Here is a 144179-nt window from a genome sequence, read left to right as displayed (position 1 = left end):
ATATATATATATATATATATATATATATATATAATCAGACACTATCATACTGTGTATCTGCAACTGGCCTTGAACTTGTGTGTATCCCAGCATTACCCTCTGGAATACTGGGATTGTAGATGTGTGTCACCTCCTGGCAGAAATGGCCTTCTTGGTTTTCCTTTGTGTCTTCTGACTACATTTTTGTGTCTTCTCCATTTTAAAAATTTTACTGATCATCTTTCTGTATAGTTTTAAAATCTACTAATGCTGTCAACTTTTGCTGATTTTCTGTCGGACAACAGGAAATTGCAAAATGTATTAGGCTATGTTGAACGTAGGCCCTACTTCCCTGGATGGTCCACTTCTCAGTCTGTGTTTTTCTAATTGGGCTGTGCATTAGTTTCACCTTGGTAGTCTTAAAATAATGATTCCCAAACTTAGTGTGCATCCATCAATGTACTTGGTAAAACTTTAAAAGATTCCTAGGCCAATCCCAAGTATCTGACTCAGTAATTCTAGGGTGGGGCCCCCAAGTTTGCATTTATAACTGGTTCCAGGCCATACTGATACTGTTGGTCTACAGACCACTGCTTAAATACTTTTTTTCATCCTTATGACTTAAATCAGAATCTTCTGAGTAGGGGAGGGCTTAAGGCTCCCCAGATGATTCTAATGGGGAGCCAGGCTGAGAACTATTGTCCTAAACAGAGGAACACGGCTGGGTTTTATTTCCTGCTTAAGAACTTACAGAGGTTCATAGTTCCAATAAAACATTCCCTTTCACATCTCACATGAACCCCTTGACCTTCACATTCTACCCCACTAGGAAAAGTCAATAAACTCAAATGAAAGAAAGGGCTAGAGTTGATTACCCAGGAGAAGCACTGGCTGAGTACCAACGCTCTCTGGTCTCAAGGACTGCAGATAAGTTTAAGAGAATTCCTGTAATTATGTTACTGGGGTCCGACCAGCAAAGGTGAATAGTTTAGTGAGGGGAGTTAGATGCATAGATTGTGCAGGGGATTGAAATCTGCAGGAAGGTCCAGAAGAGGTGCTGAAGTTAACAGAGCCCAGGAGCCTGGATTCCGGGAAGGAAGCTAGAACCAAGATGGGCTTATTTAGTAGTAGCTGTGATTTTAGTTGATAGGGAGGATTCAGTGGGCACTTGCTGGGAGTTCCAGCTTCTTGTGTCTTGTAGTAAATATTTGAACAGAGACACACAGACAGTAAGAAGCAAAGTGAGAATTTATTAAGAAAGGATCCACTTCCCCGGGAGGGAGCTAGCTAAGATAAGGATAAAGTTGAGAAGCTTGAAAGTCCTGCTGTTCAAATAATCTAGTCTTTAAAAATTTAACATCCTTTCTCTCTATCAGTGTGAGTTGTATGTACATGTGCCACACTGCGCATTTGGAGGTCAGAGGACAATTCTAGGGAGTCTGCTCTCTCTTTTCCACCCTGTGGGTCCTTGGGATCAAACTCAAGTTGTCAGGTTTGATGGGATTGAATTCACATCATCAGGTTTAATGCAAGCCCCTTCATCCATGGAGCCATCTTTCAGTCCCTGCGTTCTGGTTTCTGTGTTCCTTTAGTTCAGATTTTTGGCTCATTTTCAGTGAGGGCTTTTTTGTGCGTGCTTTTCTACATGTGATTCTAGTGTACAATTTCATGTATCCCATGCACCATTAACATCTTGCATTAGTCACTTTTCTATTTCTGTGATAAAACACCATGATGAAAGCAACTTATAACAAACAAACAATGTCTGATTGGGGTTATGGTTCCAGTCCATGATGGCAGAGCAGAGACACAGCAGCAGGAGCAGTTGAGAGCTCATGTGTCAAACCATAAGCCAGGGACTTAGAAAACACTGAGGATGGTAGGAGGGTTTTGAAGCCACAATACACCTTCTTCCAAAATGCCACACCTCCCAATCCTTCCCAAACAGTTCCTCCAGCAGAGGACCAAATATTTAAACATCTGAGCCTATGGGGGCTCTCTTAGTTAGGGTTTCTATTGCTGTAAAGAGACACCATGAGTGCAGCAATTCTTCTAAAGGAAAACATTTAATTGAAATGGTGACTTAGAGTTTAGAGTTTAGTCCATTATTACCATGGTGGTGGCATGCACTCAGACATGGTGCTGGAGATGGACTGAGAGTCCTACCTCTTGACCTGCAGGCAACAGGAAGTGGTCTCAGTGTCACATTGAGGGAAGCTTGAGCGGAAAAAGACTTCAAACTCCGCCCCCACAGTGGCATATGTCCTCCAACAAGGCCACACCTACTTCAACAAGGCTACCCCTCCTAATAGTGCCATTCCCTTTGGGGGCCATTTTCTTTCAAACCACCACAGGGGCCGTTCTCATTCAAGCCATCACACATCTCAACTCTCCACCCAAAGGTAAGCAAGCTGTTTATTATTAGAATGAGTCACCTTCAGCCACTCCAGAGTATCCCTGCATCTACAATAGCAGCACTGACCAACTCAATCCAGCTTCAGGGAGGGCAAGCCTTGCTCAATGCCAAATTGTAAGACTTTGCCCAAGGTCTTCCAGACCTTTCTCTTTGTATTATTTTCCTGCCTCAGCTGGGGCCAGCAGGGAGAAGCAGCTGCTGCCAGGGATGCTCTCAAAGCAGAGAGCAGTGAATGTAGGGGGGAATAGTCTGCCTTCTCTTTTTTCCCCAGAGTGAAAATAATATTTCTGAGAATTATATATAAATAGCCTAGGACTGAAGTCAATACAATAATTAAGACTTTCCTAACATTTGGGGGCTTTGCTGTTAATATTTCCAAATAGTCTTCCTTCTATAATTTCTAAATTGTCTTCCTCCTAGAATATATTCAAAGTGTTATTTCGCTGATTAAAACACTCAAGGACCTGAATGTGATGACTCCTACTTCATTCTCTAGTTTTACCTGGAATTCTCAGTTTGTGTCAAGTTTTACTGATCCACAAATATGTCATTTGTGAGTCCGTGAAGACACATGCTCCTGTCTCCCAGTTTGCCAACCAGATGCCCATCTTTCTGGTCTCATTTTGAAGCATTCTTCTTTCTGGACACTTTTTCTGACCATGCAATTGGAAGTGAATCTCTTTCCTCAGGCTCTTTATTATTTTCTGATTTGTCCTGCCTGCTTTTTTTTCTTTCCTGTTTCCAGTCAGCATTACTCATCAACCAAGCCCACTGGAGTGACAGTTGACACTAGAGTTTAGGAAACAAACCACTGGATCAGTCCTTATAGCCTACAGATGTGAGCAGACAGGAAAAGCAAGATGTGACGCTGAGAACAAAGTTTAAGAACCAGCATACCATTCTTAGACAGTACAGTTTTTTTTTTTTTTTACAGATGAAACTGTGAGGGTGATCATTCATACATGCCACTTCATTCTTTTATTTTCTTCTTTTCCTTTCTTTTCTTTTTCATGCAGTCAAGTTTCCTGCATTTGGAGAAATTGCAGGGGTCAGCTTAGCACGTCTGGAGTGCAATGGATAAGACTCACCCTAGGAGGGCCACGTTGTGATCATGGTATCTCCCCTTCTAAGTATTAAGATTTATTTGCTTATGTATTTTATGCATAGGAATGCTCTGTCTGAATAGATGCCCACACAATGCCACTTCATTCCAATGATGGTTGGAATCTTTGTTTTGGGATTTTATTATCTTAAAATGTGCTTGTGCATGTGATGTGTGTTTTCTGTGCACATGTGTAGTCTCCATTGAGTACTTATTAACCTATTCCAAACACTATCTAGCAGTCTCCTTTCATATGCTGTTTCAATTACCTATGGTGAACCACAGTCTGAAAATACTAAATGGCAAATTCTGGAACAATTCAAAAACTTAAATTGTACACTGTTTTGGGTAGTGTGATAAAGGCTTGAACTATCAGTTCCATCTCATGTTAGCATGAGAATCCTCTCACTGTCCAGGGTACGATGTATACACTGTTCTCCCAACAGTCAGAGTTATCGTCAAAATCGTGCAGTACTTGTATACAAAGTTCAGTTATATTGGTGGTTTTGAAGTCTCCATGTGTGCTTTGGAATGCGGCCTTGGAGCATAAGCAGAGACCACTGTGGTCAGTAGTCAGATTTTAGTGTGAGATTTCAAAAAGATTCTTCTGGTGTCTAGTACCAACTTAGTTAATCCTTTTTTCTTTACCAAAAGACCCGTCTAAGACTGGGGTAATGCACACATGGACTTTAGGACACGGATAGTTGTTTCTTTGATTTTCTTTTAAATCACGGAGTGATTTAATATGCTTCCTTGCTTGGCAGGCTTTAGACTCCCAAACTGCCTCTAAACGGGACTCTTGTTTCCCTTACTGACAGGCAAGGAGCTCATTTTGCGTCGGCCACAAGTATGCTAGGGCCAAGCTTAAGACACTCTCTTGAAATCCCCTGTAAACTTCGTTAATGAAGCCATTATTTGAGTGGTAGATGAAGTTAATTTTCCAGTTAATTTATCTTTCTGCCCCATTTCCATAGGATCATCAGAGGCTCTTTCCTGTCCAGATTGACTGATAGTCTTGTCCATGAATCTGTAAGCCCCGTGTCTGTTAATCTCCAGAATAGTCACAATGTTATAGCATGATACATATTTATATGCAAGTACACTATATTAGTTATCATTCATTAGTGGCACTTGATAAAACTCTGTCTTTTCTAATAGGGTCATTTTTAGGAACTGTTCTAACAATTCCATAACAAGGGATAACTGCCCCAGTCTTAATCCAGACCTGAGTGGGTGGTCAACACCATCTGGCACTTATTAGTGAATTGGCAGCTTTAGCATCATACACCGATCTTAAAAAGTACTGTTCTTTGGCTCCCCCAATTCCCTTACAGTCTGAGGGTCTCGCCATATTTAAGAAAGTATTCACTAAGGAGCTTATGGATAAGATTGAAAGGCAGATGTAAGTGGGGGAGGGGGGGGGTGGGGTGGGGGTGGGGTGGGGTTGTGCCTTTGTTGTTCAGGCAAACTTGCTCCCTGGGTGTTCGGGTCTTTGCTGTAGGGTGCTTGTGTGGACACACTTTGAGCAACTCTTCTGCAAGAATGGGTTGTGGTTGGGGTGGGATGAGCAATTACATTTTTCCATTCTCCTAATTCCCAGTGGTAGTAGGACTCGCCACTCTCACGTAAGCCCACTGTGATATGTGAGAGTCATTTCTGGAAGCTATGTATGACAAAGTCTTGCCCCTCCGGCCCATGCTCCATTTCTCTCTCTGGCAGTTTTCTCTGTATTAACCACTTTTCTGATTAGATAAGCAAGAGTGATTCTGTCTCTTCAGCTTAATCCTACTAAATGCAAAAGGCAATGTTTCCCTTGATTTCCAGAAACACAATTCACACTCATTAAAAACCCTGCCCAGAAAGGGGCAGGAAAATGAGCTGCATTCAAAGACCTTTGGCCTGCTAAATTTGCTTATGAGCTTCAGTTCCGGATTTTAAGATTTAATTATTTCTTTTTATCAGTGGTATACACACGCTTGAGGTTTCAAAAGCCAAGTTTGTTACCAGAAGCATAATAATAATTTTTGAAATCTATATATACTCCTATTTGTTTCCCTTGCTTCTCGTACCTTCCCTCCCTCCTTTCCTCACACCCTCCCTCCTCACACCCTCTCTCTCTCCCTCCCTTACACCCTTCCTCCCTCCCTTCTTCTTTCTTTCCTCCTGTCATAGCCTCTTGAGTGCAGAGAATTGGGGTCTATCTTTTGAGATCTGAGATTCGTCGTCTTTGTAGATGGTTTTCAATTTCTTCTGGTCTTCGTATTTTTATTTCTAAGTAGCATTTCTATGTTGTTATTTCTCCAGTTTCCCCACTTTGGTTTATCATTTTTTTTTTCCACTCTCTTCGATAGATGACGAAATATCGCTTCTCTAACATCTCCGTTTCTCACCATTTTTTTTTTTTTACATAGATAACTTTTTTTTTAAAAATTGGTCTTTCCTATTTCTACTTGCTCTCCTCTGTTCTCTGTTCTTCTAACAGAAGAACACGGACTTCAGGTGAGTGCATGCACAGGACCAAAGCAGGAAGGCCGAAGGCTGACTCACTGTAACTACCTGGGTCATGCAAACTAACCCACTACTGTGAAATCATTCTTGATTATGACCCATGACCCACAGCCCTCAGTGGGCCTCACTTCCCCACACTGCCTTAAGAGGCATTGACGTTTCAATGACACATGAACTTCTGGTGGATGCAGCTGAACTCTAACAACTGGGAAAACATTATTGACAATTGAGCCACAGGATTTAAGGATCCCATCACCCATCCCATCCCCCACCCCTGTCTCTCCTTCTCTGGCTTACTCTTCTAGGTACCTCTGTTGATTTTTCCACTAATTCTCTAGTAGAGGTATAAATCTCTTTCAGGATATTAAAACATAGCAAAATGACATTTTAATTCCATTTTTTTCCCTCTGTCCTTACCATAGAGATACCTCCTTCTGGAGCCCTTCTAGACTGGCCTTTCTGCTTAGCTGTCCACAGCTCCCACCTGTGCTGGAATCTCCGTTTCTAAAATCTTAGGTTTCCAATATTGGGATTTATCATCTCATTTCTTATCACTAGCTTTCTATGATTAACCTTTTTTTTTTTTTGAGGGGACCTTATGCCTCTCTCTCTCTCTCTTCTGTGCCTCATTTGCATGATCATTTCGCTGTGTGTTGATTTGATTCTCACATTCTAGAAGTCGGTTTCTACTTGCTCCCTGTTTACGGTGAGACTGCAGTTCTGAGATGCGCCTGCGCTTCCTTCCTGGTGTCTTTCTGGGGCCAGAAAACTGCAGTTCTTTCCTGGAGGTGGGGAGGGCAGCTCTGTGGACGTTCAGAATTGAGAGAGCTATACTTACGTGGATTTCCAACCTGTTCTTACTTCACACACACCCACACCCTCTCTTTCAGAGATCCCAGGTGTCTCTGGTTTCTCAGTCCTTCTGGGGTCTTGGAGTTTATACTGCTGCATTTTTTTTCTAGTTGCTAAGTCAACAACCACTTGCTCTGCTGTTTAGCTTGCGTAATTTTGCTGCTGCAGCCATCTGCTCCTTGTTCTTACACACTTTTGCTCTTGTAGTTTCTTCATTATTATTGTAGTTTGGAGGCACTTGGGGAGGCGAGAAGCGGTAACGATGCGTGTGCAGTTGGTTATATTTACTTTAAAGGCTGGTCGCTGGTTTTCATATCATCTTTGTACAGGACACTTTGTATAACTGATACATAATCGATCCTGTATGTTTAAAGGTTTTGACCCTTTTAGCAAACCCAGGAACTTAATCATAGACATCTGTTAAGTGTGGAAACAAAGCCGTTTGTTAAAATTCAGGAGTTTCACTGGCATGTTTTCTCAGATTCCTAGAACACCCCATAATTGTTTCTTTTAATTTAAATCCACGAAATAGTGGGATTAGTTTACACCATAATACACTGACTTGCCCTCCACTTCCAACGTGGTATGTCTGATTTTGTTTTGTTTGGCTTGTTGATATTGTATTTTAGGTACTACTAATGCACAAAAGCATCTTGGGGCATTTCTGTGTTAAAATGAGCAACAATTTTAACTTAGTTCTCATTGAAGGAACATCTGAATTTAGCAGGTAATTTTTTTTTCCCAAGGGATTCCTTCAGGGATGATGACTAAGTCTCAGAAGGAATTAACTACATATAACAAAATGTTGATAATTGCCAGATGATGGAACATCTGGAGGAATAGAACGAATTTTAAAGAAATCTCTAAACAAGGGACCAGTATTTATTGTTTAAAGTCTTGTCTGTGTGGAAGGGACTTGTGATATTTGCACATAATCTACTTTAATCAACAACATCTTCACTCAGAAATTATTTACAGTGAATTTTCAGGTTTCTTTTAAATTGTTTTACTTTTGTGTATGTATGTATTTATGTATTTACTCTGTGTGTGTGTGTGTGTGTGTGTGTGTGTGTGTGTGTGTGTGTTGGATGCACTCATGCTATGGCATTCTTGTGATGGCCGGAAGATACCTTGTGGGAGACAATTCTCTCCTTTCATCTTGTAGGGTTCAGGGATTAATTTTCATATATAAAAGTTCAGTTAAAAAGATTTTTTTTTATTACAGAAAACATACACAAAAGTATAATGGAAGAATCTAATGAACCTCTATGTTGCCGTTGTCTGTCTTCCACAGTTACCAGCATTCGGTTACTCATATTTCATTTGTTCTTCGCTCTGTGATAGATTCCCTGTATCCATACTTTTCTTGACACAACAATCCAAATGTTGTATAAGTTCTCCTGTATATACATCAGCATATATTGTAAGGTATAAGAGTCTTTCCTTTTCTTACATAACTGAAGTACCAATTGCTTAACATTTATTATGAATATCTGTTTTCTTATTTCAAGTACTGCTTTTCATTTTGCAATGTTTGTTGAGGATTCAAAGTCCATACATGTGGTGGTATTTTGCTTGTACTGAAATGTGATTTTAATTGTATGTTAATAAATAAAGTTGTCTGGGGGTCAGAGCTATTAGAGCCATAGCAAGTGCGTGGCGGCGGTGGCGCACGCCTTTAAGGACCTGGAGGGTGGTACATGCAGGCAGTGACGAGGCAGTCACGTGTTTGGGTTTACAACCAATGAGAAGGCAGAACAGCTAGACTATATAAAGACACACACAGGAAGTATGTCCCCTTTTCGGAGAGCTCTCTTGGCTGAAGAGGATCCCTGAATCAGGAAGGGTGAGGCTCTTAGCTCTGACCTCTTGGCTTTCTTCTCTGAATCGGCTCTGTGTTTCTTATTTAATAAGACCGTTGGTTACATCCACACATACATTGCATTTAGTTGATACCATTTAAGTTTTTTCTTGTCCATTATAATTTCTTTTCATTTTTAGAAGTTGCCATTTCTTTGTAGAAGGAACTGGCACTGTGTTATAGTCAACATTTTACAGATAGCGTGTTTCCCCACTTTACTAATTGAGTTAGCTTCTATTGCTATGACAAATTTGGAGAAAGTCATCATGAAGAAGGAAAGATGGATCTTGTTTCCAAGAATTTAGTTTGTTTTGTTTCAGACATTTTCAGCCCGTGGTCACTTGGCTCTGTTGTTTCTTGGCCTATAGTGAGACAGAGAACCTTGGTAAGAGATGGTGGGAGAAAGCTGCTCATCTCATAGAGGCCAGGAATGAGAAGCCTGAGACAGAGAGACAGACAGACAGACAGAGAATGTTGGGGACAATATATAGGCCCAAGGGCATACTCCCTAGACCCACTTCTCTGCAGTTAAGTCCCACCCACTAAGATTTTGTCATATCCCAGTAGCCCATCAGATTAGGAACCAATCCATAAATGGATAGCCCATTGGTGAACTTAGAGAATTCAGGTCTCATAGTCTCTCCAAAGCCCTACCTTACATTCCTGCATTGAGAACCAAGCCCTCAAAACAGGAACCTTTGGAGGACGTTTCAATCAAAACACTGACAGTTGGTGGCTGTTTCTAGAAACCTGATTTGATTCTGGTCAAACTTTTTTTTTGGCAGAAAATCTTGATAGATGGTAATCTGTGATCTCTGTTACATTCATCACAAGGCACCATGTCTGATTGTACATAATGCATATATATACATATATCATGTGTGTATATATATTTGATATTAGTGTGATCCACCTTTTGCAACCTGCAATAGTTTTATTATATATGTTTTTTTTAGTGCTTGGAAAATGAAAACTTTTTGTCATTCTTTTTGCCTTTGTTGTGTAGAATTTTTCTGTGAAAGATTTTTCTTCGTATCGTATTTGGTTATCCAGAAATGCAGACAATATTAGCAAAAAAAGGATAACATTTCCTTTAGCAATTCTAAAGGAATTAGTTACCCAACAACCTTTCTAGGTACTTTGTTTTAACTTGTTGGTTAGAATGTTTTCATCTCACATAACATTCTTAGCATTTGGGGTGAATGTGTCATGTTGGTGGGGGATGTTGATCATGGGTAAATTACACTTAAGTGGGGGTTGAGAGTTAAATAGAGACTCTTTATATTTTCCCTCCAGTGTTGGAAATAATATCTAAGCAAAGTTCAAAAACCTGTGAATGAATTCCTTGCCCACCACTGTCTTGCATAAAAACAATTGAAAGAAAGAATATTATAAATAAACAACATGTTTATTTAACCATTGCCTTATTTTGGTTAATGTTTTTGCTATTATTGATACAGTTTGTTTGTATAAATTAACTGACAAATGTCTTTATTTATTTGGGTACTTTTCATGTATTGCTATCTGGCTTGTAACTTGATGTAACATGAATTGCTAAATGGTTTCACTAATAGAAAATGTGGAACCAGATATTGGGGTGAAAGCTGAAAGACCAGAGAGCAGAGCAAGCCAGTCAGTAGTTTTTACCTCTACGAAATCCTCGGTCTTAGGAAAAAGACTTCTTGTTTCCTTGCGCCTTATATACTTTTCTGTGCCCTGCCATCTTGCTTCCTGAGATTAAAGGTGTGTGCCACCATGCCTGGCTCTGTTCCCAGTGTGGCCTTGAAGTCACAGAGATCCAGATGGATCTGTGCCTCCCAAGTGATAGGATGAAGGGTGTGTGTCACCACTGTCTGGCCTCTATGTCTAATCCAGTGGCTGGCTCTGTCCTCTGATCCCCAGATAAGTTTTATTGGGGTGCACAATATATCACCACAGTTGTACACCATGATAGTCTCAAATTTGTCATCTTCCTGTCTCTACCTCCCAAATGCTAGGACACCAGGGGTAAGCTGTCACATCTGACTTTGCCAAATATGACAGCATTAGAGTAAACTCTAGAAAGGAGACATAATATCAAAAGATTTAGATGTCTTTGATTCATAATAACAGCATCAATATTATTTGTAGTGATATAATACAATCTTTAATGGTCTTTATTCTTGAGGTAGAAAACTTAGCAGTTGATGAGCACTTTCCTGCAACCATTTTCCATTTTTTGACATAGAAGTGATTGATTCCCATTCTATCAAATAGCTGGCATTGGATCCTGGGATTAGGAAAGCTGAGGTAGCAGGAGGCATTCCCAAAGGGAAAAGAGAGAAGTGCTGCTTCTCAGATAGACATTAGAGCAGAAAAATTCTGCTAAAGAAATTATAGCCAGGAATCCCACTGGCCTCGGTTTGCTAAAACGATTCATCATTTCTGTTAGCAGAGACCACTGGAAGGCAGTCCTCTAAGCAAAACTCAGATTACCCAAATTATTTTTTTCCCCTCTAAAACAGAATTTGTATATTTTGCTTTATTCTCTTTGCCAGAACATATATTGAGATATAATTTGCATACCATAAAACTTATCTCTTTTACATATGCAGAGCATTCTGTATTCTTTTTGTGTATTTGTGTACCTTTTATTAAATGTTTTAGTACATTGATGCAATTGGGAAACCATCACTAAAATATAGTTTCCGAACATGGATACTGTTTAGTCATGTTTTTTTAAAACAAGATAGTGAATCTTAGTCATGGCCTGGGTTTGGTGGAGAAATTAAAGAACTGCAACAGGATCCTTTGAGACCAGATTATAATATAACAGAAATTTTGGGTTGGGTGCACCCATATTTATTGATGACTCCCAATAATTGTATAAACTGATAGCTCTTCTGCGGGAGTTTTTCTAGTTTCATAAAATGAAATGAGTACAGAGACTTCAGTTCACTTCCTGAAGAAAATGTACTGGATCTATTAAGCTATCCTCAAGTATTTTCCCTTTCTATTTTTGGTAGTTTCATGGTACCTTAGTTTTGGTATTTATATTTACCTAAAAGCTATCCCTTTTTATATGTATATGTAAATAACTAATACCCCACGCGCCTGTTCACCTTAACGTCATGTGACTTCTACTACTTTCTTCTCTCCTCTCCACCTTTAAGACCTCTTTTCCTCTCTCATAGCCTTAATAAAAAGTTGTTAGAAGCATATTATAAAAATTAAAAATTTCTACATTATATAGTCTTTGCCTAACAAACTTTATATATTAGTGTAATTATGTTTACAAGAAATTAATTTTTTGGATTTCCAAATTTTGAAATTTAGACATTACTTACAAATTTTTCTATTTCTTATTTCTATATTCCTTTAAGATCTTTAAATTGATACTTAGTAGCTTTAATATTTTATTAAATAAAATATACTATTAAATGACTCTATGTGGTGTCTTGAGAAACCTACATTTTAATATGAATCTTGTCATATTAAAATGACAAGATGTTGTGCCTTCTTTGTCTACTAAGTTTCTAAAAAAATTCTTTTACTTAAAAAAACTTTATTCTTTACATACATATAATATATTTTGATCATAATCACTCTTTATTACCATCTTTTCCCCCTTGTGTTATATTTTAAAGTTTTTAAACCTAATTTTAATGTTCAAAAATAAGAGACTTCTAAAAGGTGATATTTTATAAAAGTACATATTATTTATTATTGTAACACCATGGATTAAAAAAAAATTCTAAAATAACTGATGTTCAGGGAAATACAAATTAAAACTGCTTTGAGATCTCTAAGATGGCTAAGCATCAAGAAGATAATTGGCAACAAATTCTGATGAGGATGTAGAGAATAAAGGACATTTATTCACCACTGGTGGAAGTGTAGACTGACGCAGCTACTCTGTAAAGTAGGATGGGTATGTCTCAAAAAACAAACAAAAAATGAAAAGTAGAACTACCATTTGACCCAGGTAGACTTCTAGGCATCTGTCCAAAGAGCTCTACACCCTAATGCAGAGATGCTTAACCCATGCCTGTTTATTGTTGCAGTATTTACCATTGCCAGGAAAGGGAACCAGCCTAAATGTCCATCAACAGTTGAAAGATAATGAAATTCAGGGAAGTTTTATTTAGCTCTAAGAAAAGGGGGGGGGATGAAATCATAACATTTGCAGGAAAATGAATGTATCGAGAAATTATTATTGTATTATTATTTTAAATGACTCAGACTCAGAAAGATAAATTCTTTCGTATGTAGTTGTGTGTGTGTATGTGTGTGTGTGTGTGTGTGTGTGTGTGTGTGTGTGTGTGTGTGTATTTATTGGGTTGTTGGGGGGTGTTGATAAAGAAAGTAGAAGGCTATAAGAGAGGAAAAGAGGTCTTAAAGGTGGAGAGGAGAGAAGAGAGTAATAGAAGACACGTGATGTTAAGGTGAACAGGCACGTGGGGTGCTGGGAGGAGAAGAAAGATCCATGGGACTGAGGGATGGGAGTGGGAAAACCGAGCAATAAAATGTGCGAAAACGCCGCACATTTCCTTTTATGCCAGTTTTAAAAGGCCCTGGAAACCTGCACCCATCAGACCCACAGAACACACAATAGTGAAAGATAAAACTGGAGCTTTGTAACTGGAGACGAGTTTCACTGAGCTTCACCACTGAGCGGGGTCAAGTGTGCCAGCCACCTCACTTGTCTGAGCTTCAGGGCTCTCATGAGCTTAGGCAAATTAAAGGTAAATTAAAAATAAAAAATAACTATGGCAAATAAATTCAGAAAAATTGTAAGTATGTTCTAAAAACTCTGGCTCATGTAACTTTGTTTTTAGACTATAACGATTTTCAGTAAGGAAGAAAATGGCTAAAAAAACAGTGAACACTGACATTCTGCAAAAATATTGTGAATACTTAGGGATGTATTTATTAATTGGTTTTCTGTGTTCTCATGGATACATATGTTTTTAAATGAAGCTGTAGAATTATGTCTATGTCTAATATATTGATGAAAACATAGTTAATTGCATGTCTAATATTTTATATATACATGTCTATGTAATTCTATGTAATTATGTGTGTTGTGTGTATATACATGCACCTTATGTGTGTAAGGTAAGAGGACAACCTTGGGTGTTAATCCTCAGGGGCATTACGCATTTTGCTTGAGACAAGTTCTCCCACTGACCTCAGATATCACCAACCAGCATAGTTGGTTCCAGGGCTGTGCCTTCTTTGTCTCCATCTTGCTGATGATGAGATTACATGTGCCTACCATCATAGCATGTGAATTCTGAGGATCAAAATCCAAGTCCTCATGCTTATGATACAAATGCTTTATAGACTGTACCATCTACTTAGCCCTAACATAAATATTCTTCTTTAATATTTATGTCAATTCAGCTACTTTGGTTTTATCTGCAATAGTACTGTGAATATTTTGGGTTGTATTTATGATTGCTCTGGTGCAAGGATGAAAACATGGACTATTAGATGTCAGTGGATTTGTTATGTACTGGTGGTTAATTTTGGCATTTGCTTTATGTTTGTACATAGTAATTATAATTATTTAAAGAATTCATGTGTAACTAAATTTGATGTTTACTGTCAGCTCCGCCTCCACTCTGTTTTTAACAAGCTGTATAGTTTCTATATTTTTGGATTTATCTCTGTTATTCCCACATAGGAGTAAGTTCTTGGCTGATACAAGCTTTGCCTCCAAAAACTTCATAGACAGTTTGCCTTAATACTTTTTACTATTAGAGAGAACTCTGTGGCCAGAAATATTTTACTTTATTGTTATAAGCCTGCCTCTTTTATATAAATTAAAGCACTATGTCTTTGTAACAAATATTTGGTATAATTTATCTTGTTTATCTTTTATAATTTTTATAAGATATGGGTGAGGGTTTGTCAACCTGACACCATCTAGAATCAGCTGGGAAAAGAGTCTCAGTGAAGGGCTGACAGGATCAGGCTAGCCTGTGAGTGTGTCTGCAAGGGATTACCTTGATCACGTTCATTGTGGGTGGTGCCATTCCTTAGGCTGAGCATTGTGAACTACATGAGTGGACAGAGTGAGCATCTCTCACAAGCATGCATGCATTCATCACACTCTGTTCTTGATTCTGGATGTGAAATGACCAACTTCTTCGAGCTCCTGCTGCTTGGATTTCCCTGCAGTGATGTACTGTTAACCTGGAACTGTGAGATTAAAAACAACAATAACAACAACAACAACAAAACCCTCCAAGTTGTGTCTGTCAGGTTTCTTCCTTCCTTCCTTCCTTTTCTTTCTTTCTTTCTTTCTTTCTTTCTTTCTTTCTTTCTTTCTTTCTTTCTTTCTTTCTTTACTTTTTCTGTAACAGGCAGATCTTCCATCAGAAAATTGTATTATATTTTCAATTTTAATTGTTATGTTGGTTTAAGGTACTTTCATCTAGAACTCTAATTCATCTGTTTATTAATTTCCAATTTATTATTTTAATATTTTAATTTTTTCTCTATATTTTGCCTTCAGGTCATTGGTTCTGTTTATTTTTAAATCAATTTTACTAATAATTAAATTTTGTGCCAAGACTTGATTTTGATTCAGCCTTTACATTTTGATGTTTTAGATTGCATTAAAGTGCTGTTTAGATCTTACCTTGTTTAACTCTGTTTTTTTTTTTCCTTTATTATGTGTATTTGGTCAAGAACATGGTTTGAAAACTTTTTAACATTTTTCATCAAGACCTGAATGTTTACTTACCTTTTATTTTGTTGTGAGAAGGGTTTGTCTGTGTAGAGAATTTGTCCTAAGTCCTTAGGTTGCTTCCTTGTTTTCCATTGGCTCACTCTCTTAATACTCTCCTGTGGCTCTTAATACTTGTTTATGGCTGACATGTCACCTGATACTCGGTTTATTGGATGTCAGTAGGTTTCTGGGAGTCATGCATAGATTATTGTTTCAAGTCCTAGACTATTTAGTGGGTGACAGTTTGCTGGTTTGAAATAGGTTTTGGGATACTTAGAATGCCTGTTGTCTGATACTTGGAACCAAGAAAATACAAGTAAGATCAAACTCTTCACGATTAAAAAATGCTTGTATTTTTATATCTACCTGTGGTACTTCGCTTGTTGAAACTGTCCCTAAACATGCAGTGTATTCATCAATATCATCTTTTCCTCTTCTTCTTACACACACACACACACACACACACACACACACACACACACACACACACACACACACTGTGATTTGGGAGGGGAGTCTTTTTCTCAAAGAAGATAAGGTGATGGTAATTGGCAGGTGACATGTGTGTCCTGCATGGGATTTTTTTTACCCAGCCTTGCAGTTATTGCTTGTCTTGGGGATTTGATCTACACTGTATAGAATTGGAGATTTAAAAAGCTCTCCTTTCATATCAGTGATTGTCCCTGTCTCTAATAGCAACTAACTGTGATTTATAGTTTTTCATTAGGAACACCTGAAGTTAATGAATTTTCTGTTTCTGGTATTAGAATGAGCATCAGTGATAGTTTTGGGCTTCATCAGTTTCTTTTTTTTCCTGTATTCATAGGTATTTTTGTATGAAGCTGTAATACATGAATTCCATAATGCTAGACAAGTTGCAATTGTGAATTTCTCTGAATGATAGTTTTATACACTGAGATGTAGGTCGTATCCTTGCATCTTTTAACCATCTAGCTGAATATCAGTCTGATAAATACAGTGCATGCCTTCAGACTCAGAAGACCAAGAGACTTCCATACTTCTTGTGATGACATGCCATAAGCTTATTCTTGCCCAGAATGAAGACTAAGAACTAACTGAAACTAGTGACTGTCAGAAAATATCATCTCATATCAACAGTACCAAAATTAGGACCGTGAGTGTTCGAGAATTACTCCTCAGGGTTCAGATCAACAGTAACAGCTACATCTCTGGTAGCCCAGTCATTTTAACAGTATTTATAAATAATGTTTATCTCTTGGGGAAAAAATTTCATTTTATCCAGAATTGTATTTGATGGAAAAAACTGTATTTAGCAATTTTTTTTGGTATGCTATCTGCCTACATCTACCTTCAAATTCTCCTTGCCATATACTATCTCTGTTTGATTTGTGATGAGAAATTAGTTTGAGCTAGGTATGCACTGAGATGTTTAGCACATTGAAATACTGCTTCTTCAGAAACCGTTTAGCTTTGTAGATGGTCTAATAAGAAATGAGACACTTGGCGTGGTCCTCAAGTAAGACAAAAATAGTTTTGTTGTTGTTGCTGTTATTGTTGTTTTGAAGACTCCTGAGATATTCTTTAGGGAAGTTAACACATTAGAAGAAATGTGCTCTATGGAAATGTATGTTACAGATTTCTATATTGTGAGCTACTCCAACACTTAGATATAAATAGCAATCACTAAGCACCCAGTTCTGTAGATGGGCAATTGGGAGTAGGCTCAAGCCGATATTTGCTGGTCTAATGTTCAGAAAGGATGTAGATAGCTTTTATGATGTAGATAGCATTTAGGATGCAGTTGCCAATGGTTTGGTACTATATTTTTATTTACTTAGCCCAAAAGATAAATGTTAAGTAAATTTTATTTAATTTATCTGAAATTTGATATTTTGTCATTATCATCTGCAAAACTGCCATGAATAGATTATGACTCTCCTTTCAACCCAAGACTGAGAATATTTATATTTTATTTGTTCACTATCCATTTGCTTCATACATTTATTAAATAGTCAAAGAAGTCATGTTATGCTCTTTTTGGGCCCTAGGGGGATATACTAGTGAACCAGAGTTTACATTTGAAATTATACTGTAGACAAATTTCTAGATGGTCTTATTAAATAAAAAACATGGAGTCAAATATAGGGGTGAAAGCCTTAGAGAGATCAGGGAAATAGGGAGAGCCACCAGCCAACTTTCCAAATGCGAGCTACTTCCTGTCTACCCATGCCTTTATTGCCTTGCTGTTCTGCCCTCTCATTGGCTCTTAGCCCAGCTACCTCACTTCCTTGTCACTCACTGCCTGTCTGTACAGACCTCCAGGTCTCTATGGCTGGTACTGGGATTAAAGGCGTGTGTCACTATGCTTGGCTCTGTTCCCTAGTGTGACCTTGAACACACAGAGACCTTGCCTGCTAAATGATCAGATTAAGGGTGTGTGCTGCCTGACTTTGTTTACTTAAAATGGCTGGCCTTTCCCCCCTGATCTCCAGGAAAGCTTTATTTATCAAAGCACAAATAAAATATCAACCCTTTATACTGTCCAATAAGGTAGCCAATGGCTACATGAAGTTACTAAAATCTTAAAATATGTTACTCAGCAGTGGAAATGTGGCCCTGTTGGGTTTGCAATGTGTGAAATACTAGTGAAAATACAAACTGGATTTGTATACTTACGATGAAAGTAGGAATTTAAAATATCTCACTAAACTTCCATTGGTTTTATATAAAAACGATAATATTTTAGATAAGTTTAGGATTCGAGACGTAGGAGGAGATAAGTGAGCATGATGGGTATTCCTGTGCACTATCCCAAGAAAGGCAGCAGCGAGTCCACTCATCTCATGGTTGGCAGAGTCAAAAATCATGTTTTTTTGTTTGTTTGTTTGTTTTTCCCTTTTTCAACTTCTGTTAGGACTCTGAGACGCCACTGATATTTGAGAAAAAATGCAAGGGGATCTTAGTGTTGTAGCTGTAATAACTTGAGGAGTTATATTCACTGTGGCCTCAGTTTTGTCATTTGTAAAATGGAGCAATCGCAGCAGCAGTATTACCTCACAGTGTGATTACAAGGATTAAGTGTAATAACTATGTACGTATGTTCCATGTGATCTCTATGTAGTTCTTCCTAGTGGGTTCCATATCATCAGAGAGGTCGGTTCTTATCCCTCAAATTAACTATATAAATTTCTGTAGGGTATCCTGTGTGTGGTCTCGGTTTTATTAAATCCTGTTTTTAATAATCAGTCATGTATTCATATTTCTGCTTTTTAAATTAAATTACCTTCATGTACTAGTTACTTATGTATGATATGTATTTCTCATAGAAAAATAGGTTTATTGAGTATACTATAAAGGGCAATAGGGCCAGCCTTTTTTTCCCCCAAAGTTTAGTACCCAAACATATATCATGTAAGTCACCTTACATCATTTTATTAGACAATGAGACACCAAAGAGAGTTAACAGGAAGAAGAGGAGGAAGAACAGGAGGAGGAAGGAAGGAAGGAAGGAAGCAAGCGAGCGAGGGAGGAAGGAAGGAAAGAAGGAAGGAAGGAAGGAAGGAAGGAAGGAAAGAAAGAAAGAAAGAAAGAAAGAAAGAAAGAAAGAAAGAAAGAAAGAAAGAAAGAAAGAAAGAAAGAAAGAGAAAGAAAGAAAGAAAAAGAAAAGGGCTCCTATTACTTTCTTCATTTTGTATTGTACAGCAGGATTCTCTGAGTTAACATTTCTTGGTTTTGGGTGAGTGTAAGTTTATAGGAATTATGATATAATTACTTTCCATAGGCCAAATATATTGTTATGGACCTCTCTTTCATTATTTAAAAGCTTATGACATATGTATTTTATTATATAATGCTTTAAATCATTTTAAAAATAGTTTAAGTCTAAATTAAATAAAAATATAAAACATTGTTTCTATGAGAAAATGCATTCCAAGTTTCACAGATCCAAGTTATAAAAGAATTTTTGGAACACATCCCATTTATAAATTCAGGAATTTCTCATATATTTTGGGGAGTGGGAATTCTTAAATATCTTATTAAAAGTCCTCCTTGGAGAGAGTATTTCCTAAAAAGAAGGGTAAAATTTAGGACTGTTTATTTTTGACAGGATCTCACTCTAGTCCAGGCTAACTTGGAACTCATTATGTGTCCAGAACTTGTGGCAATTCTTCTGCCTCAGTCTCTTTTCACATACTGTGATTATAAGCATGCGCCACTATACCTAGGGAGGATTCATTTTTAGATAACATGTTAAGCTTCAGAGCAAAAACATAGTACGAAATTTTCTTTGTGTAGGAAGTATTGTTTGCGTAAGGTTGAATAGGAGTCATACCACATTTCATTATATCTAGGGACAATCTTCTCAGGATTAAAAAAAATTATATATTCCATTGTTTATTTATTTATTTTATATTAGTGTTTTGCCATGGGTTTTGGGTCCCCTGGAACTGGAGTTACAGACAGTTGTGAGCTGCCATGTGGGTGCTGGGAGTTGAACCGAGTCCTCTGGAAGAGCAGTCAATGCTCTTAACTGCCGAGCCATCTCTCCAGCCCCATCTCCTCGGAATTTATTCCTTTAATTTCCTTTGAAGACCTGTTCTGCTCTATAGCATGGAAATGAACTGAAGTGTCTATGAATGAAGATGAATAGTGCCAGAGTTTTGTGGTCCAGAACTTTATATAAAAAACCTGTTATGGAGGGAGAATTGCATCCTGAAAGTATTGGGAGCCGTTGATGCATCTTGGACAGAGATATGACGTGATCGTATTTGTTTGATAGGATGACCTGTGCATATATTTGAGAGATGAATTTAGTTATAGTGATGGGGAAATGGAGACAAATGAGGCTTTATTTAATAGCACCAAATAAGAAATATTTTTTTGTCATAAATAGAAATTTTAGAGAGCTTGGGGGAAATCAGCTAAATTTAAAAAAAAATGCCAAGAAGCCTGAGAGAATTTGACATAATTTATTTCAACCTGGGCAATGGAATAAATAGTACCGGTGTTCACAGAGAACAGGAGTTAGTATTGTGAGAGTTGGTGTGGATTAATAAGTCAATGGGTTGAAACTGAGATGCCTGTGGAGTAGAGGAATTGTTTGTAGATGTACTGGTCTAAAGCTCAAGAATGGAGGCACATTTGGGATGGAAGACTGGTAGGTTATTGGTAATCATTGAAGGCATGGATTTAGGTAAGATTTCCTACAAGGGTGTATACATGGAAAAGACAGCAGACAAAAGAGAATTGGGGGAATAATGGCTTTAAGTGGGACAATAGTGGGAGGAGAAATGATGTAAGGGAAACTGAGTAATTGGGAAAAAAATCAAAGGAATGAGATGCTGAGAGGGGAAAGTTTTAAGGACTGAGTGGTTTATAATGTTGAAGGTCACAAAAAGTCAGGTAGCATACAGAATAAAAACAATACTTTGAAGTTGGTGTATGGTATCAGGAGCTCTCAGGAACAAGTAGAGCAGAAGAGCAGTGGTGTAAAACTGAATCACAGCATAAAAACTGAATGAGGGGTAGAGAGCTGGACACCATGAATTTAGACTCTGAGTTCTGAAGGGAAGGAACAAGACTGGATCTTGTGGGGCGACACAGAGAGGAGTCAAGTTTGTTTTAAAACTGAAGTTTATGACTCTAATTTCATCACGCGCAACTCCACAAGTGAAGAGTAGATATTTGACGTCCAAAAGCCCCTGATGTGCAAGGGGAGACAGGATTCAGAGCTGAAAGTCTCTTAAGTGGCAGGGTTGGTGTCGTTCCATTGTAACTGTGTTGAAACTTTAGACAGCCCCATAACAATAGGGTAACTTATATGTGTCCTTCATCAATTAGTAATCTTCATTTATTACCAATGGGAGTTTTAAGAAATGATTCATTTTCATTAATGCTCTCAGGAAGAAGAATGTCTATAGTGTGGCCTTCACAAAGTCTCCAGAGTTCCATTTTCTCCTTTACTCATTCTTCAGATGTTACGGCTCATTAAAGCATGTTCTCCATTAAGTGAGCCAAAATAATGCTTACTGTCAGGGATAGGAGGAGGAACCAAATTCAGCACCTGCCCTTGAGACACTGCGTTTTCACACAGGGCCCGTTAGGAGCGAATCTCAAGGTCCTTTCTGTAGCTGCTTCTGCTGATAGTGACACACAGCCAGCATACAAGGCGGGTGTGTGTGTGTGTGTGTGTGTGTGTGTACTGACATAAACCTCGGTTCATCTTGCTATTGGATGTGATGGTGATCAGAGCCACCGTCAGCTTCTCCTTGCCGTAGAATTTAAGTACTAGTTTCCTGAAACAATCCTATGAATTCCTCTTGTGGAATTAGACTTAGTTGCAGGGGAACACAGGAAAGAGACTTCTGTGTGAAGCTTTCTGACGCTGAGTAATGAAATATCTGAGAACATGAACTTAAGAGGGGAAAAAAGCTGTCTCATCATATATTTTCTGACGTTTAGCCAGTGGTTGTCTAACCCAGTTGCTCAGGACCTCTGAGGGTACAGTACATCGTGAGAGCTTGGTGGAAGAGTGTTACTCACTTCATGACAGTCGGGCAGCAAAGAGAGAAACAGGAAACGACAAGACCCCAATATATCCTCTAAAGCAGCGCTTCTCAACCCTCCTAATGCTTTGACCCTTCAGTACAGGTCCTCATGTTGTGGTGACCCCCCCCCCCCCCGCCCTGCAACCATACAGTTATCTTTGTTGCTACTTTATAACTGTGATTTTGCTGCTGTTATGAATCGTAATGCAAATATTTTTGGAGCTAGAGGGTTGCCTCAGGGGTCGAGACCCACAGGTTGAGAACTACTGAGGGCTATTCCTACTGATCTAACGCCTTTTTACTAGGCCCTGCCTTTAAAGGTTCTGTGACTTCTAGCACCGCAGGCTGGGGACCTAGATTCCAACGTAGGAACCTTTGGGGGATGCTTCTAAGTCACAATGACTAAAACACGATCCAGGTATTCACCAATAGTGCTTCTGTGGCTGCTGGTTTCTTCCCCTCCCCACAACTGAGTACACTGAGGATAAAGAAGTTATATAATATTTTTCTTTCAGAATATGTTGTACTGGGAAAAAGCACAGTGTTTGAGATTCCGAACATCTGGGGCCACCAGCAATCACGTGTGTAGCTTACCAGCTGAGAACATATCCTTTAACAGCTTCTCCAAGATGAAGACAACAGCTGTCCTGCCTATCTGTTAAGTTCTACGTTTTGTTTCGTGTTACTCGCTTTAACAGTCCAATAAAGGAGCCAGTTGTTTGTAGCTCAAATGTGTTGGGGAATGCTTTGGGGCGGTGTCAGAATCCTAATGTACTTTGCATCTGTTCGTGCCTAAAGTTTTTCCAGTTAGCAAAGACAGTTACTTCTTAATTTTCCTTAAACAAAACTGAGATAGGTTTCTGTCCTTTACAACAGAAAAGCAGCCCGAGTCACTGGTGGTGGGCTTCTGAATTCAGATCCTTGCTTCATTAGAGGCCCGGTCCAAATCAGATACACACAGCTCTAAGACACAACAAAATTCTCTTGCAGAGTGTCTTCTGGGTTCCCATCCAGGGGCTTCATCAGAGCACAAAAATGTGGCTGACTGAATGCTTGTGACACTCACTAAGGGAGATTGTAGTCATGCTGTCCATGGTATTTGCCACACTAAATCTCAGCCCAGAGAAGATCTTCCAGCCCCCATGGGAACCACTGTGTGACTTTAGCATGAGTGGAGAGAATGATTCCCCACATTATTGTAATTCAAGGCTGTTGTTTGAGGATACAATGTGTGTGCTCAATTGTAGAAGTTAAGGATTCTGCTTGCCCTAGGGAGCAGAAAAGAAGTCTGAGGGATGTGAAATCAGACTTCCTTGTAGTAAATTAGCACTTAACGATCTTGTTCATTGTCAGTTGAGAAGGACTCATCCCCTGCTGATGGATCATTTACGACACTAAATACCTTTGCAACCCTGGTTACTCTTGCAATAGACATTAATGATTGACACCAATAGGACAATCTGAGTTATAATTACTCAGTAATTAAAGTTTTCTTTTGCCCTGACTTCTGGGACTGAACACGTATTACTCAGCCTTTCCTCATCTCCATTGTTTGAATTTGGAAATGACCATAATACGTCTCAGTATTTTGAAAGAGCCTAGATTCAACATTAAGCAACTTGGTACTAACTTCGTGTTAGTTATCTGGCAACAAGTAGCCAGCATGCAAAACCTAATGAACGATAGTCGTTTGCCATGAGCTTATTGGTAGAAAGTCTTTAGGAAGTCATATCTGTCAAATAATACATACTTTTTTGCAAACCTAATCTCAACATTTTTGTGCTTTTGAACAGTGCCATCTTTTCCATTAACACCGAAGCAAGAAAACAGAAACATTTACTAAGAAAATATAGTCCACAAAACCCAGTTTCTACAGAATTAAATGATAATTGTGCATGCAGTGTGTACATTGGAAATTGCCTCTATTCATGTATGCTTGATTTTTTTTAATGCCTTACTTGGGTTCATGGCTCATGTAAATACTTACCAAGCATCTAAAACTTCTGATAGCTGTATTTTTTTTTAATCCTCCTGACATCTAAAATCATGTTCCCATTGACAGGGATGAATTACGTTCATCAGACACGAGCTATTTGGGCCACCTCATCTTATGAGCAGCAGTGGTGGTCAAGTGCATCTCTGGAATGCTATAGAGCAGGAAGCCGAACTTCACTTTGAAGCTGGGCAAGACCCTTCAGCCTTATGAGCATCTATTTCTTCATTTGGAAATTATGAATTAATTGCACCCCCTTATAAGAGTAAAGGAGATAATACATGTAAACAGATTAGCGGGGTGCCTTCTGCAGTGTACCCACAGGTGCCTACTATGGTTATCACCTATGACTCAGGGATAGAGAAAGCAGAACTCTCATGGATTTATCAAAATCGATTAATTGCACTGGTATCTAAGCTAAATCAGCATTTTTTTCGATTGCTGATCAGTTTTGTACAGACACACTTGCCTCCACTGGGAACATTTGACTTTGTCAGGGGACATTTTTGGTTCTGACTTATGGGAATGGTCACCAGCATGCTGCTATTGGAGCTAGTGGGGAGAGGGAGAAGAGCATTTACTTATGAACAGGCTGCAATGCCCAAGAAGCGTCTGCTTCCCCTCATCCTCCATCTTTCATTGAGGAGTTTCCTGATTCAGTGTTGGTAGTGCCAAAGCTGAGAAACCTTTAAGTCAATTGAAAGGAATCCTTGTACAGAGGCATAATGAGCAAAGCTCACCAGGCAATCAGTTTACGAAGTATTTGTTGCTTTTCTATCCCAGGTATGACACGATCACCTTCCAGGATGGAGCTATTCCCCATTCACCTTGCATTGCTGCATGCATTAGTTTATTTCATTCTGACATGAGCCCTCAAGTTTGGCATAACCCACCCCTTCTGCCCCCCCTCCCCTTTGCAGAGGAGGAGTTAGGTTGAAAGGTTGACTTTCTCACAGAAACAGCTTGTAATTAAACCCAGATGTTCCCCCAAGCACAGTGCTTCTGCCCGTCTCGTGTGCCCAGGGTTGCGTTTCTGTGGGGGAATGCAGGAGGCATTTTAGACATGGTTCCTCCCCACAAATTCTTACTCAGTTGCTAGAGCTCACACCCATGGACAGTTATTTATACCTATTGCGCTGTCATGGATGGCTCTCCCTCCCCTCCTCAGGGCTGTGGAATGTTGCCATGCAGCTCTGCAGAAACCCGAAGATATCTCTCTCTGCCTCCTGAATCTTCAGCAACATAAATGTAGTAGCTAGTCTGCAAAACAAGGGTGCTACCCTTTCTTTACAATCCGTACTTTCCTAGCATATGCCGTCTTGTTCCCTTTCCCCCTCCAGTCCTCCTACATAGCCCAGATGGTGCCTGGCCTGCTCCATCAAACTTCCAACTCCCTCTACTTCTTTTTCGTGCCCATCCTCTTTCGAGCGACTGAGTGTGAGGAGCTGAGGTTTCCTGATAGGACATTTGACTTGAAGTCCAGATGCTAACACATACCAAAAATGCAACCTGTTTCCTGATAGGACGTTTGACTTGAAGTCCAGATGTTAGCACATACCCAAATGCAACCCGTTTCCTGATAGGACGTTTGACTTGAAGTCCCGATGTTAAAACATACCAAAAGGCAACCGGTTTTGGCATGTGAACTCTGTTTCTCTCAGACCAGCAGCCATCAGCATGTCAGCATCTGAGTTAGTCGTGGAGTTCTGGGAAGCGATGGCTTTTAATTCAGATCTTATGGAAGTTGCAGGAATGTTTTTTAGGGGGGAAAAAAAAAGACAGGAAATGCCTAGTCACAGCAAAGCTGCCTACAGAACAATGTACTTCCTTCCTTGTGTATGCTGTGTTTATAGTGTCAAATTAGTCTGATATGATTTTCACAAATGAATAAAACTGGTTGAAGCTCACACTCAGTCCCAAAGAAGTTTTAATACCTAAGCTATTAAAAAAAAAAGCAGCCCAAACACCAAGTAATAATCTTTTCCATGGAAGAAATAAACAGATTTATGATAAATTTAGTGAGTATTTATTATCAAAGAAGTTATCAAAAGACTTTTAGAAAACTTTATGAGCCTTCTGATGATATCACTAAGTTTGCTTTGACATTTTTTTATTCAAATGTATGCAATCATAAGCAGCATGATTATTAGCAAATGTGTGAATATATGTGTCTATCATCTATCTACCTATCATCTATCAATCTATCATTTATATCTATCTATCTATCTATCTATCTATCTATCTATCTATCTATCTATCTATCTACCTACCTATCATCTATCTCTCTTATCAACTGGTAGTGTAAAATTCCCTAACTGAGGCTTTGCTTTGTTTCCATGCTTATTTCTTTGTGGAACTATACAGTATAGGAGACCTTTGAAAGTTCGATGATACTTCACAGAGAAATAACTTGGAATGATCGAGACCCATACTGGCTTTCTTCCTATCTCAGGACATAGAGGGAAGTAGGGTGGAAAGCAGACTCTTTCTTGATGTATTTTTACTTGGGTGGCTCTGGAAGTTACTCAAAACTTACGTCCTCCATAAAAGACAGAACCGAAAGCAGTGTAAGCTGCAGCTTAAGCAGAAACTACCAACTGGACTGTTTTCCCGAGTCCACCTCCAGCCCTTGGGGTGGGCTGTTACGCCAAACTCAAAGCGCATCTTATACATCTTAGGGTTGCCAACGCAGGAAGAGTGCGTAGGGAGCTTCTGGCCTGGCCATCTTCTTGATGCTCTTCCCTTGTTCAAATACTTTCATTACGTTTCCAGTGCTTCAATGAGACCTGAATCCTTAACACGCTGTGTGAAAACCCCCTGGTTCTGTCTCACTCTCCTGTCTCAGCTGTCACCAGCAAGGCGACTGCCAGCAGCTGCCCCATCAGATCTCTGTGCAATGACTGATCTGTCTCAGGCACAGGATTTGGCACACATTGCTCCTTTTAAGGCTTGAAGGGCATCAGGGAAGGTGGGACTACCACCGTATAGGCTTCAGAGAACAATGGTGACAGCCTCATCTGTCAGTCTGAGAACCCCAAGCTTGCTAGGTGGACTCCCTGAAACATGATAAACTAATTTTTGTAGAAATGAATTGCTTTGGAAGGCCTTGCTTTTTATGGGGGTTAAGGGAGACCACACTCTAGCAACTTAACATTTGAGTTGAAATAAATGGCATGCCAATATAAAGAAATAAAATAATTTTCTTTTATGACTTCCTTGTGAGTGTGAGTTCATTGACTGAATAAATGTTTACCAAGAATCTGCCGAAGTCTAAAATTATCATGAGTTATGATTCATTTTCTTTGGAGTGTGAGATTCTATGGTCGGCTATCAGGACACAGACAATTATAAATTATATGTTAAGAAAGTCAGGATCAAGATGTTGAATTAGAGGCAAGCAAGGAGAGTTCCCACTTTGAGTAAACTGCAGGTAAAGTCCTGACTGATAATGTGATGATATTTAAGCTGAATCGAAATCTAATTCCCATTTTCCAATGTGATTCTATTATTTTTTTATAGATTAATTTATTTATATATTTATCTGACACACCAATATATCGCCCACCCCCAACCCCCATGTTTCTTGGGCTGCTAAATCTTTTAAAAAATATTTAAACCAGATTGAGAATGCTTAGAATGAAATTTTTCTGTGGAGTATAGATAAAAATGCTTATGAATTTCTAGTGAGCCGTTTTTATCTGTGGGTTCATTGGAGGAAATAAAAGGAAAAAGAAACACTGCTTGAATGGGTCTTCCAGGAAAAACTTAACATTTTCAATCCTCCAGGTTTTCATAGTTGCTGAGAATTTCAAAGTGGATTTTCACTGCCGGAAGTCAGGTAAAGTGTTTCTGAGCAGGGTTTTAGTTAAGCAAACTGAGAACTGCATTTCATTGGAGCCACCCATCAATTTTAGCCTTTAGCGTATTTCATGGTCGATGTAGAAAGTCGTTCAGGGAAGCTGGATAGTGAGTGACAGAGGCTGTATCCTTCACAAGCTAGCCTCTCAGGCGAGGCTTCTTTCCTGTGGTGGCCAGAGGATTCTTGCTCCCATGATACAGCTGGGCCAGTGTGATTTTCGACAGAGGCAGGATTCTAAACACAAGTTGTTGATGGAAGATTCCAAACCATTTGAGAAATACGTGTAAAAGTGTTGTATTTTCTTAAATACATCTCCACTTAAGACATTCACTACCCATTCAGGTGGATCTCTGTGAGTTCGAGGCCAGCCTGGTCTACAGAGCAAGATCCAGGACAGGCACCAAAACTACACAGAGAAACCCTGTCTCAAAAAACAAACAAACAAAAAAAGACATTCACCGCCCCTTCTTTTAATGGAATTGGCATGAGAGAGTAATGATTCTAGTATGAAAGTGTAGGTAGACTCAAGACTGAAGAGCGTTTGAAAGGTACAAGCTTGCTTTGACAAATTGAAAACGGATTTACCTAAGTCCAGAGTATATCAAATGTAGGGAGAAAAGGGAAAGGATCTATGTTGTCAGTGAGATGAATAAAGACCACATGCTATCGTGTTTAAGGCTGCATTAGCAAAATCTATAACCAAGCCATGAAATCAAGTGGAAAAAAAAAAGGACATGATACCCCGCACTTTCTCTTAGAATCCTTTTCTTTCTTTTTTTCTTTCAAAGTGGATCTACTTTGTCCCAACACAACTTTCTCTACCAGTAAGATCCCCCCTTTTAACAGGCTACTGAAATTATAATGAGGAATGAAGTCGGTACATGCTATCCTTTGTGTGAGTTATATAATATGCCCACTAGATCCCTATGAAGCCATACTTATCTAATTATAATGAGGCCGCCTCCTTGAAGAACACGTTTGTGTTTCATGTAACTAATTAATGAAGACTGGAATAATTGATGGTGAATGTAACTGAAGTATACTAGTAGGCACTGAAGTTTACCTTCTAGCCACCATTCATCAGTCATACTGATATGGAATAATTTGATAAAACAAATTTATCTGAGCTTTGCACAGATAGTATACATTGTGTAAGGCTAAAACCTCAAAAAAGATTATTGTAGAAAATTGAAAATATCAGTCATTTGAAATCATTTCTTATATTTTTTGGATCGCAGTGGTCTATTTCTGTGGGTAATAATGTGGTATATGAGCCTGAGCTCAGTTGACTCCCTTGTAAATGGGGGAAGCTTTGCCCTCACTAAACACAGCAAGTAAGAACTGGCACTGATTGTCATTTCCATGACTTGAAATCCAAGCCAGTTGTAAGGCTGCATGCAGCAGTGTGGTCACACCAGTTGGCTAGCCAGGCCTGCCTGTGGGTGTCTGCGTGATGACAAGACAGAGTAAGCGGATTTTTAATAAAATTGGCTAGAGGGGAGAAAGACAAAAATAAGAAACAAGTGATGATAAAGCATGTTATGAGTTATGGCCCCGCCTATAGAAAGTAATAAACTTGAGGTAACTGGGAAACAAGAAGGGAAGGTGACTCCATAGCCATCACAAGATTTTATAAGCATGATATTACAGTTTATGTTTAGAAAACAATGAGAGGCCAGAGATGGCTAACCCCAATCCCTTGGTCTCAGGTCAAGTGTTCTCAAATGAAATTAGCCTTTTCTTTTCCTATCTAGAACCTTCCTTTCTTATTTTAATCTTCTCCTTTTTTTCCTTCCTCATCCTCTTTCTTTCCCTCACCTCCCTCCTTCCCTCTCTCACTTCTTTCCCTTCCCCCTCCTCCATTCATTTCCCTACCTTGTCTTACCTCCCTGCCTATCTGCCCTCTTCTCCATCTCCTCCTCATCCCACCCCATCTCTGGCTCCTCCCCCAGCTCTCTTCCCTTCCCATCTTCCTCCTTTCCTCTCTTCACAAGGGTCCCCTATGTAGCCCAGGCTGTCCTCAAGCTAGTGGTCCAGCTCACGTTCTTGCTATTAGAATCGTATCTGCTTTTCCTAACCTTACACGGGACAACCATAACTTATAAATATGTTGTTAACTGAGGTCACAGAACCTCTAGGTCAAGAGTCCAGCCCACTGCTAGGAAACCCAAGTAAACACCAGATACTGCACATAACCTCAAGCATTTATATTTAAAATGATGATCTTAACTCTGGTTTTCTTGAATTGTTCTTTTCTTTAGTAAAACCTCAGTGATCTATGTAAATACAGTTTCCAAAAACATCTTCCTACGTAGCGTGCTGCTTTGTTCCAAGTCTCATTTTGAGCTGTTATGTGTTTTCAATCTGAGGAAAATGGAGTGGCTATAGGTGACATCAGGAGTGGCTATAGGTGACATCAGGAGTGGCTATAGGTGACATCAATCCTAATGGTCTTTTGTCTTCATCTTGATGAAGGTTGAGCGGAGAGCTACGTGAGTTCCTGCAGCTGTCTTTTACTTCAGTACCAAGATCGTGGATAGCCTTTCTGAAGGGTCTGACTTCCGCTTTTTGAAAATGGCCCAGAATGGGAGTCAAGGAGATGTTGCATCACTTATTCACTGGGATGCGCAGGGCAGCAACAGTAGCTACTCTATTGAAAGAGCTTAGCTCACCTGCCTATGCTCTTAGCAGAATGGCCCGTGGCTGTGGGGAAGGCCAGTGCTGCTAAATACCCAATGTTCAAACAGAAACACTTTAACCAACATTACAAAGAAATGCAAATGCTTGAATAGCCTGTAATTCTTACAGAGAAACTGGCATACAGAAATGAAGATATTTTTTAACTTAAATTTTTACAGAAAAACTTAGTAGGGGAAAAAAACCCAGAAGGATTTTAAATTCCTCTCCTTAGTTGATAAAGTAAAAAGAAAAGTAAAAGACAGCACTAAAAACTAACATTCTGCTTGCTTCAAAATCTGAGACTCAGGTAATTTGCATGGACTTCCAATGCTTGGTTGCTCTCAAATAAACCCTGTTTAATGACAGGGGAAAATTAAAAGTTCATACATTCCTGCTGACTATGAATTACATATGGTTTCTAGAACTAAGAAGAATGAACACAAAGAACTGTGTTCTGTGTCATGGTAGATGAACTGACTGCTAATTTTTTTTTTTTTTTTTACAGATCAGCTTACATAGTGTAACACTACCTTTTTTTATCTACTGTTAAACTTAATTCACCCAACAGCGAAGGATCTGAACTGGTAACATCGTCTCGATAACAGATAAGAGAGGGTCACCTGATAGGAATGGAGGCTTCTTTTGCTTTTTAAAAAGAACCGTTTTAAGCCAGATGCCGATTCAAAGTCATTTTTGGGCATCGCCAGCCTAAGGCACAGTTTAAAGCTCATTGATGACAAAAAAAAAAATTATTTCAAGCTGTGAAATATTTTCTCCTGTAAGATAAAGACAACTTCATTTATGGACAAATTGACCTATGAAGGGGGACTTTTTAATCATGTCAATTATTTTCTTAGTCATCAAATGTGTGCAACATCTACAACCAGCTAATGGAAGACGGGACCATACGGCATCGCTGATAGTGATGTGGAGAGATGTGCTGCCCACCTTCAAAGCAAGAGCTTTGCAAGCATTAGACTTCTCAGTACCTTTGTGAACAAGGTAAGCAATTATGCATGCTCCGCTTTCCTTTTGAGCCTCCGTGCATCTCAGGTAAGATTGCTGCTCGTGATTATCCTTGAGTAGGCAACAGCAACTGTGAATTTGAAATGTCTAAATTTCCCCCAAGAAGGACCATACAGAGTTCTGTGTTTTACATGATGTCTTAATGAGGGAAAGGACTACTTTATTTCATAACATCCCTTCTATTGTGACTATTAGAATGGCCTGGTCCACAGACAAACGTGCAGGCCAAGTTGTGTTTCTTGGTACGCACATACATGAGGGTGGCTTTCATGTCCTCACATAACCTGCTGAGAGAGTGGGAGCAAGCACTTTCAGTAGGTCAGTTCAAGTGTCTTTGGCAAAGACCAATAGATATGTAGATATAATAGTTTTGTTTGTGTAATGAGAGGGTTTCAGCTACATGAGGAGATGTTCTAGACAATAGAAGAGTGCAATGTTTAGATATATAAATGATGGGCCGGGTTTTTAGCTTAAAGGGAGAATCAACACACAGTCGGCATAATTTGGGGCGACATTGTACAACTCAAAGAAACATTGAGATAATCTGAACATTAAGTGTCATGTAAAACTTCTAGATGACTACAGATTTTGTGCCCTGATAGAGGTGACCTGATATTTTTGAATCTCATGCATATATCATTAGGTAAAAGAAACAAATTGGTTCCCTAGAATGTTTCTAGCTGTTGTTAACTGTGATACTTTGGTTGCTGAATCATTCCTTCCCATTGCATGGTGGGTTTCAGAGAGACATGACCTAAGGAGCAGGCAGATAATATCACTTCCCTTTTCTCTGTAAAGCTGCCGTATAAAGCATTGTTGAGGATGTTCCCTTATAGAGTTAGCACAGTTGCTATAAAATTAATTAGCATAATTATTTGACATTAACTTTAGAATATGATATCAAAATATTTTCCTCAAGTTGATATAAGAATTAGATAGCCTGACTTGTTTGCTCTGGGGCTTTGACTCCCAGGAAACTCAAATGACAAGCAACTGGAGTGGGCTCTAGATGATGTTGATGAGATGATGATGATGATGATGATGATGATGATGATGATGTAGTTTTCTCATTTGTATCAAAGCAATCAAATGAAGCAGAATCTGACATCTGGGTCATGAGAGTTGTTGTGGTCATGACAAGAGCATGGTGAATTCATACCTCATATGATGATCAGATATAGAGTGTGTCCTGACAGCACAGTACTCAGTGATGCAAAGAACCTAGATGCAGAATTAAGCTCGCCTGCATTTGAATCATAGCTCTCCTGCTATGCTATTTGCTACACACTTATACTCTTGAATTGCAGTATCCTATTTGTGAAAGATGTAAAGGTCTTAGAATAGAGCCCTGCCAAAGGACTTTAATAAGTAATAATAAATAATAATAAATAAACAATAATAAAGGCAGTTAATAATGACTATTGCTTTTTTAATGTAATTATTCACTAAAACTTAAAGTAGACGATAGCGGTAAAATTTGAAAGCAGATATTTCTAAACGATCCTCCAAGGTATAGAAGAGATAATAATGGACATTTTTGTCTTTGAATAGAGAGGTTTTATAAACATTTCACTGTGTGCACTGACTGAGTCATTACATGGAGAGAATTGGCAGCTTTTCTTTACCTGTATGATATGGAAGCCCAAGATATGTGGAAGATTTCATTCTACAATTAAGATTTTCATTTAAATGCTGAAATTACAACCAGTGTTTTCATAGATGAAATATTAATAATCCAAATTGACCAAAGTAATATGTCTAGCTAATTATGGTTAAAAAACATCCCAAAGCCTCAATATTCTGAAGGTTCAAAAACTGACTTTTACACATTACATGTCCATGGGTAACTCCATCTACCAGTTTGCAAATATGCTACTTTCTAAAGCTGTGCTTGCAACTAACTTGTTTGAAAGTCAGAATGAATTTTCTTTATCAAATATATTGTAAATGTTGGTTTGTTTTTAGTTTATCTTCTTTTCACAATCAATTTAATCCTTAACAATCAAGCTGAAGGGACATGTTTTCAATAGAAGGCAGAAAACAAAACTCTGGCAATACTTTTTAATTCTAAAGCTAATGAAATACATTTAAGACTACAGAATATTTGTAATACATTCTAATTATGTATTTCCCATTATATAGCTTATTATCACAACAAATTGAAGGAGAAAGAATTCCATAATTTATTTTGAATGAATTTAATTATGTGTGGGGAAGAAGGCTGAAGGGAACCTCTGTGGAGATCTTGAATGGAGAACTCCAGGCCTTTTCAATGATCCTGGAGGTTTAATTCAATGTACGCTTTTTAGTGGAACCTGGACCCCTTGAGACTTTTTGCTCCATGGTTCTCTGAATGCAGAGTTGAATAAAACACAGTCTCTGTGGGCTGAGTGTGAGGTTCAAAGATAGAACACAAGCTTAGCATCATCTAAAATTACCTGGAGAGAGAGTAGTAGCGAAAGATTGTTTAGATCATGCTGACCTGTGTGCATGGTCTTGGAGCTTTGTCTTGATAACTTTAATTGATGTGGGAAGACTCAACCTAGAAGTGGATAGCACCGTCTCCAGGGTTATATCCTGGACTAAATAAAAAAGGAGAAACTGACTTGAATGCAAGTATTCATTTATTCCTCCTCTCTCTACTCTTGACTTTGAATGTGATTGGCTGCTTCAAGTTCCTGAGGCCTTGACTTGCCCACCATGATGGACTATAACCTGTAATCATGTGCTAACACAAGCCCATTCTTGTAGGTGGTGTTTTCTGTTGTGACCGCAATCAGCTCTGTTCCTCCAGCCATTTCCCAAATAACTGCTCAGAGGCTTACTATTAATTATAAAGGCTTGACTGGTAGCTTAGGCTTGTTACTAACTAGCTCTTAAAACTTAAATTAACCCGTATTTTTTATCTAAGTTCTACCACGTGGCTTATGGCTTGTTATCTCATTTTCTACATGTCCTGTTTCCTCTGTGTCTGGCTTATGATACCTCTGACTCCACCCTGCTTCTTCTCAGCGTTCTCTCTGCCCTGAAAATCCTGCCTAGCTGTCAGCCAGTCAGCTTTTCAATAATAATGAGAGCAACACATTTTCACAATGTACAAAAGGATTATTCCACAGAACTTTCTCCCTTCAGTTGCTTTGGTCAGGGTATTTGATCACAGCAACAGGAAATGAAACTAAGACAGTATGGATGAAGTTATGGGTTTGATTCCTAGCAACAAAACATAAGAAAAGAATTGAAAAGAATACCATCATTATACTTGCCTACCAATGAACATCAAATCCAGCTTCAGATCACAGGGAAATCCAAACCACCGCAGGAAAAAAGCAGAGAATTCCATTACTTGCCCTGTTAAGGAAGTATAGAGCAAGGTAGTCTAGGGTGAGTGAGGGTTTGAGGTTCATCTCTTCTGTTCTTCTGCTGTCTGTAGCTTCTTTTTCAAGATCAGCTGATGATCCATGAGAGGTTCTGCAACTGTAGCCATTGCTTTTGGTTCTAAAACAGCAGGAGGGAGAGGGAGGAAAGGATGGACATACTTGGTGCATGTGTGCGTGTGTGTGTGTGTGTGTGTGTGTGTGTGTGTGTGTGTGTGTGTTTATATACATGTGCATTTCTGCATGTGGAGGCCAGAGGTTGATGATCATATAGATATCTTCTTAAGTCACTCTATACCTTATCATTTTTCTACATCTTATATTTTGAAACTTTGTATTGAAACTGGAGCTCACGGATTCATCTAGAATGGGTGGCTAGAAGCCCTAGGAATCCTTCTGTCTCTACCTACCGGGGCTGAGATTAGAGGCAAGCACCACAGAACCTAGCTTTTATGTGAGTACTGGGGATTTGAACTCAAGTCCTCATGTTTAAATAGTGACTACTTCACTGATCGTCTCCTTTCCACCCTTACATACTTCTCAGTTTAAAGGGAAAGTGCAGGTCACATGTAACTTCTGTTTCCCATTCATTTGTCTAAAACTTAGTCATGAGGTCACTTATGCAAGCAAGAAAGACTGGAGAATGACCTTTTAGCTGCCTAGCAATGTCTCTAGCTAAAATGCAGGATTCTATTTACTGCAAAATCATAGAAGAATGGATTTGTGGAATAGTCAAGTCCATAGAGCAGTCATGAGGCAGTTCTGATATAGGAATTATTGACAGAAAGAAGGAATTATGGGACTGGCCACTAGTAGTGGAGGATGGTCACTCACAAAGGACGAGAGAACAAATGTCCTCTTAGATGTGGAAATGTCTCTGTGAGAAAGACAGCGTCTGAAGGAACCTGTGGTGGTGCATCAGACATGAAACCCTCTGGAGCAGTTAAACAGTGAATATCATTTACACTGAGGCTGAGCACAAAATATGAAAGCCTCTGAAAAGAACCTTAGGGCCTCCCTGGAGATGTTCAAGTGCCAAGAAGGAATGCAGATGCTTTGTTGGGAAACCGATGTAAGAGCATCACAAGGAGATGGCCACTCTCTTTCCTGCCGGGCACAGAATATTACTGTGGCTAAGTTGCCTAGCTTTGAATAGTAACTTTGTCCTTTACTTGTGGCATGGGTTGGGGAAAATAATTCATCCTCTTGAAATTCAGTTTATACTCATTTGCAAACAGGGATAATAATACTCTACTTTCATTTATAAAATGACTGGACATTTTCTGACATATAGTTTATGTTAGTAAAGCAATTTAAAAATCTAAATTAGTCTCTCAATTCACACAGTCAGTGATTCAAAATATTATATAAAGTCTATCTCTTTATTGCCCATTTCTCTTTTCTGTTGTACTTGCTGGGAATAAAAGAAGGTTCTTCAATGGCCACATTTCATTAGCCATACAAAAAAGGACCTTGGAGTCCCTAGTTTAGCAAGGATTCAGTTTTAGATTCTAAACCAGCATCTCTTGTTCTTCTCAGATTCTAACTTGTAGAAGTGTGGTGGTGAGGGGGAGGCGGTGTTCCATGCTTCCTCTTAAAAATATGGGTGGGTCTACCCAGGCAGTGGTGGCACACGCCTTTAATCCCAGCACTCAGGAGGCAGAGCCAAGTGGATCTCTGTGAGTTTGAGGCCAGGCTGGTCTACAGAGCGAGATCCAGGACAGGCACCAAAACTACACGGAGAAACCCTATCTTGAAAAACAAAAAATAAATAGATAAATAAATAAATAAATAAATAAATAAGTACGGTGGGTCTGAATTTTGAGTTCAGGTACCGCCACTTCTTTTGCCTGCTGCCTTAACCTTGCTAAACTGCTGTTTCACACATCACAGGGAATAACAGTGTCTTAGAAGAATACGATGCGAATTACATGAAATGATAGACACTGAGTGCTTAGCTTTATGCTCAACATGAGGTCAATACCCCATAAGTTACAACCATGGTTATTACTAGGATTGAAGACATTGTGATGGGGGTCAGAAGATGGACTGTGATGGTGGTTAACTCAGCCTTCTGAACGCCAGTCCTATAACAATAGTGGGGATCAGTCCCCATTCTAGAAAGACAGATCAGTACAGTCTGTGGAGGTAAGAGAAGGCAAGGGGGAAATGTCTGGTAACCAGGAAATGAGTTCTTAGCCGTGGCTTCCTTATCGATTGTATGCTTCCCACCTCAACTCAACTTGAATCAAAATGCATCTACTGATGTGACTTTCCTTTCTTTCCTTTTCTCAAAATAAGGTCTCCAGGGGCTCATGTAGCTCAGGCTGCACATCTCCAGTGTAGCCACGGTTGACCTTGCTCTTCTGATTCGCTTCTACCTCTCAAGTGCTGGGGTGACAGGCATCTGCCACCACACCCAGCGCGGATATTAATTTCCAAAGAACACTTTTGTCAGATGCAAAGATCAAAATGGAAATTTGGCCAAGCTGAATTTCTGATCACTCCACTAAGTGGAAACAACAATTTCCATGAAACAGTCTGTGAAAACTCGGGGCAGAAACAGCCGAGTGTAATAGCATGTGAAAGTAATGTTTCAACTTATTTCTTGGAATTTCTGGGCAGAAGTGAGAATCTCCTAAATAATAGCACATGTTAACATGGCCATAATCAATTATTTCAAAAAACAGAAAGGGGCCCCTGAGACCCATTTATTCAAACTATATTGAGCATTCCTAGGAAATTCTTAGAACTGGGCTGATCAGCTCTATAAGTGTTTCAGCTTTTGAGACTGAGGCCCAAAGTTCTTGGTGCTGTACAATTACCAGACTCCTCAGTTAACACCAAATGAGGGGGGTCTTATGATGGCTACAGGACTCTAAGATGCTGTAGGATGAATGATTACAGCTAGCTAGTTGATCTGTCTCTCCGAGGGGACTTTTATGGAACTGCGTGTCCAGAAACATGCATCCTGACGAAGCAGCAGCATGTGATGTCCTTTACCTGGTAGACTTACATACCCACTGGCCTGAAGGAGACCCTTGTTACTTTCAATTTTGCTTTTTAACTCATTCTAATAGATAAATTTTGGGGAAGTTTTAATACCCTCATATTAAACTTCAACTATATTTTGTAGTTTAAAGTAAAAACTTTTGATCACTTCACAGAATTTTGTTCTAAGTAGTTGAAATAGTTTTTTCCTTATAGCAAACCTTTGAGTTATTTTGACAAAGCTAAGTTGAAGCAAGGTTTAGTTAACATTTCATTCAAAGAGAAACTGAGGCAAATGGATCTGGCCAGTGCATCTGAGCCTAAAATGACTTTTGTTAAAAAACAAATACTAAAAAGCAAACCCACCAAAAACCCAAGATAGCGAAACAGAATGTTGAACTATTTCTGGATTTCTTGTGTAACCATCAGGGCAATGATAGTATATAATACAGTGCTAAAACCGGTCAGAAACAGCTTGAGTAAACCCTTGTAAACCACCCATGACATTAAAAAGGTAACAATTTCTACAAAAGGATCATTTCATTTGGGCCCCAAATTATAGTTCTGCAAGGGTATACGAAGTTCGCCAGATGGGAAGCTGCCTGAATTTGCAGCCATACATGTCTTCTTCTTCTTCTTCTTCTTCTGAAAGAAAGAGGCATTTGCTTCCTGACATGTTATCAGGGAAATTGTTCGTTTTTATTCTTCATCTGTCACTCAAAGTTGTCACTACATTTAGTGGCTATTTATTCTGCACATCATTCCTACCTCTAACAGTGCTGTCAGCCTGGCTGGTAGTCATATGCCAGCAACACATTTCTTCATACTTCAAACACAACTTCTGGAAAGACGCTCCCTCCTTCTGTTTCGTTCTCCAACCCAGTCCTAGGGAGAAGTTTTCATCTGCTCACCCTCCTCTTTGTTTCTTGTTGCTATTCAGCAGGGAGGCTAGTGATAGCCCCTCGATTAATTCTGTCTTGTTTTCAATTATTTCTCAAGTTGAAGCAGTCAAGCATGTTGATGCAGCCATGAGTGTCTATTGTACCTTCCCGGGACAGATGGCACAAATTCAGATTTAAGTACGGCAAAGGAAAAATGTAAGTTGACCTGTAACTTTGACATTGTAAATGTCTCAACAGACTGAGCTCGATAGTCACCATGAAGAAACTGTAAACGCAACTTTCATTGCACTTTTATTTCCATATCGGCCTCAGTGGTACGCTAACCATGCCCACAGCATAGGCTTAACAAGAAAGTTTGAAATCCGTCAAATGCGTGATGAATTCACATTGCTTTCCCCAAAGCAAAGCAAAATAAAACTTAAAAAAAAATTAAAACTGAGGAAATAACAAAACTAAGCCCAGTTTTTGACTGCTTCTTTTACTGGCAAGATGATGCAGAATTATAAATACGTTTTAAACTTCTCTAGCCTGGAGATCCCCTTGATGGTGGAGTGAAAATTGAAGTCATTACATACAATAGAGCAATTTACTAAGATTGTTCTTAAAAGATTTTCATTAAGATTCCTAATTTAAATGTTTGAAGTAACAACCTATTTACCAAGAAAATATTAACCGACACTTGAGGAAAAGAAAGACTTTAACATAATTATTTGAAGCAATCATGATAATACTCCAGAATCCCCTACCTAAATGAACTTAAAAGCAAAAAACTGCCAGATGGCTTTAGAAGTTTTGCTTCCAAAAGAAACCTTTAGTGTTGGATTTTATCTTTTCGAGGACAAATGCTTCATGGTATATTCCTATAGTAATTATTTTCTAGCTTATGATTAATGAATCTAGTCACAAAGCATACAGTCAAGTAGGTCTAGAGAGGCTAAATTTTTTTTTTTGTCTTTCGAGACAGGGTTTCTCTGTGTAGTTTTGGCGCCTGTCCTGGATCTCACTCTATAGACCAGGCTAGCCTTGAACTCACAGAGATCCTCCTGGCTCTGCCCCCCCCCCCCCAAGTGCTGGGATTAAAGACGTGCACCATCAGTGGCCCACTAGAGGCTAAAAATTTATCCATAGCAAAATAATGCCTCCTGAAGAATTTATTTCTTCCCATATAAATGATGGCCACATTGTATGTGATACTGGAGAGAGCCTGTCCTTGGTCAAGGAGACCGGGTCCAGGCCTGATTTGTCCAGTAAAATGTCTCCTGGCCCATTGTGCCTCAGTGTTCCACATACAAAACCAATTACACCAGACACTCCCCATGTTCCTTTCCAATTCCAACACTTTATCTAACGATTTGGCAATTGGTTTACACTGTGCACGAGCCTTGGGGAGCCCAGAAATACAGTTTCAAAGTTGAGGCTGATGCTTTGTGATGTAGAGAAGAAACAAGCCACAGTGCACTATATTAAGCTCACATGATGAGAATGGGAGCCTTATCAATCTTAGAAATAGATCTGCCCTCTGCATTAGATGTTGGACCACTCCTGGAAGCACTCAGCAATGCTAGTAGTACCTTGAACTCGGGATGACTCTTCTCTCGGAGCCAGTTTTCCAGCCTTGTCCATGTTGACGTTTGGGGATGGATGCGTCTGTATTGTCGAGTGCTCTCCTGTGTATTTCAGTATGCGTACTAGTACTCGTTCCTATATTTATCTATAAGATGTCAGTGCCATCCCTTCGTCCTATATTGAGACAACTAAAAATATCTTCCCATTAATGGTGCCTCACTGGCAATCAATCTCTAAGATAAACTGGTCTTCTTTGGCTTCCTGTTCTACCTCATTCTGAAGGTACCAGAGTTTTGATGCTCAATCATGTTTGAGCCAGATATCCAAAGTCCATTGGTCTGGAATATAGTTCTGTGAGCAAAACCACTACCAGTAATATTATCTATTATTATGTTTTAATAAAGTTGGAATAGATGCTTACTGACATCAGGCCTTACACAATCTCAAGTTTCCTGAATTTAGCATCAATGAAGTAAACTTCCGCATTATGGAAAAGACATAATCTCTATCCTCAGGCGCCTTGTTTTTCTGGCAGGGGAGACGTACTGTTCATGAGTTTAAAGTGGACATCTGAACATTTACAACGTCAGAGAGTGGTGAAGGGACCCCAAAGGATGAGACCAGAGAGGGAAGGGCTGATAAGAAAGAGGGGAGAGGAGGTCCTTGCTGTGGGAGGTGCCATAGGGCAGCGGCAGGAGGCTCGCTCGCCGTGGGTGCAGAATAGCAGATGAAGCCAGGATGTAAGGCGAGGGATGAAACTGAGGGAGATAGTGGGCGCAAAATATCATCCCAGCAGGAGGAATACATTCTGCAGATCTGACGAACAGCATGGTGACTGGAGTTAATAACAATGTCTGCTTGGAAATTGCTAAGTGAATGGAATTTAAATGTTCTCACCACACCACACACACACACACACACACACACACACACACACACACACACACACACACGCACACACACACACACACACACACACACACACACACTGATGAGGATGTGAGGTAATGGATATGTTAATCAGCTTTATTTAACCATCTTGCATGTATAAACATTTCAAAACCCTACACTGCACCTTGTAAATACGTACACTTTTTATCTGTTAAATAAAAATTTTAAAATGAAAAGTTAATTTTTCACTTAGAAGACTGTACGAGGTTCTTGTGGAATCCTGACATTTCACTGAAGGTTTTAGCTGTAATTTTATGTGCAAGTGGCAAGCAATCCTGCATCTTAGGGGGGACAGTGAATGGGTGGTCGGTCCATTCTTGCAGCAGGAGCTTTGAAGGATAGTGGATGAAGATTTGAAATGTCATCTTACCTCTCAAGGTGACAGCCAAAAGGTGATTTTTACTTCTTTTCTGTTTCTGATTAAAAGGTGACCAGTAACAACACATAGATCTCATCCCACCTTCCACACAGCCATTTCTGAGTCTAGATTGTTTGGGAGTGAACTCTCTTGCTAAGTGCTGCCCATATTGCTGCAGAACGTGGACAAGTCCACCTGCCCTGCCAGCTGAAGACCACAGACAGCAAGGCCAGGGTTATTCAGCAGAAGAAACCACAGAGAATTCTGGCCAGAGTATGGATATTGGATTCACATGAGCTTTAGGTTGGTTGAGCCTGAGACCAAAGGGTACTGTTTGTATGATAATTTTTTTCACCTGTAAAAAAATGGACATAAAGATAGTTTGGATAGAATCAGAGATATAGCAGATACTTTAGGAATAATTAAATATATCTTAAAAATTCAGACCAGAGTATCTGGGGTTTATTTCTTCTCTGTTTGGGGGGTAACAGGTTTTGAACCCAGAGTCTCACACATACTAGGCAAGCACTCTGGCACTGAGCTACATTCCAGGTCATATTTGTTCTTACTTTATATTTCAAGACAAGAGCTCTCTAAGTTGCTCAGGGTAGCCTTGAATTCCCTCTGTAGACTAGGCAGTCCTTGAAAATTTAATTCTCCTGCCTCAGCTTCCTAGGTATCTGGGATTACCAGATCTTTACTCCCTGATCGGAATATCTTATATTTTAGTAAGGACTCACTCAATTTTATTGTTATCCATGCTACAGTGTAAATACTTCTCCTTGATGCCCTTAAATATATACTCTAATCCTCTCATGGCTGCCTTTTGCATGTAAATATATGTTACAAATGAATAAAATGAGAAAATTTATTACTGAAAAGAGAGGAGGAGGAAAGTGTAAGTTGTGCCTGGTGGATAGAAAGGGCTCAAGGTTACCTTTGTTGTAAACAAAATGCCAGATGAAGAAAAGCATGTGCCAAGTTTCTGGGAAGGGTTATGGGAGGTCAAGCTTGATACCTGGAGTGTGGGCCATGGCCCCATGAAGACATTCCTTCCTGGGAAAGCATGTAGTATTTGGAAGAAGTCCAAAGTGCTTTGGGTCCTTGGAGTACTAGCTTCTCTGTTTGCTTTCCTCTATCTCCTCATTCCTTATCAAGGGAAACAGGAAGAGGGATCATGGGCAGTTCAAACACATCCTGTCCCTTCCAACCTGGGAAAGGGATAGAAAGGCACCTGTCCTGATCCAAATTGAGCTGAAGGATTGAAGTCGGAGTCTTGTTTCAGGGTTGTTCTTGCTCCTAGATTTCTCTGCAGACAGAAGTGAGATGGATGGAGGAGCTGGCTGTACAGGAAGCCCTCTCAACCAGAAACCACAGGAGCACAGTTAATCAAATGTGTTAAGCCAAAGCAACGCTAACCTCTGAGGAGATCAACAAAAGGAAGACAGGGTACATAAAAGAGAAGAGCCCAAATCCTTAGGCTATAGAAATCTTTGGCTTTTAAGTGATTGGATGGATGTTAGTTTACCAAACCCAATGGAGTCCTTCCAAACACTTGTTTCTCTGCCCACGTGGTAGTCTGCTCATCTCGATGCATCAGGGGAACAAAGAATCCCTTCTTGTCTAAGGCAGGACTAGTGGCAGTTTTAAGTTATCCTCTTAAAATGTTTTAGAGTCTTTCAAACTCCATAATGACCCCTGGTCCTCCACAGCACCTTTCTGTTCTCATGAACTATGCCTTAGCTTATCCTGTTTTTTTCCCGGATTCTTTGACTTGCTTCATTTCCTTCTATCTGTTGGCTTTTGTTCTATCTCCAGGCTACTTGTCCAATGTATTCGATAATCTGCTTCCATCATCCTCTCTGGTTCATTTTCTGCTGTTCTCTGGGTCTTGGTTTACAATCCTTCACTTTATAATCCAATGTCGGTCAAGGTCCGATGTAACAGTGGAAGAGGGGCTGTGAGACATCAGAAGGAACTGTCCAATGTTTTGTAGCTATAACATCCAGGAATGAGTTTATTCTTTTAAATGTTCTTACATGATTATCATTTAGTTAAATTCATCAACTAAGAGTGTGTGCCTCCCGATGGTGTGTGGAGTGTGTGGTCAGGGAGGGAGTGGAACAGGGCACCACCAATGCAAAGGTCATGGTGAAATGGAATTGTGTGGTTTGCCTGCATCAGAGATCTCAGTCTAGGAAGTTGCTTGTATAGCACAAAAGGAGCAAGCACCAGCAAATGAAACTGGGTAAAAGAGAAGGGTCAATGTGCTCAGAGGAAAGGATGTACATCTGAAGTTATCAAAGAGGCTACCAAGTCCTCTAGGGAAATCCTGCTGCATAGGGATGGAGGCGGGTTTCCTAACACCAGTGTCCACTCTTTTAGAAATGGGCAGTGTCTGCAGTTTGAAGTAGAAGAAATTTTCCCATCAGTCAGTACTGCTCACCTCTGTTGACCTTCCTTGTACTTTATGGGTTACACTAGCATCCTGGAGCTCAACCTGTGCATGAGATGGGTTCCTTATCTACTTTATTACCCAGATGTCATTCTGAAACTCGATGTTCACTGAATATGGCACCCTATTATCACAGCAGACACTTTCCAGAGACCAAGCATAAGAAGAAACACCAATTCAAGTACGAGCTTTGCCAGTGTTTTGGAAAGAACACAGCCTTTGCACTGCTGAATTCTTATCTGTGCCTTGAGTTAAGTAAATGCTCTCTGACTTCCTTAAGGTTGTTTGAGTAAAAATACAGTGGCATTATTGTATTATGTGATAACTCATTAAAGATAACATAATTCCATCTTAGCATTCTATTTCTTTTTCTTCTTAAGGCCCATTATATAAACATCACAAAAGCACATTGGTCCAAATGTTATTTCTAAGTAAAGGACATTATTCTCATCAACTACAGTTCTGCTTAAAGTGAAAAATTGAGATCAACTTAAAGGAAAAATAATATGTAAGTAGTTAAACTCACAGTCTGACATATATAACTGGCAGCTATTAAAAGTAGTATTTTAAAATTGTGCCTAATAATGCAGGAAGGGATTACTATACAACATAAGGGAAAAAGCACTGTGCAAACCCATGTGGATGCTGTGATTATAAGTAGTTAAAAACATTAGAAGGAAAACACCGAATGCTAATAGTTTATATCTGGGACAGGTTTATGGCTTCACTGAAATATTTATCTTTTAATTTTTCTGTGCTTTGCCAACTTTTCATTTTAAGGCATATATAAATCACAATGGAACTTGTCATTTTTGCTTCTTTCTGATCTTAGGATATCCTTTCAAGTTGCATCTAGTTTTGCAGTCTCACTAGAAACCTGCTCTTCTTTCTTTGCTCTAGTTTGTATCTTTCTTTTTCTTTGTTCTGAGTTTTTGCGGGGAGTGCAGAGTCTCATGTAGCTCAGGCTGGCCTTCAACTCGCCATATTATTGAGCTAGCCTAGAAACTCCTGATCATCCTATGTCAAGAGTGCTAGTATTACAAGCATGGTGTGGCCATGCCTGGTTGTATCTCTTTGATACAAAGCACATGTATAATCCTCATTAGTAATAGATTGAATGTTGCTTTCTTATCATTTGTGTATCTGGCTTTGTGTGTTTGTAAGCAAAGCCAAACAAAAACAAAACAAGAGATCACATAAAGCCTATATGTGATAAACAGAAATATTATTTTTTTTTTAAAATCCTCATGTCTAAAGAACTGAACTGAAATTAGCTTTAGGGAGGAACAGAAGACCACAAGCTCATAGTAGACAATCAAAGTCAATGGCAGTATAGAAAGAGAATGGGAAGCTGTGGCCAGCTTTGTTACAGGTAGCTTCAGGTTACCTCGTTTCCTGTATAACTCAGACGATGAAGAAACGGAAGCTCAATGTGGCCATATGCCTTTAACAGGACAGTGATTCATGCTGCCATGAGGTCTGTCTTCTTCTGTTTGACTTGGTTGTAAATAAATCTATCTGGTAACATGTGCACCCTCAGAGGACAATCACAGAATTGAAATTTGTTTAGGAATGCATGACAGAAACGTGTGTACTCGTGCATTTTTATGAGTGTGGCAAATCTCTTTGGCTTGTGTATACTGCATGTAAGTTCCTTCTTGTTGGAGCAAAACTGCATTTATTCTTTTTTTACTTCTTACAGTTTTCAGTTCACAGTGCCTTCCATTCAGATTCTCAGGAAGTGCTTTTACCTAGCCGTTACATCTTAATATTTTATACTACTCCCAGAACACTACCGTTTGGGATCCAGCAATGGCTTGGTGCATTTCATTATGCTAGCATGCTATGTAGATGGATAATGGCTAATGAGACAACAAAGATTTCTAGACAATCAAAATAATTAGTGTGGGAGCCATGGCTGTGATCTCATGTGCATCTTTATGAAATCGAGGAAATAAAATTGGCCTGTTCTGTCATGGTATGTACCCACTCATAAGTGGATACTAGATATAAAGCAAAGGGTAATCAATCAGCCAACAACCCACAACTCCAGAGAAGCTAACTAACAGGGAAGACCCAAAGAGGGATACATGGACTGCCCTGGGAAGGGGAAATAGATGACATCTCCATGAGTAAATTGGGGATGAGGGGTGGGCAATGGAGGGTAGGGGATAGGAGATGAGAGCATAAAGGAATGGGATGGTTGAACTGGAACAGGAAGGGATCGGGAGTGCAATGGAAGAGATACCACATTAGAGAGAGATGTCATGGGGATAGAGAAAAACCCGGTGCTAGGGAAGTTGCCAGGAATCCCCAAGGATGACTCCAGCCTGGGCTACTAGCAATAGGGGAGAGGGTACCTGAACTGAACTGGCTTGCCCCAGGGATCAGACTGGTGAATATCCTAACTGTCATCACAGAACTTTTCTCCAATGACTGATGGAAGCAGATGCAGAGATCCACAGCCAATCACTAGAAGAGCTCCAGGAGTCCAGTCAAAGAGAGAGAAGAGGGATTCTATGAGCAAGTGCATCAGGATCATGATGGGGAAACATGCAGGGATGACTAAACCAAACTAGAGGGAACTCATGAAAGTTGGATCATTGGCTATGGAGCCTACATGGGACTAGACTAGGCCCTTTGCATGGTGAGACAGTTGTGTAGCTTGATCTGCTTGGGAGGCCCTCTGGAGGTAGGATCAGAATCCATCTCTGGTGCATGAGCGGGCTTTGTGGAGCCCACTACCTATGACAGGGCACCTCTTGCAGCCTTGAGGCAGGAGGAAGGGCTTGGACTTGCCTCTACTGAATGTGCCTCCACGTGGGAGGCCTTGCCTTCTTGTGGGAGGGAGTGGGGGATATGTTGGGAGGGGTGGGTGGGAAGGGCAGGAGGAGGGAAGAGGGGGATCTTTGGTATGTAAAATGAATGAAAAAATTTTCTTAATTAAAAAAAAAATTGGGCCTGGAGGTGGTGGCACAGGCCTTTAATCCCAGCACTTGGGAAGCAGAGGCAGGCGGATCTCTGTGAGTTTGAGGCCAGCCTGGTCTACAAAGTGAGTTCCAGGAAAGGCACAAAGCTACACAGAGAAATCCTGTCTCAAAAAATAAAACCAAAAAAAAAAAAAAAAGAAAAAGAAAAAAATTTAAAAAATAATGGCCTGTTTTGTAGTTAGCTTTTGAACAAGACTGTTGTAAGATACACATGTTATTAATACTGTATATTTAATTACTTTCCAGCAGAGGAAGCTTAAGTTAGTAAGAGTTTTCTTAGGAGTTAGAGTATTGTAATATTCATCGAGTTCCGAATACTTTGCTGAAACCAAGATACTTGGGTAAGGTCAACAAGAAAAGCCTTTGTGTGGATATTGACAGTGACAATCACATATGCTATAAAGTATTGGATAAGATCAATACTAACAAAGTGGAAAAAATTGACATACCACCAATAGCACTAAAGCTATCAGAATTTTTCACATGTGTTTTGTTGTTGCTACTATTGTTGGACAGGGCGTGGTTTGGTAGCTCAGGCTGGCCTTAAACTCAGTGTAGCCCAGGCTGATCCTGAACTCGTTTTTCCGACCTCAGCTTCTTGGAGTATTGGCTTTACAGAAGTGAATCATGATACCTAGCTTATCCATTTTGAAACCATGTTTTAGTTAGTAAAACATTATCTACATCTTTAAATGAGGTTCCTTATGCATCAGCTGATAAATTAGCTACTTATGTCCTTGGAGTTCTGTCGATCACAACCTGGAGCATAAAGAAGAAAGACCTTTTTTTTTTTCCTCTTTTTTTTTTTTTTTTAGCTTCAAAGATCTTGTAACTTATGTACAACAAAGACAAATGGCAATTAATGATAACGGACTAAGAAAATGTGTCTGATATATAGAGGGAATCAGTCTAAAGACATCGGGAATTCTACAGAGTATTCAGGAAGTTAACACTCATGTGAAATGGAGGCAAAGGTGGTTGTCTTGGTATTTTACTGTCTGCCCTTTCGTACAGATTTGCAGTGTTCATGAAACAATCATGCCTGGATTTTGATCCAGAGCAGTGCAGTGCACAAAGGAACTCAGCTGTCAGTAGTAATTTCAGAATGTATTAAATAATTTACTCGAATTTCTCAAAAGAAAAAAAAAAACAAACTAAGGGAACACATAGCTCAGGAAATTTTCCTCATGGGGTATGTTGGTGGAGGAGGAAGGATGTGAAGGAAGAGTATGTTCATATTTCACTCTAACATGGGTACAATTCTCCAGCATAAAGAAAAAGTATCATAAAAAAAAATTTCCTCCAAATTCCAGTGTTCTGCCTCCAGGCCCAGCCTCTTTGCCGAGCCATTTCTTCTGGCCCAGCTGAGACTGATTTCCCTTCCCCTGCCCACTGTCTCCTCCTCTTCAGTATAATTGACTTAACATACTTTATAGCTCACTCTCCTTCCTGCTACCATAGAGGCATTGTTCTCCTCTGCTGGCTCCGGCTGTTCCTTGTGTCAAAGCATTGTTTTCTTTTGACATCTTTTCTCTGGAGACAGAGGTGGAAATAGTTGTACAAACCCGTAATCTGAGCATGCTAGGGAGGCTCCAAAAGGGGTAGCTTCTGTGTTGTTGCAGAGGAAACATTCATCTTAAAGTCTTCCAAATGCCGAGTCATGCTCTGTATTCTCTTACGCTCCTGCCGGGTTCCTCCACTGGAGGACAGCTGCTGTCTGGACTGTCCGTGAGTGGCTGTTGCTGTCTGCTCCCTGTGGCTCAGGAAATAGCCTTCAACTGTAGAAACATAGGTCAAGATTACATACAGTTAGGATGTCAGGCAAGAGACCGAATAAAGACAAGAATTCACATTCTACATTTCCTCCTTCCTCCCTTTACTTTAGTATTACCCAGCGTTGTAGGTTTGAGCACTTTTTTTCTTTTTTTTTTAATTTTTGTTATTTTTGCTTGTGTTTTGGCCTCATACAGGGAGAAGAAAGTGAAAGTCTTTCATATTAATATTCATGACCATGTAATGTGATGAGAAACCATCAGTGATCACCAAACTGTTTTATTTCCTAAAATCTTTTCAGCGAGTAAATAGGCATGAACATCAGTAAATTTTTGAATAGTTAAGGGGGCTCTATTTCAATGCTGGATTACATAAAACAACATGTGTGGTTTTGATAATGACATGGAACATAGAAAATAATTTGATTCATATTATAAAAAAAAATCTCATTCATGCCCTTTCCCACCAATTCCTTCCCTGCACCAGAAATGCTAATAAGCTGGAAATGGGTGGATGTGAGCTCTCGCCAGCTCCTGTTTCTCACTCTTGTGGCAGAAACTGATGGCTCAAACCAAATCCAGCAGGCGATTCATTCTAATTTTTTTATTGAATGAAAATGAAATCTGCCCGAATCAGAGCACAGACTAAGGCAAGGACCGCAGTGCGTCCTGCTCTTTATAGACTGCGTATCTGGTCCCCGCATAATCACAGAGCGGCTGGAGATGATTCATCTGAAAGACCTATTTAAGGAAGGAAGGAAAAGTCATGGGCTTAAAAACGACCCATAATCAGGTGCTGACAGTTGTGTGTTGAAAGGGTCTATGTAAAGCCAAACTTTCCAACCACAAGAAGGGACATGTTTTGTTCAACATTTTGGAATGAAGAAATGAAAGAAAAGCTCATCTAAGATGAAAGGCCCTAGACATAGTTTTAACTTTCATGGTTGACACTGAAAAAGAAAAGAATTCTATTGAATAGATTAAACAAATAAATGTCAAATTATGCGTTTAATTTGAATTCCCATGAAAATTTGTCGTATTTGTAAGAAGATACAAAAGTTCATTTTTGATATTAAGTAGGCCATGTCATATGCCCCAAACTGAAGAGCCCCATCGGATTCTGTAGAGGTGATTTGGGGATTCAGATACAGCATGCTCAGACTGCAGAATGTTGATATTCTTTGCAGCTTCCTTATGACCTCATGTGATTTATACCTTCAGGTATTTCTTCTTTGTTGTTGTTGTTCAACAACATACGATTATTTCCTTTTTCATGCTAGGCATTGTGTTAAGTTTGGGGATATAAAAATATGTCTCCTCTCCCTGCACACCCCCCCACCCCGCCGCCCTGTCTAAAAAACATACAGCTTAGTTTTCCAGACAAGAAAATGGACTTTAATTGTCAAATGCTCCTAAGTGCTGAGACAAAAACAAACCCAGAAGCTACCTGAGACTGAGAAATCTATGAAGGCTTCCAGGAAGTACTGGCTCATGGGCTGAACTTTAAAAATAATTTATTTACCTAGATGAAGGAGAGGCATAGAATGTGGTTGATAAATACATCGATTCTACATCCAGACTATCTGGGTTCTCTCAAGCCTTGGCTCTGTCAGTGATTATACATAACCTTAGGGGAGTTACCCGACCTCTCGGTCTTTCAATTTCCTCCGTCAGTGAGGACAATAATGGTCCTGCCATTTACTCATTCTAAGGTTGGAAGGACAGAAACATATTTTGAAGGAAATCTGAACAATTTGTGTCATAAGAGTGTTATATAAGTGTGATGAATAAAGGAGATGACAGGTATCCTAGGCAGCAAACACAGCTGGGGTCAGTGACCTCACAGGACATGCATGACACATTCAGAAAACGATAAAGAGTAGAGTGTAGGGGTCATTGCTATGGCACGCTAAAGGATAAGGCTGCAGAGAGTTGAAGGCTTTGGTGAAGAATGTGGTTATTATTCTAGATAGCACGAGGAACACGGAAATACTTTAAACAAACAGTTGATAAGACTAGATTCACATTTTAAACCAGGCAATCTGGTAGCTCTGTGAAGAAGAAGAAAGGAGGCAGAGGAGCAGATCCGGATGAAGTTTTCCACCAGTTACCTCATAACAAGAGTTAAGAGGGCTGCCATTAACATGTGGCCTCGGACTCAGATTTGTGTCATATGCAGTCATTACTTCTTTAATCAGTATCTCAGAGAATTCTTGTCTTGAGAGGATGTTGTGGTTTGAATATGAAATGTCGTTCACAGGATTGTGTGTTAAATGATCAGTCCCAGGCTGGTGGCACTATTTGAAGGAGCTGGTGACAATTTCAAAAGGTATGACTTAGCTGGAAGAAGCAGTTCATTGAGGGATTGAATATATGATCTCTGGTCCCTTCCTTTATGTGAGCTGCCTCCTGTCTAGCAAGATATGAACAGATTCTTTCGGGCGGTTACACTGCCATGATATTGCCTCACAATTGGCCCAGAAATACAGAGCCAGATGACTGTGGACAGAACCCCCTTGAACTACGAGGCAAAAGAAATAATTCCTCCCTTAAATTGTTTTCATCGGGTCACAACAATGAGAAAAGCTAAGGTTTTTCACATACTGGATGAGGTAGCTATTCACGTGAAGATTGAGGAGAACTCACACAAACTGGTTGGAGGAGCAGTGAGCAGGGCCTGGTGACCCATGGGATAGATCCACAGGGGAGCCCTTGCCGTTCTGACTTAGAAGGGTGACGGGGTGGCTCGCACAAGAATTCGCAAGAGGAGCGGGTTTGCACGTGAGGTTAGTGAGATTATATTTTGGCACGTTAACCTGGGAGTGTCGCTGGGGAGAAGGTGCTGTGAAAGAGTGCTGAGGAATGCCTAAAGTCTGGGGAAAGAGATTCTGGAAAGAGAGAGAAAACCGGAAGTTACGGGTCTATAAGCAACAGTTGAACCTTTGTAAACCCTAAGTCACCAGTGAGTGAGGAATGTAATCTTATTTCACTTGTTTTTTTATTTCTTTCCTCAATCATCCATTAAAAAAAAAAACAATTATTTACGGAGTTTGCATCTGTGTATGGTACGTGTGTATGTGAGTTTGGGTGTGTGCACAGGAGTACATGCCCATGAACCTCCATAAATAGGCCAGAGGAGGATGTTGGGTATATTTCTCTATCACTTTTCACCTTATTCCCAGTAGCTCTAGTGAACCTGACATGTAACTATTTTGGCTAGGCTGCTGGCCAGTGAGCTCCTGGGATCCAACCGTCTTTGTCCATTAGTGCTGGGGTCCCAGGCTTTTTCATGTGGGGGCTGGGGTTTGAACTCAAGTCTTCCTGCTTGCCGAGTAAGTACTCTTGTTCACGGAACCATCTCCTTAGCACCCCACACCAATAAACCAAGTTTCAGTGGCTGTTTGTGCCGGGCACTATTGTGTATGCTTTTTACATAAATGAGACCCTGAAGAAAGTAGTAAGTAGAAAACTAAAGAGCAGGAAGGCGAGACCAACAGTGAAGAGCATGTCAAATGATGCCAAGACGCCAAATGAGATGATGAGTAAGAAGAGTCCTCTGGCTTTAGCACAAAATAGGTCACTGGTAGGAGAGAATAGAGTCGATTCTGTGGAGTGATAGACATGGAAACTGAGATTGAGCTGTAGCTTGAGGCATCGATGGGTTGTAAGGACATGGACCTAATGAAAGAAGAGAGACATAGATGTGTAAATGCAGAAGTGGCTACAAAATCCTCTACCTGCATGAATGCCCCTTTGCAATTTCTTCACAGTTATTCCCTTCAAGAGGTAGGGCGGGTTTCTTAACTACAAACTAGACTTGGTCATGTGATTTCCTGTGTCCAATGGGGGCAGTAACAAAGAAATTAAAGTGTTTGTGTTTTGTACCTTATTCTTGCTGCTCTTAGGGACCCTGAGATTACAGTCAGGTAAATAAAACTCTAGACTAACTTGCTGACAATCCCTGGCTAGTGGTCTTGTTCACCCACAGGCAGCCAGCAGCAATAGATGATCTTGCCAAACACTAGCCATTGATTCAGCCCCTGGCCAATCTACACACTGACTTAGGACACCCAGCCACTCCTAGCAAATAAATTGTCCGGCGAAGACCAGATCAGACTAGTGACCAGATCAGACAGGAAAGTGAATGCTGTTTTAAGCTTTACTGTCCTGAGGGTAATTTCTTACATATCTCAAGTAAACTATTATAACACAATATTTTTTAATGCCATAGGTTTCCAATGTCTCATTTCTCCTGAGGTTTGTATCTACTTTTGAAACTTTGGACTGGATTAGGGAGTTAGAAAAGAAGGAGTTGATTTTAGTCACCCCTCTTCCTTCCCCTCTCTTCCTAACACATTGTTCCAGCTAGAAATAATATATCATAGTATCGGAGGGTGGGATGGCAAGGTCAAATAGTATTATTGATTTATACCACAATGTAATTTTTAAAATCAACATGTTGAGCAAAGGAAGCCAGATGAAAGAAACAAAATACATATTCTCTGTATTTCTCTTTATATGCAATTCTAGAAAAGTATATGTATTTATGTATAATAATAATGATGCCATGCCTCGTGATGGGTTCCAGGAGGAAAGAGTGAACTATCAAGGGGCATGAAGAAATTTGGGGGATGATGAATGAACACATCAATTGTCTTGATTATGGTGACGGGTTCATGGGTAAATACTATATGCTTCCAAAGAGTTCATTTTAAAGATGTACCATTTACTAGCCAGGGTTGGTGGTGCATGCCTGTAATTTCAGTGTTCAGTAAGGTTCAGTAAGTAAAGGCATGAGGATCAGAGTTTAAGGCCACCTTTAGGTACATAATGCATTAGTTAAAGGCCTGCTTGAGTTACCTAAGGCTGTTCAAAAACAAACAAGATAGAGCTAGCAAGAAGACTCAGTGGTCTTTTAGGTTCAATTTCAAGGACCTATATGGAGTCTCACAACCATCTCTAACTCCAGTTTCTGGGGAAGACAATGTCCTCTTCTGGCATCCTTCAGCACCAGGCATGCACGTGGTACACAGACATAAATGCAGGTAAAACACCCATGTACATAAAATCACCATAAATTTTTTAACAAATGTTATGTAGTTTGATGTGCCTTAATTATATCTTAATAAAGCTCTTACAAGAGAATATGGGTAATGGATAAAACTTTCCAATTGTTTTCCAATTCATGAAGGGGTTGTAGAATCAAAGTAATGTTCCCACAAAGATGTCCAAGCCCTACGTCTCCAGAGCTACATGTGAATATAAGGAACTGTGCAGACTTGTATACTACAGTGGCAAAGAACCCTTGCAGACGTATTTAGAAGATAAGAGCTTGAGATCAGGAAGCTGCCCAAGACTGAGTGTACAAGCTTGATGATAATTGTCTGAGTCCTGAGAAGGGAAGAGCCTTTATCAGTTGGGATTTCAAGAGGAGATGGAAGAAGAAGATGGATTTGAAGGACTCAGTCTGCTGAGAAAATGGAGAAAGGGAGCCACGAGCCCAGAAATAGTGGCATCTGTGATCTAGGACCGGACCTCTGTTTCAGAAGTATGACAATGGGGACTTTCATTTTATCCTTACAACGAGTTACATTTCATGAATCATTCAAATGGCCACAAAACAGTTTCTTTCCTAGAATTTCCAACTGCAGCTTGCAGTCACCTTGATGAGAATCATAGCAGTCAGCCCTTGACTGAGCTAGAGAACATTAAGTTAGTGTTTTAAGCTACTGAGTAGCAGTTGACTGGAGCAGTTCTAGAAAATTAGTACAGAAAGTTTCTATGGCAAACAGTTGAAGTTACTGACAAAGTAGCTATTTTAAAATAGTCTGTATTTCCTAGCAATGGATTCCAAATAATTAAGTCATTGTATTTTGCCCAAGGTATGTCACTTAGGTATGGGAAGGGCTGGTTATAGGAGTCTTAACACTTGGGACCTCATTGTCTGAACCATACATTGGTGGCATTTTCTTCCAACTGTAGAAATACCCTTCCATTAAATAGTTGTCCCGTGACTCCAAAATGCCTCTCTGGACCCTTCCTAATACACCTCCCTCAACTTCATGCCCTCTCAAAAAATATTATAATCTACAAATTAGTGCTGCCCAAATCTATAAGGTGCTTGTACAAGACCAACAGCCGATCAAGCCAGCTTAAATTCCTGCGCAGGTGGGGGAGGGGATCATGCATTTCATTTTGCTTGTTTGTTTGTTTGTTTTTTAAGTCATCCGCTTCCAAACGAAAACATGGTGATTTTGTTGGGGGGGGGGGGAAATCTTTAAATCCTTTTGTTAAAATCTGAAAACAGATTTCTCGCTAAGATTCTAGCTCAATTCTTCTCCTTAGAAGTGCTCAGCCTCCTGTGTACCGTTTGCTCTTTTGCAGAATCATGGCGATGACCATGACTCGCCCGAAGTTGAGATGGAGCAAATATGCCCACGGAATCCGTGTGAGTGCTGGCTGGGCTTCCCATGTTCTGCTTGTGATCCTATCGTGGCTTCTAGTTAAGACAATTTCCATTCAAGAAGTGATGTCACCTAACTTCGTAGCTTAAGCAGAAGAAAGCTTCATATGTTGTCTGGGAAATGGCTCCACTGGGAAAATGTTTGCCTGATAAATTGGATGACCTGAGTTTGGCGCCCAGAAGCGATGTAAAGAAACAAGAAATAGCGTGACCTGGACATGTCATTCCCAGTGCAGTAGTTGGAAAGGAAGACAGTGGGTGGATCCCTAGGACTTACTGCCTACCCAACCTACCCTAATCATTGAGAAACCTTGCCTCAAAAAACAAAAAGTCCGAACCACCACAAAAAAACCCAAGGTATACAGCCCCGGAGGAACCACACCCTAGGTTGACCGGTAGTGTGTACGTACCTCGCCCCGCCCCCCACCCCAGTTTGCCTTTTAAACGCTAATCCCATTAAGAAGATGCGATCACTTTCTGTGGTTACCCACCCCCCTCATGCTCCACGCCCAAATAGTTCCTGTTTCTGTTGAGCCCGAAGCAGGAAGAGAAAGTGACGCAGCAGCGATGCTGAGCAAGTGGAGTTCAGTCCTATGGCTTCTTTCTCCCCCATAAGAGGGGTGCGTGGGCAGAGCCCCGGTTATGCTTCTCATTTGCTTCATCCTTACAGCTTTTCCCAAATGTCCTTAGCGCGCGCTCGCTCCTGACTCTTGCCTTATCAGTGCCTGGCCACATGAGCTGGGAGATTCCTAAAGTTCTGTTGTCTCTCAAAACAAAACAGAACATTCCATCCAAATTTAAACAGAACCATTTACAACATTTACAATTCTATTACATATCGGTTTTCCTGCCTGGCATTTATTTGAGGAAAGGCTCTCTCGGATATGAGGGAGTTGGTTTTGGAAAATTAAATCAGACTGACTAAAAGGATGGTATGATTCACAAGAAAAGAGAAGATCATTGTGTGATAGGATAATTATTTTTGGAGCACTTTATTTTCATGACTTCCAGCGCACAGAGAAGAAACATATGGACGGTGTTGCTAATTTAGGCCTGTGCTTGCTTCAGGCTCTGCATGGAGGTTCTACACCAGAGCTCTTTGGTCTCCATTTTTGAATGGAGTGCTGCAAGAGATGCCGTCATCAGGCAGCAGAGTTAACACAGGTAGTTTTCACTGTGGCAGACAAGCAGGCCTGACCTTCCTCCCCTGAGAGCATGCTGTAAGGGGTGGAGCTAGCTCACAGGAGCTCTGTGTGGGCAGCCTTGAGAGTGGGCATTTCAATTTGAAAATTTTGTCAGTTGCCATAGTAATAGTCACAATTACGTGGTTTGTTCCTTCTTCATGGTACTGAACACATCTTAAAAGCACCCAGAAAACAGTAGGGCTTTACTTCTCTCTCTCAAATGCATGCTCATTGAGAGGAAAACAATCATGTGTGAGTGTATTTTAAGTTCAAGGAAAACAACAAAAAATATCACTTGCATGTCTCTCAATGTGAAGTATGTTCGTTTCCTAACCATATATTTAATGAGATTCTTCTTTTAGTAGAGAAATGAACAGGAAGTAATTTTTTTCTTTTCTTTTTTCTTTTTCTTTTTTTTTTTTTTTTCAAAACAAGGAGCCCTAGAAACCAAGGTTACAAAGTTCTGTGAAAGGAACAGGAAACTTCCTCTTGTTGTGAATGTGTGGTGTCAGCAAATCTGCCGCTGTGCAGGCAGGCACAGGTTGCTATGTCTGCTGAATCCCCGAGTAGACACTCTGACCATGCTTTGTGCTGCTTGCCCACTGCGGACTGCTTCCTCCCAGAAGGCAGTTCCGGGAGAAGACATTGCAGGTGGCCTCAGGGATACCGCTTATTTGGCTAAAATGTTTACATACTGAAATTCCATGAGCTTCCATGTCTAGGGCTAAATTATTACAGGGTTCCTTCTATTTTGATGTAGAAATACGTGTATGCATACCTCTCTGGGTACTAATTCTGAATGTAATATAGAAAAATGGTTAGGGTGTCTTCTTTGGGTTACTTCCTATTTCTGACAGAGACGGGTAGGGCTGTCTGTGATTTTGAGCTATATCGCATGGGAATTGAAGAGCTACCATTGGTTGATAGATTCAGTAAAGAAACAGAATGTGGAGACTTACCACAGTCAGGATGGCTGTGCATGCTGTGTTAAGGGCAGTAGGAATTGATTCCCTCTTATCCGTAGTCAATTAAATACCCTGAAAGAATCTGGGATAAATGATTGTTCAATGGTACTTACTCTATTTAATAATGAAGCTCATCAATCTATGAATTAAAAATTAGTCTTGCCAACGCTAGTCGCCCTGTGGAACTGGGGGCTTCACTGCCTTTGGTGTTTATTTCCAGTGTTGGTGTTTTAAGTGAACTTTTCCTCTTAGACTTCCATACTCCTACTTTTTAAAAATAAATAAAGGGGTTTCGATAGCATCAGTTAAAATGACAATGAATATCACTGTATAAATATGAGAAGAGCCAAAATCTGGAACATTGACAGCATCAAACACTGCCCAGGTTATATGCTATTAGGAACTCGTATTTCTTGCAGGAGGCAATAGTGAAATGGTATAGCCACTTTGGAAGATAGTTTGATAGTGTCCTATAAAACTAAACATGCCTTTATGTATGTTTAGATACTAAGAAGTGTGATTTAGCTACTTGGTATACTCAGAGAAGTTAAAATGTACACACACACACACACACACACACACACACACACACACACACACACAACTTGAACATGAGTGTTTACAGTAGATTTGTTATTAATTGTTGGAAGCATCCAAAATTATTTTAGTAGGTAAATAAACTTCAGTAAATCTAAATAATGAGTTGTACTAAAAAGATATGAGCTATCAAACCAGAAAAACACAGGGTAGAAACTGAAATGGATGTTGCTAACTAAGGACCAGTCTGAAAAGGCTGCATATTGTGTGATTCCAGCTCTATTACTCTCTGCAAAAGGCAAAGTTTTTGAGATACTAAGATTCATGGTTGTCAGGGGTTAGTGGTGGAGAAAGAAATGGATAGATGGATGATGAGCCCTTTAGGGCAGTGGAAACAATGAGTATGATACTGTACTGGTGATTATGTACCTTTACATATGTATATGAATGCATATGGTAAATGTATATAAGTGCATAGTGTATAATAACAAGAGTAAACTGCAGGGTAAAATGTGGACTTCAGGTGATGATGGTGTGTCAAGATAGGCTCATCAATGGTAAGAACTGTACCACGCTGCTAGAGGGGCGTTGTTGATGATCGTCAAGGAGTCTAAGTGCACGTGGGAGTGGGGAGCAAATGGGAAACCTCTGCCCTTTCCTTTCAGTAATGCTGAGAACCCAAAATTAGTCTGAAAAAATAGAGTTAAAAGGTTTAACAATAACAATTTAATACACTCCTGGAAAATTATTTTCAGTGAAGCCATTTTCAGGGAAAATGATGTTATTGTTTGGCCCTTCGATGGATGCCATTTCCCTCCTGCGGGGTGCAAAGCATTGAGCAAATGTTCAATTTTTACTAAAAAGGAAACATTGTGTAGTGATAGATAGTCCCAACTTCTGCTTTTAAATTTTTATTCGATGTGTTAATGCATCTAATCCACTAAAGTGAAAAGTCATCAACTAGTGTTATCGTTATAAAAAAGAATCACCTCTTCACTTAAATATTTTAAATTTTATTTTAAATAAACAAGAGACTCTTGTGATTTAAAACTCACAAGAAGTGAGAAATATCATTTATGTTAAGATCTCCCCCTGAGGTCACAGGTCTAGTACTTTGGGTAACGAGCCAGTACTATGTCCTTGGTTATCATTCTAGAATTTGTTCCTGCTTGTAAAAACAAATTATCTTCTTTTTTATACAAAAGGTTTCATATTATATATCCTATTCCTTTTCACCCAACAAATGCTCTTCTATACTGCTCTGTTTTCAATTACTCCATTTTCACTAGTGTGTCTTTGGTATTATTCAATTTTATCACACAAGAAAAATTTAAATACACTTTTAGTGCTAACTGTAATTTTGTGTTCATTCTTCTTACTAAATTGAATAGCAGATGACGTAGATTAATGCATTGAAATTTCATTGAGAGTCTGCTGAAATTACAAAATAGTTCCAGGAGAGTTAAGGCATGTAAGATGTGATTCTCCCATTCCTAGAGAGGCCATTTTGTGGTCATGAGTAGCGTGCTAAGTTTTATTTTTAATAGATCTCATTGTTGTTGACAAAAGCATTTGTTTGTTTTAATCTTCATTCCTCTTATATATCGATTTCTTGGTTGTCTGTTGTCTGTCGAGTCAGGAAAGACTGATGATATGTGTCTAGTGTGTTTTCACATTCTATGGGAGATACTTGGATGCTTCTCCTTAGAGCTGTCGACACAGTGAGATAGTTTCCAGGACTATCTGTTTCTAGGAGTGTCCTCCTTAGTCCTGGCAAAGTTCTAAGAAGTGATGGGAAACCAAATTGAGCCAAGCCAAAATGAAATGAAACAAAGCAAAGCATTCACTTCTAACTCGTAAGGAACCTGGATTTTAGCGGTTGGAATAAAACAAAACAAAACAAAACAACCAGAAAACGAACCAGCTGATGTTCAGTGAGCAAATGCATTCTCTACATAACAATCAGAGATCTTTCTATGTAATATTTATTTGTCACAACTCTGTGATGACAGTATTATTAGTTTTGCCTTATACTGAGAAATACTGAAGATAATAAGTATATTTACAGGTTTACATAGGCAGAAACAGATTTTCAGCCTATATTGAATTAATGAATAAATAGAAACCTAGTACAAAAGAATATGGTAGAGAAAACTTGGTAATCAGGGAAGATCTATCGGAACAAGAATGTTTGAGCAGCTGCCTAGTATATGTGTGGCACCCAACCACATAAAGGCCAGGGCAAAACACTTCTAACTAGACCTAGTAACACTTCTATCTAGACATAGCTTCTATGCAGCTTCTAGGCTGATGTCAGGGACAGAAAGAAATCTGCATAGTTGGAACACAGCAGGAGGGAAACATGCTACACAGAAGCCACATCATGGATTGCAAAGGCCAGTGGAGTGGGAGAGGCCTGTCAGAGGTTACTTCAGAACCTCACTAGAGGACTCTGGCTTAGGTGAACGGCGGGGGTGGGGGCTGGGCAGAAGCGGTGGACAGGTTTGAAATACATTCTGGAGGTTGAATTAACCTATTTCTAATGAACTTGATTAAGAGGAATACAAGAAGAAACAAACAATTAATCCACAGTGCAAATGTACCGAGATATCTGAATGTGAACTTGTTACATAAAATTGTGCCAGAAAGTTTCAATTTTAAACATTTGAATTAATTATGGTGGGAAAGGAGGTAGCACCTACTGGGATTGATGAGGGTACAAATACTTCTACTTTAACTCTAGGGAAAGGCATTTTGCAACACGACAATTTTTTCATTTTGGCTAGCATTCATTCATTTGAAAAATATCTGAATGCCGAGCAAAATTGTAGGTACCGAAGACACAGAAGTTGAGGAGAAACTCAAACAAGTTCAGATTCTTAATGATGTTTACCTGTTATGGAGTTTTGTTTCCTCTTTCCTACCAATGATATGGAATTTTGTTTCCTATTTCCTACCAATGATATGGAATTTTGTTTCCTATTTCCTACCAATGATCCCTTCTTCAGATGAGATCATAAGGCTGAGGATGTGTAAGTGGTTTGGCCATGTCCACAGAGGCTCCACATCCTAACGTCTTGGTCTTGAGTCCATTATACTTGCTACAGATGCTGTGGCCGGATACTACACTGTGGAGCCATCCACAGAAGGCCCTGTACATCATTGCTCCTTCCTTAGTGCCTGCAAGGTTCTAGGAAGTGTTGGGAAACCAAGCAGAACCAAACTAAAATGAAATGAAGCCATAGGTTTCTCACCCTTAAGGAACCTGGATTTGAACAGCTGCGGGGTGGGGGTCGAGGGAACAGCTAGCAAATGCTGTCAGGCTACTTTTGAATAGTTTCCTTGGTTCATTCCTGTTTCATGTGAGCTGATATCTAATTTTGGTCTTCACAATTACCGGATGTTAACAATGCAATTAGGACTGAAGAAAATGTGTCTAACACTCTTGGAAAACGCATCCCCCAACCACCTAAGTGCCTGAGTTCACGTAAAGCACAGAGGGTTTTTCTTCAGGCTCAGGTTCTCTGCCTCTCACTTCCCACCTACAGCTGTGTGTCTGAATATTCAGCAGCAAGGAGGAGTCAGTCGCTTTGGGTGGGGTGTCCTTGGCTCTATTCTTGAGCTTTCACTGGGCGATGGAATCCAAGTTCCAGGAGAACCTGGGACGTCTGAGATGTTTGAGCTCTGAAGCTTCCCCTAGAAAACACATTTATGATGAGTTATCTTAAATTAAATTTTAATGGCCTCTAAATTGTAGATAAGCACTCGGCAGAAACAGTCTCCTGTGTGGATAAACATCATTAGCGTGTAAGGAGGAACACTTCTTTGGCTTCGACTTCCCCCCGGGTTTGCTAAGAGTTCAGGGATCCTTCTCTGCCTAATATGAAATGCCAATAAGCTTTTCTTTATGACTTCCCCAGCGTGCCTCCTGAGTTAATAGCTGGCTTTTGACTTGTCACTTGTGAAAAAGGAGAAAAGCTAGCTCTCCGCTGAGGTGAAACCTTACCTGTCATCCGCAATTGCTGGCTCTGCCAGCACCTCGTGATCCTTCAACTGGTAGGAGATCCTGAGAGAAATGCAAGCCCACCTCCACAGCCTAGCAAGCTCCTGGCTTAGTCACCTCCGTGGGCTGATGGCTGACACTGTACTGACGGGCCTGTGTACACTCAAGAGTTCCTGCAAGGCGGCTGGGAAGGCTGGCCTCATACCACAGGAGGTGTGGAGTTTTGACTTCTCAATTTGCTCTTCCATTTGGCCAAAGCCTGCCTTTCTCCAGACTACCTTTTTCTGGATTGAGTTGAGGTGCGGGACCCTGGGAGAGAACATGGAGACTCTCGGGGACACAGGGCTGCTGAAAAGGGCCACGTGGTTCAGCGACCTCTGCTCGTCTAAATGGCCACAGCTTGAATGACCTGATAGGTAAATGGACATGCTCACCCTCCCTAAGACACAGGTTGTAAACCCCAGAAAGCTGGGACATGACAGGCAACATCACACCTTCTCATTAGGCCCTAGAAGGAGGTGCCAACAGATAACCTTCATCCCATCCAACATACCTCTGGGATAAATTGGTTTCCCCCCAGATTAGTGTTCTGAGTACCTGTTTCTTGGTTGGTTTGTTTTTTGTTAAATAAGATTTTTGCTTTATCTCTGTTTGATCTCCAAGACAAAAAGTGGTATAAACAAAATGTTCCTATTAAAGTCTATGCATTCCTTTTTTCTTGCTGTGATAAGATGCTTGGAGGGAGAAAGGGCTTATTATAGCTCCTAGTTCAAGGCTGCAGTCCATCCTGGTGGGGAACTCGGAGTAGTACAGGTTTGAGGTGGCTGGTCACATGGTCTCCAGAGTCAGGAAACAGATTGGTGAGTGCCGTGGCTCAGCTCGCTTTTATTTTTATATAGTCCGGATCTTATCCTACCGTTTATAGACACCACATTTAGAGTGAGACTTTTCACCTCAGTTAAGTCTATCAAGATAATCCCTTACTGACACATTTAGATGCTTGCCTTCTAGCTCAGTGGTTCCCAGCCTTCCTAGTGCTAATTAATGATCCTTTAATGTCGTTTCTTATGTTGTGGTGACCCCAAGCCATAGAATTATTTTTGTCGCTACTTCATAGCTGTAATTTTGCTACTGTTATGAGTCATAATGTTAAATATCTGATATGCAGGAGATCTGATATATGACCCCTGTGATAGGGTCATTCGACACCCAAAGGGGCTGCGACCCACATGGTGAGAACCACTGTCTTAGGCGATTCTTGATCTTACTAAGCTGACAATAAGAACCACGACAGTCTACCCGTCACTTTGTTTCCTTAACCAAGAAGACTGCCATCCACTTTCAAGCACGTTTTATGTGCTGTATAATGCTCCATCGCTATATAGCATATAAGTTGGAGATTGAAATTTTAGGATTGCAGCTGAGAGTGTGGTCTGTGATGAGAGCAACCTCTAGTCTTTAAAGTTTGCTCTGCCTTGACCCTATCCTCGTGGAGAAGGGGTTAAATGGCTAAGCCTCAGCTTCCTTATCTGGAGAGTGGATGTAATTATTTTAAGGAACTTGCCACACAAGTTGTTCAGATGACAAAATGAATCGTATAAATAAGATATATAGCATGATGCCAGATTTGTGACAAGTACAAACACCAGCAGTGACATTCCTGAGTTCCCGTCCCCTTCAGTAGGGTGAAAGCCACCTGGAGCAGTATGTCTGGCGATTGGTGTAGGAGAACTAAGTCATTGGGCCACCTATGAAAGTAAAGGGTATATTGGTGAGTATGTAATGTCCTTCATCAGGACATTTCACACATCGAGTGGATTTTAGCAAGAGTTTGATAAACATTCAAGGTATTTCTGAGGAAAAGATCATGTTAGATTGAACAAACCCAGTGTGTGTGTGTGTGTGTGTGTGTGTGTGTGTGTGTGTGTGTACATATGAACACATGTATGTGTCTGGACTTTGTTATACTCATGGTATTTTTCTCTTGATGCTCATTTTGACTGATTACTCTAAAGTGATATGCTGTGTATGTTTCTCACACACCAGTGAAAGAGTGTAATACTATTAAATGATTACAGTTTCTAGGATATTGTAATGTCAATAACAGGGAATATCTTCTCAGTGTTGTCCCCATGAACAGTGCTGGATTTCAAGAGGACTTTGTAGAAATGAATGAGTGAAAACTTAAAAATACGAAGTTATTGATCTCAGCATATCAAATTGATTACTTATCCAACTTTTGCTAGCAGAAAATTCTCCTAATTTTTTTTTGGTGTTCTTATAAATAATTTTGAAGTGCACACCTTTAGAACTAGAATCAGGTAGCCCAATGACTCACAAAACGTGCACTGAGAGTTTCTCTTTGTTGTAAAAGAGATAAGACAACAGTCATCCACTTCAGCCTTGGTACTCAATTTGCAAGAGCTGATAAAATATTTTTCCTCTACTGAGGTTCAACTCTTATAGTTGCATATTACCAGACTGGTGTCTTTGCTCTCCAAGAAGCCCATCTTGGTTCCTGGCACTGTAATGGGATAAATCCATTCGATGTTGGCAAATTGCCAACTGGTTTGACACACACACATACAAGTCTGAATGAAAACACTGCAGAAGTTATAATTGGCTGACATCTTCCAGTGGGAATTTCAGGCTGGCTCCTAACTTTTGATTATTCAAGTGTTACTGACCAAGTCTGGAATTAATCATCTGTCCCCTTTTGCGTTATTACTTACACGTTGAGAACTGACATTGTATGCTAATATATTCTCCAATCAATTGTGCCAGTCATTTTTTTCCCCTCTAGTGAAGCAAAAATATCCTTCCAATTAGAAGAAAACTTGTAGATGGGAACTATCAACCCACAGACCCAGTCATCTAGTACTTTGTCTCTGTCCCTGTTAGTCAGGGCAAAGTAACCTACTAGGGTGTTTGAACAGGATACAGCTGTGATCCTGCTGTCTCTGGCCACCACAGCGCATGTCAGTGAGAGTTTGAGGCTTTGGGAAGAGGATATTTATGAGTCAATGGTCCAAGGTGCTTTCATATCAAAGGGCAGAATTGAGAGCATAAGAATGAGCCAGAGAAAACGATACTGTATGGTTTTTTCTTCCTGTCCTCACTTGCCTGAATTTTTATATAAACTGTTAGATTCAACTGACTGCAAGATAAGGGAAGGGAAAAGAGAAATAAATGACATATGGGACTAGGTAGGATTACGCTGTCTTACACACTTTCATAGATTAAAAAACTCGCACACTCACTAAAACATATTTCACTTTCTAATGAGTATCCTCATACCCTTCCTCTCTTCTCTTAGTATTTTAAAACTCAGAAGGCAGAGCTTGACGGCCTTCCAATTACATTCTATCCCCGGTTCAGCAATGTCTGGAGCTTCCTGGTGTTCAACAGAGCTAACATTGTGGGATGTTAGCCGCTGAGGGGCGGACAGTTGGCCTTGGGTGTGGTAAAGTCAGTGGATGTTGATCAGAACTGATGTGACCTCCCCTGCACACGCTTGCAACTTCCTCCAGCAACTGCCTTTTCCACATAGCTGGGAACATTTTGAGCCCCCGGACTAAATGTATTCATCCATACTTGCCAGCCATATGGAGCAGGCTCCAAGATTCAAGGCAAGGGGCGGCACTTAGAGCTTCGGAAGATGAAGTGGGAAAGAATTAATTCAGAAGCAGAGGATGAGAGGTGGGAGAAACAGCTTGTCCAAGGATTGATCCATGAAGCTAGTGAAAAAGTGAATCTAGACAGAGAGGCACAGCAGCAGAGAAAAAATAAAAAGAGAGAAGCATGGACACACACATACACACAAACACACACACACACACACACACGTTCTAGGCTAGGTTTGACACTTTAACCTGACCTTTAATATTCTTTGTTGTTCTGCAGCCTTTTAAAACAGATACATGACTTGTACTTCCTTTACAGGAATATTAAAAAAAAAATTACTTATTTTAAAAAATAAAAACCCTGCAAACTGTCAAAGCTTCTTAGAGCAATCACAAATCTTACCTATAAAGCACTCACTAACAGTTGTTAAGAGTACGAGGGAGAAGCATGTCCATAGTGAATCTGGTCACTTTTATGTCAAATAAGCAGCCACCAGCTGCCACAATAACTGCATTTTAATAGGACTACCAAGTGAGTTCCAGGAAAGGCGCAAAGCTACACAGAGAGACCCTGTCTCGAAAAACCAAAAAAAAAAAAAAAAAAAAAAAAATTCTTTTGAATAACCTCTGACTAATCCCAGCTATTCTCTGTGACACTTTTTATTTGAACTTTTTTTTTTTTAAATGAAGGAAATGTGGGCTGGGGAGAGACCAGATCAAAAAAGAAAAAATTTCTTATATTTTTATATGTAATATATCTTTTAAAAAGTAGTTTATTTAAGGATAAAAGAGTCCCTGGACATCTATGAAATATAAATCTTGCACAAATGAATAAACAATGGCATGTGGTTGCTCTGGCTAGGAGTATCAGTCATATGTAATGGAAAAAGAAATCCCATTGTTTGGAAATAGGTCCTCATGTAATCTTACAGATTTATTACTAAGTACTTATTCATAGGAAGAAAATGTTAGGATTCATCTTTAAAAACCTTATGTTGATCAACTTTATAATTGGTGAACTTTTGTTCCACTAAGCACACATATTGTATTGAAAAATAAAGAACATGTGGCCAAATATATAAATAAGCAGTAAGTTCTGTAATGCAGACAATAATGAAAGTATTGTCTAGATACTAATCTTCCCTTGATAACTACCCTGCTATCTTCAGGCTAAAAACTCTAAGTCAGTGGTTCTTAGCCTTCCTAATGCTAGGACGCCTTAACATAGTTCCTCATGCTGTGGTGACCCCCAACCAAAATTATTTCTGTTGCTACTTCATAACTGTAATTTTGCTACTGTCGTGAATCTTAAATTAATATCTGTGCTTTCTGATGGTCTTAGGTGACCCCTGCGAAAGGCCCAACCGACTGCCAGAGGCATGGCAACCCACAGGTTGAGAACTGCTACTCTAAGGCCATGATTCTTTTGAAATGAGGCAGACACTCTCTGATTCTAATTCGAAGGGACTGCCTCATTCTTGCAAGTAACATACAGTTTTGAAGACTCCTCTTCAGACGTTGAGTGAAAGAGAAGGAAGCTGCTGTTCCTGTTATTTAGAAATTGTGGGAAATCCTCCACTGGAATACAGGAAACCATAATTTGTAATTGATTATTAGTCTTTAAATGAAAACAGTCCAATGAGCCATTTTATATGGAACACTGCCTGTGAGTTCTAAGCAATAACTGGTAGCAGAATATGTCTTTAAGAGTGAGTCTTGCTGGAGAGATGGCTTAGAGGTTAAGAGCACCAACTGCTCTTCCAGAGGTCCTGAGTTCAATTCCCAGCAACCACATGGTGGCTCACAATCATTTGTAATGAGATCTGGCACCCTCTTCTGTATACATAATAAATAAATAAATCTTTAAAAAATTCTATAAAAAAAAAAAAAAAAAAAAAAAAAGAGTGAGTCTGTTTTCAATTCCTGTCTCTTGCTATGTCAACATCTTTGCTCATGGTCACTTAATCCACACTGATAATCCTGGGACTGGTGAGAGGTTCAGTGGGTAAGGGCACTTGTCACCAACACTGCCAACCAGAGTTCAATTTCTAGAATAGTTTTGTCCTCTGACCTCCACACAGGCACAGTGGCATGCATGCACACCGTACTGCTTCCACCCCCACCAGACACAAAACAAATGCAATCCGTCCTTGCTAAGAATCTGGGTAGTGGGTCGTCACTGAATAGCTTCGAACCTAGCACTCTGAAACACGTATGTACACATTCTGAAACCCATAGGACCAAATGTTTACAAGTACAGAACCCTTCAATGTAGGGTCCAGCAGTTGGTGAGTCTGGGAAGGGCTGCAGTCCTTTGAAGATTGGTACTAAATGTTCTAAAAGTAAGAGTGGTGGATTTTATAATTTTGGAAGATCTTAACACGTGGTTATTGAAATCAGAGACATACACATGTACCAGAACTAGTCATTTTGAGAGCATTAGGCATTTTTCTTTTCTTGATTCTCTTTCCTTCCTAAGTCCTCCTCTTTTCCTCCCTCCCTCCCTCCTCTCCCCTCCTTCCTTTTCTCCCTCTTTCTCTCTTCTCCTTCTATCCCTTCCTTCCCCTCTTCCTTCCTCCTTCTTTCCCTCCCTCTCTTCTATCCTTCCCTCAATTCAATTTTCTGATTTACAAGATAAAATCAGACCGTCTCAGGACCTGCTGCACTTGGGAGCACACTATATTCCAGGTTCCCCCTATGCAGATGTCATGAAATTTTCACAAGATGCCTGTGAATTGGAGGTTACTAATCTGCTTTTATAGATGGTCATAGGTCCACAAGGGGCAGAGCTTGAGTTTGAGCCAAATTTCACCCAGAGCCTCAGAACTGTGGCTCTGGAACGTTACAGGCAGTTATGCCCTATTTGCTAGGATATTTGTGTTTTAGCCAAGTTTGTTACAAAGCACATTTATCTGAAGGAAACTCCCCTTCGATAAGGGTTTATGTTATATTGTTTGTGTCTGTTTACCAGTTTACAGGGATTGGGACTGTGTCTACAGTTTTCATTGTAGACATGGTACCTGGAAGGTTGGGGGTTGCTAAATAAATATTGAATACATGGCTGTGAGAAAAATCATCTGTAGACATAACAGAAGCATAGTGAACCATGAGTAGTATGTATTTGAAGAGTAAGAGTACAATCAATTAATCGAATATTTGAATTATTTAATATTTATGTAAATGATGTGATATAAAGAGTGCAATATTTAAAATGATAATTTTTATGTGTATACATGTTTGTGTGTGCATATGTGTGTGTGCATGTGGTCATGCACACACATATATATAGAGGCTACAAGTCAACATCAGGGGTCTTCCTTAACTACTGCTCCACCTAATTTTTTTGGAACAGTGTCTCTCACTGAACTCAGAGTTCACCAGTTGGGTAGACCTGCTAGCTAGCAATATCAAGGTGAGGAATCTTCCTTTCTACACCCACCCCATCACCCCCAGCACTGGGATCACAGGCACATGTTAGGTCCCTGGCTTTTTATGTGGGTGCAACGAGAGGATCTGAACACATCTTTTTTATTTTATTTTATTTTTTGGTGGAGGAGAAGGTTTATTGTAGATAAAAGGGACAGCATAGGCAGAGACAGAGACATTTGGAAGAGTCCAGAGTGACCATGACTTGGAGTGGGCCATGTGAGAAGAGGGGGGGAGGAACTATTGACCAAGAGGGGGGTAGCCTGGGCTAAGAGACTGGCTAGGAGAGTAAAGTGTAGACCAAAAAGGGCTGAACTCGAGTCTTTATGCTTGTGTGGTAAACATTTTATTGTCTGGACCCTCTGTGCAGTTCTCAAAATAATAAAATTTTATTTTGTAATATTTAGTAATAAAGTATCTGAAAATCAAATATATATCATAGACATTATATGCTAACTTTTTTTAAAAAAATCAAGCCTTAAATATTAAATTATTTCAGCAAGATTTTATTAATTTCACTTTAATATATATAACTTAAAATTCAGAATAAATTTTCTTATTTTTAACTATTATTGAAACTTGATGAATTCTTTTCACTGTGCTTATTTTGGAAATCAGTGATCCTATCTCTTCATGGGTATGTCTGTAGTTTTTCAGTGTGTTTAAATTCAGGAACGCTGAGTATCCGCTGTTGGATCTTTAGGATAAACATGTAGGGACTCGGGAAATTCTAGTGGAAAGAAAAGGAAGAGAAGACAAAAGGGGCCAGGCGCTGGTGGTACATGCCTTTAATCCCAGCACTTGGGAGGCAGAGCCAGGCGGATCTCTATGAGTTCGAGGCCAGCCTGGTCTACAGAGTGAGCTCCAGGACAGGCACCAAAACTACACAGAGAAACCCTGTCTCAAAAAAACAAAACAGGGAGAGAAAAGGAAAAGGGAAGGGGAACGAGGAGAAAGGGGAGAATAAAGGAAGAGTGAAAAAAATTAGTTCTCAGATTTGAAGAAAGTCGAAGACCCAGTGGCACATATCTCCTGAGTTCTGTAAGCATCTAAACTACACATCCCCCAACAAAGAAAGTCTACACACAGCTGTCCCTTTCCTAAAGCTTATGTTCTTATTCATCCTTCAGCTAGAACTTACTGAGCACAGAGAAGTGCCAGTCGCTGTCTGGCATCTAATTACTCATTTATTGCCACATTAGTGGGATTAGCCATGTAATTGTGGCCATGAAGATACATTTATGAATGAGCAACTGCATCCCCAAGTTCTGGGAGGCCCAGTAAACTTGGGTCACATTGATGGCCTACTGATCCATCCTGACTCAGGATTTGTATACTCACATTGCGTGTATTAATTTACTCAGTTACATCTGAAGTAACTTTATCTTCCCAGACATGAATCCCAGGATTGTTTCTACATCTCACACCAGAAAACATAAAGTTCTCACCCACAAAAGTACAAGTAGAACACAGGTCCTGTGACTCTCAGTTCCAATGTACACACTAGATAGTCTTTCTATTCCCCATAGTCAACAGGAAGTCAGTATTTATGAAACACCCCCAAAGAACAAGCTACTTAAAGCTCTTGAGTGAGAATAATCTTTGGGGTTATGCTTGTGTTTCCCTTTCACTGAAGGAAGGAGACATTTATTTATGATGCCTTTCCAATCAGTGCGTTAAAATACTTAACACGAGCCGGGCGGTGGTGGCGCACACCTTTAATCCCAGCACTCGGGAGGCAGAGCCAGGCGGATCTCTGTGAGTTCGAGGCCAGCCTGGTCTACAGAGCGAGATCCAGGAAAGGCGCAAAGCTACACAGAGAAACCCTGTCTCGAAAAAAACAAACAAACAAAAAAAATACTTAACACGAATATACCTTCTAAGCAAAGGCCAAATGATTGAATTCATGAAGAGCCCTTTGCAAGTTCAAATTGCACAAATGATTAGTCTTGTTGCTCTTGTTGAGCGAAACAAACAAAAAATATTATAATTCCTCCCTCTTAAAATCCAAAAATCATGTAAATTGCATTTCATTTATTTACTCAAGCATCATTTCTTTGAAAAAAATTTCTGAGGTTGTGGGATCAGGAAATGAAAATACATAAGATTCTTGATACTTTTGTGAGGATGATCATGGTATTAAAGATTTCTTTTTTTTTTTTTTTTTTTTTTTTTTTTGGTTTTTTCGAGACAGGGTTTCTCTGTGTAGCTTTGCGCCTTTCCTGGAACTCACTTGGTAGCCCAGGCTGGCCTCGAACTCACAGAGATCCGCCTGGCTCTGCCTCCCGAGTGCTGGGATTAAAGGCGTGCGCCACCACCGCCCGGCTATTAAAGATTTCTATCCAAAGGGTCCATTGAGCTTTTTTCTAATGAGGTAGAAATCTGTCATATTTCCTGCTCTTCTTTATACCTACTCTGCTGGCTGAGCCACTCACAGATTGCTTAGCAAGGGTGTGGTACTTCCAGAACTTGTCAACATTTAATTGACGCAGCTAGGGATAATCTGGTCTTGAATGAACCATAGAGTACATTGTGCTGAAAAATCCCTGGGTTTGAAATCAAACGCATCATGATCAGAATCTAGCTCATTAATGAGCAACAGAGAACACCTTTAACTCCCATGAACCTCAGTTGTCCAATCTATAAATAAGATTCCCCACTTTTCTCTTGCAGAGTTAATACATGTTTTAAGACCAAAAACTGGATATGGAAATGACAAAGTTCAATTTCGCTGTGCACTGGGAACTCAGCAATGGTTCTCTTTCCTGGATTCTCCCTGCTTTAAGGAAGAAAAGAGAGAGAAGATGAGGGTCAGGGAGACTGAGGACTGGGGACTGAAATCATTGGAAGCTACAGCCTTGACTCTTGAGCACATTCTGCACTTCACAACATATTTCAAAGCAATTATACTCTAATGAGGTTCCTCATTAAAATCCTTTGGAAGTGGGCCTGGACCCCAAGCTCACATGCTGGCCTAAGATGAGCCTCCAATTCAGACCCTGACTGAGCATTTTGTAATAGAGTCCAGAAATCCACAGTTTTTTTTTGTTTTTTTTTGTGATACGGAGGCTCCTAACTTAGGCCACATGACAAGAGGAGACTGTACAGCTCCCCAAAATCATGTTCGTGCAATAAATATTTTGGGATGAGCAAAACAGGAGTACATGAGTAAAGGTCCTAAAACTTACCTCAGAAGCTAGTGATTGCTAGCACAGGGTTGAGAAATGTGATTTGGGCCTGAAAAGTAAAATTCCCAAACACATTGCACAGAGACGCTCAAGTATTAAACAATTACAGTGTGTCATAATAGTCCAGGGGGTGGAGATTATGAGCAGGAGAATGCTCCTGTTTGAGCTTGTGTCCCCTTCATGTTGAACTTTATTCTCCGATACAACAATAAAAGTTAAGCTGGACGGTGGTGGCGCACCCCTTTTCTCCCAGCACTCAGGAGGCAGAAGCAAGCAGATCTCTGTGAGTTCGAGGTCAGCCTGGTCTACAGAGCGCGTTCCAGGACAGTTAGGGCTACACAAAGAAATCATGTCTCAGACAACCAAAACCAAAACCAAAACCAAACCAACCAAAAAAGTTACGCCATCAGACAATTAAGTGATGAAGACTCCTTTTCCGTCATGGATAACACAAGGGTTAGAGGGAATGATGTAGGCTCTTTTGCTCTTCAGCTCTTCTGCTTGCTTAGCATTCTTCTTCGGCTCAGAAGTACAGAGCAACCCCAACCAGACACTGTACCAACGAGTGCCTAGACCTTGGGATTTTCTGGTCTGCCCAACTGTTTAAAATGTATCTCCATTGTCCATAAGTAATCTAGTTGAGGGTATTTTGTTTCAGCAGCTCAAACAAACAGAGGAAAAACCACTGAAATGTTGGAACATAGTAGAAGGAAGGACTCATAGGCTACAAGGAACACTTCATCATTTTCATTAAAATTACTCGTAGAGGTTGCCAAGGTCCCTGCCCTGTGCTGTGGGGAAATGAGGAGGTAGAGGCTGGAGAACCTTAGCTCCTTCTGGGTTTAGACGTCTCATCTACCAAAAGGCTGCTTTATGATGGCGTCACTCACACTCAATGGCTTCTCTCCTCTGGAGCCCTGCTGAGGTCAAGCAGGGAGGCTCCACACATCTTTGGACACTTTCTCCATGTGCCCCAATGAGGAGCCCATCCTCAAGTGCGCTCAGAGGAATTTATGAGCCTAACTGTTGAGTGAAATAAGGGCCTACCATCAGCGAAGTTTGAGACCAGCAAGACACGCAGTAAAGACAGAGGTTTCGTCAGGTATTTCCCCCACCTCAGGTCTCTAAACAAACTACTATATATTGTGAGTCTTGAGATAGGCAGTTATGTCCACGGAAATTTCTGACCACAGTCCTTGCAGTCTGTCTGTTTGTCTCTGTCTGTCTGTCCATCCATTTCCCCACTCCCTTCTCTCTCTCTCTCTCTCTCTCTCTCTCTCTCTCTCTCTCTCTCTCTCTCTCTCTGTCTCTCTCTCTCTCTCTCTCTCTCACACACACACACACACACACACACACACACACACACACACACACACACGCATGCACACACACAGTGCTTTGAGTTGAACCCAGGGCCTCAGATACATAAAACACATGCTTTGTCACTGATGTATCTCTCCAGCCCCTCTTGGCTTTGAAGTGATAGCTCAGAGAGGCCTAAAGGGAACTTGCTGGTTCAGAGAGCCATAAAGCCCAGGCTTTGTTGAGTCCGGAGGTCTCCAATGATGTCACCACTGTTTATCTCGCTCCATCTCTTGGCTCAGCTTTCCTCTGGGCTGGCTTCGTCTTCACAGTCTTTCTCCATGTGGTGGTCCCTGGCAGCTCTAGGTCTGCATCCTACTCTCCGCTATAAATTTCACTGTGGAAAAATCTTCACTGGAGGACTGAGCTTATCTTAAGTGAATCATGTTTGAATTTAGAAGTGTTTAAAATCCTAAATAATTAAGTTAAGATGATAGAAATACAAAACATAAGTTCTGAATACCCTGCATTTTGTATTAAAGCCTTCTTAATGGCAGTCTATGGTATTGATGCATGCTGGTTTAAGATGGAATGCAGTTGCCATTAGAAGCTGTTCGTCGGAAAGACCCACATACATGGGAAATCAACTGCTTTCCAATTCTCTGACATTCCCCTTACCGCAAACTCATGCTTTTATAATGTACTGTGTTTTTTTTATTGCTTCCAATGACTTTAAGCTAATGAAATACGCTATCAACATACTGAAGTGAGCCTATATGTTAATTAATATACTACTTAAAATGAATTATTGTATGGGCGTATGTGTTGTATGTCTATTTGTGTGTGTGCAGATATGAATGCGTATATGTTCATGAGTGTGTGTGGAGCCCAGAGGTCAGTATCAGGTGTCTTTCTTAATGGCTATCTGCTTATTTTTGAAATAGTCTCTCACTTAACCTGGAACATGATGATTTGGCTAGATTGGCCAGTTCCCATCAGGGATCCTCCTGTCTCAGCCTCCTCAGCATTGTGGTGACAGGCATAGGCTGCTCTGCTTGGCTTTTATGTGGCTTCTGGGGATCTGAATTCAAGTCTTCATGATTGCATTAGAAGCTCTTTATCACTAAACCATCCCCTAACCCTAAAATGGAATCTTAAAATTCTTCATCAATTACTGCCCATTACTTCTGTTCATAGGTTTATTTTAAGGTATTGTTTTGTTAGAAAACCATGGAGAGCACATCTACTTAATTTTTTATTAAGATTTTACCTTTTGAACTTATAGCTAGATGCTGAACATATTTGACAGTGAATCACAGGATTCTTCATCAGGGTTCCAAATTGCTTCTGAGTCATCCCCATCACCAAAATGGTAAGAACTGCCGAGCAGCCAGTATGAAAGGGACTTGGTGTAATTGGTCAGCTGGTCAACATTTCCTTGTTCAAAATGGGAATGGTAATGACTTTACATGTGGGATATTTGGGGGAGGGGTCCATTTTTCTAACCCAAGGAAATGATTACGGTAAGTTAGAGACTTAGTTCCGTAGAGGAGGTTCGTGTCTCTTCCCACATATTGCTCTGTCTTGATGACCAAGGAGGAAGAAAACCATATAACAGTGAAGTCATTAGGGATATATTTTTCTCTTGGAGTACTTAGTATTTACCAGTAATAATATCTTGAGAGATTTCATGAGACTATAACTCAGTGGTTTTCAACCTTTCTAAATCTGCGACCCTTTAATATAGTTCCTCATGTTGTGGTGATCTCCATCCCCACCTTAAAATTATTTTGTGGCTACTTTATAACTGTAATTTTGCTGCTGTTACGAATTGTAATGTAAGTATCTGATATGCAGGATATCTGATAGGAGACCCCTGTGGGGTTGCGACCCTCAGGTTGAGAACCACTGCTTTAACAGCTTCTGAATCATTAAAAGGAGATCATACGATGATGTGTAACTGAAACAACTGAGTACTATTATTGCCTTCATTGCTGAAACTACTTATCTTCATGAAATTTGGAAGTGGACCTTCTTTGAATTATTTGATCAAACAGAATACTCGGCAAGATGATGAACTGAATAAAACGGATTTCTTTGACTCAATCCTTTCTGAATAAAAACACTTAAGTTCCTTTCACATAAAAGACCCTTTTGGGTAGCAGCTACCATTAATTTCCAACAGTTCTATTCAGGTTATACCATTTGATCTTCATGATAATGGTATAAAAGAAATAGGTTTTTTTTTAATCATCCCTCTTACAAAGAGAAATTGAGACATAAGGATGTCAACTGACTAATTCTTCCAAGCTCATAAATGGCAAGAACTGGCTAGGCAATCCAACCGAGAACCAGTATACTTGGCTATAGATTAAATCAATTGCCAGTATTGCCTAAAGCACTTTCATCAATGGAACTTTCGAATTTGCCTCCAATGTAAAAGAGCATGCACATGTAAAGTGCACGCACATGCACATGCGTGCTCCAGCGCAATCGGATGATGCTGCAGCACATTTGGGTTGTTGCATGCCTGTTGTTCTCCTGACTTGGGTTACAAAGACTTTAACAAAGCTCCCATAAATGAGAGACCAAGGAAATAAGAATCTCATATTTGTACTGTTCCACTAATAAGCTTAATAACAATAATCCACAAACATCTGCAATCATAAAATAAAAACTTCATTACCATTTCAATGCAGTCACCACAAATCCTCAGGTTAGCCAGTGCGCCAGCTGTGTTCTGGTGCTTCACAACACAAAACAGCAATTCATTCCAAATTACCACTCTCTGTTAGCGACTCTTGCTGCTTGGCACCCTTCCCATACACTCCTGCTGTTCGGATCTATTGTTTCTCCTCCCTAGAAGCTTTTTAGTTCTTGGGAAAGCTTGAAGGATTGTCTTGTGAAGAAAAACCAGGCTAATCTAGCTTCTGATAGCCCACTATTTGTCTTCCTCCAGCATTTTGGACATTCTCAACTTTTCTTTTCCCTTTACCCATGGGCATTTCGCAAACAATTCTGGAAGGTATTTAGAACACCTCGCCCAAAGTGGGTAATTGGAATTCACAAAACTTACGCTTCTTTTTTTCTTTTTTTTCTGGCTTTGTGAAATGTACCAATCCAAGATGCAGATAACGAGCTTCCTTCTCTCTGTAGGAGCTGTGGATTTGAGAAAACCCCCTCTCCATCCTTCCTGCCATGGGCCTCTAAAACATCAAATTCCATATCAAATTACAGAGAGCTTCCTTCTGAGAGTTTATGGCCTTGGAACAGCAGGTTGAAAACCAGATTTGGGGGGGAAATGAAGGATGGTCTTTGACTCAGATGTAACATATATACCAGCTCATAGAAACTTTATACCACTTAAGAGTTCTGCTTAATAGGCAGTTTATTTTTATGCTGCAAAAATACTTATCTATTCTCTTTCATCTGGAGCTTAAACTTTTTGCAATCCTGGGTACAAATGAAGAGTAGGAACGAAAGCATATTTGATCTTAGTTTTACTGACATGTAAGATTCCGGGAAAACATTGTCCTTTGAATTAACTCTTTCGGTGCAGAGAATAAGCAAGAAATGTATTTCTTCTGAGGATATGGAGCTCCAATAAGTCTCAAGGTCATAAGCTCTCATTCTCATAATAGGTCATTAAAATATTTTGGTTTTGGCCGGGCGGTGGTGGCGCACGCCTTTAATCCCAGCACTCGGGAGGCAGAGCCAGGCGGATCTCTGTGAGTTCAAGGCCAGCCTGGGCTACCAAGTGAGTTCCAGGAAAAGGCGCAAAGCTACACAGAGAAACCCTGTCTCGAAAAACCAAAAAAAAAAAAAAAAAAAATTTTGTTTTTTTTTTTTTTTTTGTAACCCTTTCTGTTACAAATCAAGGGTTAATTTGCATATTTGACAATTTTTTTTTTTCATCAGGAAGTATAGGCAAGTTGACTGTAAAACCTAAAAGCCAAGGGTATGCCATTGTGTTACTGGGCCTCTTTCTTTAGCAATAGTGTTAGATAGCTCTTGCTTTGGCAGATGGTAAACTGTGTGGTGTGAGTTCAAGTTCGAAAGACAACATGACGCCTGTTCCCATAGTTTATCCACAGATGTGCATATTATGGGTTATAGCAGAGTAATCTCTATAGTTAGACTGTGGATGGACGCAGGCATTCCTTAGCACTACAGTTATCTCAGTGTGCTTGGCTGGCCACATTGTAGCATCTGAAGGCTTATTTTTAGGAGATCCCGCTGAGTCAGTTATGGTCATTTTGGAGACATCTTTAAGAATCCCATTACTCATTAGATGACAGATTTTTCACAATGCACGTGAACTCCCAGAAATAAGGTTCGTGCTAAAGAGCTGAAGGGGATAATTTCGAATTTACTATATGAAACCTTATATTATCATCATCCCCAAATACGACCTGGAACGTACCACTGTCAATTCGCCATTTTCCCGTGGATTTTTTTTTTTTTTGCAACTGACTAGATTCAACAAATGCCACTCATAAAAGGGAAGGGCACATCTCATGATGCTGAGCACCAGCTGTTCATGCTTGCGCCAGCGTCGGTATCATTTGAGACACGGATTCTGGGAGGAAGGGAAATTCGAATACAGAATGAAACCCAGATGTAATGACTCTGTCCTTTTTACAGGGTCTGACATTCACCATTGTGGGTATAGGGTAGAAATGATAAGCGAGTTAAGATGCTGGCTGCTGTCTCTTGGAAGCCTGTTCTTTTCTAGTGAGAGACAGAAAGGAAGTGGATCCAGAGGGGAGGGATGGGATGGGGAGGACCTGGGAGGAGTAGAGGGAGGGGAAACTGTAACCAGGATTTGAGAAAAGAACCCGTTTCCAATAAAAAGGAAAAATAGGAATAGTAATAATTAAAACATTATTATTTTTACTATTATAATAAAATATAACAATAAACATGCAAATATAATGTTATATAATATATTAAATGTATTAAATAAATAAAAATATAGTAAAATAAAATATAATAAAATTTTTAAATTACTTTTTACTATTGTAATTAGAATAGTAATAATTCAAGTAATAGCTTCTTACTTGAAACAAGCCCTCTGTCAAAAGCTTTCACACTATATATGCACACACACAAAGATTCATTTTTGTTTAGAAAACACCTGTATACTTGACATATATTAAAAACTTGTGCCTGGTGATAGTAGTGAACGCCTTTAATCCCACCACTCGGGAGGCAGAGGCAGGTGGATCTCTGTGAGTTCCAGGCCAGCCTGGTCTACAGAGCTAGTTCTGTTATACAGAGAAACCCTGTCTTGAAAAACCCAAACCAAACCAAAACAAAAGCCAACCGAACAAACAAACCTGTAAAAAGACATGGCATTATTTTCTACAGTGTATAGTGAATCAACTAAATACAATCTCTATTACCTAGGAATACACAATTTAATTCAAAGGTCTGGATACTGTTAGGCATAAAAGTGCAGGGGAGACAGCTAATATTTTTTGAAGAAAACCTTGATTAAAAAAAAAAACAAATAATGTTGATGCTTTATAGAAGAGATGGTCAAGCTCAAATTTCTTGTTTTCAGGGTTATATCAGATGGGTCTTTCTACAGTTTGATATTTATTACTCTTCATATGTGTGTGTCCTTACAATTGAATCCAGAACACTGCACATGTTAGGCCAGAGTTCTACCACAGACCTATAACATAAGCAGCATCTCCCGCCAGCTACTTTCAAAATTTTGAGATTGTAATTTAAATACAGTGCTTCTCTCCTCCCTAATATACATACATACATATATACATATATATATATATATATATATATATATATTATGAAATATAACCCGTCTGGTCCATATAATGCTGCCTGTATGTATGTGTTTTGGGTTGACTGTTGGACTGAGGATTACCAGTTGATGCGCTCTTCTGTAGGGAAGGCCGGTTCTCCCAATCTCAGTTCTTCTCCTCAGTTGGCTGTGGTTCTTTTTTTTTTTTTTTGGTTTTTCGAGACAGGGTTTCTCTGTGTAGCTTTGCGCCTTTCCTGGAACTCACTTGATAGCCCAGGCTGACCTCGAACTCACAGAGATCCGCCTGGCTCTGCCTCCCGAGTGCTGGGATTAAAGGCGTGCGCCACCACCGCCCGGCTGCTGTGGTTCTTTTTTATGGTTGTGGCCTTGTGAGCTTTTCGTCATCCAGTGTGGCATGTTCCCTGGGGTCATCTTTGTTGAGTTCATACTTGGGTGGTCATGTTGGGGAGAGTTTATGGTTATAGCTTCTGATATTACTAAGAGACACAATCTCACAGCAACCTCCCTGATCCTCTGGCTTTTACATATGTTCTGCCCCTCTTCTGGCCTCGTTCCCTGTACCTTAGGTGCAGGGGGTGGGGGTGGGGGAGGTGGGAGGTTGTTTTGTGGTTGTGGCCACTGGGACTGGGCTCCACAGCTCTGCATTTTGATTGGTTGTGTTTTTCTGTAGTGGTCTCTGTCTGTTGCAAGGAGAACTTTCCTTGAAGGGGGGCGAGGACTGCACTTATCTGTGACAGAAGGGCAATTTTGTTTATAGATTGTTGTTAGGGATTATGCTAGTTTAGTAAATTAGTGGTTGTAGATTCTCCTCCAATAACCATGACTTCTAAGATGTTTTTTGAGACCAAGTCCCAGACTAGCCTCCAAATTACAATCTTCCTGCTTCACTTTCTTCTGTTCTGAGATTATTGGCATATACTACCATACTGGACACTTCACAAGTAATTTAGACTTACATCCTTAAAACTGACAACGAAGTTTTTTCTGAACACTTTTCACGATGACTTCTGGATGAGTAGATTTCTTTAGAGTGTTCTTATTGTCCAAAGGACAGATACGTATGTCGCAGCCCCATTGAAATGCCTTAGGTTGCTAACGATGATTTATTCCAATCTGAAGGTCTTTCTCAACTTCCCTGCAGTACAGAGACAGATTAAATTCATCATTATTATAAAAAAAAAAAGATGTGTAAAAGTGCCAAAAACAATTTGGAAATTGGGGATGAAGGCAGAACTGGAAACGGGGGGCCATAAGAAGAGGATAATGAAAACTAGCAAGATTAAATTCAGCTTATTGAAATATTTCAACAAAATGAGTCTGATCATTCATGCCTTTGGGGGGAAACTGCCACTCCATTCTGGATAGAATTCCTATTTTTGAAAACTGAAAATTTGCTAAAGTACTAGATGCGTCCAAAATTAGCTTGTAAAATGCTTGTAATAAGTAGCGTCTCCAGATCATGGCCCAATGGCATTTCGTGTGGATAGTCTGTGAAAAATACCTTACAGAGGTTCAAGTACAATTATGAAAATGCCTTCCATTTATTCAGCATTCTATTACCATCTTTTGCAAATTTAATATCGTACTGAGCTGTTATGAGCCAAAGCATAATATATTCTTGTGTCTGGCAAGGACACTCAGCTTCTGTATGTGAGAACCAAGGAAGGTTGTCCTAAAAAATAGTGTGTGAGATTCTTTTGAAGAGCAACACCTCGGTGACGCCATGATCGACCATTAGCCTCACAATTTATCTCATGAGATGAAAGAAGAACTGAAGGACGTGCCTGTGGCATCTGAACCCTATCTAGTAATGATTAAATGAGGCTGTATGGGTTTTAGAAAAAGAGAAAAGCAAAAAACAGGAACAGCAACAACAGAAGAGTCTAGAAAAAAACACGAACAAAATCACAGCAGACAAAGCCTTCTATACAGTATGTAGCACGTAGTAGGTGCTCACAAAATGTCGTTTTGTTTATGGATGTATTTTTCCTTTGGCCTGGAAATTAAAACAGTCCTCTTTCTCTGCTGGGATTACAAGTGCGTGCTTCCACACCTGGCTGATTCTTGACATTAAAAAACAAAAACAAAAACAAAAAAAACTTTTTCAGTAAATTGATTTGTTGATTGATTGACTGATGATGTGCATGTGTGTGTGTGCGTGTGCAAGTGCGTGTGTGTGTGTGTGTGTGTGTGTGTGTGTGTGTGTGTGTGTGTGTGTGTAGGTCAAAGGCTAACTTACAAAACTCCCTTCTTAGAACTTGGGTTGTCAGCTTTGACAGGAAGTGCCCTTACCCATTGAACCATCTCATATCCTGGCATTGAATGGGGACAGGAGGGTGAGATAAAGAGTAATCAGAAGGCATCCAAGAGAAGACTGTGTTTTTCTGGGATCTCTCCGTCAAGGAGGAAATACCAAGGACCTGTTTGCATTCTTATAGAGCCCTAGGTAAAGCACACTACAGGCTTCCAACACCACCAGATAGATACACATTCCCTCACAACCCGCCTAACTTAGTATGTGAAGAGAGCTAAGCCTGCCTTTTCCAATGGAAACCGAATCTTTCATTGCTTTAAAAATCATTTTGAGCCAGCTGTGGTGGCGCACGCTTTTAATCCCAGCACTCGGGAGGCAGAGGCAGGCGGATCTCTGTGAGTTAGAGGCCAGCCTGGTCTACAAAGCGAGTTCCAGGACAGCCAGGGCTACACAGAGAAACCCTGTCTTGAAAATCAAAACAAAACCATAAAAACAAGCAAAAATCATTTTGTTTATTTATTGTTGTTGTTGTTTTTAAAGCACTAGGGATCCAATACAGGGCCTCACACATGCTAAGCAAGTGCTCTGTCGCTGATTTTCACCCCAAACCCTGTTTTATTAAAATACAGCTAAAGTGTGAAACAAATAAATGGTGATTTTAAAGACCATCTTTAAATTAAATACTTCACTAGAAAGAATCAATGAGTTGAGTTCTCACCCACCCTCTACAATTATACCCAATAGTGAATAGATTCGCACCCCCCTCAATCCCCCAACAATTATAACTGAGTGACCTACTGCGCCCTTCGTTTGACAGGATCTGTTGGAAAATTATTTGGGCTATTTTTAACATTTATAGAGTTCAAGGTAAATCCCAAACAGGGCTATAAACCACAGGAATTTTCAAGCCTGTATGGCCTCGGATCTTTTAAATGACTCCAAGGAGTTACAGGCCTCCTTGAAATCAGATCTGACTTGAATAATTTGAAAAATTCTCAGTCCGTTCCTGCCTTGAAGAAAATCCGGAAGCGATGAGTCAGTTTCTCCGGTTCCTATTGAGTGTTAGGATTCTGCCACTCCTCCAGCTGCATGACTGCACATGCGCAGTTCAGTAGCCAAGTAAGGGGCCTTACTGTCTTATGTGTGCGCAGCGTGGTCATGCAATCTGTGCATGCGTGACATACCTCCATAAGCCTACCTGCGCATGTGCAGGGAAATCCTTAAAAAGCCGGTCACAGACTAGACTCCTCCCCTCTCTTCTGCTCTTTCCTTCTCCCTTCTCCTCACATGTCTTTTCAACAGGCCTGGCCACTCTCTCTTCACGCCCCCCCCCCCCCCCCCCCCATAAAGCTCTGATACTGGGTTTTGTCATGCCTTGTGACCTTTCTCGAACGGTAACAAGCACCTTATTTAAACTAGCATTGAGAGCAAGTCAACTGAGAGAAGGCACTTCATAAACAGCAATGAGATTACTTCCCTAATAATAAAACCTTCAGTTGTGTTTCCTCTACTGATATAATAGAATCTTGTGGTATGAAGGCTTATGGAGAGGCCAGAATTTATGCCACAAAATATTTGGTCAGTAGCATGTGACGGAAGTGATGCTGTGTATTGACATCTGCAAATTTAATGTCACAGTGAGCTGATACAGTAAGTAAAAAAATAACATATCTCATGAGAAGCCCCAATAATATGGAAAGACCACATAAAGGAGGACTCGGTCCTTCAGTTGGTGAGCCCTGGGTAAGCTTCCTTCAACGTGAGTGTGTACCATTTTGTATTTTAGTCCAGCTTGGCTTCTGAGAGAATACAGAGTCAGATACAGGATGTGGAGTTAAGGACTGACTAGCTAAGGCCAGTTAATGTTTGGTATCATTAGGAACAAATAAATAATTGTGGCTTTTCTATGCCACTAAATTTGGGAGTAGCAGGTCACACATCAAAATTCAGAGAAATTAAGCCCAATGACTCATATTTCTAAGGCTTATCTGACTCTATACACTCACATACCCACATGTGTTTGTTTGTTTTGGTTTTCCTTAATTTTGGTTTTCCTTAATTTCCTTAATTGTTGGAATGAATAAGAGTTAAACCTGAAACTGTATCAGCAGAAGTCCTAAATACACTCAAATAACTTGAAAAATGTGATATTCAAAAGTTGTGATGACAATGACTGGTATTAGAAAGAACTGAAAGAGAGAGAGAGAGAGAGAGAGAGAGAGAGAGAGAGAGAGAGAGAGAGCACACTTGTGTGTGTGTGTGTGTGTGTATGTGTCAGGGTTGTATTGGATTCATCTGGTCACTGCATCATGCCAGGGCACCCTAGGGGAAGTTCTTGGACTTCAAAATTCTGCCCAGATTCTTTGAGTTGCACGAGAAAGCTTCGTTCTTTTATTATTTTCATATTGAATTAGAAGCTTTTTTACATAAATATAATTTTCTTCAGCATCTGTTGATTTTTTTGGACCATGAAATTTAGCAGGAAATTAAAAGCATGAAGATTTGCATAGCATAATGCTGAGTTATGCAAGTTTGAAATAAGTCTTTATCTAATTCTGTCACAAAAATCTGTTTTTTAGAAGCATAAGGCCTGACAAGCTCACATTACTCATATTCGCATTTGTGAATGCCACCTCATTCTCCTCCCGAGATGATTTTATTGCTCACCAGTTTGAACAGCCAGTAGAAAATGCATTTGCCAACTGCCTCGGTCAGCTGCCAGTTGCTTTGGGGCTGCTTGGCCTGCCCTATCTCTTCTGCAGAGGACAGCTTGCCAAGGAAGTAGCAGGAGTGAGGAGAGAGTCAAGGTCAGAAGATAATAGACACGGCATTAACCCTGGTGGGAATCAGCACAGTCTATCTTGGGATACATTAATGGGGTACAAGGCTGAGCATTTAACCAGAATCATTCAGAAAAGTTGAATTTTGTACTCTATTTTCTGTCTGTCTTCTGATAAGGCAGTTATCGTATTCCAAGAGAAAGAACTTGCATGGAAAGCTGGCGAGGTTGTTGCTTTTTTTCTAACTACTAACCAGAGAAAAGGGCGAGTTCTCACTTAGGAGTGTAGGCCTTTGGTCTCATGCTATGTCAAGGATACTGCTTCTAAATTACCATATTAAGAAAGGGCTGGTAAGAAAGGGACATACAGCCGGGCGGTGGTGGCGCACGCCTTTAATCCCAGCACTTGGGAGGCAGAGCCAGGCGGATCTCTGTGAGTTCAAGGCCAGCCTGGGCTACCAAGTGAGTTCCAGGAAAAGGCGCAAAGCTACACAGAGAAACCCTGTCTCGAAAAACCAAAAAAAAAAAAAAAAAAAAAAAAAAAAAAAGAAAGGGACATACAAAGTGCTAAGGGTAAGTAAGAAGACAGACAGCATGGGTGGAGAGAAAAATCAGGTTTTGGAAACTCTCTACAATGATTGCTTGCGGTAAACAATGAAGTAATATGAAATTTTTAAATACTATCTACCCTCAACCCTTTGAGAAAGGAAAGGATAGTAAAAGCAACACAAAAATGACTGGAATAAGAATCAGAAGCCTGCAACATAGACCAGCTAACTCACTGAGAGCCTGTAGGAAGTTATTTTATATGGAAGTATCATTGGGTAAATAGAATGGCTGGTATAATTGAGGGCTTCTGATGCACCAGCAATCAGTTGTCCACTTCCGGTCTGTGGTGATATATTGTGCACCCTAATAGATTGTTCACCCTAATAAACCTTATCTGAGAGATCAGAGGAATAGGACAAGCCACAGCCAACCTCACCTCACTGACTCCTCAGCTTTCAAAGAGGGCTACTTCCTGTATACCCACGCCTACATGCCTTTCTGTTCTGCCATCTCACTTCCTCTCTCCTCCCAGTTACATCACTTCCTGTCTGTCTGTACAGACTTCCAGACCTTTACGGCTAGTGCTGGCATTAAAGGCGTGTGCCACCATGCCTGGCTCTGTTCCCAGTGTGGCCTTGAACTCACAGAGATCTGGATGGATGTCTGCCTCCTAAATGCTTGGATTAAAGGCATGTGCTACCATTGCCTGACTTCTATGTTTAATATAGTGGCTGGCTTTTTCCTCTGATCCTCATATAAGCTTTATTAGGATGCACAATATATTGGGGGACACAATATATCACCACACTGATCAATAAGCTGTTTCATGGCTTCCTAACTCTATTCATATTGGACACAGAACCCTATCCTTGCTGTTGGAGTTTCCTTACATCTAAGATTTTACGTAGCTGTGACTCTATGCTTCTTTTTAGTCTTAAATGTAGGAACCAGAGTTGATTTTTAGGCTGTTTTTCAACTCTAAGAATGTCTTAGAAACCTCGTTTTCTGGGCATTAGAAATAGGGGTATAATTCTCGCTTTCACTCTGAACCCAATTATCGAGAAAAGAGAACTTGTGTATAGTAAGTTTGAACCATTCATTATGACTCAAAATGAATGAGAGCATTTCATAAGAATAGGTACATGGTGAGTTTCCTTCAATTGGAGCATGCGGGTAGGGACTTGAATTCTGCCTCTGGGTGCTCCTGGGAAGGGACCCATTTCAGAATTAAGGAACTGAACTTTTGCTAAAAGGCATGGATGTCTGTAGGCAGAGACGCTGGTAGCTCAGAGTACTTGAATAGATCCTCAAGACAAAGGAGAGTAGACACAAGTGACAATTATTTTTATAAAGATCAAGAAATGAATCACCCTACATAGGTCACAGTGCTATCTGTTCTCTGAGAGGCCTAATGTGTTGTTTTAAAAATGATAAGCGGCTCTGGTTACCATGCGGAAAGGTCACGAACCACGACAAAACCCAGTATCAGAGCTTTATGGGGTGGGGGGGGGGAGGCGTGCAAAAGAACCAGGCCTGAGGAAGAAGTATGTGCAGAGAGCAGAGAGGGTGGGGGAGAGGGAGAACAGAGAGAAGAAGGAGGAGTCTGTGTCCGGCTTTTTAAGGATTCCCGTGAACATGCTCAGGTGGGCTTACAGAACTGCACCACACATGGGCTGATGGCGCCCACGTAATCACCGGCATGCACTGATGACGTAAGACGCAAGACCCCTTACTTAGCTGCTGAACTGCGCATGTGTGGCCATGCAGGTGGAGTGGCAGCAGAATCCTAACCAAATGTGTTACACTTTTTTCTTTTCAAATGCCATACAGAAGTGTTCTGGAATGTTCTACTATGACAGTAGAGCCAGTTTTGTTTTTTAGGGATGGATGGATATACTTTGGCTACGGTTTCCTTTCTGTTTTTGTGTTTCACAAATATCAGGAGTCTTAATCATATGTAGCTTCTATTAGTCATTAACATACCTTCTAATCATCAGCACCTTTATTGCAACTCTAACAAGGGTTATACTCTATACATACAGAAAGTATCTGCCAAGCATGGTGCCGAGAATCAACACACTGTAACTCACAAAACGATTGATCCTACACTACAGTGCCATCTCACACAGAGGACCATTGGACTTTCAGGTCAGTGATCAAACAGCAGTGAGTAAATTTCTGGCCTGAAGGGGTTCACAAATGTCCTGATTTTGACAGGTTGAACATTTAGCCCCCTTCTTTCTCGAGACCCCTTTCCTGGTTAGGACCAAGTCCAACTTAAAAACTTCGTTTACATACTACTTTCTCAAAGAAGTACCCATTTCTTGAGGGCCTGGGCCTGTGCTCTTCAGCTCAAGGGCCTGGGTCTGTGCTCTTCAGCTATGAGCTCTTAATACTATTGCTTATAGTGAAGCCATCTCTACCGCTAATAAATTGTGCTCTTTTAATAAAAAGTCCTCATCTCAAGCCAGGTGTGGTGGCAAATGCCTATAATCCCAACACTTTGGAAACCGGGGCTGGAGAGGTATGAGTTGGAGGCCAGCTTAATCTACAAGGTGAGATCCTGTCCCATAAACAAGCACTCCTCCCTCAATCTTGACACTTCTGGTGAAAGGGGTGAAGTGTGTGTGTGTGTGTGTGTGTGTGTGTGTGTGTGTCTAGATAAGGCCAACTTTACTCCTGATCGAGAGGGTGTGCTCGGAAGAGCTAGCACTCAGAGACAGGGGTATACACTTGGTTTTTGTTCTAACTCAGATGCTGACTGTGGTTCCCCCCCCCCCCCCCCCCCCCCGCATTGGCTGGGGTCCAACCTCACAGTCTTATTCAGTTGCTGTACAGGAAATGGAGGAAGGGGAAAGGATCATTGTTCCCAGCCATCAAATTCCTGGAAAGTAGCAGGGGGGCCTTTGTGTAAACAAAGCCTTTACCAGTGTGGGGGATTAAAACATTTGCATAAAAGCCTTACAAGGTGATGTGTGTGTGTGTGTGTGTGGGGGGGGGGGATACAAAGATTTGAATTCCTTGTAATAAACACAAGTTGTATAGTATTTAATAGAAAAAAAATCATATATATATATATATATATATATATATATATGAACTATTTCTTACAAATTCCTTTTGGTTTTAAACAGTCTTTTTTTAAAACTCATCACATTTTGGAAGCTCTTTTTCTGTCCAATCTTGGGGTAAGAAAGTACAATAGGAGCACCTGTGACAGTTGACTCAGTACAAAGAATTACTTATCCCATTTAGTCAGTGTAGTTTGAAGTCAACCTGCCTTCCTAGGTACGATCCTTTGGCCAGGAGATTGACCTGACCCCACTGGAATAGCAGGCCAGCGCTCAGGCTGGCGATTAGCTTCTCTTGAGCGGAAGGAATTTTCTTTCAACAGGCCTTCCTTGCTACTTCAATCCTACTTTAGTTCTGCCTCCCTAAGCCGGTAACCCTACCATAATTTAGTAAATACATCAGAGATCAATGCTCCCCAAACACCTTTGGCGTCTTCGGCCTCTGGCCAGGATGAAACTGACGAGAGTCCCAAGGCCATTTCTGGCTTTTGGTCAAGAAAGAAACTGGATAATTTTCTTTAAACTATCTTGCTGTTGCTACTGTTATGCAAGGACCCCCAAAAGACCACCGTGGAGACTGAATCCCCGTATATAAAAGCAAAGAGCCTTTCATTTTCTTCTTCTTCTTCCTCTTCTTTTCCTCCTCCTCCTCCTCCTCCTCCTCCTCCTCCTCCTCCTCCTCCTCCTCTTCTTCTTCTTCTTCTTCTTCTTCTTCTTCTTCTTCTTCTTTTTTCCTTTCCTTTTCGAGATAAGGTTTCTCTGCGTAGTTTTGGTGCCTGTCCTGGATCTCACTCTGTAGACCAGGCTGGCCTTGAACTCACAGAGATCTGCCTGGCTCTGCTTTCCGAGCTTGGACTCTCTGTCCCATGCAGCGGTGAGAGCAGAAATCCCTAAGCCCAGGCAGGGTGGGGTTTTTATCATACCAGAGGTTGGGGTGAGGGGATTTCCAGGGTTCAGGGTCCTGATTGGCTGACATTTGTCTAGGGGTATAGGGAATGTTTAGAATGTCAGGTATTTCCTCTTAGATGCAGGGCCCACTGGGTGGGGTCAGCTTATGGCTTTTCCTGGGTCCAGGTATTGCCTCTCAGAAGCTGTGTCTGGGCCTCTAAGCCTGTCATGGCAGCTGTGTGATCAGCTCCCCCCCCCCCCCCCCACTAACTCCTGTTTTTATCATCCCTTCTCCCTCTGAAGAGGTAATCCTAACTGCCATTATGGGATTGGAGTGATGGCTGATCTGGCTTCTTACAGCTGAATTTGGGGTATTGGATGAAACAGTTTTGGAGTCCCCCTAAAAGACACCAACTGGGGCCGGGCGGTGGTGGCGCACGCCTTTAATCCCAGCACTCGGGAGGCAGAGACAGGCGGATCTCTGTGAGTTCGAGGCCAGCCTGGGCTACCAAGTGAGTTCCAGGAAAAGGTGCAAAGCTACACAGAGAAACCCTGTCTCGAAAAACCAAAAAAAAAAAAAAAGACACCAACTGTTAGATACAAGGAGGAAAGCAAGTCCCTGACTTGTACCTGGATAGAGATTTTAAATTGTCCAAGTCAAAGTCCTTTTAGAATCTCTTCATGGGCTCACAAGACCCTCCATCTATTGGGCTCCTTATTTTTGTTTGGTCTCTATTATTGGTCTCCAAAATGATGAACCCACAATCTGCCCTTTGGTGGCTGTTAGATTGGCTAAAAGTAAACATAATGCCCTTCCCCATGTGGCTTCTAGACAGAGAAAGGAGGTATTTAGCCATCATTAAATTTTGACTTTAAAACACTAGTGGGCTTGTCTCTCTTGGCTGTAGCCAAATGCAGCCGTGAGCCAATGTCTGACTGTTAGCATTCAGGCATTACACTGGCCTGCCCTTGGGACCTGGCAAAATGCACACGTGTTTGCTAGCATTCAGGCATCATGCTGGCCTGGTCAGGGTCCTCAACTGCAACCACTAAGAACACCTCCTATGTGCATGTGCTTGGCAGTATTCAGGCACATACGCTGGCCAGCTCAGGGTCCTACGGCTACTACATCGCTATGTCCCAGTGCGCAGGTTCTATGTCCCCTTTTAAAAAGTAAGCTCGGTGGTGGCGCACGCCTTTAATCCCAGCACTCGGGAGGCAGAGCCAGGTGGATCTCTGTGAGTTCGAGGCCAGCCTGGGCTACCAAGCGAGTCCCAGGAAAGGCGCAAAGCTACACAGAGAAACCCCGTCTCGAAAAACGAAAAAAAAAAAAAAAAAAAAAAAAAAAAAAAAAAAGTAAGCTCTGCCAGGCTCGCCTCTGTGTCTGCTTTTCTGCCCCACCCATCTAATAAAACTTGCATGTTAGTTTGTTGCATGGTGTGACTCTCTCACTGTAAATTGCAACACGGAGGGCTTCTATCTGGGCAACATTAAAACAAACAACCAAAAAACAAACAACAACAAACGCCCAAAAAACCAAGAATCAAGTCATTAGTGAGATATAGCTGTCTAAATAACATCCCATGCAGACTTATATCTATAGTCTGGGGAGCATAATCTTTTGGACTGTGACCAATCTCCTTAGTCTTGGGTTATACTTTCCTGCTGCGTGTGTAATAACACGCAGGTGGCCTCATGAATGGCTCTTTGTACTGTCTCGGCCAGTTGAGGATCTGGTCCTCAGGGGTCCCTTGGACTCCTCCAGCCTTTCTTTTACCAGCTGTCCATCTCTGAGAGGATAAGCCAATGCCCCTGACTGCGACTTCCTGTGGAAACACTGAAGAAATCTTTCCTGTGTGTTGTCCCTTTCTCTTAGACTCGATGCTGGTTCAAATTCATTAAGTGGGGTCTTCACGGCCTCCTTTAACAGGATATTTCAAGAGATGGCCCACAGTCCCCTGGGACCTTGCTGACCTCAGAGGGCAGGGAAGAAAATACCTTCCGTTTAAATCTCCCTGATCACATTAATATTCCGTTAAAGTATGATTATTGAACACTCAAGAGACCAGTTACACCAGTCTGGTGCTTTTAACTACTGTATAATATTTTGAAAACCAGATATTTATAAATAATTTTGATGAGATCTATTTTAGCCAAGCCTTGTAATTGTTGATCTTTGACCTTAGAAACTTTGACGCCACGAATAGCCTCTCTTAAGTCTCATCCTTGGTGTACCTTAAATAACTTACTCAACCTTTATAGACTTTGCATGAGCTTTCTAGACTTCTTTTCCATTACGGAATGTCCAGTCCCCTCCATCTTACCTAAATCCCTCCTTACTAAAACAATGTACATGTTTTCATTCTTCAGATGTTTTCTTTAGTTCACTGGTTTCCTTTCTTAATATCATGAGATATAGCATCACTAACAAATGAATGTAGTGTCTGCTGTAAGAATTTTTTACTTGCTGGGGGGACCTAAGTAACGTCTATCCCCTCCTCATAAGGTCTCAATGACAAAAAGATGAATTTCATCAAAGGTGAACAATTTTTTTTATGGGAGGAGGATGGATCTATATATTTATAACAGTTGCCTTTGATTCTGCATTTTCATTATGATCATAATATAAAATAGATTCTCAATTATATTAGCAATATAATTCCCAGGTAGAGAAGATCTCTTTGGAATCCGTTTCACCTAAAAGAGTTTTCTTATAGTTGTTTTTTAAAGATATATTTCATGTTAAATTATGCATATGTGTGTCTGCGTGTGCATATGTGGATGTGAGTGTCAGCGTCCTTGAAGGCCAGAGGCAGCATACCCTCCTAGAGCTGGAATGACAAGTCGTGGTGAGCCACTAGACTGGGGGGTGAGAAACTGAAGTGCTTTTAACTGCTGAGTGAGCTCTTCAGACCCTTGATTCCCTATACTTTTGTATTCGTTTATTTTGAGACAGAGTCTCCTTCTGTAGCACGAGACTGATATTTACTGTGCAGCCCAGGATGGTTTCTGATTCCAGCTAACCCTTCAGCTTCACTGTCCTGAGGGTTGGGGCTAGAGGTGTGTGCCCCCATGCTAGCTCAGGACCTGGGTTTCTCTGTTCACAGCTGTAGCTCCATAGCCTGTGGTCTGCCCACTCCTCCACACACAATAGGTTCTAAGTAAATACTTGGTGAACGCAGGGAGGAGAAATCTTTTATTAAATTGAGGAACTCTTCTGAGACTCTGTCTCCCTTGTTTGAACTCATTCTGGGTTCCTTGCATTGAAGGCGCATTGGGTGGCTGAATTTCACCCCTTCCTGGGAGCCCTGTCCCTCCTCTGAGAAGCTCTCTCCGTAATCCCGACTTGGCTGCTCATCTTTCTCGACTAGTATTAAAAAAATTTTAGCAAAGAAAATTGAAAAAGGACACACTGGCTTATAAAATGAATTATCTCCAGTTGCCTCTTCATTCCAAACATTTTTTGAGTACTTTGTATTATGATCCAATTTTCCAAAATATTTCTAGCAACTTTTGGGAGCACATCGTGGCGAAAACATGCTTAGAACATTGTATCTGATAAAGACAGAAGGTAATAACAGAGGAGATTTCTTTGACACTAAGTCATTTCAATCCTCAAAGAAGAGATAAGACAAAATAACCTTAATGTCTTTTGAATACATTTATATTGAGATACATCCACAAAATATTTACCAAGGAACAAAATGTTAGGACAGACTTAATAAGAAAAGCCAGGCAATGTTTTAAAGTAAAAAAAAGATTTTTTTTTTTTTTTACTAGATTGCAAAAAACAATCTGAGCTGAAATTTTCTTGTGTTGCTACAGAGATAAAATGTAGAGACAAGGTGGATTTATACTATATATGGAAGAAACACCACTTATTTCTAAACTTAGTATCATTTTAGTCTTAATTCTCACAGTTTTTTTTTTTTTTTGTGTGTGTGTGTGTGTGTGTGTGACATAATGAACACAGGGACATTTGTTTTTCAACTAGAAAAGATATACTCATTATATGGTATTTTGAAAATAATGGAAGTCATTTTGTTAGCTAGCTAGTGACTAGACCTTCAACGAGTTGGTTTCTTTTATTTATATTTTAAAATTTGTTTTTGCAGGGCCATTGACAAAGCTCAGTGGGTATAAGTGCTTGCCACGAAAGCTTGACTACCTGAATTCAGTCCTGGAAAAGGAGGGTGGAAGGAGAGAACTGAGTCCCAGAGTGGTCCTCTGACTACCGCATCTGTGCCTTGGCACACATACCCACGCATGAGCGCACGCGCACACAGAAATAATAAATACAATAAATCTGATTTTTTTTTTTTTTGTAATGCTGGGTCTGTAACCCAGGGCCTTGTGGATGATAATGCAATCACTCTACTCCTTCCATTACATTAAAAACTAAGAGTTGGAATCATTCTCCTACACTTTACATGGAATTAATAATTCTAGCAGGTCTGATTGGCTGTCTCAAAAGGGGCCAGACTGTGAAGTGTACTAAGGCAGTCATTTCACTGGATTTTATTATTCAGTTGGGGTATTACATACACAGTTGGTCTCATCTATTTGACATTTGTAAATTTGTTTGGGAGATAATTTCTTTGTAAGATATGTAGACTATAAAGATATTCAAATAAAATTAAAATATCAATGGATTAATACAACAGAAAAAATAATGCATAGAAGAAGTTTTCTCCTAAGATGTGTTATTTCTTTTTCTCTATGAATTAGGTTTGTGACAGATGGGAGATAATATGGGTCAGCTGGGAGTGGGAGGCAGCCATTATAATAAACACCTGCTCTGGAGGGGGTTTCCTCCCTCCCCTTCTAACCATAGTAGTAGAAAAATCAGTTCAAAGAAAAATCTTTGAAAAGAAAAAAAAATAGGCAGAAAAGAAATTCAGGGACAATGGTACTAATCAGTGTAGTTTTTATGTGGTTCAAAGACTACCTATATCACAGCTGTGGGGTAGGAGGGCCATATGGCCACAGCTTCTGACAAGGGAGCATTCTGGAGTCTTTGCCATTCACCATCAGAGACCTAAGGGGATGGTTTGTATCTCCTAACCTCAGCTTTGGGTCTGAGTGGAGGGCTCAGATAGAAAGTGTACTGTAGTGATATTTTATTTGTGCACCCCAATAAAGCTTATCTGGGGATCAGAGGAAAAAGCCAGCCACTATATTAAACATAGAGGTCAGGCAGTGGTAGCACGCACCTTTAATTCTAGCATTTGGGAGGCAGAGATCCATCTGGATCTCTGTGATTTCAAGGCCACACTCGGAACAGAGCCAGGCATGGTGGTACACACCTTTAATCCCATAAAGGTCTGGAGGTCTGTCCAGACAGACAGGAAGTGACAGAGCTGGGTGGAAAGAAGAAAGTGATGTATCGGGGTGGAGAGAGGAAGTAAGATGGCAGGGCACAGAAAGGATATAGGCGTGAGTATATAGGAAGTAGCTATGTCTTTGGCTGAGGATTTCCTAGAGATAAGACGTGGCTGATCTCTGATCTCTAATCTCTGATCTCTCAATTTTCACCCCAATATCTGGCTCTGGGTTTTCTTTTTTATCAATAAGACTGTTTGGCAATTCGTGTTACAGTGTATAGTATTTTTTTTTTATAAAACAATGGAGAAATACCATCAAAGTTAAAGAAGTCTTTTGAAGCAGAGTTTCTTCATGTGCATTCCATGCTGTTAACTCGCACCGTGAGAACCAAAACAAGTATATGATTGCCAGAGCTTGTCTGGGTCTTTTTTTTTTCCTTTCTTAAATAATCTATTTATTTTTAGTGCATTGGTGTTTTGCCTGCATGTATGTCTGTGTGATGATGTTGGATCCCCTGGAACTGGAGTTGCAGATAGTTGTGAGCTGCAATGTGGGTGCTGGGTGCTGGGAATTGAACCCGGGTCCTCTGGAAGAGGAGTCAGTACTCTTAACCACTGGAGCCATCTCTCCAGCCCCACGTGTCCGGAGCTTGCCACAACTTCCATAGAGAATACTAAGAGCAAGAGGATCGGGTGGGCAAGTCTCAGCTTTGGGTCTTCATAATTCCGGCCTGTACTCGAATTATTGGGTGAGTTCAGGACAGGCCACTGTGAAATATACTGCTTTGGCAAATTGATTAATTTCAGCTCAAAGCACTGAGTAACAGCAGATGCAAGAAAGCCTTCAGCCCCATCCCCTCCAACCCCCTCATTCCTAGAATAAGCCATGTCTCCATGAAAAATGTCCCTTCCTTAACAGCAACAGCAAAGCTTCGCCTCCCCAGGGACTGGGGAACAGCATGGAAAGGGTCCCTGAAAGGGTTTTGCAGGAAAGGGTATCTTGGTGACTGGGGGCCAAGGAATTCTACAGCATCAAAGGGAATGTAAAAGGCCTGCCTCTGAGCAAGGATGGCCAGGTCCTGAAGGCGAGCTTCAGAGAAGGGCTTACGGAGCATGCGCGCATAGGGAAACTACCAAAGCAGCTATGTGTCGGTTGATCTTAATGACGGCGGCGAAGCATTGTCTCTGAGTCGCTGAACGTGGGGTGGGGGTGGGGCAGCTCCAAGGAACCTGGTTCCGGAATGTGGGAGGTTCTTATCTGACCTACGTTCTGCACAGACTCACTAAAACCACCCCTTCCTTCTTCCAACTGCCCCCTAAACATCTCTTCCTCACTGTCCCGTATCTTACCGCCTCTAACCAAAGCCTGCTTTTATTACTCCACACACTTACGGTTCCCTTTCCTGACAGGCTCCTCAGTCTGCTCTGGTCACTTCTTTGTTTTTGTTTTTCTTTTCCTTGCAAAGGCTTCCACGCACCTGTGAAATGTTAAGAACATCTGTACGCTTTTCTTTCGTTTGTCCAGATCCTGTCGCCTTACTAGTTAGAAAGGCGTACGGGAGAGAATGTTCCCTCCCGACGTTGTGAACACCTGCTCCAAGGAGCGTGTTCTCAGCTTCTGTGGGACGATCACGCCCGCAGAGCGTGTTAAATGCTTGTAACATATTAAATCCATGTTGAACGCCAAAGGTTACTATCAAGTGTGGGGCTGGGGGGGGGCTTCGGGACTACATCTTGGAAGAACACTGCAAATGCTTCAGAGACGTTTTTGTGGACCAGGTCCTGGGAAACACAGATCAACGTGAAATGGTACCTTAGATTCACTCCGTGGATGCCTTACCTTCCTCGCTGCTGTAACAAAATAGCGGAGAAAAGCAAGGGGATCATGGGAAGGGAAGAAGAAAGCCGAAGGGGAGGGAGAATGGAAGCATGAGCTAAACTACCAAACAGAAGCCAGTGCTGATGGGAAAGGAGAGGGAGCTGGGGGGGGGGGGAGGGGGAGATGAGGGCAGGAGAGTGGTGGAGTACAACGGACGAATAACCTCAAAGAATAAAGATCATAAATAAATAATAATAATGAACACTGTTAGAATCCCTAGCCACTCCCTAGCTACATGGCCACGCATGCCATCTAATGTCCCCCAAAGAGTGTGAATCACAATGGGTACATGTGTGATTCCCTGAAGTTATAGGCCCCTTAGAGAAGGATGGCCTCCCAGATGTCTCCGCAGGGCGCTGGGTGATCTATCCAGAAGTTATTTAGACCTACTTCTAGTTAAGCCGTTTTAGTGGTCTGTGGAATGTTTGGAAAGCATGGGCAGAACCCGCCAGGCCCACCATTATTAGAAATGTGAAGAGCTGGAAAATTAGGCGTTAAAAAACTTTTTTTTTTGGGTTTCTGAAGATTCTCCATGTGAATATTTTCCTATTCTGGGGTGGAAGCAAAGGAAAAATGTAGAAGATATTTTCCTGCCATTTTTTTTTTTCCCCACAGTCTTTTGGTCACACCCGGAAAACATCCAGCGTGAACGCCCCTCAGTGTGTGTGCATTTTATGTTTACTGGAGGCGATGTTAGTTTAGGTTTGCGGTTGCAGGGGGAAAGTTATTTTTAGAAAACCCCCAATTTAAGCTTTTACATTGATAGGAAATAAGCTCAGAGACTCTGCTCCTCCCCAAAAAAGTGCTATAGACTGATCTACATAGATATGAAAAGTTTAGCTGAGAAACTGCCAAGTATTGAACCTCACTTAAAAATAAAGCTAGGGGAAAAAAAAATAAAAATAAAGCTAGGAGACACTGTAGGAAACACATTCTGTTGTTACCCAAGTCATGGCTGCATAATGCATACATTTACTGCCCCTTCCCACGGATCTTCCATTTGTCACTGATTAAAAACATGGTTTATAAATTATTACTCTAATTTCTCTCTACTTGCTTTTTCTTTATGGTGCCTTGGTCACGGTGTCTCTTCATAGTAATAAAACATGAGCAAAATATGCTTCTTCCAAGGAATTTCTAGAATTTCTTTTAGATTGCAAAGTCTGATAGGGGGCTAGAACTTGGTTCACAGGGATATTCCCCCTGTACATCGAAATATTATTAAAACCTTATTGAGTAAATCAATGAAAGAGAGAAATGGAATCTTCTGTCAGGATTTATATATATATACACACTGAAACCAAGGAAGGCACACTTGGAATGCGCAATCATCATCTCCGACCACCCTTCACCTCCTCTCCTCAGCGCTCAGGGAGCTGTTGTATAACGATCGTGGTGATGGACAATGGGCGTTTGTGGGGGGTTCAGATCTCAGCAGCTCCGATGCCGCATGCTCCTCTGCTTACGTTTGAATTAAAAATTGTAATTCTTCCACACTGGAGTTGCAGTGACAGCCCAGAAGACCCTGTCTTTTGTCATTATGGGCTTATATTTTGCCGTGTGGGCTCAGGCCACAGAGTCACTGGTTTTCCTCTCTTTTGGGTCCTTACTCTGTTGACCCTGTAACCAGCCGGTTTTTACATCTAAATCCAATAGACAAATTTAGAGATGTGACTAGATTTTCTTTTCAGTTTTGGGTAAGAAAGAAGTGCTTCAAGAGCAGGTCTTATGAGAGGGAAGGGCATTCACACCGCTCACAGAGAAGTGTCTGCATCAGTGAACGTTTAACAAATTTCTTGAAAGAACGTGGCCTTCCTTCCTTTTGTCATGATCATATCAGCACTTGGCATTTTCACTGGATATATTTACATACACAAGATCATTTTCTTCTGTGAACTAGAAATTGAAAGGTTTTTGTACCCCGATATTGGGGTTCTCTGCTGATGCAATAAATCAGATCAGGCCAAATTAATAAGTCTAGGTTTAATGTGAGCAAAGCATTCCCGGGTGGTCCCAGGGGAAGAGGAAACGCCACATGACCGGTCTCTAGGGAGCAGTTTAAATACCCTGTAGGTGTGGTCTTGAGCATCTTTGGGGGAGAAGCCGACCCTTGGCAGGCTTTCTAAAAGGTGGGGTCTGGAATGGGGGGAGAGAAGCCAGAGCAGAGATTCCCAACAGAAATAATTTTAAACAGTCAAGAACATAGGTCTTCTAGGACTTGGCAGAAGTGAAAAGGAGTGTAGACATTTGATTAGTGAGAAAGCAGTTAGTGAACGTAGTACCTCAGTTCTGCCTTTACTTTGGCCTTGGCTTCTTGACCGTGTAGCAGGTATCATGAGTCTGGAATAGAACAAACCTTTTAATCCCTTATAGAAGAATGGAAAATGCTGTGTGAAATGCCCTTCTTCAAGGTGTTCTTGGCATCCGGCCCCGCGGTCATGCTTGTGTGTGCACAAGAAACCAACAGGCCTTTTCTAGATCTGCAGACATAGAAGCATAATGTAAATCAAATACACACTTATCATTTTTAAAATAGCCACATCAAACATCAAAGTAAATAGGTGAAATTGATTTTAATGGAATAATTTATTTAATCATCGATATCAAAGATAGCTCTTCAACATAGACTCAGTATGAAAGTTTATGTGTGTCAGTCATATGCACGTATATATGTTTATATTTATATGCACAGTCATGTTCAGGTTCAGACATGGATGATTCGAGAACAGGTGGGGGCTATGGGTTAACATCTGGTACCACCTCTGGTTATCTCTACCTTATTATTATTTTTTTCTTTTTCCCAAGCTGAGGACCAAACCCAGGGCCTTGCGCTTGCTAGGCAAGCGCTCTACCACTGAGCTAAATGCCCAACCCCATCTCTACCTTATTTTGGGGGACAAGTCTCTTACTGAACCTAGCACTCACTTACTTGGCTAGTATGTGTGGCCAGCAAACCCTCAGATCTTCCTGTCTTTGCCTCCTAGCATTGGAATTACAAGGATATCATGGTTAGGGTTTCTATGGGTATAGTGAAACACTATGACCATGAGCAACTTGGGGAGGAAAGAGTTAACTTCAACCTACAGCTTTCAGGTCACATTCCATTGCTGAGAGAGATCAAGGAAGGAACCCCTGTGGTCCAGGAACCTGGAGGCAGAAGCTGGCGCAGAGGCCTTGAAGGAGTGCTGCTCACTGGCTTCTTCGCCAAGGCTTGCTCAGCTTGCTTTCTCCTAGAACCCAGGACCACCAGCAGAGGTGTCGCTACCCACAGTGACCCGGGCCCTCTCACATCAATCACCAATCAAGAAAATGACCAACAGTTTTGCACACAGGTCAATCTGGTGGGGAAACTTTCTCAATTGAAGTTTCTGCTTCCTAAATGATTCCAACTTGGGTTAAGCTGACCTAAAACTAGCCAGAACCAGGCACATGCTCCCATGTCCAGATTTTTACCTGGGTGATAGGGATCCAAACTCAGACCGTCATCAACTGAGTCTCCTCCCCAGCTGCTTTTTTTTTTGTGTTTTTCAAGACAAGGTTTCTCTCAAACTGAAATGTTTGGAGCCTGTCCTGGATCTCGCTCTATAGACCAGGCTGTTCTTGAACTCACAGAGATCCAGCTGCCTCTGCCTCCTGAGTGCTGGGATTAAAGGCATGCACCACCACTGCCCTGCTCTTCCTGCTTCCTTTTTAATAGGTGACAAAAAAAAAAAATCAATTTTAGATGTAGTGAATGAATTACTCAAATCCCTACAGAGACACTTTCCTTATAATTCACACCCAAGAGATATAGGTCACTTCAGGGTCTCTTTGGCAAAAATGGCAATGACATTGGTGACAGATAGCACAGTGCATTCACATTTGCCCCCTTGTGAAAAGCTGTACGAAAATGTAACTAGCAGGGCCAGCAATCCATCACAAGAAAGAGTTGCAGTCAAAGCTTGTGGACTGTGTGTTGTGTGACAGAAAGAAGACATCTGCTAATATTTAGGGTGCATGAACCCATGGTCAAGGAGACAATGAACACGAACTTAGTTTTTAGTGGAACGCACTGGCCAGACAATGACTGACACTGTGTTGGGCACATAAAGTTCTCCAGATCCCAATGATGGCGAGCAGTAAGTAATTGGACTGCCATACCGAGTCTCATCACAGAGGTATGGATGCAGCCGTAGGGGAACAGGGGCGAGAGGCTATTTTTTGCTTAGAAAAAAGGAGGGAGCAGCTGAAGGCAGTCTTGAAGATGTGCGCACTTCACCAAGCAAAGTGAGAGAAGGTTGTCGTTTGAAGCAGAGAGAATAGCTGCTTATCAAGAGGCTAACACTGAACTTTCATGTGCCAGGCACTATTTTCAGCTTATAAAAATAGAGTCTGATGTGATTTCTTCAAAGCTGCTACAATAAACATTTAATTCTAAACCCAGAGGAAAGCACCGGACATTTCTGAATGTGGTCTCCCTTATGTTAAAGCGAGATTGCTCTGGGTGCTGAGTACGGACCGATTGGAAGTGGGCAATATTGAAAAACAAAGAGATGCTAGTGCGGAGTTTTCCTAGAGTAAGAGGAAGATGAGGAGTTTTAGACAGGGAATTTCCTTAGGAAAAGGTGTGGATTTGGTTGTTTGAATAAGGGGATCTAAAGTCGGCCGGGCTGCATTCCGCGGTGCTGACATAGAAGGAAAAGAGGTAGCTGATAAAACGTGATCATGGTTCAGTAAGACACATTACGTTGTGTGTGGGGTGGGGTGGGGGTGGGGGGGTGGCACTGCACCACTGAAGCCTTGCCTCCATCATCAGTGTTCTAGAACAGGAGCCAGGAAAGAACACACTGTTCCTTAAGCATTTCCCAAAGCCTGAAAACAGTCCTTGCTGTTCATAGTTCTCTCTCCTGAGCCCCCGGGATGTATAATATTAAGACTGGTCCTTCTAATATTATACAAGAGGTAGCAAATAAAACATGATCTTGGTTCAGTAACACATGTTACATTGTGTGTGTGTGTGGGGGGGTGGGGGGGGTGGGGGGGTATGGCAGTGAACCACTGAAGCCTTGCCTCCATCGTCTATTTCCTAGAATAGGAGCCAGGAAAGAATACACTGTTCTTAAGCATTTCCCAAAGCCCTTGTGAGGAAAGGAATTTAAAACAAAAAGAAAAACACTTCTATCGTATTTTAAATCACTACAATCCATCTGCTACAGAAATAAAGGGTACACTCCGAGTTAACAAATTAGAGCTCCCAGTAATTCTGCAGCTGATTGAGCTCTTACTTCATCCACGATTATTTTATTGAGTGTTCTGCGGAGGTCCCATCAGTTAGAGTCCCAAGTGAGTGGAATCAGCATGTGCCGTAAATGAGATGGTGAATTGGAAAGCCCATTAAGAAATCCAGCTTTAAGGAAGGTTTAATGCCGTTGTGTATCAAGGTGACTAATGATCTTGTTTCTTCCTGGCTGCCAGTCTTGAGATGTGGCCATCAGTCTAAAGTCATTGGCTTCCTTATTCCCCCTGGAGCGTTGTGTCCCAGAATAGACAATCAAGTCCCAAGGTTCACCCTGGCCATCCCGAGTTTAAGTGCCCATCTTAACTCATGGCTCACATCAAAAGATTTTGGACACCTCCCACACTTTGTATAGCTGCGGATGATGAAGCTGGGGATTGGCTTCACAGAAACAATTGAGTGCTTTCTTTCCAGTGGGCAGAAGAATGAACATGGGGCAACAGACAGCAGGTTTCCGCCAACACCCAAAGCTATCTTCTAGTTATAATTGTCTTTCTGCTTTCTCTGACCCAACGGTCTCGTCTGAGAAAGTGATTATTTCCTTCATTCAGTGATGCCACTCACATCTGAGTCTGGGTGCCTCCTGGCTGTGGTGCCTCACCCTGTGCATCCTGTCTTTGTCTCTTAAATACTGCCTGTCCCAAGGCTTTGTTATTAGCTTGTCCCCCATTCCCACCTCCACCCCCGTTTTGCCTGCGATGGATAGAACCAAGGTTGACCTCTCACAGGTGTTGATTGCTGATCTGGTTTTCACAGACTCTTAAAGTAGTCACTCAGGACCTCAGGAGCCCCATGAATTTTCTAGAAATAGGATTCACCTATTGTACATATGTGCAGAAAGGGAAAATCAGTAGCTCTCATGATTTTTTCAAATGCTCCAAGAGCAAATGTTTAAAAAAATGCTATTACTTATATCACTATATCTGAAGTACTGACTCCCCTCAGGTCTGTGCCTTTTCTGTTGTGTGACCAAGGAAAGATCATAACTTATGAGTCTTATTAGACGTGGGAGAGATTGGTCCTTGTCAATTACTTTACCGACTGAAAATTTCTATTCAATATTGAAGTGCCATTTTATATTTCAGAACAATTTCTCTGGTTTTGCAGTACAAATTATAGCAATAAATTTTGACAACACATTTCCTGGCTAGTAGAGGTGAACTAAAGGGAGTATTTTTTAATGCTCTGGTCGGAGGCATGTTCTACTGTAGCATGAATCTTAGAGGGTCTTATTAATAAAAATAAACCTGAGGCCAGTTATTGGGGTGGATGATGGAAGATCAGAGAAGCAGAACAAGCCACAGCTACCTCACCTTGCCAATTCCTCAGCTGATCCTGTTTCCTCAGACTGGATGCCTCTGAGTCCTCATCCAGAATGAATCTCAGCTGAACTGCTGCTCAAAAGCCTGAAAGCTTAACCAGCCAAATGCTGCTAGTTCCTGGTCTTCATGCCTTATAGACTTTTCTGCTTTCTGCCATCACTCCCTGAAATTAAAGGCTCACTTCTTGGGATTAAAGGCGTGTGTCACCATGCCTGGCTGTTTCCAATATGGCCTTGAACTCAGAGATCCAGAGGGATTTCTGCCTCTGGAATGCTAGGATTAAAGGCGTGTGCTACCACTGCCTATCCTCTATGTTTAATATTGTGGCTGTCCTGTTCTCTGACCCCAGATAAGTTTATTAGCGTGCACAATATTTTGGGGGAACACAATACCACCACATTCTACTACAGGCATACCTAAGAATTTTGTTGGGGGGGTTTACATGCATTTCTGTTTGGAGTAGAAAAAAGAACACAGATATAAAGTGGAAAAAAAGTTATCCTAGAATTCTCCCTGCATCTCAAAGAGCATATATAATCTGCCACTAAAACCTGCCCTTTCTACCTCCTTAATCTTCCATGAGTTTCTCTCTCTTCTCTTCTCCCACCGCCATTGACAGAGTCCAAAGTGCCCTGCAACATCATTCCTCTGAGTCATCAGAGTGTTTGCAAATGGCTCCTAAACTTCTGCGGGTATTCAGCCACTTTCCCTGTCCCCAGTCCTACACGGGAAACCGGAAAGACCTTTTTGAGTCAGGAAACCTCAGCATCAGATAACTTAGTATTTTCCTTTTGGCCATGGGGTAGAGGGATGAATGTGGGGAGGGTAGGGGGTGGGGGTGGGGATGGTAGGGTAGTGGTGGGATCACATTATCACCCTTGATTACCCCCCCCCCCCCACATAAACACCTCATTTTTCCATCTTGAGGGTTGATCCAAGGCTTTGCACATTTTTTAAAAAATATATTTTATGATTTTGTGCACGTGTCTCCCCTACAGGTGTGTTTGTGTACTCCACCTCCATGCTTTGTGTCTGAGGAGGCCAGAGGAGGGTGTCAGATCTCCTGGGATTGGAGCTTTAGCCCAGTGTGAGCTGTTATATGGGTGCTAGGAATCGAACTTGGGTCCTCTGCAAGAGAACCAAGTACTCTGAACCACTGAGCCAATTCTCCAGCTCCAGCTTTGTACATTTTAAGCAGATGCACTGTTTCACTCTCTTTCAGCTCTTCTCTCTCATTCAAATCCAAGTGTATTCCTACAGTTTGAGATTTTATCTTCAAAGGCAGCCATGTCCTCCAAAATTATCTCAATCCATCCGTTTTCTGCTCTTGACCGCATCTCCTACCTTTTTGTATCTCCAGCAGGAGAAACCAAGCCTCCTCACGGCAGAGCCCTCACCGGTGGTGACTTGATAGCTCCGTACTCATAGAGACAGCATAGCCGTCCATGATCTTATTCACAGAGGTCATTGCTCGGCACGTGACTATTGGCCTACATGTTCGTTCCCAATGTTTTTGATTTGTTGGATGACCACAGGACAAAGTTGATTTTTTTTTTCCTTAAGAAACAAATTTCCACATTCTGCAACTTAAAACATCACAACACCCTATCATTTATTTGACACTGGACTTTTTTTTCTTCTTCTTCTTCTTCTTATCAGTCTTAAACTCTGAAAGAATTACTGAGGTCACATATCCCTTGATTTGACACTTTAAGAGTTAGGAACAGCCACAGACTAGAGCTGAGAGATAAGATGGAGATTAAGAGAGCCATTAACTCACAATGGCATTAGAAGAAAAAAAAAGATCATGTGTTGAATTCAATTTGGATGCAGTTCAAAGTGCCCAGTGAAGTGGGAGGTAGAAGGCTGTAAATAGTTTTTAGTGCCCTGGAACTCAGCTTTGGTTCCTCGGAGCAGCAGCTGAGAGATCTCATCAGCAAAGATCAGCTACTTTGTTAACCTCTCTCCTCTGCTCCATGAATTTTCTGTTGCTTCAGAGAGGCCGCAGATCGAGTGGTTGGGAGTGAGTGCACCCTGTGTCTTCCTGTGTTGAGATAGCCGTGTGGTCTAATTCATCTCATTTCTCTCTGTGTAGACCCAGGGGATTAGGGCCAAAAGTAAGGGTCATGTTCTTAGGCATGGCCCAACCCTGCCCCTTTCAACTTCAAACATTAAACACAATCTAAACTGTATTGATTTGACTTGAAAACCAGAAAGCCAAACAGGACACAGGTAATTTAAGAGGCATCTGTAGCAGCCACTGGTCTTAGTTATTTGAGAGAAGTCTAGTTGTCTTGTCTGTTTAAGAGTCAAGGTCCATTAGAAGTAACAGACTGGATTCTTGGTTTAGCTTTCTGACTTGAATGTGGAAATAATGTTGAAAATTGCCAAGACTTAGTACCCACACAGCAAAAATTACTGATGGTACTGATAAAAACGCAGAGCTCTTGATAAGTTTGGATGTAAATAGTTGCAACTTTCAGGCTGCTGTTATGGCTTTGGTTAACTTCCAACATTGTAATGGTTAACGGGAAGTGTTTATAGAAGTTGGTATCTTGTTTCAGGGGCCCTAACACAAGATATGGTTACTAAAGTTAAATCAAATATAGGAAGGTTTGGGACGGGGATACAGTTTGGTGATGGTAAACTACATTACAAATAGTTATACACATAGTAACACCTTATACATAAAGTAACACTTACTTAGCTTGTGTGAGGCTCTGGGTTTGGACTAGTATGGCAAAAAGAGGCCGTGCTTGTTTTAGACAGACAATCATGGTTTTGACCCAGCAGCTGCAGCTTTTAATGCCAGTGTTCATCGGACTGTTGCCCGTGGGTGAGGGCACAGAACTCCAGATAAAAACAAGTTACTACTAAGTCAGAGATAGACCATAGCTAGGAAGAAGTAGGATGATAAACACTGAAGGATTTCAATGTCTCACTACTTAGCACAGTTGGGAACCATGTGCACTTTGGGCATATGTTTGAAAATCAAATGCCATATTGTCAAGAGAACCCCAGAAGACTGATTATGTTCAAGAGCATTGCTGTCATCACTCCTTTCCGTAATAAAGTTGGAGAATGCGGAATTAAAAATGAAACAAATAGGTACTGTTGTACTTATATTTCCAGGATTCAGTTCTAGTACCTTGCTTTTCTGAGACTGTAGGCAGGTGTCTAAAACTGTCTTACCTCGATGTACTCGTCTTTATAATGGAGTCATAATACCTGCCTCTGGTGATATTGAAAAGCTAACGTGGATAGAGATGTCAGAACAATCAAATTAATGAAAATCTTGTATTGACTCACAGTTTTGAATGTTTCAGCTCATGAACAGCCAGACGTGCTTTTGGGTCTGGGATTAGACAGCGCATCATGCCAGGGAGTTCATAACGGAGATGGCCTGCTCACCTCCAAGCTGGGTATGGAAAGGGAATGAGAAGACTAGCATCCCATAGTCCCCTTGGAGTGTACACCTCCAGTGACCTAGGACTTCTTACTGGGCTTTGCCTTCTAAAGATCTCTCTCTTCTCAAGAGTGTCACCATGGAAATGAGGCCTTTAATACACGGGCCTTATTGAATATTCAGTATCTAAACTACAGCAGATGCCTTTCACACAAACGCTACTTGTCTAGTGATTTCTGTGGACAGTGGCTCTCAACCTTCTTAATGCTGAGACCCTTTAATACAGTTCTTCATGTCGTGGTGACCCCCTGACCATAAAATTATTTTTGTTGTTACTTCATAATTGTAGTTTTGCTACTGTTATCAGTCATAATGTAAATATCTGATATTTCCAACGGTCTTTGGTGACCCCTGTGAAAGGTCATTTGACTCCTCAAGGGGCTTGTGCCCCACAGGTTGAGAACCGTTGTCATAGTAAGTGCTAAGCCTTTCATAGGCCCTTGCTAATTTCCTTGGAGTTGTGAAGGTAATATCAAGATTAAATCTTTATGTAGTCTGCCTTGAACTGTATGCTGTTCTAAGTCCTTACATATATGAATATACATTTCAGAGATGAGAAAGTTGAAGAATCCAGAGGCATTGCAAACTTCTCCAGGGAATCCAACTTAAACCTGACTGCAAGGCTCATGCTTTTCATCATTTTCTGAGAGCCATGTAGGGAAGTCAGAATTCAATAAGAAACACCAATATTTTGAATGGTTCTATTTATCTTCTTCTTATGTATGATTCTTGATTGTGAATGCCTTGAATGTACGGTGTCTAGACATGAGCAGAGTAGGATCTTCGGTTACAGGTGCAAGCTAGAATTGCTGACAAGCTGCCGGCGGTTCAGAGCCTAGGTCTTCTGTAGACCAGTGTGTTTCTTTACCCCTAGGGACACTAGAATCAAAGCCACATAGATAGTTCAGTTGTTTCATCCAGTAGAAGTGTCCATTGGCTGGCTCTGCAGGTCTGTAATGACATAGTGGGAGAGCCTGGAGTAAGAAGAGTTTGGGCTAGTGAAACACAGTACCTTCATTTGTTATGTGGTAGCAGTGAGCAGAGAGGAGCCCAAGAGGGACAGATTTGGCATGAAAAACATGTTCCTGAGTCTGTGCAAAACAAAAGGCAGCCATAAAACATTCGTATGTTTTTGAACTGCAGCATTTCTTTGGGGCTAAAGAAAAATATACTATCATCTAGTTCCTACAAACACAAAATTCTAGAAAAAAAAGAGAAAAATATGTGCACAAAGATTTTCATTACAGCAGTATTTGCCAAAATGGTAAATAATAAATAGTAGTATTTTTTTATATAATACTTTTTTTTAAAGAACTTTTTTCTTTTTAAGATTTATTTTTATTTATTAAGTATACAGTGTTCTGTCTGCATGTGTCCTTGCAGGCCAGAAGAGGGCACCAGATCTCATTACAGATGGTTATGAGTCACCATGTGGTTGCTGGGAATTGAACTCGGGACCTCTGGAAGAGCAGTCAGTGCTCTTAACCACTGAGCCATCTCTCCAGCCCCATATTTTTTTTTTTTTACTATTCATATAAAATAGTTCAAAGATTAGAAATTGCCTGGATGGTCAACAATAGCAGAAATAGTAAAGTAAAGTATCATCTGATTTGGTATTATGTGGCTATTAAAATGATAACTATAAAGATGATGGAGCAACAGAGAGTCACACTCAAGCATATTTTAAGTGAAAGAAGCTGAATAGAAAGTTGTAAGACTGTCATGCCTAGAACTTTTCAAATGCGTGCCAGCAGGTCACACGTGTTTTACCAGCGTGGTCCAGGGAAGTGTTGGTGCCGTGCCAATCAGAGCAGAGAACGAATATAGATGACTGGTTTAGAAAGAAAGTTGCACATAAGATCATGAAAACCTAGCAGGTCCCAAGCTCGCCTGGTCTTTTCTCCATGTCCTTCTCTTTCACACTGAAAAGGCATGGTCTTAGTTAGGGTTTCTACTGCTAGGAAGAGACACCATGACCACAGAAACTCTTAGAAAGGAAAACATTTAACTGGTGTGGCTCACTTACAGTTCAGAGGTTTAGCCCATTATCATCATGGCAGGAAGCAAGGCTGCATGCAAGTAGACATGGTGCTGGAGAAGGAGCTGAGAGTTCTTATGGCTTGACTCATAGGCAACAGGAAATAGTCTGAGACACTGGGCGTGGCTTAAGCATATATGTGACCTCAAAGCTCACCTCCACAGTGACGCACTTCCTCCAACAAGTCCCTACCTACTCCAACAAAGCCACACCTCCCAGTAGGGCCACTTCCTTTGGGGCCATTTTCTTTCAAACCTCCACAGACGTTGTAGATGTGAGTGCCCTGGGATGTCAATCTTGATGCTTTCCTTGAATGTCTACATCCATTCAGACATGCAATAGGATTCTAAATCTGAAATTGCCTGTGAGTCCATTGCTGTTGTATCAGGTCCACATCTACTCTCATCTACACACACTGGTTTCCAACCACTGATGCTTTTCTTTTTTTACCTAGTATCCTCAAGATTACCAGACTATTCTTTTCAGAATAGAGATCTGGTTATGTATTCTTTCTTGTAGTTCCATATTAACTCCACTTAGGCAGGCTAGGAACATGGATAACTTTTTATTGGCCATGGCCTTAACTGATGACTTTGGTAGTAAGTCCAATAGAAGCCATGTGGCCTTTGTATTTAAAGGCCGTGTCCTTCTGAAATATACTTACTATTTTCACGGATATTAGTGCTCGTATTAGCTATTTTTCTGTGGCCGTGATAAAATATCACAACCAAGGTAACTTACAAAAGGAAGAGTTTATTTCGGCTTAAGGTTCCAGAGATCTAAGAGTCCATTATGGTGAGGAATCCTGGCAGCAAGCTGCAGCGTACAGTTGGAGCAGGAAGCTGAGAGCACACAAGCCCAAAAGCAGAGAATGAACAGGAAGAGGGTACAATTATAAACACTCAAAGCCCACCCCCTGGAGTGGCATATTTCTTCCAGAAAGGTCCAACCTCTTAAACATCCCCAACAATGCCATCAGCTGAGGACCAAACATTCAAATACCGGAACCCATTTCAGCGGCGATTTCTCAGGAAAACAACCAGTGTTATATGCTTTTAAGTTAATGTCTTAGCTAGCATACCAAGAAATGATTTTCGCACAGATATATCATGATGTGCTTTTATTTGTCCTTTCCAGTTTCCTCCTACACACCTACTCTCTCTCTTGCTTATTCCCTTCCTTGCCCAAATGGTCCCCACTTCCTGCTTTCAGTCAAATATATTTGACTATCCTTGTTTTTTCCTTTCCTCTCCTTCACTTTAGATTTCTTTACTCTTTTTTTCTGGTTTCTTTTTTTTGGTTTTCAAGACAAGGTTTCTCTGTAGCTTTGGAACCTGTCCTGGATCTTGCTCTGTAGACCAGGCTGGCCTCGAACTCACAGAGATCCGCCTACTTCTGCCTCCTGAGTGCTGAAATTAAGGCATGCGTCACTGTTGCCCAGCTCTTTTTCCTCTTGCAGTCCCCTTTGTATTTTTATGTCTGTCTGTCTGTCTGTCTGTCTGTCTCTCTCTCTCACACACACACACACACACAAATCTGTTTCTCATAGGCACATATATGCACGTGATATTTGAGTTAGCTTATTTTGCTTAATTTAGTGATCTATTTTGTTTCTTCTCCTACACATCTCATAACTTCATTCTTCTTTACAGCTAAATAAAATTGCACAGTGCGTTGTATCACTTTTCTTCATCCATTCACCTACTGATGGACATCTAGGCTGGTTCCATAATATTGCAGCTCTTGTGAGTAGCGCAAGGATCTGTGGTCTGCTGACTTAGAGTGCTGAAGGTGTATACTAAGCAATTATGTAGTTGGATTGTATGATACTTCTATACTTTATTTAAAAATAAACCTCAACACTGATTTCTAAAATGGCTTTACCACCTCACGTCTCCATGATATATAAGGTTTCCTCTTTTCCCACATCTACATGAGCACTTGCTGTCTTATTTTTCTTAATGCTAACTACTATCTGAGACAGGACAGGGTCTCAATGCTGTTTTAATCTACATTTCCCTGATGGCTTAGGGATGTTGAGAACCTACTCAAATATTCATTGGGAATTGTCTTTCTCCCTTTGAGAACCTTGGAGTCAGTTCATTAGCATTTACATTTTAAAGTTCTATGTAGATTTTAGATATTAATCCCATGTTGGATGTGTAGCCTCCCCACTCTGTAGCACTCCCCTCCCCCCCGCCCCCGATTCTGTAGGCTGTCTGTTCACTTTGAGGACTACTGTTATTTATTGAGAGACGCAATATTATTCTTTAAGCGGTGCTGTTTACTATGCGAGAAAAGTCACAAGGTACAACAAAACCTACTACAAGAGTTTATTAAGGGAAGGAAACAGAAGGGTGTGCATAGGCCTATGGAATGATCATGCAGGAAGGAGGGGGAGGGATAAGTGGAACCTGCTTTTATAGGTCCCCCCCCCATGTGCGCATATGAGCTTACGCAGCTACACCATGCACGCGCATAGATTACGTGATCACTTTGTGCGCAAATTACATGATCGCACAGCACACGGATTACCTAGGACATAAGGCCCTGGGATGACTAAGCATCTTGGCAGCGCATGCACAATCATGTAGCTGGGGGTGAGGCTAGGAATTGTAACAACTACCCTTGTCTATCCAGAAGCTTTTGAATTTCATGCAATCTAGTTTGTTAATTTGGGGCTATTTCCTACACTATTAGAGTCTATTCTAAAAACCTCTTACCTATGTCTGCATCTATGTTTTGCTGTTTTTTTCCTCTGTAGCTTCAGTTTGAGTACTTAAAGTCTTTGGTCTGCTTTGAACTGAATTTTGAGCAGGATGAGAAACAGGGTTTATTCTTTTCCATGTAGCCGTCCATTTCTCCAGTACCATACACTGTATAAGCTGCCGACTGCATGTATGTTTTGACAACTTTTCAGTGGTTGTTACTGCCTCATATACCATTATTCACCTCTCAATCTAGATGGATAGCTCATCTGATTATAGAATTGCGTGTTAGCATTATCTTTTCCCTTCAACATTTTAGAGGCATCAATGATCTCAGTGTCTTCACACTGCAGAGATACAGGTAAAATGTCTGATGCCATTTTGTTATCTTGATCTTTGTGTAGGATTTCCCTTCTTTTTTTCTGGAGTCTTTGGAGTCCTTTAACCTTGGCAACACAATCATCGTGGTATAGCCTATTTTCTCTTGTCTCATTTTTCCCCCCTCCCATTCCATTCCATTTTTCCCCTTGGGGAAAAAGTCAAAAAACTCACTGATTTTTTTTTTTCCTCCTGAGACAGGGTTTCTCTGTGTAGCCCTGATTGTCCTGGAACTCATTTGTAGACCAGGCTGGTCTTGAACTCTCAAGGCTGGGATTAAAGGCATATGCCATCATGCCCAACTGAAACTCATTGATTTTACCTGCCTGTGTTTGTGTGTGTGTTCATTGATAATCTCTCTCTCCCCATTTTTGTAAATCATTTCTTCTTGAACTCCTAATTTTTAAAGGTCAGGTCCCCTAATTTCTCCTTTAATCTTTAAAGGAGCTTTGCTATTTATTTTGTCTGCTGGGTTTTTAAAAGTACCTGCTAAACATTTATTCAAAAGTTCAATAATTTTGATTTTCAAATTTGATTCCCATTCTTTCAATGCTCCATTAAACACTCACCTATTTTTAACTTACAGATGGAATATTGTGAGAGCCAAAGTTACATTTTAAGTTTTAATCACTCTGGCTTAGAGATCCATGAAACAAAAAATGCCTCTGATCTACAGGCCCCTTGCCTAAGGACAGATAGTTCCTGAAATGCTGGAGGCTATTGTTTATGAGAGATAACAAGTTCCATGTTTTCACTCCCCTAAACAAGTTTGTTTGACCCATCTGCACCAGATGTGCTTGATCACATGTGGGCTGGAGGTACAGGCAGGAAATACATCAGGATGTACACTTGTCCCTGATTGGATGTAGGCTGGAGGTATGTCAGGATGTATGCTTGCCCCTGATTGGACCTGCTGGGAAATGCAATGAGTTATGGATTTTCCTTCATAAACCACTGCAAACTGATTCTGGGCCATTTCCCAGGAACCTGGGTATGGATCTGGCCAGAGTCCATCCACCTGGTCGGTGTTTAATTAAAACTTGCTTCAAATTTGGCTTTAAATTGTGGTAGTGGTTTTACTCTCAGTTGGTGGGATTAACAATATCTTTTAGAATATGTAGCGAGTTTTCTTTTTGTTTATTATCTTATATTCAAAGCATACTCCCTGCATTATTTCTTTCTTTCAGGTCCCCTTGGTTTCTTTGCTTCAATTTCTCTGTGTTTTTGTTAGAACTAGCTTTTCTTAAAGTCTTAATTGTCTATTCTTATCCTGGAGTAAGTCGCTGTAAAAAGCTTTAAGATGATTAGAAGACTTTGTGATTTTGTGTTTGTGGGTGTGCATGTCGAGGGTGTAGCTGGCGTGGGTTGAATGAGGAGATTCATCGCAGGGTAACTTGACCTATCCAAATATCACTTCGCAGAGAGTTTTTTTTTTCTTTTTTCTTTCTTTCTCATGGGTTAGCTGTTTTTCATAGAGAGGGATATTGCATCCTGGAAATAAGGAAATGTCCTTTTATTACAAGTCTAACCTTCTATACAACTGCAGTGACCAGGGAAAAGAGCATTGTGACCATTGCTGCTTGACAAAGTTCCAGCATTTCAACTTTGTGTATCACAATTCTCCAGCACCCTTTACGTTCATTTTTAATGATTCTTACTATTATGTCTTTCCACTTGGGAGATTTTGTTCAGACTTTGGTGAAGGATGAAAATGTGTATAATGATAGCCTCTTTAAACAAAATAATTCTTAGGGAAAAATCCCCACCATCGTGGAACAATATAGCATAATAACTCTACCCACACCTATACAAGTTAACATCAAATTGCTAGAAAATTTAGATGAGTAACATATGCTTGATATCTGATAATCAGGATTTATAAATTCCTAAGGTCTACTCAGGTTCACAGTGGCATTAGTCTAGCTAAAAGCTCACTTTTAAGCCTTAGCTATTTGGATCAACTAAGTCATATAAGAAACTGCAATATTCTATGTTTGACCTCTCCCCTACCCCCACCCCAAGAAAGTCCTTTTTCCAAGGTCAGGCATTTAGACAAATCCCCATTTCCTCAGGGGCTTGAAGAAAGTTCCTGCTTGCTAAGAAGGGAGACAAATTTTTATCTCTAGCAGGAGGAACTTGCGGCCCTTCCACTAACATAGAACTGGTACCTGTTGTCAAGGTCATTGCTAGCTTCCTGGACCCCCTGATCTCAATCCGCACCCCAGCTCCCACGCCTCTTTTCTCCCACTTAATCCTGTCATGTTCAAAAGGTGAATTCTTTTTTTAATAAATGTGCTGGCAGATGCCCTGATTCAGTGGCAGATCATGTCTGTCTCCCCCTTTTCCCGCTGACCCCACACTTCCCACACCCTCTTTGAGACCCGAGCCTCTGCTGAGGCAGGTCTCAGGCATGAGGGCACTTCATCCACGATGGGAATTCTTGTGTGTTCTGTGTAAAACCTCGTCTTCACACTCAGCTTTTGGATGCTTGCTTTCTTGTACTTTGCTGAGTGTGGTCGACTCATCGCTATTCTCTACCAGTCTGCGTCTCTTCACTCTTCTTTACCCTGTCACCATTTCCTAAAATTTTGCTGATAAACCTTTTGAACTATTGTCTTTTCTATCTAGTCTTTTGTTTTCTCATTTTTTAAAAATATATTTTAAAGCCGGGCGGTGGTGGCGCACGCCTTTAATCCCAGCACTCGGGAGGCAGAGCCAGGCGGATCTTTGTGAGTTCGAGGCCAGCCTGGACTACCAAGTGAGTTCCAGGAAAGGCGCAAAGCTACACAGAGAAACCCTGTCTCGAAAAACCAAAAAAAAAAAAAAAAAAAAAAAAAAAAAAAAAAAAAATATATATATTTTAAAAATGCCCCTACTGGGGCTTTGGTGGCACACACCTTTAATCCCAGCACTTTGGAGGCAGAGATAGACAGATCTCCATGAGTTCGAGGCCAGCCTAGTCTACAGAGCGAGTTCCAGGACAGCCAGGGCTGCACAGAGAAACCCTGTCTCAAAAAACAAAAATAAAAGCCAACCCACCAACAAAGAAACAAAATAGAGTCCAGCTTTTTAATATTTGTTTTTTTTTTTTTTTTTTTTTTGGTTTTTTTCGAGACAGGGTTTCTCTGTGTAGCTTTGCGCCTTTCCTGGAACTCGCTTTGGAGACCAGGCTGGCCTCGAACTCACAGAGATCCACCTGGCTCTGCCTCCCGAGTGCTGGGATTAAAGGCGTGCGCCACCACCGCCCGGCTAGAGTCCAGCTTTTAATGAGGGCTGGAGAGATGGCTCAGAGGACCAAGGTTCAATTCCCAGCACCAACACAGTGGCTCACAACTGTCTGTAATTCCAGTTCTAGGGGATCTGGCATCCTCACCCAGACATACATGCAGGCAAAACACCAATGCACATAAAATAAAAGTAAATAAATTATATATATATATATAATAAATGCCCCTACTGTCTTTCTGGCTGGGTTTAGATGGTGATGGCGATAAACATGTTTGTTCAATTTGTAGTGCTTCAGGAACCCTTCTTCACCCTCTGTGGTGGGTCATGGTCAGTCTGCTGTAGACCTGATGGTGTAGTTAATTGGAGTCCAGCAGGAATTTCTGGCATGGTACATCAGTGGATTCATACATGATGCTACAGCCCCTTTCATCGCCTAAGGTTTTGAACCTTGGGTTTTGGATTCTTTAACACAGAAGTTTCTTTCCACCAATCACAGAAACTTTTGCAGACATTTCTCGAAGGGTGAGCAATATACTAAGGGTAGCAGGTACTTACCTGTATCTTTGCTTCTGTGTGCTGTGCCCTGCTGGGGGTAAGTTCCAGTGCGCAGCCTAAGGGAAAGAAACCTCAAATTGAGTGGCCTGTTAACTGTAGCCCAATATTGTCTCTTATTCCTACGAAGATTCAGCCTCTGTACATGTTCTGTTGTCTTTTCGCCTTGATTTGCTCCAGGCTTACACTTCCAAGATCTACTGATCTGTTAGTTTTTGTTTCTTTCTTCAATTTACCCCAAAGAATAATCTCCTTGAGGACGGGACTGAATCCCATTCATTATGACAGCTCCAGTGACAGATTTAGCACACAGGACACATTCAGTAAGTGCTTAGTTGCTGGGCAAAGAATACACAGGTTGATGGCGTGTCAAGGGAAATATACTACCTGAGAAAATCAGCAGTGCTGTTCTGGTCATTCACAATGCTTGACTGAAAAATCAATATTTATGGTACTTATTAAAAAAGCCAAGTGATACCCAGTGATTAAAAGGTTCTGCTGATTCTTGGTGTTTTTTCTCTTCTCTTTAGAATTGATGTCCCTGTGTTAAGATCAATTTTCTTCTGGTCAGTGTTATAGCTAGCTATCCATCTGGTTTCATAGGATGATCTGTTGTGTGAGGGCACAGGGTGTATCTCTTGTGTCTGCCCTTCCATATCGCCCTTGCACAATGAAGATGAAGTGAGCTCAATCTGTATTTGCAGAATTAGATTAAGCTGTCCTGAATTTGACCCACATGCATGCCACGGTGGAGTAAGTGCTTCTGCTGATGTGGGGAAGAAATTAGTGTTTGCTGTGAATAAACTTACTTCCGGAAATTAATCAACAGAATCTTTTACTTGCTGTACAGACCCTGAAACATTATCCCTCCCAAATTCTCAAAAAGAGCTTCCTCTTTGGTACCAAATTTCAAGAGAATCCAAAACTTAAGTCAGTAACATAGCAATAAGCCCATCCCCCCCCCCCCCCCCCCCCCCCCCCCCGCCAAAAAGGACAGATGATGCCCACTAAAACAGACGATGACTAAATAATCTTAGAATTGCTATCTCAACACATATTATCAGACTAACGTAGAATTAATTGTGTACTTATGACAACACATGGCAAATTCAGATTTTCCTCCCACTGTTCTTGAAAAAAAAAAACCAAAACAAAAAAAACAGGAAGTAATTGTGCAAAGCTACTGCTCCTGATTCCTTAAGAATGCTGACTGGCAAGGGGAATGAAGGGTGTTCAGAAATGACTGGTCTTGCTGTCTAAAAACAACACCCAGTCGGTGGCATGATTCAGTACTCAGGAATACTGCTGCCTACTCCGTGTGCTGTAAACACAGTCTAGTGACTTTGAGCAGATGCTTCTGGAACAATGTTATTAAGTTCCTTCAAACATTTAGAAAGTATATTTATTTTAATCACTGTAATCACAACAGAGATAGGTGTAGGTGCTTAAAATAGTACAAAAACTACCTATGTGATGCAAGTCACTGAGCAGTGAAAATGGTTTCCCCAAGCTGCAAATAACCAGCATAGCAAATACATCTCATGTTGAAAATTTGGGTCACATTTATATCAAGGGCTAATTTACTGGCAGCAGTAAAACATATTAAGCTTTAAATACAGGGTCTAAAGTTTAATCAGATTTCTGAAAATAGTTAATAGCACAATGTATGAAGTGCCAACCCCCCCTCCCCACACACAATGAACTTTGGATCTGTTGTAGGTTGCTAGGAAAAAGCATAAAACAAGGACAAACACTAATAATGTCATCTTTATGAAGATGAATCATAAAAATGACTACTGAAATGCAACGGCTTTTGGAAGTTCAAAAGACTAAATATTTAAGATACATAAAACTGAGACAGTAGGGGTTAAGCGAAAACTCCAGGGTCCCAGGACTCTGACTGTCACCCAGATATTGGATTCAGTTCACATGCTCTCATCTGGGAAACTTTTCTTTCTTTCCTATGTTTCCTTCCTGATCTACCCATGGCTTGTCAACAGGGTAATATCCCCCTGGCTTGAATTTAGTCATTCGTCTTTGTGCTCCCAACCCCAGCCTGGTTATCTGCCCTTCACTGTGATTTCTCACTTTCTTTAATGAAGTTCCTTTGGCTGTGAGGTGATCTGTCAGTGAGCAAGAAGAGAAAGTTAGCAGAGAGCTGTATCTGCTATGAACAAATTGAGACTGCAGGTCTTTAATAAGTTGAGAAGATATGTCCCAAACTGCAAAGTCTCTTTGTCTCTGTTTTAAACCCACGAGAGTCATTTGAATAAATGTGGACCAAAAGCTGCATTCTGGATTGGAAATTTAGTTAGATGAAATGCTAAAATCAAATCTTGATTGATTTAATTATCAATCACACAGAATAAAAAATAATTCTGGGTTTTTTCTATCAGCTATAAAATATTCATGGGATATTTCCTCACAGTAACAACCAGCAAGATATCCCCATCTTCATATTCCCCAACCTTCCTAAATGTTTACCTCTTCTTTTTGTTTAAGTGATATTTCCCTTCTCCCTTCTCATTAATCTCTCATGTCTTTCCAGGATCCAATGCCTGTTCTCCAAATGTGACTTTTATCCTTGGTTCCAGTTTTTGTTCCTGTTTCCAACTTAGGATGGTCCTACTCACATATTTTATAAAGATTTATTTTATGTGTATGGGGTTTTACCTGCCTGTGTGTCTATGTACTACATGCATGCTTGGTGACCAAGGAGGCCAGATAAGGACATCTGATCCCCTGGAACTGGGGTTATGGATGGTTGTGAGTGGCCATGTGGGTGCTGGGAATTGAATCCTGTTCTGGAAGAAGAACCAGTACTCTTAACTGCTGAGTCATCTGTATAGACCCCTCCCTGATCCTTTACTTACTACTTCTTGACGTTGATTTTGTTAAAGCTATATGCATTTTGAATTTTGATCATTTTCCAGGCTAGGCTTAGGTAAGGAGCACTTTATTCTCTCATGCTGGCTGGTGGCAGCAAGTTACAGCTCCTTTTTAACCATGTCACAATGCTAAAAAATTACTCTCCAGCACACTATGTTGCCAGTTTATTTTGTTTCTCATGTTTTTTCCACATTCCACAGTGTCTTCAGTCAGTTAGATGCTGTGGGATGTCTTTCTGTATGCTGTGAATATGTGTTGCTCTGATTGGTTGATAAATAAAGTTGTTTGGCCTATGGCAGGGCAGGATGGAGCCAGGCGGGAAAATCCAAGGGGGATAGTGAGAGGAGAAAGGAGAGGCAGGGGAGATGCCATCCCGCTGTCCAGGGAGGAGTGTGTAATGGCACACAGGTAAAGCCACGGAATGTGTGGTGACATACAGATTAATAGAAATGGGTTGAGTTTAGTTATAAGAGCTAGCCAGAATCTTGAACCTTAGGCCGTGACCATACAGTTCATAATTAATAAAAGCCTCTGTGTGTTTATTTGGTCCAAGCAGCTGTGGGACTGGGTGGGACACAGGAAAACTTCTAGTTACAGTTATTGAAGTAACTTTGTGTTCAGTGACTGTGCTCAAGGTGGGTTAAAGTAAACATTCTGAACACATTCATGTACGGTGAGCTAGGCCAAGCTATGATGTAGGTAGCCTAAGTGTGATAAATACATCTTCCACTTAATATTTTCAGTTTGGCTTGGATTCAGTCAGATATGATATCATCTACCATTTGTCTCTTCAACTTGTCTCAGTTAGCTTCCACCTTATCTCTTTAGTGACTGATGATCACTCACTACCACTGGACCTGCCAGCACTGGAGATCTTAAGCCTGGCAGAATGTGCAAGGGAAAAAGACTAGATGATGAAGCTGGGTTTGCATGATCTGGAAAATGTGGAGTTAAAAAAAAATAGAATTTGCTTAAAGAAAGCTTACTGAGGTGGGAATATGCCTTAGTTTGGTTTTCAAAGACTGGCATAGGGAACTTTCAAAATAATTTAATACTAAAGATTGGTGTTCAAGATATAAAATTTAGAATAATAGATGTAGAGGTGAGAATTTAAGTCATGGAAGTAGATATAAGAAGCATTCCTTACAATAAGATCATACAGAAAGAAGAGGTAAAATCAGATGGAAAAGTAAGCCCTATGAACAGTCCACTTGAGTTATGTTTAGACATTTCACTACACCTGAATAAAAATTAGAGGCTAGGTGCTAATTTATATAAAAGCCCATTTTACTAGTTTAACAGTAGACTAAGCTAGAAATAAGATAGCCTTCTCCATAGTTACCCCTTCCCCACCTTGACTCTTAAGAAATTCCTCATTCTTCCTTTGGGAAATGAGGGACCAGGAAAGGCAGAGATTGAGGTAGGGAGGCTGAGAGGTGCTGTATGTGTAGTTTCTCCTTTGGTATCAATCACCCCATTCTCTTAATCATTTCACTGTATAGTTAGACTTGAAATGAGTTCTCATTGCATTCCTATGTTAAGATATGAAGTTCCTCTACATGGAAGTAGTATATGACTTCACGGCTAGTTTAATTCCTCCATTTTTGTTGCTATTTTTGTAATTTGACAACTGAAGATAGCACCCCTCTTTCCTGCACAGGGATCTAGTGAGAACTAATGAGAAAAACTTGGGATGGCCCAGGGGATGAATATCTATCCTATTTCACAGTACACCCTGGGATCTCATTGTCTGTAGTTCCAGTAAAAATTGTCCACTGGGGATAATTTCAAACACTGCGGAAGCTGCTGTTAACACAACAGAACTCTTGATGTTGCAAAGGAATATGCAATTGTACTTCTCTCAACATCTCTATGCTTTATGAACATGGTGATGACAATGATAATGAATCTAATATTATAAATATTAATTCTACGTGCTAGAAATTTATCTCCCCAATCATGTGAGTGTTCTCATGCTCGCCTCCTAAGACACGTTGCTGCCCTAAATTTGAAAGAAGCAATAGTCCAATAGAATAACACGTATTGGAGCTATCTCCAGCTCATACTCTTTTGGTTACAGCCAGTGTACCATTGACTTTCTTTTTGTTCCAAGTGATACTAATTTCTAAGAGAGAGGAAAATAAAATCCAGAGTGGCTCTTGGACCCAGAGAGAAGCTGGCAATGGATAAGATTTCTGTTGTAACGTTCACTGTAATTTCAGCACAGCCTTCTGGGAAAGGTTGTATTGCAGAAGAGAATACAGTGACCCATGGGGGACTTTTAAAAAATTAGACCACTCTGACATAACAAAGGCATTTCAGTCTTGCAATCAGTGGCCATTTAAAAAGAACAAGTGCCCGATTTAGACTGCCACTCAAGGACTGAAATACCGAGAGGTGTAGCTCTGCACTCTCTCCTTATATAAGTTATGTAATAATCACTTAAAAAATACACTTCAGAATATACTTTGCTACTTTTATGAGAAGGGAATATTGTGAATAAGAATTATGGTTGTTGATAAAATGCAGAAACAATGTAGCATTTTGAGGGACATCTATGCTTTTTCTGTTCATTCGAGCCCCCTATGCTGACTAGTCAGTTTTTGTTGGCGTGGGGAAAAGGGAGTCATGGCACAACAGGAAGAGGCTGACCTTACCGGAACGTCTTTGATTTAAATTCCCACTCAGCCATTTTCTGGCTTTGTGGTGTTGAATGACATCATCAACCCAATTTTTACTCTTCTTATTTCTTTGGTCTGTAAAATTGGGAGTAGGAGCGACCTCCCTTTAAAGGTTTTGTTCAGCACACGGTGTGGCTAGTCCATTGCAAAGGGGAGTACCCGTGTGTGTAAAGATAGACATGTATGCGCTGTCACTGTAAGCTTTCTTCTGTTAATGGCGCTCCACTCTAAACTCCACGTGAGGAAATGGTGAGGAGGAAGGAGCTAAAGAGACAATGTTTGAATAGCTGTCATACCATGCAGTCAACAACATTGTAATTTTGGGGCGAGTTGCTTTGTCAAAGAGATAACGGAGAGATTCGAACAGATGAAAAGGCTCATCCTGTGGAAGTATTTTGTTGTCAAGCTCTTTTTTGCCATTGTAAATAGGCTAACAGGGTTTTAGATCCAAATTTCTGGTCCGGCTGTAGGACGATTCCTAGATGAGTGTCGCAGTGCCCCTCAACAAACGTTCTCCTCTTCTTGGGTCCTTGCTCTTTGCTGCATCCACTGGAACTAATTATGTTTCATGTTCAAGAAGGAAAAACTCTCCTTTCAACCTTTCCTGTCTGTTATGACTTAGGTGACTCCTCGCAAGGTGTTTGCTTTATCAAGGGTTGTAAGAAAGATGAAGAGGAAACAGAAAACTCAGCAGCATTTCACATTACAGTCGGGCAGGGGATTCTGTTCCATCCTGGGGATTCTGTTCCATCCTGGGGATTCTGTCCATCCTGGGGATTCTGTCCCATCCTGGGGATTCTGTTCCATCCACAGGCCAGTGTGTCATTCTCCTTTTTACACCTCCTGTGACAAATCAGTGAACAGAGGGAATGAAATTCCTCTTTGTTTTCAGAGTAAGCGAGAAACTCTCACGCACTAAGGCTGTGTGTTATACCTGTATCCAAACCCATATCTACACCTATCCATGTACCAATGTCCTTATCCATATTCATATGATCCTTATACCTGATATCATTGTATTGTTAGGAGAGTATTTTGGGAATACGACACATCACTGCTTTCTAGTCAGTCAAGGCATCCAAATACTTTTCTTGCTTTGCTCCGTATTATATTATATAAGTGGATTTTATTTCTTTGGCCTTAACTTACCTTGTTGGTACTAGATCAGCATATTGTATGTAGCTGCTGGTTTCTGATCTTGAATTTTTTTTTTTCATAATAACCTGAGACACACACTTAAAAATCATATTAATAAACCTCTTGTCTCTCAGTATTGGCATAAGGTGGGAAATCTGGAGCTGGCTGATTCCTCAACTGGACTGTACTGAGTTCAGGAAGAGCTGAAAGCTTGGGCATTGTTTTTATTGAGCAGTCTCTACCTCCATAGAGGTATGTGGCTATATTTGGTTGTTCTCCAGCTTCGACAGGAGAACAAGAGTCCCGGAAGATCATTTTTAGTGGGGAAGGTCATTTTTAAGGGGAAGGTCATTCACTGAGAACAATCTGAGCTACAGGAAGAGATTCACAAAGAACAATTTTGAGATCAAGTCATTTGATTTCATTGCTGGAGCTGAATAGTCCACTTTGGGCAGCCTCCAACTTTCTCAGATACCACCATTCCTCAGTCGTTATGCATGTTAAGCATTAGTTTGTGCTCCACTTTTATAGGGGAAGGAAAAGAGACATTATATCATTCTTCTGTTTTGTTAGTCTTAAAAAAAGCCAAAAAACAAAAAAAACCCTAACTCCTGGTTCCATCACAGGCCTATTGAGTCAGGATCTCTGGAGGCAGAACTTGAGATCTGTATTTTAATAAATGCCCTCCGTGATTTTTGAGGGCTCTAAAGTTAAAAAAAAAACCAAAAACCCAACCCTGCTTCTAGGGAGTTCAGATGACCCAAGGTGAATTTTATCTCATACTAATGGCTTTAATGTTTTTTTCCTCTCAGTGTTCAGGAACTCAATTTGCATTGTATTAGATTGTCTTCCTTATAGGCAGGAATATAAGAGCTTTTAAGTCAGTGCCGTGAATCTGAAGCTGGAATTAAACTAATTTAAGGCTTGAGGTATAACACTTAAATTTTTTTCTCTCTCAATATATATATATATATATGTGTGTGTGTGTGTGTGTGTGTGTGTATGTGATTATGTATATGCTATTTATATACACATGTATATATATAATCGCTTTGCATAATTCTGCATAGGCTGTTGATACACAGAGACAGCCAAAATATTTTTTTACATCTATTTATTTTTCTTACTTATTTTTTTTATCAGTTCCTTGAGAATATCATACAATGTGTTCTAATCATATTAATCCTTTCTCTCAGCTCCTCCCAGCCACCCAACTCTGTGTCCTCCTTTTCTTTTTTTTTTTTTAATTAAAACTCATTGAGTCTAATTTGTGCTGTCCAGATATTCTTGGTTGGGTGGCCTTCCACTGCAGCATGAACGAGTGACCAGGACCCTACACTCCTCAAGACAACTGTTCTCCCTTTCTCTGCCCTCTCTGTAACCAACAGCTCCTTAGAAGTTATAGAACTTTACTTTCTAGAATTATTTCTAATGGGATATTTTTAGAATGTTATTCACTGTTCTTGAGTGCTTTAGTAGTCCTGTGGATGATTTATATGTGTATATAAATTCATACTCTTTTTAAAGCATGTTTAGAAACATGGTTTTCGGAAAACATTTAAAAAAAAAAACCCTCAGTCTAATATTAGCTATTTTTATTGACATGCCTAACTGAACTTTACCAGGAATTGTCAAACAATGCTGTGAGATGGGCTGCATTGTTATCGCGCTCTATTTACCACGTGTGAAGAATTTTTTTTTTTCTGTCCAAGAACCAGCAGTCTCAGGAGCCCACAGTTCACCCAAGGAGCCCAAGTTCTAACCATTAAATACCTTGACTCTTTAGCAGCATAAATAGTTGTAAAACAATTGGGCAGCTAAGGAAATTCTTGTCAAATTACTTATCTTGCTCAGGCTGATGAGGAATATAAGAACTGGGTAGTTAGCCAAAGGAGGCAAGGACCTCAGTTAAGATGTCCAAACTACAATATATTTTTATTCAGTTATAATTCTTTTACTAAGGGCAGCAGACATCATCGCCACTAAATAAATTAACTACAAAGCAAATACATGGATTATTTCAACATACATCTTCAAACTAAGGTCACCAAAAAGAAGGTGATTAGAAAGACAAGGTAGCCGGGCGGTGGTGGCGCAGAGCCAGGCGGATCTCTGTGAGTTCGAGGCCAGCCTGGGCTACCAAGTGAGTTCCAGGAGAGGCGCAAAGCTACACAGAGAAACCCTGTCTCGAAAAACCAAAAAAAAAAAAAAAAAAAAAAAAAGAAAGAAAGAAAGAAAGAAAAGGTAAATAAGGCAACTACAAAAATTTATCAATAGCCAATATCGGATTTTACATCCTTCAGCACATATAACTTAAAACTATGTCTAGAATAGTCACAAAGGGTTATCATGTGTCTGGATAAAATTGTATTTATGGTAAAAAGTTAAGATGTCACAATCTCTGTTCTCTCATATCTGCATAATTAAACAGTTATGGGACATAGTAAAATCATATGCAGATGAGAGCTGTAGACATCAGTGGTGTCATTATTATTGTTTGTATTTTTGTTTGTTTATTTATTTGTTTATTTTTTTTGGTTTTACGTCCCAACTAAAGTTTCCCCCTCTCCCCCCTCCCCCCAGTCCCTCCCCATCCTCCCCTCTCCACTCCCCTTTCCTCTCCTCCTCCACTGTTTCTCTTCAGAAAAGGGCAGGGCTCCCATGGATGTCAGCCAGCCATGGTATATCAAGTTGCAATGAGACTAGGCACCCCTCTTCTATTAAGGCTATTAAGGCCGAATGAGGCAATCTGGTAGGAGGGATGGGTCCCCAAAACAGGCAACAGAGTCAGAGACAGCCTCTGATCCCACTGTTAGGAGTCCAGTGGTGTCATTATTATTTTTTTTTAAGAGATTTTCTATTCATTTTACATACCAACCACAGATTCCCCTGTCCTCCCTTCTCCCATTCCCCAGTCTTCCCCCCAACCCACCCCTCATTCCCACCTCCTCCAAGGCAAGGTCTCCCCTGGGGAGTCAGCAGAGCCTGGTACATTCAGTTGAGGCAGGTCCAAGCCCCTCCTCCCTGCACCAAGGCTAAGCAAAATGTCTCACCATAGACCCTAGGCTCCAAAAATCCAGCTCATGCACTGGGGACAGGTCCCGGTCCCACTGCCTGGGGCCCCCCAAACAGTTCAAGCTAAACAACTGTCTTGCTTATCTAGAGGGCCTGGTCCAGTACCATGGGGGCTCCTCAGCTATTAGTTCACAGTTCATGTGTTTCCACTAGTTTGGCAAGTTGTCTCTGTACTTTTTCCAATCACGGTCTCAATATCTCTTGCTCATAGCATTCCCCCTCTCTCAGTGGTGTCATTATTAAAGGCTGGCAAAAAGACTTTCTGTTTATTCTTTAAAAAATTAAGCTCTTGAATACAAGGCAGGGTGTATTAATAAATTTTGGAACTAAAACCCACAAAACAGAAAATAAACAAAAATGATAGAAATGATATATAAACCCAAACTCTAATTTGAATAGTAAAGTAGATAAATCTCCTGAACTTGAAAAATTAAAAGAGAGAGAGAGAGAGAGAGAGAGAGAGAGAGAGAGAGAGAGAGAGAGAGAGAAAAGGTATAAGCTATAATAGAAAGGAAAAGAAGTCATGATCACAGATGTGGAAGAGATTAAAAAAAGAAGAAGTCCACGAAACGAATTGGAAATATATTTGACAACTTAGAGGAAAAGGGTGTCATAAGGGACAGAAGGATCTGAAAAGGAGCCAGCTCAATACACTAAACGCTACAGAAAATGCTGGAAAGTTGATCAAAAATAAGCCACTAAAGAAATTAATAGGAGCAGATGGCTTTGTGACTGTGTTTGATTAAATCCTCAGAGATTATGCAATCCCTGTATTTAAACTATTCCGGGTCAGAGGGAAAGATGTCAATCTCCTTACTTGTTTCCTAAATCCAGCATAATCTCAGCATTTAATTAATATAGTGCAGATAAAGTGCTGCCGTCCAACTTCTTATGAGTTCTATGTCAAAAATTCAGATGAAAGCATCATGAAATGGAAACCAGAATCACATAAGATATACACTAAATTGGGCTATTACTAAGTAGCACGAATTCCAGGAATGCAGGAACGAAATTGAGAAAATTGTCAGCATGATTTTATATGCTGAAGGAGAGAAATCCCTCAACTTTATCCATAAAGATAGTATGCTTAAGACCTTTGGAAACATTTGCTAAATAGTTCTAATAAGAACTGTGTGAAAAAGAAAAGAGACTACTTAACCCATGACTAAAGCCTGCCCAAGCCATCAATACGTAAATCAAATTGTTTATGATAGCTGGACCACAATATAAAATCAGATAGTAACATTTACTCTTGGCAAAAACCATAAGATAATTGGTACAGATTTGAAAGAGGCTAACAATGACATCTTATTGCAGGACATAGGCTTGCATGGCTGCAAAAACTAAGAAACAGCCACATTACCAAAAGGAAGTAAGAAGAAAAGGTGGGATACTGATGGCTGTGTTAACTTTCTAGTATCGTGACAAAGAATCTTACAAAGAGAAAAGGCTCATTTGGGCTCACAACTCCAGAGGAGCCAGAGCATGCTCAGTTGGCCCTTTCTGCATTTCAGCCTCAGTCAGGCAGAGAACATGTCAGAAGCATGCAGTAGAACAAAACCACCCACCAGAGGGCTGGAAAGGGAAGACAAGGACCAGAGTGCAATAAGATAAATCTAAAAAGAAAAAGAAAAGAAAAGAAAAACAAGTATTATTTTGTATATTCACTGCAGTTGCAAAAGCCATGGACACTAACTTGGAAATAAGTTCTTTAAAAAGGATACATGATGTACGCTTTAAAAAAATTCCAAGTTTTTATGTAAAGACAAAAATTTCTAAACAAATGCGCCAGGATACCCTATTTTTAGATGAGAAGAGTTAAAATCGTGAAAATTCTGTGCTTGCAAAATTAACACATAAACGTATACTGACTAAAAATTCCTGCTTGTGCTGAGAGGGCTTGGAGTCAGTAAAATTATTTGAAAACATACAGTGAGGAAAAATGGTTTAGTATAGGCAATAACACGAGAAGAGCAAGACTCGTGAGAGCAGATTAAACCTAAGAGGCAGCAAAACATTCCACAAAGCTACAATAGCTCACTGGGAAAGGCACTGACTCAGAGAGACAAACAGATTAAGGGCACAAAAGGACTTGTATTTTCTACTTCAGTGGGTATGATAGGATAGTCTGTTCATAAGCGGTACTGGGAAAACTGGCTCTCCATTTGTAAGAAAACGGAGAACAAGTTTCTCTAAATCAACACGAGCAAGGCTCCTAAGAACTCACAGAGACTGAGGCAGCAAGTGCAGGGCCTGCACAGGTCTGCACCAGGGCCTGCACAGGTCTGCACCAGGTCCTCGCGGTGGTCTATAGTGTCATTTCCAGTTTAGTGTTCTTATGGGGTTTCTGAGTGTGTGAATGAGCGAGTCTCCGATTCTTGTGCCTTCTCTTGGGCTCTTTTCCTTCTGTTGGTTTGTCTTGTTAGACATCAATGTGATAGTTTTTGTTTTATCTTATTCTATTTTATTTTGTTTAAAAAAAGAAGGAAAATGAAACGAGACCCTAACCTTTGATCGTATAAATTCCATGTAAATTAAATCAGTGCTTGTAAAATGCAGAATGAGGAAAGGCAGGAAGTGAAAGTAAAATACCAGTGTTTGAAGGATATTTGCCACATAAGTGACAGTTAAAGTGTTATTGTTTTGAATATACAGTGAGAGTTTGCACACGGATAGACCAAAGCCAACAAGAGGGAAAGCATAAAGGAGTTGAATTGTCAATTCACAAGGAAATGGGTCAGGATGGGTAACAAACAAATAAAAAGATGACCAAAGTTTTTATGAGGGAAATCTAACTCTACAAAAATTGAAGGACTGTCTTGTGTTCCCATCTGAGGAATTGTTAAAGTGATTAGAGCTGCTCTAAGTGGGAATTTCGAGAAAAGATATCACCATGGATAGTTTTATAGAATGTATTATTGGGGAGGCGATCTGCAAATACTTTAAAAATACAAATAAATAAGATAGATAGATAGATAGACAGATAGATAGATAGATAGATAGATAGACAGACAGATAAAACAAAGTTTAGGGGTTTGAAAACTGGACCAGATGTTCTTGCTGGGTTCAGTTCCCAGCTCCCACATGGTAGTTCACAGCTCTATAATTTCAGTTCCTAAGGATTTGACACCCTCTTCTGACCTCCACAGGCGCCATGGATATGCAGACACAACACACTCTTAAACATAAAATAAATAAAATTTGAAAACTTTTAAAAAGTAAGGGTTAAATTAAAAAACAAACAAACAAACAAAAACAACTAAAAGTACCCACAATGGCCCAGCAATTCAATCCCTGGGATTCTGCGTCAAAGAAATAAAAGCTGTGGTGTGCAAGGATGTTTACCACAGTTTCCTTTCTAAAGGCACAATTCTGTAAAACAAAGGCGAGAAGCACCCTTGAGCAAGTGTAGGGAGGAGGGGGGATGAGACAACCAACAGGCAGTCTTGGAGCTGTTGCTGAATTCTCTGATGGAAGGAGATATCAAAGCATGGTTGAAGTTATTATAGAGACAGACACGGCAAAGGGCCATCTCCACTTACAGGTACTAATTAAGAATGAATTCACACTTATTTTTGGCAGAAATCAAGGACCAACTTCAGAACTCATCCTCATCTTTACTTTCAGTTCTACATATTTGGATGCTAAATGTTTTGGAGATCTTAAAGAATTAATTTTAAATGTCAACGATGATTTTTTAGAGTACCTATCAGTTCACAGTCAGTTGGTGAGATTATAGAATACTGATTTTTCAATCAGTATTTCATATGATCATGACGCATCGTTGTTGTGTTTTGTAAATTTCTAGTGCTTGCCAGATGGAGTGACCTACTTGTTGTACACTCAGGAATCCCATAAAAACACTGCACTGGGAGATATATAAGCACAGAGGACCTGGGGCAGCCCTGTGTGTTGCTGGTTTCCACAGTCAGCCTGGCTCATAGTAGGAATTCAATAGTTGGTTCAACAAGATAGAATTCCATTTTCAAGAGTGCTTTCCCATTACGTTACCAAAGGCTGACAAACAAGAATTTCTTAACCCCGGACCATCACATTCCTCCTGATGCCAAAGACAGGCTATCATTTAACTGCCCAAAGGATCTGCAAAATGCAGACCTCCAGTCCCAGTGAATGCCAATTTTACCTTCAGTCAAGTGTGTGTTTGGCCGAGTAACAGGTGATTAAACCTATCAGAGTATTACCTTGTGGACTGGAGGCACACCACATTCTGGTGGTTTCTAAGGCAACTATTAAACAGTCTAAGAAGGGAGGCCTTATTTAGACAGCCACCCTTGGAAAGGTAGGTTTTCTTCTCCAGCAGGACCTAGTGGGAGACAAGGCTTGTTTGTGTGAGTGTTTTTCATTTCTCCGGATTTCACAACACAAGGTGCTCCGATACGTTTTTGGTAAAACCTCCTGGAAAATGTTACCAATATAAATATGTAGAGAACTCGGTTTTGCCAATTCAGAAAAACACTTGGTGTGATTACTGGTAAATAGAAGGCAATTCAATGAAAACCCTGTTTTTCTTTTAGCCTCATTTTTTTTTTATTTACTTATTTTCAATGGTCATATTGAGGACGTTGAGCCAACACCTCCGTGAAGGACTCCCTTTTACAAAATCCAGAGTGCTGGGTGGGTCCAAGACAGACAAGCTTTTCATGCTGTTCTTCTGTGCAGTCTTAGTGGCTACCTTCATGAGCCTTGCCTGAAGTGAATTCAGTGGTTCTCTGCACTGAGCTCCTTTGCTTTACAAGATGGCTTCCAGGCAGAGTCAGGGTTGCTTGCAATGGGTGCTAACCACGTTTTCTTTCTTTCTCTTGTTAAACAGCCTCTCTGGGGTCCGAGCAGAAAATAGTTCATGCATTTCTATACTGTTTCCAGCCTCAACCATAGGCTCAATTTCTCTTTATGGACTTATTACTCAAATCCCTGAAATGAAGTAATTTTTTTTTCATTAACTCACTGACGTATAACGGGAGCATTTCATTGCCCCATAAAAGTTACTACCTGTGCTCTTTTCTCTTGTGAGAGGAATATTAAATCTTAGCTATCAGATGTGAGAGGCAATATTTGCTGCTCTCTGATGCAAGAATAATGGTGATTACATTTCCATACATTTTCAGGGGAATGATGGCTCTTATCCTGAAGCTGAGCTTCTTGGGGATACTTCAAAATGGTGTTATATTCACACACCTTCTAGAATGACTCCATCCTACAAAGCTTATATTAGAACATAAATTCTGAGTTCTTATCAGCTTGGTTCACTAATATATCCTTGTTCCTTCTACAGCACCTGGCATGTAGGAAGACCCTTGAAAACTGACAAGTGAGTAAAATGGATGCAAGGGGTGTCATACATTGTAAGCTGGGCCATGGTGACAATAACATGGTATGTTAACTGGGAATAGTAGGGTTTTTTTAGTGGTTCCACCCCCACAAAGTAGAAATTCGTGGGGACTAGATGGCTGAAAGCTTGCAGGGGAGGCCATTTCAGCAAAAATGATCCCATTCAGTTGTGTGGATACAAAAAGTGATAACAATGATAATCAGCTGCTATCTACTTTACACACATTGCAATTAATTCACACAGAACCCAGCCATGAATTCCAAAGGATTAATGATGCTCCTAATGCGACATACACAGTAAGTGGTAGAGTTCTCAAATCCCAGGCTCCTTTGGTATTAGCATGAGAATAGATTTGTATTTAAGAGGGAAGGCAGGGATGCCTAAGGACTAGATCCCAAGAATTTGTAAGTCAGAGGCCAAAGAACCTAGGGAACCTAGATAGGATCATAGTCCTTCCGTATCCCAATAATTTTGAGCAGGTGGCAGAGAGCCTGTCATCAGGCTAGGAATTTTTGTGAAGAGATGGGTACATAAGGCTAGGGAAGGGCACAATTCCAGTCTCAGAGGGATTGGGTTACTGGCTAGCTTGCAGAAATAGTGTCTCAGACACAGGGTATAGAAGTGTTTTCTGTTACTGAGCGATAATAAATGATCACAAATTTAGCTTACAACAATCACTGTGGTCTTTCTTTCATTACTATGCTAATTAAAAAAACCCCAGACTTACTTTGGTTCGCAGTTTTAGAGCTTTGAACCTGTGCTGAAGCAGCAGTTTGAGACAGAAGCCAGGGGGAGAGCAAAACCATTCATCTCATGGTTAGGAAGCAAGTCAGAGGAGGAAGAAAGGGTTGGAGTCCTTCTGCCTCCTTCAAGAGATTAGTCCTAAAGACCTGGAGCTCTCCAGGTCTTCTTAAAACTTCCATCACCTCTCAATAGGGTCACTGGAGAACAAGCATTCAACACTTGGGCCTATTAGCAACGTTTATGATCTAAACCATAGCACTCAACAGATTCAGACACTTCAGAGTTCTCCAGGTCACTTCAGGTGGGTCCCACTGAGGTTTGAGGTCCTGACCCTATGGCTGCCTCCATTCATCAGTGGAATTTTTCTTTCAACAGAGTGCTGTGACGCTCTGAATCCATCTGGCTTCTTTTTCTACCAGCTGGACAAAAAGGGCTGGTATGACTGGACTGGGTCCACAAACTCACACTGGCATTATAAGATAATTGATGAGTGACCTTAACTACATTGCAAACATGTCTTTATTCCATGTCATGACATACAATCATAGGAATGAGATCATTATACGATGAATAAGGATGGAAATTTTACGGTGGGACATCTTTGAATTCAGCCTAACAAACAAAGGATGCCTCAGCATCACAATAAAGGCAGTGGTGGGGTGAGGAAGTGAAGCATATTGAGCTCTTTTTAATTTTGCCTGTTTTAGTAAGTTAGGACAGACTGTAGATTTCAGATGTCTGTGGTCATTCAAATTTCAATGACCAATATAATCACTTATTTTGTTTCTGTTTTTTTTTTTTTTTTTTTTTTTTTTTTTGAGGAGGTTTACAGCTGAGGTGAAGGAGAAAAGAGGCCAGAAAGATTGCCAAGCGTCTGTGTGTGGAGTGCACACGTCTGACATCCTCAGGTGTGGTATCAGAGGTGTGTGACTGCTTTTTGACACGGGATTTGGCTGAAGGAAGAGAAATGTATGATAATGACGAGGGAGTCTACACATCTGGGACCTTCTGTGAAACACGGACTTGTACATGGAAAAAGTAAAATAAAATAAAAGCTTTTGCCTCGAGGCCCTCTCTCCTGTTCCTGGTTGTCACTTGGGTGTTCAGAAACAGGCAGGGGACTCTTGCCTGCAGAGTGACTTTGTAGCAGCCCTCCCTCAGCAGTCAGTTCCATAACCTGACACTGAAGAATGATAATTTACGAGGCCTTTTGCTATTTTTGTTTCTTTATGTGGCAAGAAAGAAAACTCTGTTTTTCAGAATAAATTCCCTCCATTTAGGCAGAGAACTTTGGCCAAAGGCAATAACTAAAAATAAGTCTTCCTTTCCTGCCTGTGTTCCTGGGCTTCCTCACTTAATCAGAAGATTCTTCGGGGACAGTGCAGACTGCAATCCTAGAATATTTTTCGCATCTCTGAGTTCCCCAGCTGGTACAGAAACTGCGGTCTACTGAGTGCCTTGCTTACCAATTTGTAATGTGTGGCTTACTCCTGACCGTATTAAATGTCACCATCAACTGTTGGGCAGAATTCAGCTTTCTCGCCTCCTGCCTTCAAAACATACTTAAAAACAAACAAACAAAACAAAACAAAAAACAAGGAAGCCCCATTGTTTTCACTCATAATCAGATGGGCTAGATCTGGCTAGTCGGTTCTCCAGAAAAATTGCCGGACTCTTTAAACAAGCAGCTGCCCCCAATTAACCTGGAAAAGATTTCAGACTCCAGGCCTCGTTCTCGGAGCAGGCAGCTAGCTAGCAGGGTGGTTATCCACACACTCCGTTTTGTGTCTGATGATCAGACCATGCATGCCTTTTCCCCTAGCCCCATCATTTAGCTTCCATACAAGAACTAACAAGTATAACAGCTCTCCCTTCACTTTATTGCAAAACCAGCAGCAATATGTATAGTAGGGTAATGCTTTTTGCTCACATACCCACTGTTTAACTACTTCACATTTTCGAGCACACTGAGGTGGGATCTCAGAAGAGTGAGTCTGGTATAGTTCCTTCTGCAAGGCCTTGCTCATTCCAAACAGAAGTCAGTTTTGTAACAAACACTAAGAACACTGAGTCACTAAACTGCCCCATAAGACATAAGAAGTTCTGGGCTTGTAGGTATAAAGCTAACAGATGAGAGGTATGTGATTCAGCAATTTGACCACAGATAGCAAAACACGTTCTAAACAAATCCTTGTTCCAGTGTTTAACCTTGAATCTTGTTTTGTTTTGTGTTGCTTTTAATAGCTGTAGAGTTACTCTGTCCCTGCCAGCCTGTCTTTGGAGAGCTTGGCCACCCTTCACTGGGATCAGTAAATGAGATGTCTATCAAGCAGACGACCCGGGTGTCATGGTCTGGGAAGGGTTTCTGAGCACCAGTGTGGACGTGGCAAGTACACAGCCCTGTGCTGTGCCATGGAGACAAAAAGTCCTTTTTCTTCTCTGTAATAACAGACAAGAAAAGACTTGGTTTTGCTGGGGATCTGGAGGATATCAGGTATAGTATTAGTTTCTAGGACTGTCCAATCACAGTGCTATGAAGTGAGGGGCTCCTCACTGGTATGTGGCTTCCTCACAGGTCTGGGGACTAGAATCCAAAATGAGTGCTGGTTTGCTGTATGCTCTGGGAGACAGGCATAGTACTTTGTGTGTCCTAGCTTCTGGTGGTCACTGTCAACCCTCTACTGTCATGTCTAGGCTTCTACAGCTTTCTAACCTACGTCTACAGCCTCTGTTCACTCAGCCCCAGGAAGACTTCCCTCCGATTTTACTTCTGTGACGAGGAAATACAGTGTTTAGGGAATTCATGTGAGCACTCTGTTTCCAAGGGAGAGGACCATGACACTGTTTACCTTTCTAGTTGGTGGCATGAACCTGGGAGAGTGGGGCCTAAAAATGAGGCAGACTAAAGTCTCTTGTAATAGCCTACTTTATTCTGAGCATCAGACTATTTATACCCCAAGGGTTAAGAAGAGTCACATGAGTAATGTGTTCAATCACAAGGACAAGCCACATGTGGCAAAAACATGTTTTTCTATAGAGATACACGAACTGAAGTCAACTCACTCTTATCCGCTACACCTGGGAGGAGCGTGAAAACAGATTCCAAGAAAGATTCTGTGTTTTGAAGAAACTGAGGTCACAAGACTCTCGTCTTGTTGTCTTGGAGTTTTCTCACAAGCACTCAGAATTCTCACACAACTCCATTCTTGGACTGTGCTCCAACATGGCATCCAACCTTAAATGCACCCATGGCACTGGTGTCCCAGCTCTGGATGGGGTAGATATTTACTTTTAGTCTATTTATGGAATTAGTGACCTTGTGAGCTGTCCTGGGTCATATACATCTGGGAGAGAACAGTCTTCACATATCTTTTTCTGAAAATTTGCCTCTTACACTGTTACTTCTGAGAGTGGCATAGGGTTATATTTCTGAGACTAAAGTCTGTCATACAGTCCTCTGAGTTTCTCTCTCCAACCTGTTCTCAGGTTTGTGCTTTCTGAAAAGTTCTACTTGCTGTTAAAATAAGCATTTGGTTTTCATTGTTTATTTATGTGTTGTGTGTATGGCAAGTTTACATGGTATAGGCCTGTGTTTGTGCAGTTGCTCTTGAATGTATGCCTATGCACTTGAAATCCAAAGGTGGAAGTCAGATGCCTTTTTCGATTGTTCTACTCACTGTTGGAGGCAGGCTGTTTTACAGAACTCAGAGCTCATTGATTTGCTTAGGTTGGCCAATGAGTTCCAGGGAATCTTTCTGTCCTAGACTCTGAAGCACTGGGATTATTAACTCAAGCCATCCTGCCCAGCTATTTTTTTAACCATATATTACCATATATTGTGGGGTTGCAAACTCAAGCCATTATGCTTTCAGGGGTCAGGCCCTCTACTGAAGCTATGTCTTCAAGCCCTTGTTTAGTGTGTTATTAATACAATTTATGTTATTTTTTAAGAATTATGCTTATTTATTTATTTGTATATGTGTGTGTGTGTGTGTGTGCGCGCGCGCGCACGCGCGCGCGCGTGCGCTTGTGCATACACATGCATGCTCACACATGTATGCCTGGAGAACTCAGAGAACAACAGCCAGGAGTTGGTTTACTCCTTTCACCAAGTAGGTCTTGGGGGTCAAACGCAGGTCTTCAGGCTTCTTGGCAAAAGCCTTTACTTGCTCAGCCATCTCCCCGGCCCCTACATGCTACTCTAAACTGAGTCATTTAGTATAGTGCAGTTCTGCTGTGGGAAGTTCTGTAGTCTGTAAATGTGTTGCTCTGATTGGTTGATAAATTAAAAGCTGATGGACCAGTAGCCAGGCAGGAAGTATAGGCGGGATAAGCAGACAAGGAGAATTCTGGGAAGAGGAAGGCGGAGTCAGGAGACACACCAGTCCACTGTCCAGGGAGCAGCATGTAATGGCACAAAGGTAAAGCCCAGGAACATGTGGCAACACATAGATTAACAGAAATGGGCTGAGTTTAAGTGTAAGAGCTAGTCAGTGGAAAGCCTGAGCTAATGGCCAAACAGTTTTAATTAATATCAAGCCTCTGTGTGTTTACTTGGGGCATGCAAGTAGGAGAGATTTGTCCTGACCGCTGGCCCGTGGGACACAGGAAAACTTCAGCTACACAATTCCAAGTTTTCTTTAATAAATTTAGTTTTACCCAACTCAATACTTACCAGTGTGTTTGTTTGTTTAGTTTTCTATATACCCACCTCACAGTAATCTTCAAACTCCAGGCCCAAACTCTCAGTAACTTCTAACCTTTCCTATTAGTAAATCCAAATTTTACTGTGTTCTGGAGGCATCCTACCACCCTCCCCAGAACTCTCAATCCTCGTTTAGAACGTGGACTGCTTGCTCTATAGTTTTGTTGTGTAGCCAACAGCCTTCCTCTTCCCCCTCCCCCTGGGTGTTCCTTTGGCCTCTCTCCTGCAATGTCTCTCGATCTGTTAATTTGTGCCTCACTACTCCTTTATTTTGGCTAAGCATAGTCCCGGGGTCTGCTTTAGGAACATCATACTTAAGGTAAACCTTTTGCCAATTTGCCTATCTGATAATTTAACTATCCCTAATTAACGGGGGACTGTTTAATCTCTCTTCTCCTTGATTGATAGTGAGGCTAGGTGCAAAATTCTGGTTTGGAAGTGATTTTCCCCTTAATTTTAGTGTCACTGATCCACTGTGTTCTATCTGCTGAGGCCAGTGAGAAATATGATCTCACTCTCAGTACAATCCTTCATATGTGACCCCCTGTTTTCTCTCTGGAAATAGCATTTTCTTCTTTTGCTTTTATTTCAAAAGGTATACATATATTTACATATTTTTTATTAACTATCCTGGGGACTTAGTTCTTCTATGAGAAAAACCAACACCATTAATTCTTAAAAAATGCTTTTTAAGGTTTTTTGTTATAACTTCCTACATTTCTTTTTCCATGCTGTAAGTCTTCTGTGTGAATATTAGCTCTCATTGGCTGATATTATGTTTTTGTTATCTGCTTTCTCTGGTTTTCATCATTTTGTTCAACTTCTTATATCTCCCTAGATTTCTTCAGGGCAATATCTTGATGCGCTGTTTTACTTCTCTATATTACACCTAATTTTTAAATTTCATAGTCTCTGATTCTGGATCTTTCATAGCATCCTAATTCACATGTTAATTATGTGGAGTGACTAATTATGACTTTGCAGATTAAAAACCTCTCTTGTTTTAAGCATTACCTTCACATTCTTATTTTGGCTTAGTTATTTGGGACTGATTCTGTGTTCACAATTTTCTCTAGGTGTCTGCTGATCCTCCCTTTCACATCTTAGAACTAATATAATGAAAAACACACTGGGAACTCTGCTTTATGGGCAAAGCATGTTGGCTGGTGGTGGACATCACTGCAAAGCCACAGAGTTGGGATTTCTTAGAAGTATTGGGCCAACTTCAAATGTCAGTACCTGTAATCATTTTCTATTGGGATGCTCTGTTTCCAGAGACGAGACCGCTTTGAACACAAGTGGAGAAGAGGATCATCACCCACCACACAGAGCTTCACCTAATCCTCTCCATTTTAATCTGGTACTCTCTGCCTGCTTTTCTCCATGACTGGTGTTCCTGTGTCCCTGACTTGAGTCCAGACTTGCAGAGATTAACTCTTTGTCTAGTTGCTTAGGGAGAGATAAAAATGTCATTTGTTAGGGACAAAGGAAGCAATCCAGAGAGCTAACTTTCAAGTCTTTCTATTTTGTCTGTATCTTGCCACTGCCTTTGGATACTTTGTAGGCTACCCCTCAAGACTGTCAGGGTTTCTGTGCCATGTAGACAGGTACAACACAGGTTAGAGATTTTCTGAACATTTTTAGTAGACGAAATTGTCTTCCTCCTTGGTTGGTGTCTATTATTTCCCCACTTTTAAATTAAGACTCTTTCCCATGATTTTCCAGATCCCCACATTTTCTTGTTGGCTTTCATCTGCCACCCTTTTCTATTTAGGTCTCTGAACAATTATTTTACTGACATTTTGTGGCATTTTCAAAAAAAACTAAGAGATTTTATTCAAAACTGTCATTTACTTTTGATAAGCCTCATTTCCCTCACGCATAAAATGATCAGGTTATATTAGGTCAAGGTTTCCAAATACCATTTAATAAATGAGTATATATTGTCTTAGAATTTCCATGGGAGGTGGATAGCTCCTATGCATCTGCAAATTTAGGAAGGTGGTGTGGGGTCCTTGTTAGGATCCTGCCCTCACTCCTCCGGGTCTTGCATCTTATGTCATCAGCAGGCGCTGGCGACTATGTACGTGAGGTGTGGTCATGCAATCTGCGCCTTAAAAAAAGCCAGACGTGGACCCCACCCCCCTCTCTCTGTTCCCTCTCTGCTCTCTGCTCTGCTCCATCCCCCCAGGCCTGGCTCCCCCCTCTCTCTCCTCCTTTCCTTCTAATAAAGCTCTCTGTAACTCTGGTAGTTGTGGCCACGGCTCGTGACTTTTCCGCCAGTAACCAGTGTTGCCACCAGTGCCATTTGCCTATCAGTCCTAGTTTCCAATTTTTGACAAGCTTTGTGGTGCCTTTGAAGACAACAGACTTTAGGAATTACTGTAGCCATTGCCTGTGGTCTTTCAATTCTATCTACTTCTAGTGTTTCCCCTTGGGTCCTGTGTCTGCCCTGGCTAAGGTACAAAGGACTGATTCTGTGAAAAAATGGGGAGTTCCTTTGGTTGCACAACCTTGTGAAAAATCTGGTTTAAGCCTGCCAGAATCATTGGCTTGACACTAGCTTTAGCTCTTTTCCAATTTCTTTAAATTTTACAATTTTCTTCCTTATTCACACAACTTCTTTAGTTTGAAGGTTTTTTTTTTTTAAACATAAAGATGAACCACAGTGGCCTTCCTACTAAGACCTAGCATTCCGACACAAGTCATCTAAGCAAAGAAATAGTCATTTGTTATGTTTTCCAGAAAATGTTAAGTCAAAGATGACACAGTGAACATGACTTATTTTTTCTGTCTCCTTAGAATGGCTTTGTTTGGCCATTCTATTTTGTCTTGGTCAGATAAAATAAATGTCATGTTAGGATACATTTATATCACTCATATACAACTTGATGTATGGATGTTTCCTCATTTAGTGCCTCCTTATGCCTTGCCGGTAGGATGTCAAATTAATATTTGTGACAATGAAAACCATTCTCTATAGCATCCATTGAGAGAAGTCCACCTTGTTTCTCACTGTTTCAATTCCTTGAAAGTCAAGTCCAGGACTTTGACCCATGGGCAATCGGTATCTTAGGTCAAAGAGTTTAATGAGGTCTGTACAGACATTAAAACTTGCTTTAGTGATAAGGTTCAGTGCACACCTACCACACCTTGCTCCGACTTCCAGGATACTCTACTGAAGTAGGCCGTGATTAATGTTTGTCATACTTAGTCAGCATCTTACTACTAAGAGGTTGCTTTTATGTGTTCATTGATTACAAGTTGTGTTTCCACTCTCCCCTAGGCAACATAGGCGATAAAGAAGTCTAAGAATTGACAAAATTTCAGTTGTAGAATTTGTATTGCAACAAGCTATTTTTTTTTTTTTTTTTTTTTTTTTTTTTTTTTTTTTACAATAAAGGACTTTGTAAGTTTTGTGTTTCTCTCTCCTCTCTTCTGTTCATGGTGTCACTCCTATTGGCCTCTCACTTTGGTTTTCCTTCCTGGTCACCCATGATCCATCACTTTAGGGCATGCCTAGAAGTCTGAGAAAATCCCACTGAGCTGAAAGACAGTATAGAGCAGGATTTGTAGACGAAGATTACAGATTCAAACCCCATTTATAGCTTTTATGGAATATGTAACTTTCAGAAAAGCAGCCCAATTCCTCATCCTTAAAACAGATTTACTGATAACTGCTAAATAAATAAATGCTTATTACAAGAAATACAGCCAACTTATCAAGATATTTTATGTTCACGTACTCCATCAGTCTTCAATGGTATTGATTAGAACAGTGGTTCTCAACCTGTGGGTCACAGCCCCTTTGAGGTGATTGAACAACCCTTTCACAGGGGTCACCTAAGATCATCAGAAAACACAAACAATTATATTATAATTCATAACTAGCAAAATTACAGTTATGAAGTAGGAACAAAAATAATTTCATGGTTGGGGGGGTCTATACAACATGAAGAACTGTATTAAAGGGTTTCAGCCTTAGGAAGGTTGAGAACCACTGGAGTAGAGGTAGAATTTGGGGAATGTAAATATTATAGATAGTAGAAAAGAGATAGATAAACAGAAAATAGCTCAAAAGTCAGGAAGTGCTTCTGAAAGATCACTGAGGAAACAGAACAGCCATATCTGGTCAAAACATAGTTTTCTCTGTCTCTATGATTACTCTTATTAACTAATACTATTAGGTACATACCTAATGGTGCCTCTGCCTCTCATTTCTCAAAACAAAAGGTGAAGAATTGGAAACTCATGGAGGACTGCTAAAAACAACAATACCAAAACATACTAATGCCTCTCTATCCAAGAAAGCAAGGTAGACTGCATTCATCACGCAACCACTTGCCATGTTCAACCTGAAGGCTGAACAGGAGGAACTGAGGGAATATAGGACATAGGTAACTGGGGTGACTGAGCTGGAGGTGGGAAGTGATATGAAATTAGGGCAGAGCTGGGCAGTGGTGGCACACGCCTTTAATCCCAGCACAGCAGAGGCAGAGGCAGGTGGATCTTGGTGAATTCGAGGCCAGCCTTGTCTACAGAGTAAATGAGTTCCAGGACAGCCAGGGCTGTTACACAGAGAGACCCTGTCTCCAAAACAACAAAACAAAACAAACAAAACAAAACCAAACAAAACCAGAAGGGCAGAGAGTTAGGAGAGGGTGGTTTACCTGGGTTTTTCTGAGCTGTGTTCTAGATTGGTATTTTAACCTAGAAAATTTAGCACTGAAGGGTTTTAAATAGAGGGAAGGATTTACTTTTTTTTTCATTTTATATAATTTGACAATTCTAGTGGCAGGTAAAAAATAGGTTAAAAAAAGATAGGGCCGAGTACACAGGAGAATTGTTTGAGGGCTGTTGTTGCAATCAGACGATGTGGTAGTTGCCTTTTATATAAGGGGGATGACAACCGAGATGCTTGACAGTTACTTAGGAAGCCCAGGTCTACAATTCCTGTGGCAGAATGAGATTAATTTTTTTTTGTTTTTTGTTTTGTATGTGTGTGTGTGTGTACTTAAGAATATCTTTTATATTTCTAGAAATGTAATGCTATATATAAATCCGTGTCTATAAATTATGTATTTATGCATATAAAATGCGTCATCTAAATCTTTAAGGTCTGAGCAGCAACCAAGACAGAAAACAGACAAATATTCATAAAAACATGCTGCTATTGAGCTATGACTAATCTTAAATCACTTCAGAGTGTTTTTGTCAATTAGCAAGTTATAAAACATTCTTTGACTCCATAAAAACACTTTTGCGTAAGTGTTGACAATTGTAAAAAAATAGATTAAATAAGTGAAAGGTGAATTCATGTTGATACCTGAGTTCTGTGTGGGAGCTAGGTAGACGGTGGCAGTTTTCAATGGGGTGGAAAACGCAAGTGTATTCGTGGCCATGAGACAGAGCTCAGTTTGGGTGTGAGCCAGAAACATTTATGAGATGTCTAAATAGACATCAGGTAGCAGTACCTGCAGAAGTAAAAAACAGTAATTAGTGTCAAAACCAGAGAAAGAATGTAAGGAGTGAAGATGGACACTTTCATTTCTAGGACTTAGGATCTAAGGGATTATTGGTGCCCTTGTAAATAACATCAGTCGTGTGACATGAAAAAGACTCCTACATATAGTGAATTGAGGAGTGCCAGGAAGATAAGAAATATAAAGCAGATCAAATGATCAAATATCTTTTAGATTCACTGCATATTTATTCTTTTGCTAGTTAAAATGAGATCCATCTTGCAAGTCAATGAGTGTGGAAGTTGGTAACTAGTTATAAATGGTATAGAAAGACAAATCAGCCATATTTCTTTCTGCTCACAATCTGGTACAGAAGACGAACTAAAAAAAAAAAAATCTTGTATCATATGAGTAAGTCTTTCAAAAGGAGTGCTTAATTTTCTTTTTAAACCACAAGTACACATCTAAATTCCTGTGGAATTTTTGAAACATACCCAGGCTTTATCCTTGAATGTTTTGGCTAATTAGGTCTCTGGTGGGTTTGGGGATATGCATATCCAGTAAGTTCCCAGGTGATAATGATGAGAGACAATGGATCAAAACTAGGAATGTGAATTTAGGAGACCACTGTTAAAGAGGCTAGAATTTACATCATGAGAGATAGCAAGAATGTAAGCAGAACAAGGAAACATGACAGCAAATCCCGTCTGTGTTTTGATGTACTTGAAAGAGAAATTGGGTGAAGACAAAAGATTTGATCCGCAGCCATCCAAAAATTATTCTAAAAGAACAAATAAGACACTTAGTTCGTCTCATGATTTTTAAAAAAACGGAATTAAATTTAAAAATCAAATTTAGAAGAAATATTTTACCCCAAACTATCTCACTTGCGGCATATAACCTTCTATATACGTATGCCTTTATCCTTAAAGGAAGCGTTATCACTAACACAATTTTTCAGAACCATGAAGTCCTATTAAGTAGTGAAGTAGTCAGCAAATATTTATACTTATGTATGCACGTGGAATGTATAAATAGCAAGTAAACATTATTAACTAATTATGGACTGGAGCAGATACTTACACAATGGGACTTTTGCACTTGGATGGAATACAGTGAAGCTGAGGGAATTCTGCCAAACCATTTGGATTAATGTAACCCAGCAGGGGTGATTGTAATCCAAGCATCCCAGTCTACTATTGTTCTAGATACCAACACTTTTTTTTTTTTCCAGAGCTGAGGACTGAACCCAGGGCCTTGCGCTTGCTAGGCAAGCGCTCTACCACTGAGCTAAATCCCCAACCCCTAGATACCAACATCTTATAACAACTTTGTAATTGAAGATTTAAAAAGATACAGCCTTACCAGAGGCTGATGTACTAACATAGAAAGCTGTACAGCTTTAGTTAATAGCGGATAGTCACTATTAGTAACAGCTATTGCGTGATTTTTTTTTTCTGATTTTTGCACGGATAACCAATCACTATTAATTATCTTAGTTTGTGAGGAATTTAATGTTTTCTACTCAAATGGTTCTATAAGAGAAGATGGAGAATTGTGATTGATTATGATCGATGCCTGCTATCTACATGTATGGAGATGCCTCATTATTATGTTCAAATAATATAAAATAAAATAGAATACTCTCTAAAAGAAAAAAAGAAAGAGGAATTTGGAAGGGGATGTGAAACAAACCATGTAAGGCTTCAGGAAGTATTACATGAATATGAGGTAGCATTGTAGAGAAGGTCTTTGAAAATCAACTACAGGAGAACAACATTAGAAAAAAAAATCAGTGTTTTGACTCGGTATGGTGGTTCATATCTGCGATCCTGGCACTTGGTAGGCTGGTGCATCAAGATGAGAGTTCAAGGCCAGCCTGGGTTAAATGACCAGAACCTGCCTGGGGCTGTAGCTTAGGGCTAGGCGACTGGCCGAGCATTTATAAGACCCAGGCTTTTATTTTCAGCATTGTAAACGACAACAATAGCGACATTTTTAACGTTTTCATCTCTGGTTACAGAAACGTCACAGAGAAGCACATCAAACAGAACAAAAGTCCCTCGTAGTCCCCCACCCAGAGATCAGCACTGTCCGTTTTCTAGTGAGTGCCCTTCCTGTGTTAGGGCAAGTCCTCTTGTTCAAGCAATTTTTTAATTTTTTGACATTATAATTACCTCATTTCCCCCTTCCCTTTCCTCCCTCCAAGCCCTCCCAGGTGTCGGTCACTTGCTGTCTTTCAAATTCACGACCTCTTAAAACACTAATTTCTTTTAATGTGATTCTCCTGTAGCTCAATATTTTTCAAAGGCCTTTGCTACAATGCTACCTCATATCATATGCATGTGTGTATGTATATACACACATATATATGCATATGTGTGCATATATATATATATAAATATATATAATTCCTAAACACATAGATACAATCCTCTGAGTCTGTATAATGTTACTTGTATGTACATGTTTTTAGGGCTGACCATTTGGTATTGGATAAGCTATTGGCGTGCCCTTCCGTTTTCTAGAAACGTCAGAAGCGACACCCATGAAATCTCAACAACTCTACAAATTCTTCAACACCCTGAATGGAAAGAGTAGCCGTTTATTTAGGCGGTGATTAATTGCAGGTTAAAAAATACTCTACTAATAAAAAGTCTGAATGAATAGACGGCTTTTGACTATGAACGTATGGCAAGATGATGTTGGAAACTTTCTGGGTGGAGTTACAACTATCCCGAAAGGTTATAGTGGAAAGTATAGACAAGCCTTGGCAAATGAGCTACTGGAGCCCAGCCAGCCATGGCTTGTTTTGTGGGCAAAGCTGAGCTGGCCTACACAGCCACTCCCATTTGTTTATGTGATGTCTGTGGCTGCTTTCCCACTACAACTCCAGGACTGAGTAATTTCAAGAGAGATTACCTTCCCATGCAGTTTGAAGCACCTGGGGTCTGGCCTTTTACATAACTACTGGCTGCTCCCTACTAGAGATCTGAGGTTTCCAAATTATGTCGGTTTCCCATAATATAATACATATTTTTGAGAAAGGACCCTGTATTCA

The 144179-nt window shown here is 40.5% G+C and overlaps 1 long non-coding RNA gene across 1 annotated transcript; it reads left to right on the top strand.

Annotated features, from left to right (window-relative positions):
* Window positions 1-56217: 56217 nt before the first annotated feature.
* LOC128119999 (uncharacterized) lies at window positions 56218-131952 on the top strand. Its single transcript, XR_008221744.1, has 3 exons — window positions 56218-56509; window positions 130151-130186; window positions 131773-131952. It is a non-coding gene; the product is annotated as an uncharacterized LOC128119999 (long non-coding RNA).
* The last annotated feature ends 12227 nt before the right edge of the window (window positions 131953-144179 follow it).

Source organism: Peromyscus californicus, unplaced genomic scaffold (genome assembly GCF_007827085.1).
Source record: "Peromyscus californicus insignis strain IS unplaced genomic scaffold, ASM782708v3 Scaffold_24__1_contigs__length_46423439, whole genome shotgun sequence".
In the NCBI taxonomy this organism is placed as follows: domain Eukaryota; kingdom Metazoa; phylum Chordata; class Mammalia; order Rodentia; family Cricetidae; genus Peromyscus; species Peromyscus californicus.
This window is presented reverse-complemented; position numbering and strand designations above follow the sequence as displayed.